This window comes from Gossypium hirsutum, chromosome D11 (assembly GCF_007990345.1).
Source record: "Gossypium hirsutum isolate 1008001.06 chromosome D11, Gossypium_hirsutum_v2.1, whole genome shotgun sequence".
Taxonomy (NCBI): Eukaryota; Viridiplantae; Streptophyta; class Magnoliopsida; order Malvales; family Malvaceae; genus Gossypium; species Gossypium hirsutum.
This window is the reverse complement of record NC_053447.1, coordinates 1,945,484-2,064,677: the sequence shown is the minus strand read 5'-3', so window position 1 is coordinate 2,064,677 and position 119,194 is coordinate 1,945,484. Positions and strand designations below refer to the sequence as shown.

Sequence of the window (119,194 nt, the reverse complement as noted above, 5' to 3'; positions counted from 1 at the left end):
AATACTTTCGGGTTACATATGACTTATGCTTTCGTGAGTTAACTTGTCCCTCCGCATAGGCATAAGTAAATGTAATCCCTCGAATTGATCATCTAAATATGGATAGATGTATACTAGTAAACACAAGATCGTATGAACCAAACATTATAACCATGGCTATCATAGAGCACAATACATAAAAAAAAAAAATGCCCCAACGCGGTTAATCTTGGAAAAAAAAAGTTGGTTTACAAAAAATAACATCATGCTCAAGGCTAATGGATGTCAAAGTCCAAAAAAACCAAGGAGTAAACTACGAGAAGAAGCCGTAGTTCGGGACTGGTCTCTAAAAATTCAGAGGAGAAAAGGGGGATAGTCTAGGGAAGGGTGTGTCGCTAATTGCCGAACATATAACTGTAAATGTCGCCCAAAATAACTTTGAGGATTGGTTCGAATTTGGAATCAGTGGGATTCAGACACTAGAGACATTTCACTGAGAGGTATGAGATATAGCTCACATGATCACCATCCGTGAGACGAACAGTTGATCAAGCCATGGTTCGGTTCTGGGACCACTTATCAGTTTCACCTTCAATCAAAAGACAGACCCCAACAAAAAGAGTATGCTGCTTACTCCGCACGACAATACAATTCGGCAAAATATATGTGAAGGAGCCTAAGCGATGACCTCAAGAAAAAGTTAGTGAGAACTGACAGACATGACTGAGCATGGGCCGAAAAAACAGATAAAGAAGAAAATGAAACCATTTGCATTCCATGGTCCTCCTACGAGATTGGCTCTGAACCATCCCAACATGCTGAAAAGGGTAAATCTATTCGCTTTGGCCATTACGGTGGTCATTTCCCAAAAGTTCTCGGACATCTCGAAGTGCAGTAGTCGATTCTTCGAAAGTTAAAACAAGGAATCAACCCTGCCCGACCATCCTAGCCGAGACCTTCAGGTCCTGAGTAGTTGTCGAAGAAAAGGGAGGGACGATTATCGGATGCGCGCATTGCTCAATGTTTGGATTTGAGTCACTCTGGAAGGTAGAGCGCACTCCGTCCATATGTTTCTAAAACATCTCCCCGCTAAAGCTTACCTCAATAAAGAATGGCCGAAGGAAGTCACCAAGCAACATGGTATCAGTTTTCAGAATCTTCGCGCCGAGAATATAACATGGAGAGCACCCTGGATCCGTCCTTCAGTTCTGCTATACAAATGTGGAAGCCAAGATGGGTACCTTTACTCGGGTTATGGGGAGGAGTTGGATATGCTCCGCTATTAGTCCAAAGGCAATTTCTTCGCGACAATTTCTCCCCGCAACTGGAGGATTAGCACAGTTCGAGTTCGCTTTCGCGGGTGAAGGATATAAGAGAGTCTGAGACACGAAAGTATGAAGGAAATTCATTCATGAATACTGTAGTGATACCTTACCAAATACGAATAGAGAAACAACGGTAAATAGTCAGAAATCCATCAACAAACTACACCATCCAGAACCTTCTCGAGGAAACGCCGTCAGCTAGAAATGCAAGACAAGAATCGAACGAAAAGCCAAGATGTCTCGGGACCTTAGTGCCCTTCAAGAAGAAAACTATCAACTGAAGATTGAAGTTCAGGTTGAAAGGTCCAGGACTGAAAAAGTACAAAGAGAAGCCGAGATTGTGAGAAACGACTTAAGGGACCTTCATTTGGAAAACAAGAAATTAAGAAACACTATAAAGAATAGCGGGTTGGGCAAGTCGACAGCAGAATGGAAGGAAGAAATTAGCAATATCAAGGGAGGAATGGAGTTTTTGAAGGGAAAAGCAAAGAAAGAAGAGGAAAAGGCTGCGCGTGCTGTGATAGAGTTAAGAAGGAAGAACGCCAAGTATGAAATAATGACTGCAAAATTGGCGAATAGTCAGTCTGAACATCAAGAATTAAAAAGGAAAACACGAGATCTAGAAAATATGCTGCAATCTCGTCAACAACAATTAGATAACCTCTTGAAGGCTCTAGAAGAAAAGAGTGAGCAGTACGATAGGGACATTCACGCGTATGAAGGAACTCTCAAAGAAAAAGAAATGCAACTTGACTTCTTGATCAATGAAATTCGTAAAGCGGCTATACAAGTTGTTCAATTATCAGATGAAGCCGAAGTTCTCAGTTGCCAATTCCCTCCGAGCCAAAGATCGAGCATATCAGAGTTTTTAGAGCAAGTGAAGAAACAGGGCAATGTGGCTAGGAAATTTGTGTAACTGTTGGAAAAATGAGAACTTTGGTGTAATAGATTATGTTGATAAATGAAATGCCTAAATATGGGCTATCTTGAAATCAACACCAATTTCTTGCATTTCATTCATAACTGACATTCATTTGACATTCATGCATTCATTCATGCATCAATTCATTCATTGCATATCCCATACTCGTTCGCTGAGGTTAAAACATACAATTCGCAGTTGCAAGACTTCAAGACTGGAACCACGTCATCCGTATAAAACGCACCGACAAGCTAGAGTAATGGAGAATGAATTCAATGAGAGAATTGAAAGGATGAAAAGGGCTCAAAAGGAATTACAAGAGTAACTGGCCAAATCGCAACAAGAGACGAGAGACCTAATGGTGAGATCTCGAGAGGAATCGCTCGAGCAAAGAGATCAGATGGCTAAAATGATGGAGATGATGACAACTTTGGTCAAAGGAAAGGGACCCATGCAGAACTCCGATGTTATGGAACCTCGGTCAAGAATTCACCATGATCAGGATCCATTCTATCCCCCGGGATTCACTCCACCGCCCGCATATACAATACAAAGAGGGTATACTCAAGAGGAACCCACTGGCTTGGAACATCGACCTATGCCACCTGCTCCACCCACTAATTTGGGGCAAGGAATGTTAGCATCGAACCCAGGGGCTAATCCTGCTAATCCACTAGTTCCAGATCTGGATGACCCAACAGAGGTAGCCAAGTTGAAATTGGATAACCATGACGCAAAATATAGGAGTCTAGAGGAAAGACTCAAAGCAATAGAAGGCACTGAAGTCTTCTCCGCACTAGGTGCCAAGGAACTCAGTTTGGTACCTGATCTAATTTTACCTCCGAAGTTCAAAGTGCCTGACTTTGAGAAGTATGATGGGACAAGGTGCCCAAAAGCACATCTCATTATGTTCTGTCGAAAGATGACCGGTTATGTGAACGAGGATAAACTACTCATACATTGCTTTCAAGATAGTCTAACAGGGTCAGCTCTTCGGTGGTACAATCAACTCAGTAGAGAAAAGATTCGATCTTGGAAGGACTTGGCGTCAGCATTTTGCGAGCAGTACAAGCATGTATCGGATATGGTGCCAGACCGTATGACCTTGCAAATGATGGAGAAAAAGCCATCAGAGACCTTTAGACAGTATGCGCAGAGATGGAGAGACGTCTCAGCTCAAGTGGAACCCCCACTAACAAAAACGGAGATAACTGTTCTCTTTATCAATACTTTAAAGGCACCGTTTTATGACAAATTAGTGGGAAGTGCCACGAAAGATTTCGCGGATATTGTAATATCCGGTGAACTCATAGAGAATGCCATCAAGAGCGGTAGAATGGAAGGATCAGAAGGCTCAAGAAAAGCAGCACCCTTAAGGAAGAAAGAGCCAGAAGCCCTCATGGTGGGAACTGGGAGTCGTTACATTCCCAATTCGTATCCTAATCAACCCCGACCTCGAAATTATCCACCCTCGAATTTCCATTATCCCCCTCAAACCCCTTACTACCAAGCACCACATCCGTCCTGCCCCGTATACGCCACTAACAACCAAAGACCCGTCACTACTTTCCCACAAAACACGGTACCCGCCCAAAGCCAACCCAGAAACGAACCAAGACCATCAAGGCATAATCCCGAGATACCGCAATTTACCCCTATCCCTGTGTCGTGTGGGGAATTGTACCCAAAACTTTTAGAAAAACAGCTAATTTCTCCCCATTACATGGCACCCCTTAAACCTCTATACCCAAAGTGGTACGATCCAAATGCTAGTTGTGCATACCATGCAGGGAACCAATGGCACTCTACTTAGAACTGTCTCGCTTTCAAAAGGAGAGTTCAAGGACTCATTGACGCGGGTATCCTACGATTCGATAGTGCTAGTAACGCCACGGGGAACCCGTTCCCTAACCATACCGAAGGGAATGTGAGCACAGTGGGGAAAGAGGATGAATGGAAGGTCAGAAGATGTGTGGCAGAAATAAGGACGCCTCTGCAGAAAATCTGGGAGGTATTAGTTAAGAAAGGATTGCTCTGTCACTCTGATAGAGTTTTTGGAGAAGAAGGTCAAAGTTTTTGCAATTTTCATGGGATTGTTGGGCACGACATTCAGTCGTGCGAGGACTTTAAAAGGTTACTTCAAGACCGGATGAATAATAAGGAGATCAAGGTCCTTAACAAGAGTGAAGATGCCAATGAAAGAGAAGTATGCGTCTCTGATAGCCAATCATCAGGGCCCCCTTATAGTGCTGATCGACCGTTGGTAATTTATTACGACGCGATGAGAGAGCCATTGAAGCCACAGATGGTAATTGAAGTACCATCTCCTTTCCCGTATAAGGACAACAAAACAGTACCGTGGAGATATGATGTTAATATCGTTACACCGGAAGTTGAAAAGTCCAAAGCCATAATTGAAGATGTTGGGGAGGTAGGTCATTTACTCGAAGTGGACGATGCTATTCTAAAAAAGTTGAACCGGTAAAGAAAAGTAGTGACTCGAAGCAAAAGGGAAAGCAGTGATGCACGAGGTCGAAGTCGAGCAAGAAATTCCACCCGTGCAAGAAACTAAAAAGCCTGTGAATGAGGAAGAAGCTCAAGAATTCTTGAAATTTATTAAGCACAGCGAATATAGTGTGGTGGAACAACTGAGCAAGCAGCCAGCACGAATCTCAGTTCTATCTCTACTGTTAAATTCAGAGCCACACCGGAACGCTTTATTGAAGGTGTTAAATCAAGCTTACGTGGCCAACAACATATCTGTCGAAAAGCTTGATAGGTGGGTAAACAATCTGAATGCGGACAACTTCATCTATTTTAGTGATGATGAGATACCGCTAAATGGTAGAGGTTCGGTAAAAGCGCTGCATATCACGACCCGCTGCAAGGGCTATATAATACCGAACGTACTCATCGATAATGGGTCAGCAATAAATGTTACGCCATTGGCTACACTTTCCAGAATACCGATAGATTTGTCCTACTTAAAGCCCTGTCATTCCACGGTAAGGGCATTCGACGGGACGAGGCGTGAAGTCATGGGAAAGATCGAAATCCCTTTGGAAGTGGGCCCCTACATCTATGAGGTCGAATTCCAAGTCATGGACATTACACCCTCTTATAACTGCCTTTTGGGAAGACCTTGGATTCATTCTGCTAGAGCAATCCCATCATCCCTCCATCAAAAAGTGAAATTCATCATGGACGGTTGTTTGGTCACAGTCGAGGGCTAAGAAGACATCATCGCATCTATCTCTGCTGATGCGCCATATCTGGAAGTAAGCAAGGATGCAGTGGAATGTTCCTTTCGATCCCTTGAATTCATCAATGCCACTTTCGTCGCTGAGGGAAATAGAATTCCAATGCCAAAACTGTCGAGAAATACCAGAATGGGTGTCAAGTTGACCGTAGGAAGGGGAGCTCGTGCGAGAAGAGGTTTAGGGAGATATATGCAAGGAATAGTGAGGGCTTTAAAGCCAGTGCACCACAAGGCCCGATACGGTTTGGGGTTCCAGCCTGACATGCGCCAAAGAAGAAGACAGTGGAAGAAGGATCAAGAAAGAAGAATTGCAAGAACTTTGGGCCGAGAACCAGAATGGGAACCAATAGAGTACCCTCCTTTGTCAAAAACATTTACATCTGCGGGAATGATGTACCCTGGACAAGAGGATCCACGAAACATGTTGGGATTAATTGAAAAGGATTTTCAGAATGTTAGTATAAATTTCATTGACAAAGAAGCTGGTGCAAGTAAAGATGTCTCGAGGATACGCCCTTGCCCTCCTGGTTTCATGTTGAACAATTGGATTGCTGAGGAGCTTCTTGTAGTTTATAAGCCTTCAGAGTAATGCTAAACATCAATCTTCTATTGTGTCCTTAGATATAATAGATTTCTTTTGTAAGAGTTTGCATTCGCTCTTTATCATTTAAATGAATATCAATGAAGATGCATTTTGTCACGATTTTTCGCATTATCACTAATTTCATAATCATTTTCTCATTTCATAGCCTATCCTTACATTTGCCTCATTGCCATGACATAACATTTTGTTTGTTGTTTCCAATACTTGGATGTCCCCCGATAGCTTCCTTTTCCATTCAACTTTCAGGTGCTCAGATATTGACGACATGAATAAGCCCGTTACGAATCTTGAAATTGATTTTGAGAAGGCTGTTTGCTTAGGAGAATTTGAAGCCGAAGAAAATGCTGAAGATTATGTCTCGTCTCCTGAATTGTTAAGAATGGTGGAACAAGAGGATAAACAGGTTCTGCCTCATGAAGAATCTGTAGAAACAATAAATTTGGGCACTGAAGAGAGGAAACAGGAAATGAAGATTGGGACTTCTATTTCAGAAAGTACCAGGCGTAGTTTGATCACTTTACTCCGCGAATACAAAGATGTTTTCGCGTGGTCATACCAGGACATGCCAGGGCTAGATGAAGATTTAGTGGTCCATAAGCTCCCATTAAAGCCAGAATGCAAGCCCATCCAGCAAAAATTAAGAAGGATGAGGCCCGAAATGTTGTTGAAAATAAAAGAGGAAGTCAAGAAGCAATTTGACGCTGGCTTCCTACAAGCCTCCAAATATCCAGAATGGGTGGCTAACATAGTCCCGGTACCAAAGAAAGATGGAAAAGTACGAATGTGCGTGGATTACCGTGACCTAAATCGAGCAAGCCCAAAAGATAATTTTCCCTTGCCACATATTGACACGTTGGTGGACAACACTGCAAAACATTCATTGTTTTCTTTCATGGATGGATTCTCGGGGTATAATCAGATCAAGATGGCTTCTGAGGATATGGAGAAAACTACCTTCATAACAATGTGGGGAACGTTCTGCTACAAGGTGATGCCATTCGGGTTAAAGAATGCTGGGGCAACATATCAGAGGGCTATGGTGACGTTATTCCATGACATGATGCATAAAGAAATAGAGGTCTACGTCGACGATATGATTGCTAAATCTCGAGGAGAAGAAGAGCATGTAATGAACCTCAAGAAGTTGTTCGAAAGGCTGAGAAAGTTTCAGCTAAAGCTTAATCCAGCCAAATGTACATTCGGGGCTACCTCGGGAAAGTTGCTAGGCTTCATTGTCAGTGAAAGAGGTATCGAAGTTGATCCAGATAAAATAAAAGCCATCCAAGAATTACCACCTCCGCGCACGCAAAAGGAAGTTAGAGGATTTTTAGGGAGATTAAATTACATCGCCCGATTTATCGCTCAACTTACCAACCAATGCGACCCAATCTTTCGGCTTCTTCGAAAACATAACCCGGGAGAATGGAACGAGGAATGCCAAGTGACCTTTGATAAGATAAAACAATATTTGTCCAGTCCTCCAGTGCTAGTACCGCCAACTCCGGGAAGACATTTAATTTTGTATCTGACAGTGTTCGAAAGTTCAATGGGTTGCGTACTGGGACAACATGACGAGTCAGGAAAGAAAGAAAAGGCGATCTACTACCTCAGCAAAAAGTTCACTGAATATGAGGCAAAGTATTCGTCCGTTGAGAAATATTGTTGCGCTCTGGTTTGGGTAGCTCGGAGACTCAGACAATATATGTTGTATCACACGACATGGCTAATTTCAAAGCTGGACCCAATAAAATACATGATGGAATCGCCGGCACTATCAGGAAGAATGGCACGATGGCAGCTCCTCCTTTCGGAATATGACATTGCCTATGTAAGTCAGAAGTCAATAAAAGGGAGCGCAATAGCTGACTTCTTAGCAACTCGAACGACAGAGGAATATGAGCCTTTAAGATTCGATTTCCCAGACGAAGACTTAATGTGCATCACAGAAATAGAATCCGAGTCATCAAAAGAGAAGTCATGGAAGATGTGCTTTGATGGTGCGTCAAATGCTTTAGGGCATGGAATTGGAGCAATCCTGGTATCACCAGACGGGAATCATTATCCGTTCACTGCAAGACTGAACTTCTTCTGTACCAATAATATCGCAGAATATGAGGCCTGTATCATGGGGCTTCGTGCAGCTATCGAACGAAACATCGAGATCTTGGAGGTGTACGGGGACTCAGCCCTAGTGATTTACCAAATCCGTGGAGAATGGGAAGTGAGGGACTCAAAATTGATTAAGTACAGTGATTTAGTGGCTGGATTGACCAAGGAATTCAAAGAAATAACTTTTCATTACTTCCCACGAGAAGAGAACCAACTGGCTGATGCCCTAGCCACTTTGGCTTCAATGTTCAAAGCAAGTAGAGAAGCAGAAATAATGCCCCTCAAAATGAGCATATACGAGGTCCCTGCACACTGTTGTAGCATTGAGAAAGAAGTAGACGGACGGCCTTGGTTCCATGATATCTTAGAATATATCAAGAATCAAAGGTATCCCGAACAAGCGAATGAGAACGATAAAAGAACAATTAGAAGAATGGCAGCGGGATTTGTTCTTGATGGGGATATCCTGTATAAAAGAGGAAAGGATCAGATGCTTTTGAGATGTGTGGATGATGTTGAAACCAGAAAAATACTTGAAGAGGTACATGAGGGAATTTGCGGAACGCATGCCAATGGTTTCAATATGGCCAGAAAGATCATGAGACTCGGTTATTATTGGCTGACAATGGAAAGTGACTGCATCAATGTTGCCAGAAAATGCCACAAATGTCAAATCTACGGCGATAAAATTCATGTAGCCCCTTCACCCCTTCATGTCATGACTTCTCCATGGCCTTTTTCTATGTGGGGCATAGATGTCATAGGGTCAATTTCTCCAAAAGCTTCAAATGGACATCGATTCATTTTTGTGGTTATCGATTACTTCACAAAATGGATTGAAGCCGCTTCGTTTGCCAATGTGACGAAGACTGTAGTGTGCAAGTTTTTGAAAAAGGAAATCATTTGCCGTTATGGTTTGCCTGAAAGAATCATCTCAGATAATGCCACGAATCTGAACAATAAGATGATGAAAGAAGTGTGCGAGCAGTTCCAAATAAAGCATCATAATTCCTCGCCCTATCGCCCAAAGATGAACGGGGCTGTTGAAGCAGCTAACAAGAACATTAAGAGGATCATTGGGAAAATGACTGAGACATATAAAGATTGGCACGAGAAACTTCCATTTGCTTTGTTTGCATATCGCACATCTGTGCGAACATCTACGGGAGCAACTCCTTTCTCTCTAGTCTATGGAATGGAAGCTGTGCTACCTATCGAGGTTGAGATCCCCTCTCTGCGAGTATTGATGGAATCAAAGTTAGAAGAAGCAGAATGGGTTCGAGCTCGATATGATCAGTTGAACCTCATTGAAGAAAAACGTCTAAGGGCAATTTGTCATGGGCAAATGTACCAAAAGAGAATGATCGCAGCCCATGACAAGAAGGTACGACCAAGAGAGTTCCATGAAGGAGAACTCGTTCTAAGAAAAATTCTCCCAATACAAAAAGACCTACGAGGAAAATGGGCACCAAATTGGGAAGGACCATACGTTGTAAAAAAGGCAGTCTCAGGAGGAGCTTTAATCCTTACCGAGATGGATGGGAAGGAGTTACCGAATCCGGTGAATTCAGATGCGGTGAAGAAATATTATGCTTAAGATGAAAACCCGAAAAGGGCATCTTAAAAAAAAAAGGATCAGGGCGAAAACCCGAAAAGGGCGTCTTGATTAGTACAAAAAGATTAGGATGAAAACCCGAGAGGGCGTCCTAATGAAACAAACCTGGCGGTCGAACGGTAGGTCAAGTAGTGAGACTACAGTATTTGAAGCACTTCTGAAAGCTCAAAATTTTCTACGCAAGAAGCCACGCTCGAAAAGATTATTGATTGAGGAACGTGGAAGAGTTCATGTGTTGAATATCTAGAGCATTTGTATCCGTTGTATACGACCTTTTCTTTCTTTTTGACATTTTTACTCTCATTGGTTAACTTTCTTTGTTTGCCACATTTGAAATAAAGGAATATGATATATCCTTTTTGTCCCTACCTGACCATTCTCATGTATCTCATTATGTGTTTATTTAATGATAAATAGTGAAATGACATGCTCTAAACAAAAGAAATGTCAAGCATTACCCGGATAAGAATTTGATAAGTGCAAGATCTTCAAAGCAAGAACAAAGTTTAACCAAGGGCAAAAGGGTGATATCTGAGAAACGTCGATTACTCGTAAAGCTCGAAGACAGGTATGAGGCCTAAAGAGAAGGTCGAGAATCAAAGCAATGAACGCAGATCCTCAACAATCGTGGCTAAATGGACATACGACAAACATGCTTAAGGAGCACCGCATAATCATGTAGGCATAAAAGCATTTAAGACAAACATGTGCATATAATGATACATGGCATATACAGGTACTCCAACAGAGCAAGAAATCTTGAATGAGAGTCGTACTGAATCAAAGGAAAAGATACCCGAGTTCTACCAAAAGACTGGTTTTGGGTATTTTAATGTTTAATGTTCATGCTTTCCAAGTAAAATCAACTCATATCACGAGAGGTGAGTTGAGCCTTTTAATTTCTGTTTTTCAAAAATCAACTCATATTGCGAGAAGTGAGTTGAGCCTAGGGGCACGCCAAGGTATTTTTAGTTTATGTTTTAAATTGACTCATATTGCGAGAGGTGAGTTAAGCCTTTTAATTTATGTTTTTCAAAATCAACTCATATTGCTAGAGGTGAGTTGAGCCTCAGGACACGCTGAGGTAATTTTAATTTCTGTTGTTAAAAAAATCAACTCATATTGCGAGAAATGAGTTGAGCCTCAGGACACGCTGAGGTAATTTCAATTTCTGTTTTCAAAATTCAACTTATATTGCGAGAAATGAGTTGAGCCTCAGGACACGCTGAGGTATTTTCAATTTCTGCTTTTTAAAATTCAACTCATATTGCGAGAAATGAGTTGAGCCTCAAGACACGTTGAGGTAATTTCAATTTCTGTTTTCAAAATTCAACTTATATTGCGAGAAATGAGTTGAGCCTCAGGACACGCTGAGGTATTTTCAATTTCTGCTTTTCAAAATTCAACTCATATTGCGAGAAATGAGTTGAGCCTCAAGACACGTTGAGGTAATTTCAATTTCTGTTTTCAAAATTCAACTCATATTGCGAGAAATGAGTTGAGCCTCAAGACACGTTGAGGTAATTTCAATTTCTGTTTTCAAAATTCAACTCATATTGCGAGAAATGAGTTGAGCCTCAAGACACATTGAGGTATTTTTAGTTTATGTTTTAAATTGACTCATATTGTGAGAGGTGAGTTAAGCCTTTTAATTTATGTTTTTCAAAATCAACTCATATTGCTAGAGGTGAGTTGAGCCTCAGGACACGCTGAGGTAATTTTAATTTCTGTTGTTAAAAAAATCAACTCATATTGCGAGAAATGAGTTGAGCCTCAGGACACGCTGAGGTAATTTCAATTTCTGTTTTCAAAATTCAACTTATATTGCGAGAAATGAGTTGAGCCTCAGGACACGCTGAGGTATTTTCAATTTCTGCTTTTCAAAATTCAACTCATATTGCGAGAAATGAGTTGAGCCTCAAGACACGTTGAGGTAATTTCAATTTCTGTTTTCAAAATTCAACTTATATTGCGAGAAATGAGTTGAGCCTCAGGACACGCTGAGGTATTTTCAATTTCTGCTTTTCAAAATTCAACTCATATTGCGAGAAATGAGTTGAGCCTCAAGACACGTTGAGGTAATTTCAATTTCTGTTTTCAAAATTCAACTCATATTGCGAGAAATGAGTTGAGCCTCAAGACACGTTGAGGTAATTTCAATTTCTGTTTTCAAAATTCAACTCATATTGCGAGAAATGAGTTGAGCCTCAAGACACATTGAGGTATTTTTAGTTTATGTTTTAAATTGACTCATATTGCGAGAGGTGAGTTAAGCCTTTTAATTTTTGTTTTTCAAAATCAATCATATTGCGAGAAATGAGTTGAGCCTCAAGACACGTTGAGGTAATTTCAATTTCTGTTTTCAAAACTCAACTCATATTGCGAGAAATGAGTTGAGCCTCAAGACACGTTGAGGTAATTTCAATTTCTGTTTTCAAAATTCAACTCATATTGCGAGAAATGAGTTGAGCCTCAAGACACATTGAGGTATTTTTAGTTTATGTTTTAAATTGACTCATATTGCGAGAGGTGAGTTAAGCCTTTTAATTTTTGTTTTTCAAAATCAACTCATATTGCGAGAAATGAGTTGAGCCTCAAGACACGTTGAGGTAATTTCAATTTCTGTTTTCAAAAATCAACTCATATTGCGAGAAATGAGTTGAGCCTCAAGACACGTTGAGGTAATTTCAATTTCTGTTTTCAAAATTCAACTCATATTGCGAGAAATGAGTTGAGCCTCAAGACACGTTGAGGTATTTTCAATTTTTGCTTCTCAAAATTCAACTCATATTGCGAGAAATGAGTTGAGCCTCAAGACACGTTGAGGTAATTTCAATTTCTGTTTTCAAAATTCAACTCATATTGCGAGAAATGAGTTGAGCCTCAAGACACGTTGAGGCAATTTCAATTTCTGTTTTCAAAATTCAACTCATATTGCGAGAAATGAGTTGAGCCTCAAGACACGTTGAGGTAATTTCAATTTCTGTTTTCAAAATTCAACTCATATTGCGAGAAATGAGTTGAGCCTCAAGACACATTGAGGTATTTTTAGTTTATGTTTTAAATTGACTCATATTGCGAGAGGTGAGTTAAGCCTTTTAATTTTTGTTTTCAAAATTCAACTCATATTGCGAGAAATGAGTTGAGCCTCAAGACACGTTGAGGTAATTTCAATTTCTGTTTTCAAAATTCAACTCATATTGCGAGAAATGAGTTGAGCCTCAAGACACATTGAGGTATTTTTAGTTTATGTTTTAAATTGACTCATATTGCGAGAGGTGAGTTAAGCCTTTTAATTTTTGTTTTTCAAAATCAACTCATATTGCGAGAAATGAGTTGAGCCTCAAGACACGTTGAGGTAATTTCAATTTCTGTTTTCAAAATTCAACTCATATTGCGAGAAATGAGTTGAGCCTCAAGACACGTTGAGGTATTTTCAATTTCTGCTTCTCAAAATTCAACTCATATTGCGAGAAATGAGTTGATCCTCAAGACACGTTGAGGTAATTTCAATCTTTGTTTTCAAAATTCAACTCATATTGCGAGAGGTGAGTTGAGCCTTTTAATTTCTGTTTTTCAAAAATCAACTCATATTGCGAGAGGTGAGTTGAGCCTTTTGTAAATTCTGTTTTCAAAAATCAACTTATATTGCAAGAAGTGAGTTGAGCCTTGGCTCATGTGCTGAGCTATTTTCAATTTCTATTTTTAATGTCTAGTTTTAAATAGTCAATTCATATTGCGAGAAATGAGTTGAGCTCAGGATCACATGCCGAGTAAAAAATAAAGATTGGACAATTGAACAAAATTTAGTGCTTTTAAGTCTTTGCACTATCCTTGTTTCACAATGATAAGCAAAGAGGGGCAGTTGTAAGCACTAAATTTTTGTCCGACTAGAGTTTGTGTTTAATTTTCAAAATTTCAAAAAAAAAAATTAAAAAATAAAAATTGCATTTTGACCCCTAAACTTTTCCTAAATTTCATTTTGACCCTTAAACTTTCTTTAAATTTCACTTAGACCCCTAAACTTTCATTAAATTTCATTTTAATCCTAAATTTTCTAAAAATTACATTTAGCCCCAGAAGTTTTGCTGCATTTGCGATTTGGTCCTTCAGACAAGTTACGTGATTTGGGGCACCCACTTCCCAGATTTTCAGGCCATAAACATGGGTGGCTGCTCCTTCTTCACCCACTACCTGCAAACAATGAGAAAGAGGACAAAATTTGGAACTTTTAAAAAGAAAAAAGAGAAGAGGAAGAAAGGAGGGAGAAAAAAAAACAAGCAGAATTTTTAGAGAAAAATAAAAAAAGAAGCTCTCAATCCGGCCGATTGCCTCCACCGCCACCACTTCCGTCGCGCCACCACCATTGTCATCTCACCATCGAGTCCTAAACGCAAACAAAACAAAAACAAAGAAAAAAGCAAGCAAAAGAGAAAAGGAGAAAGTGCAAAGAAGAAAAAGAAAAAGGAAAAGGGGAGAGAGCATACCTCCGTGCACGCCACTGTCGGCCGTCGCACCAGGCGGAGGGACATCACCGGCGAGACAAAGGAGGTGCTGCTGATCGGGGAGAAAGAAAGGAAGAAAAAGAAGAAGGAAAGAAGAAAAGGGGAAGAAGAAAGAAAGAAAAAAGAAAAAAACTAAAAAAAACAGCAGGCCATATTTGGTGGACCAGCAGCAGCCCACCCGTGCAGCTCCAGTCCAGCAGCAGGCCCAGTGCAGCAGTCCAGCAGATTCGGCCCATTCCAACAGCCAGCAAGCCCAGTCCCTTGGCAGCCCAATAACATCAGCCCAACAAGAGAAAAAAGGTCCAAACAACCCATAACTTTGGGTTTTGGTAAATTTTTGTTCTTTTAATTTTGCTTAAATATTTAAATATTGTATCGTTTTTTTAATATTATTGCATATTTTTAAGTATTTTATTTTTTTTATGTTTCTTAATTCTATTTTATTTTAACTTTTAGATTCGAATAATTTTGATGCATAAGGAAACGAACCGATTTAATATTATGTCATCGAATTCATCGCTATGTTGGGTGAATATTGATGGCTCGTGTTAAATATGAGACGCCCTTTTTAAAAAAAAACAAAAAAACATTCAAAAATTCTCGTGTTTTAAAAAAAACGAACGAAATAAATAAAAACGAAAAATTCTCGTGTTTTAATAGGATCACGATTAAGTATTAGATTCCATCGGTTTGACACTGGTTCTTCGATTTCATTGCCATGTCGGGGTGAATATCGTCGATTCGTGTTAAATACGGTATTTTTTTTTAAAAATTCTCGTGTTTTAAAATTTTCTAGTTAAAAAAAAATTCAAATTTTCGTGTTTTTCTAAAAATTTCTATGTTTCAAAAATTTTCGTGTTTTCAAAATTTTCGTGTTTTCAACAATTCTCGTGTTTCACAAATTCTCGTGTTTTAAAATTTTTTATGTTTTAAAAAAAATTGTCGTGTTTTTTAAAAAAAAATTTGTGTTTTTAAATTTTCGTATTTTCAAATTTTTCGTGTTTTCAATAATTCTCGTGTTTCACAAATTTTTGTGTTTTTAAATTTTTTTTATATTTTAAAAAAAAAGATTGTCGTGTTTCAAAAATTTTCATGTTTCTAAACTCTCGCGTATCAAAAAATCTTCGTGTTTTCAAAAATCCTCGTGTTTTTAAAAAAATTTCCGGTGTTTCAAAAATTCCTGTGTTTTAAAAAAATTTCCGTGATTTTTTTTAAAAAAAATTCTTATTTCTAAAATTTTCGTGTTTCAAAAATTTCATTTAAAAAAAACTGTTCTTCAAAATTCTTCGTGTTAAAAAAAATTCTCGTATTTTGATCGGATCGCGATTAAATTTAAAATTGAACTCGTGTTTTTGAAAATTAAGACAACATGCGTTTAACGAGATACCAATTTTGGGCGTCGTGAGGGTGCTAATACCTTCCTCGCGCGTAACTGACTCCCGGACCCTAATTTTCTCTGGATTTTGACGTGGACCTAAAATTGTCTCTTTTTTAGAAAAGTTTAAAAAAATTCTTCTAAAAAAGGATTTTATTTGGTGTCCGATCACACCTAAAAAAGATCGGTGGCGACTCCTCTTTTGTAAATAAAATTTGAAACTTTAATTTTTCAATAATCATTTCAACTAGCGCCTATTGCCAAATTTTTAGGTCGCTACACTTTGCTTTCATTATTATCCTTTAACCTAAAAACTTAAAAAAATTAAAAAAAAAAACTAATTTATCAGCTAAATTTGATAAAAAAAAATACAAAAAATGGAAATACTCAAAAATCTAATATAATAATTTTCATCTATTGTCATTCTTTTAGAATTAACTCTCAATGTCACGGAGAAAAAAATTAAAAAAAAATAAATTGACAAATGTATAAATGTTTAAGGTTAAAGTTACTATTATGCCAATCGTAAAAATTGTCCCATTAGCAATTTAATGGCTGCTGACAAAAAAAAAGTTGAATAATTGTATTTTATAACTTTTCATAGTTAAATGACAAAAAAAAAGAAGGAACTTATCAATAACTGGATGACACCGGTATAATTTACCCAATATATATGAGTAATCATGTATCTTTAATTTTTATATAATATATTTTTATTGAATCATTTTATATATATATAACTAATCCATCTTTCTAATACAACCCAACTTCTCATTACTTATCTACCCTTCTTTTAACTATCACTATTTTTAAAAATCTTTTTACCGACATTATAATTGTTACAAGTTCAAGTACTTAAGTCTATATTTTGAGAGATAAAATGTGGAGACTTTTCAAGCTCGATTCAATGTGAATAAACCCTAAAGATGAAATGAAATGTTAATATCTCTAGACTGAAGCATCAATTCAAACCCGTGAACACATTTTTCGATTACAATTACATATAATTAAATTGCAAACACAAAATCTTCGAAGAAATCATGAGAGTTGCCATCTTCAACTCAACCCTATATATTTGTGTACTTAATTAACATTAAAAAACCACAACTATGATGCAACGAAATTTTCATTAGTTAATAATGTCACAACTTGATTTGTCGAGCTGTATCTACTAATCAGAACCTTTTTTTTAAAAAATTTATTATTTATTTTTGGAACTTACAATTATATTTTTTAGTGCTGAAGTTTTTTGAGATGATCACTATCGCAAAGCATAAAATATAGGGGCAGTGGTAACATGACAATGTGCAAATTTCCACCTCACAAATCACAAACATCCAAAAATTCACCGGCCACCTTAATTTGATCATTTTATTCTACAATTTGATCAATTAACCTAACATTAAAAAAATAACCCACTAGCCTTCTCGTAAACACTATAAACCCCCCCCTTCCCATTCACTCCAAGTCCCACATCGTCCACCACTTCTACTTTTAGCTCTAAGCCAAGAAAGCAAGCCACTAGGGTTTTAAGATAAGATTAAAATGGCTTCAAAACAATCAGCTTCCATGGCTCTACTTTTGGCACTTAACATTCTCTTCTTTTCTTTGGTCAGTGCTACTGCCCCGTGCCCTCCCACCAAACCTAACCATAAACCAAAGCCAAACCCCAACCCCAGCACCCCATCTTCACAGGGCAAGTGCCCTAGAGATGCCCTTAAATTAGGTATATGTGCTAATGTGCTTGGCCTAGTCAAGCCCGTCATTGGTTCACCCCCAGTGATGCCATGCTGTTCCCTTCTCGATGGCCTCGTCGATCTTGAAGCTGCTGTTTGCCTTTGCACCGCTATCAAAGCTAACATCTTAGGCATCAACCTTGACATTCCAGTTTCTCTTAGCTTGCTCCTCAATGTTTGCTCAAAGAAAGTTCCTTATGGCTTCCAATGCTAGTTTAAGTCAATGATTTTCCCCTACATTCTTTCTCAACTTCTTTATGGTTTGTGTTTGGTTTTTTTTCGAGTTATGATGCCATAACTTCATTGTTTTAATGTGTTTTCATTTGTAATTTTAATTTCTTCGTGGGGGATAGATATAGAATAAGTTTAATACTTTTCTTCAAGTGTTGTTTGAAGTTTTTTTATAACTCCAAAGAACATGGAAAGACTTGTATTATTTAGCTCGTTAATTTATTCCCTTGTTTATTTATCAATTTATTAATATGAGCCCCATTTCATATTTGTACCGTAATTAAATCATTTTTTTCAACGTCCAAAATGTATCTTATTCTTAATTACATTTCTCAAATCTTGAGGAGAGTAGAAATTTAAATAATAATGGTAATTAACACTATGTTTGGATAAAGGAAAAGAAAATAAGAGAGAAGAAAATTAACGAAATTATATGATTTAATGTTTTGCTTCACTAACCCTTTGCTTAGTTTACCTCTAATGATTTAATGATTTATCAAAAATATCCATAATTGATATTTACTTCTAATGATTGAAAAATAAAATCTATTACAGTCGCAATTGTAATAAATACAATATAAGCTGAAATGCATTTACAACTACTTAAATTGTTTTTTTGTCATCATTTACTCAATAATAAATAAATTAGTTTTTATACATTAGAATATCAAACAATAAATTGGTCTTTTCTGTTAAAAATTTAATCCACTTTTATTGTTAAAAATTAGTGTGGTTAACAAAATAACCAGACAATTACGCGTGACGTGTCATGCGTACCTCATTCTGACATATATGGACAAATTTTTAACAGTAGAAATGAATGAAATTTTTAATAGAAGGACCAATTTGATTCTTTAATCAAACATTCAGAGACTAATTTAACTCTTGATATAAAGACCTCCATAGTACTTTTAACACGGTATCACATTAAAATCTAAAAATAAAAAATAAAAAAAAGCTGATTTCAATGCTGATAAAGGCAAAAGATTCCTTGGAATTGCTTAACATTTTGATTTCCACTAAACAGCATTATCACGATTATTCAACATATTGATGATGGTTATCCTCTGAACTTGTTGAATATTAGTATATATTTATTTATATATATATATTCTCGAGAAAGTTCAAATTTACAGCATTATAACATTACAGAATACATAAATAATACAAATGGGCAAAGCATTCAGGAAAGAATAAAAAAAGAAGAAGAAGCCAAGGGCAGGCATAGCCTCCTCCTTGGTTAATTGGGATAATTTCAATTTTAGCCTCTCCTTTTAATTAATTATACCTTTTTAGCCCTTCGACTATTGAAAAAAATATGGGCAGGCATATCCTTGCTTTTTTTGGTTGATTGGGATAATTTCAATTTTAGTCTCATTAATCAATTATTCAATTAAAACCTTTTTCGCCCTTTGACTAATGAAAAAATTTTCTTTTTAGCCCCTCTGAAACTATTTTAATTTAATTTAATGCTTTTTAGCTTTTACCAATTGACCCTCTAAAACTTTATAATTTTATCTTGATCCCTAAAAAATATTTTTGGCTATGACCCCGTTGGTTAAATGGGAAATTTTAACACTTCATTAGTGGGAAATATTTTTGTACAACCCAAAGTTTTTATTTTTATTTTTTAATTTTAATTATCCATTTTTTGAAAATAATTTAATTAAAGTTAAGATATGAATGAGTCTACAAAATCAAATCACATCCCATTATTTTATTGATACCTAAGAATTAAAATTTTATAAATATTTTAATATAAATGATGTTGTATTTTATATATGTAAATAACTTAAACCTATATTTTGAGAGAGAAAATTGATAATACATCCATGAGAAAGGATTGTATGAAACTAAAAATCAAGAAGAAAAATCTGATTTGTCATTCTCTTGTTAAAAAGGAATAAGGATAACATAGAATCACAATTTTATACAATCCTATAAAATCACAATCTCATATAATCTATTTTTTACATCCTTCCATTCGATGTGAATCTCAGTGGAAAGTTAAGTGTCTCTTAAGTCCCAAATTCAAACCCGTCAACACGTTTTTCGATTATAATTAATTTGCAAACACAAAAAGCTTCAAACAACGCTGCCATCTCCACTGTTGATGATCACTGTTGCAAATCATATTATTCTATGTTTAAGCCAGATCCACATGTTGATCTTATAGGAGCAATGGTAACATGGCAATGTGCTAATTTCCACCTCAACTATCACAATCATCCAAATCTCACCGGCCACCTCAAATTTTGATTTGATTCATCAATTAACCCAACATTAATAAAAAAACAACCGACTAGCCTTGTTTTAAACACTATAAAACCCCCCATCCCATTCACTCCAAGTTCCCCACCCCCAAAACACTTGCACTTTTAACTCTAAGCCAAGAAAGCAAGTCACTAGGGTTTTAAGAGAAGATCAAAAATGGCATCAAAAAGATCAGCTTCCATGGCCCTCTTTTTGGCACTCAACATTCTCTTCTTTTCCCTGGTCAGTGCTTGTGGTTCTTGCTATTCACCCACCCCTAAACCAAAGCCAAAGCCAAACCCCAACCCCAACCCCACCCCCACTCCATCTTCACAAGGCAAATGCCCTAGAGATGCCCTTAAATTAGGTGTATGTGCTAATGTGCTTGGCTTAGTCAAGCCCGTCATTGGTTCACCCCCAGTGATGCCATGCTGTTCCCTTCTTGATGGCCTCGTCGATCTCGAAGCTGCTGTTTGCCTTTGCACCGCTATCAAAGCTAACATCTTAGGCATCAACCTTAACATTCCAGTTTCCCTTAGCTTGCTCCTCAACGTTTGCTCAAAGAATGTTCCTTCCAACTTCCAATGCTAAGTCTTCACTGTTCCCAATATTCTTTCTAGTCTTCCTTATTGTGTTTGGTTATTGAAAGTTACGGTTTCCGACATTTGCAGCAAACCAGTGGTTTTTCATTTGTAACTTTATTATTTGGATTTCCTTGTGAGGGAGGGATACTGAATAAATTTAATACTTCTCTTCAAGTGTTTTTCTTTTGGGGTTTTTTTTATCTCCAAAAGACATGAAAAAGACTTGTATTATTCCCTTGCTTTTGTTTCTCTATCCATTTACTATTGGATTTTGTATGTGAACCAATCTAGTTTGAACGAATAATACATCTTTATTCGTATTTTTATTCTTAAATGTTTGTATTCTTTTTTATTTTTCCATGTCTCTATCATTATTACAATTTTCAAATGTTCTACTCCCCTTGTCTTCTAGTATCTATTATTTTAGTAGAGATATTTATATATAAATTGCAATGATAACAAAATTAACAAGAAAAAGATTATTTGCAAAGCACAGTATTGAGTCCGTGACTGAGAATTTGCTGAGTAAAATGTAAGCAATCTCACATGCGAAAACTAACCAAAAAAAAAAGAAGAAAAAGACATTAAAAAAATAAGCATTTTCATTTCACTGCACAAAAAAAGACAAAGATCCCTTGAACTTGTCTAACATTTTTTATTTCCCACGTCTATATGCTGAGAATTCAAGTTATTAATGAGGGTTTGAGTACAAGAATAACGCAATTTGAACTCATATTTAGAATAGTAAATACCCTGATTATTCTAAATTTAATACATCCTGAGTCGGAAGTACGAAAAGGAAGTTGTTAACTAATATAAATTCTTTTTAAGTACTATTAAAAGACTAATTGAGGGAAATATTTAACAGTTTGATCCAGCAAATAAATATTGAAACCTAACCATTAAAAATTATGGAGAGTTTTGAAAATTTGTTATTATGGGTCTGTTTGATTGCCAGTAAAATCTTTTCCGTAAAATGATTTCGGGAAAATGTTTTACTTTTCTGTAAAATGATTTACTGGAAAATATTTTCTGGTGTTTGATTGAATATGTGTAAAATATTTTCGGTTGTTTGGCAGATTTCCTGGAAATATTTTTCGAAAAAATTATTTTTACATATATTGATATGTATTAATAAATTTTTATATTTTAAATTTTTTTACATATATTGCAATGATTTATTTATAACAATACTCAATTATTAAGCTACAATATTAATCGTTATAAATTGAAAAAAATTAATATCAAATAAATTATTTGTAATTGTGTTAAAAAACAAGTATTGAATAATTAAAAAAACAAGTTACTGAAAAATCGATAAACAGAAGCAATTTTCTACCGGAAATGAACGAAGGAATGAAGGAGGCGATAGAGAGGAGAGCACGGAAAATGTCTTACGGAAATTGAAAGGGTAAGACATTTTCCCTAAAATGTAACCCATTTTCCCTTGTTTTGGAATTCATTTTTCAAATGAAAAATGTTTTCCGCTAATCAAACGCTGGAAAAGTTGGAAATGATTTTCCAGAAAATCAATTCCTTCAATCAAACAGACCCTATATATTAAATTATGATACGTGAAAAAAAATATAAAAGTTTAACATAAAACATTAATAAGCCTTAGGTTAGAATAGCAAAATTAAGGATTTGTAGAGCTAGATATTTTAAGTTTATGAGATTTCAAAAAAAAAACCTTTAAGTTTAACTTGTTTTTTATATAAAAAATTAAAACACGGAAAATATTTTTTTTTACTGAATGAACTAATGTCACAAATATGGAATCACGAGAATTTCAGTCATAAAACCTGGATTCAATGTGAATCTCCATAAGCAGAATCGGAAAACAATGTCTCTTTGTCTTAAAGCACCAATTCGAACCCGTGAACTAGTCTAGTGGTCTGAACACATGAATTTTGCTTAATTATGACAGGATCTTGATTCTTGAGAGCTGTCATCTTCAACTCAACCTATATATATAATTCTACTTAATTAACATTAAGAAAATCCAACTTCCACGCAAATTAGTTAATTAATTAAGCTTATACGTGGACCAATGAAATTAGAAAATTAAATTGATATCTCTAAAAATGAGATCATAATTTATATATTAATTTTTAAAATATTAATAAAAATATTAAAAATAAAAGGCAGACATGATTGAAGATTATTAGCTGGTTTCGAGACATAATCATATTTCGGATAAAAATGTAATTTTAATCACTGATGAGGTCAAATCTGTAATCAGGAATGATTTGTTTTACTGATATGCCACATGCATGTATCTTTTAATTAAAACTTTTATGTTTAACTATTAATGAGATTAAAACACGTGGATCAAGGAAATTATACCTAAATGCAAACTCATAACTGTATGACAGTATTAATCAATGATTAACAAGGTTCTAAAATGCCTACATTAAAACTAGAAACAAGAAAATTAAGCAAGATTTAACTGTCAGTAAATAGACATTACATGATAGAAAATAAACCCTAGCAAAACCCAGGCTGGTAGCCATGAGGAGGGTAAGGAGAGCTGCTCCTATCTCCACCTCCGTCGCCGCACGTGACGGGTTAGGGCGGAGGATGTGGCTGCGTATAAATAACACAAGCATAAACTGGCGGTGGCGACAAATATCAACATGAAAATTCAAGAAGACGAAAAAAATTAACGTGCACGGCAATAAACCTCGAACCCTTGAACTTAGGGTTTCAAGATTATTCTTCATGAGCTTTTGATAGTGTTAGATCAAAGCAATTAAATATAGCTTAGAGTATATAACAACACGTACTTGAAAAGAAATGGTGAAGGATTCCAAGATATCTTATTTTGAAATAAGGTAAACTACAACTAAGTTCACTGAATTATTAAAAAAATTTTATTAAAGTCATTGGACAGTTGAATTCACTACTATACCGCTTTCTTTGTTCACACTATGTACATCTTGCACCAATCAAAAGCTCTTATTTCCTATCTCTTCTATAATTTAGGTTTTATTTTCATGAAACAATTTTGAACATTGTGAATCTGTGAATCAAAATCTAAACAATTTTCTTCTTCAATCTTCAACATTGATTGTTAGATCGACTTAAATTTAAGATATGTTCTATTAGTCGTTGATGAATATTGATCCATCATACCAGTCGAATCATTACTTGAAACTCACTAGCTATTTTTTTTTAATCTTAAAATCTTAATAACTTAAATAAAAAATATTAAAATAATTTAATAATTTAAATAAAAATTTTCAAATAATTTAATAGCTATTTTATTGTTTTTTTAAAATTAAATTGCGAAAATGTAAACTTAGTAGTTAAATTGAAAAACTTTTTCTTTCCCTTGAAGATGGTAGGGTTTGATTGCAAACTTCAATGTCCAATCCGTGATTCCTGAGCAAAGTTCAGATTTTCACAGATTTCCATGCTTTACCCTTTGTTTGTTTCCAATGGTTCTTAAATTTTCGTTTTCATTTTTTTAAAGAATATACCAAATAGTAGAATTATTTAGAAAAATGTTAGTTTTTAGATAATTTTAAAAAGACAATTTTTTAAAAAAATTGAAGAGAGAAACCCTCTTGTTAATTGGTCAATTTTTTTTTAAAAATGACATAGGTATTATGTGTTAATCTCTCATGAAATTGTCATCGAATATGATGGTTTCTCTCTTCAATTTTTCATTTAAAAAAAATTAATGTCTCTCAATATCATAGTGAACCTATTACCTCCAATGACAATTTCTTTCTCAAAGTTTTGAAATTGGATTAAATCACTTTTCAAGACCTAAATTTCACAATTTCTTTTAATTTTAAAATTTCAATTGTTTTGATTTAAGTTAAATTTTGAACCAAGTGGTAAGTTTTACACATATCATTCTTTTTTAGAATAAAAATTAAAGGCTTTACGTGTTACTCTATCACGAAAGAATAATTGCCATGGCAGGTGGTACTTTCTTAAGAAAATGACAAATGGCACATTTGAAGTTTTTCTTTCTTGAAAAAAAATAATACATTATGAACCCATCACTTAACATGACCTTTTTTTCATGCTTTCTTTTGTAATCACTTTTCTATTTATACCATTTTTAATCGAGAAAAAAAAACTAAAAATCAATCTAATCTTTTAAATACATTTTTAATGAATATGAGTATTTGTTTAAATAATGCTTAGCTTCATTTGTACCTTGTAATTCTAATGTGTCAATATGTACTCTCATATATGTAATATGTGCAATTTAAATTAAGTTTTAATTAAGCATTATTTATTATTAAATTTCCATATGTTGACATGGATTAAAATAAATTTCGATTGTTAAAAGGAAATTACACTATAATATTTTATAATAAATATATTTATGTCACGTTATAAATTTATAGATATAAAAAAAACTCAATTAAAAAATGAAAAGAGAAGAAAATCTCATATATATGTTTTTTTAATTAAAAACAAGTTTTATGAAATATTTTTAAGAAATCTGTCAAATAATAGAAAATATTTTATACAGATTCATTCAAACACTAAAAAATATTATTTTTCTGAAAAAATAAATCATATTCGTGATTTTTTATTTCTCTTCAAATTATTAATTAACCAAGTATGAATAATATAGAATTAGAAAAGAAAAAAACAAGAAATAGGAGCAAAGACTTTGCAAAAACTCCCGTAATAATAATAAAATAAAAATTAATAGCCCAAGTATGAATAGTGTGTTTCAAGCACTGTATTTTTGAGTGGACCAAAAGGGGAATGATTCATCTCATAATTATATCAGTTTTAGTGCTTTGTATAGTTTCCCTGCCTGCACCGCAACTTTTTTAGACTCTGAAAATTAAGCACCCATTGACATTTCCCGTTGAATTTTTTTTTTTCACTTATCAAGTAATTGAAAAAATACATAAAATTTTATTTTGTTCATTATGTCAAATAAATCCAATTAAGTTCCTTTCATGGATGTTGATCTATGATACATTTTTTCTCCCTCCTTCAACTTGCTTCCTACATCATCCCGTCGGCAAAACAAAAATCAATGTATCATACATATTTATTGTTAAAAAAAGCTTTTTATAATTAGATATAAATATTCCGAAGAATATAACTTTAAGAAATAAATTTCGGACCTAAGATAGTACAACTAATTTGATATACTTCTTTAGTTTATTGTTAGAGAGCCACTGCCCACAGATACTGATTCCAAGCACAAGATTTTACAAACCCCACATAATTTCCAGTTGGCTTGACAAAAATGGAACAATAATTGAAGAATGTGGACCAAACCCCAGGCTTACACTAAATCTGATCATTTGGACAATTTCTTCTGTCTTGTGTTTTTTTTTTTAATACAGCCTTGTGATAACCTAATAATTTTTCATTTTCTCTAAGTTGTTGACATTTGTGTCAAATACATATTTGATATAAATATATTAAGGAGAAATATCTAGTGTAAAATTAAAGTCACAATTTTTTATACGATATATATTTTAAAATTTCAACTGTTGAATTTATCAAGATATTTGTACTTAACTTGCATGATCTACATGAATGAAGCATGAAAATGAAGGTTGGTTTTTTAAAGTATTCATCTTATAAAAAATTACGGAAGGGTGTAAAACTACTTCATGTTTATATCAAGTGTAAATGGATTTCTCTTCATTAAGTAAAGTTTTATAAATATATGAAAATGAATATACTTAATATTAATAAACACATATTTATATTCAACATAAATCTTGGGCCGGTAATTGTTTGTTTCAATCCGAACATATCATTCACGATCGATTTTCAAACTGATTAACTTGTTGAATCTCTAGTTTTGTGGTGAGTTTGATTTTTTTGGGTAAAAAGATCTCCCCAATCATTCTTAAAAAAAATCGAAGCAATTTAATCCTTGTTAATTTCAAAAGTAAGTAATTAAGACAATTAATCACAGCATTAATGTTTTTCATCAATTTTACATAAAGTTGACTGGTATATTTAGCTCTCATAATTTACACATTCTATCAAATTGGTCATGATTTAACAAATTTAGCTTGCAATATTTTTATAAATGTGTAAATTTTGAGACTAAATTTATTGAATTTTTTAGAATCAATATCAAATTAACAAAATATGTAAACGTCGAGGGCTAAATTTGTTATTAGACCATCAAAATTATGTACAAATGACAAAAAAATATTAACGTCGTGGTAAATTATTCTTAATTTACTCAATTTCGAAATTGAAAGGAATTGGAGAAGTTCTTTTACCAAATGTGAAAAAGTTTAATACTTAAAGAGTTGTTGTAAATTTAAAAATTCATGTTATTTTTTTAAGGTAAAATTCATATTATTCTAACTCTCAAATATATAATTAATAATTATATTGTATCTTAATTAATTTATATATAATGAATGATATAACAAATAAAATCAAAATTTATGTTGTATAATCTTTCAACCACCAAAATATATGAATATATATTCAATACAGATTTGTTTAGATGTTTTTAAGCTTTTCAAGTATTTATACGAATCTTTACTATACTCATTTTCGACTATGAATTAAGTACAAATATCAAATACAAATACTTTTAAAAAAAATTGGGAATAACATAAATTTATAAAAGTTATGAAGGTAATTGGGTTAAATTTATCTGAGACAAGCAAGAACTGGATCGATCATGTCGAAGTCCCAAGACAAGAAATTTCAGACCATAGCATCGCACAATTACATGTCATTGAAGAGACACGCTTATACTATATTTGTCCATGATATGAGGAAAAAAGAAAGAGATTTGAGAGGAGAATGAAACAAATATAAATTAACTTATTTTTTCATCCAATTGTTTCACTGACTTGTAACATACATAATTTATGGATTGGAAGGCGAGACGCCTTCTTTCTTACTAACATGACAAATATTGTATAAATAGATGAGAATTGAGTATTGGTTAAGGTAAGAGACCTTAACCATTTTATCTAACCCTTGACATATCAAAACACCAAATTTAACACGCCCAGAAAAAAAAAGAACACGTAAAAGAAAAACCCAAACATTGCTTAAGCACATTTGTAACCAGCAGGCATTTGCTTTTCGCAGGAATTGAGGAGCAAAGACAATGAAACAGGAACGTTTAGGTTAACCCCCAACACATTAGCTTTAATAGCAGTGCAAAGGCAAACAGCAGCATCGAGATCAGCCAAACCCGAAATGAGTGAGCAGCATTTGGTCCTCGACGGTCCAACAACAACGCGCACCGAGCCCAACAAATCAGCACAAACACCTAGTTTCAGTGTATCTTTGGGGCAAGTGGCTGGCTGTTTAGGTGCCGAGGGTGGGCTCTTGTGGGTAGGCTTGTGGCTCTTTGGTGGTGGTGGGCAAGGCACGTAGGTAGAGCTAACCAAAGTGAAGAACAACAAGTTCAAGGTAAGAAGAAGAGCAGCGGATGCAACAGTGTTGGAAGCCATGTCTGGTTTTTTTTTTTTTTCCTTGCAGTGATATCTTAGAGACTCAATGCAAGTGTTGTTGAGTGAGGAAATGTTGAAGCAGGGCGAGGCTTTTATAGAGCAAAAGGGCCATGGCAGTGAAACCCCATGTGGGCACGTTGGGTTGGGGTACAACCTGGCAGATCACAACATGCAGGGATAAGCTTTAAAAATAGGGTGATGAAAATATGGATTTGTCTGCAATTTTAAGTCGACAATTATTAAGCTTCCACAAATTAAAAGAAAATAATTATATAAAGATTAAAAGATAGAAATGAAAGATACACATCTCATGGCTATAAATCCAAAAACTATTCTTGTTTTCACATACTAGTCGTAAGATCATAATGTCAACAGGGTTTTAAAAATATGAAGTTATGAATTTATTTATTATGATAATAATATTGTAATTCTAAGGAATTTTGGAAGAGAAAGGGGACAGACACGTCAACTTTTTCATTTTAAGGTTTGCTATTGTTCAAATTTAATGCGAGTGTTGTCACGACGGCCAACATAGGTAAACTAAGTAGGTGGCTTATGTAGATTTGATTTTCGAAATGAAGTTCTACATTAAACATGGAAAAATCATGTCCACGTACAAATTAAGAGAGAAATTATTAGTGGTGATTAAAAAAGTTTAATAATCAACAGAAATATACAAGCTTGAAGCTTTTCTATGAACATGTTTTTATTACTGCAAATCACGTGTGCTTTCCACCGAATAATTGCTAAAGCAATAGTATATATAGCACCTGTAATTATTATCCTATTATCTTTCACTAAATATCTTTATCACCAAAGTTGAAAAATAATTATTAAACACTAAATTATATAAGAAAATTTATCGTATAATTGTATTTTATCGTATTGAAAATTTCAAATATTCTTATCTTATTATAAACGTCTGAGTTAATATTTATTTTTAAAATTAAATTCATTTTATTTTATTTTTAATCATGTATCATCTTTTAGTTTTCCTGCATAAAATTATAGTCTGAGTTTATGAGTTGGGACACCCGGTCCGGCTTGAAGGCCCGCTTAAAATGTGAGAGGATTTGGGTAAAAATATAGGCCCAAAAAATGGGTTTGGACAAAAAAATAAGGCTCGCTTAAAAAACGGGTTGGGCCGTAGCCCCGGCCCGAATTCAGTAAAGGACAAAAAAAATCTATTTTTTTAATATTATTTTCTTATTATTTTCTCTCTATTTTGCTACCATTTTACTATTATGTTGCTACTATTTTGTTTTTATTGTTTGAATATTGTATAAAACTTATTTTATTGTTAATTTTGTTATGATTTTAAAGACATCTGTTAATTTTGTTATTATTTTAGAGGTATTTACTTGTTAAATTGCATCTATCATAGTGTTACTTAAGTATACATATTTTTAAAAATTTATTTTCAATTTGTTGATAAATATTTATTTTGATGTTTTTAGTATTTTTATGTATTATATATATTTTAAAATATATAAATAATAATAATAATATAAAAATTAATATGGACGAGCCGGGTCGAGCCCAAATTTTAATATTTTTATCCGGATCGAGTTTGGATAAAATTTTACACCCATTTTTTGGGCCGGGCCGAGCTAGCCCGTACACACCTCTAGTCTGAGTTAACATTAATATAATGGTATCATAACAATAATTAAATATAAGATTATCTATAAATAAACACGGTGATTTTTCTGCCACCCCCACAAGGCACGAGTATACAAATATCTAATTAATGCTAATTCAGTTGCTTCTTGTAGTATACAATCAATGCTACTATATATAAATATATATATATATATAAAAGAGAGAAATGATTGTGGAGCCACACACAAGTGAATGCTGATGAGGTAGTGTTGTCTCTTAGCTTTCATGGTGAACTGGAAAAAACCAGAACGATGGGGATTTGCAGAGGAAACCTTTCTCTAGCAATTAAGCACACGTCCCTTCTTAGTTCTATAAGTTACCTACTGTTGGTACTCAAGCTTTCAATTCAAAGCACAGGTTTATTATTATTATTATTATTATTATTATTATTATTATTATTAATGTCATTTATTTTCTTTTGAGTTTTTCTGGGTTTTATTTTTCCTTTTCATTTTCCCGGAAATGTCCAACTGAAAGTGAAACCCCATTCGCAACGAAACTTCCTTTAATTCCAAGATAAAACTATATAGAGAAAGTACGAACCATTTTTCTGTCTTGTTTCAGTCTTCGAGGATTTGGTTTATTATAAAAACGGTTAGGTTAAAATATACTATCGTTCGTTTATTTAGAATTTAATTTTTTTTTTCAAGATTCTTTTAAATTTAAAATATTAGTATGATTAAAATTTATTCTGTTATGCCACATTTTGAAGTGAACAAAAAAAAACTTAATAATTATGTGTAAAGAGCACTTTTGATGGAGGAAAGAAACGTTGCAAATAAGTGAATGGGATGTACCGAAAGAAATGGAGAAGAAGATTAGAGTTGATACAGTAACACTGAGCAAAGATAATAAATTAAGAGAACTTTAGAGAGAATTTTGAGAGTAGAATTTCAAAGTTTCAAAAGTTTTTTCACTAGTCATTAAAGGCTCCTATCTATAATGTTCCAAGAATAGGAGTTACAAAGATAGCAATTAATGAGAATAAAGGAATAAATTTTAGTTACAATGGCATTACTAGTTAAGAGAGAATGGTGAAGGTTTTGCTTGTGATGGTGATGATGAATAAGGAAGAGATAAAATGTTAGCAACCAAAATTAAATATCTATATTATGTAACAAAAAAAAATTGACGTTATAATGAACCTGAATTTAATAAAAGAATTTTAAAGGTTGAATTTATATTTTTAAAATTGAAAAAAAAACAATTAATTCATTTAAATAAAAATAAATCAACTAAATTCTTAAAACCTAAAAGATAGATGGATTTAGAGTATATTTTTAATATTTCAAAAATTGAATAATTTGATGAGTCAAAAGTCATATTTCAACCTACTCGGTGGTGTTTGAAACCAAAATCCATTGGACTTAAAAATAAATAATAAAGAAAAAGGCGCTTAAAGTGAGACGTTGAAAATTAAGCTAAATTAGAAGTGGGAATAAATAATTATCCCTTAATCCTTCCACTAATGTCTGTCAATATTCCTTAGCTGGCAGTAAATCTCATCATTTGCTGACCAAATCCATCCGCAATGTTTTTTTATTTTCCTTAAACCTGGTAAAAACCTCCAATTTTGTTTCTATATATTAAGGTTTTGAACACTTTAGAATAAAATATTGTATCTTGAATGCCAGATTTTGGTTTTTTTTTTTTGGACACAAGAAAAAAAAATAATCGAACTTAAGAAAAGATTTACAGACACTGCAATCAAAAACCTCAAACTATTGAATGCCAGATTATCACACAAATGAATTTTTTATAATATATATTAAAAAATATTATATAAAAATGAAATATGAAGTTTTAATTGAATTTTTATTGATTTTGTATAAAAAGATAAATATTTAAAAAGATTTAATTTACGTTCAATTTGACATAAAACAAAAAGTTAAAAAATATGATGGTTAATCGTTAAATTATTAATCCTACAAAAACATATAGAAAGTGTAAATACGTTTTAGTTTTACACTGATATAAGTGAACCTTTCTCATATAAATATATATTTAAAATAATTATTCTATACACTGCTAGTAAAATAAATAAAAACTTCCGAAATTTATATATAATTAATATTTTTTGTGATCACCATTCACCACCAGCCAGCAGTCAAGTAGCCCAGATTTCACGCCGATTAATCGGAGAATTTTGATTGCTTTGAAAATTATTTTTCAGGAAAACTACAGAAACTTAATCATTTAGTCTACTATCTAAAATCTTTTTCTATGTCCACGCCGATTAAACGAGGAATTTTCTCTTTTTTATTGCCGTGAAAACGATTTGCACCACCGGAAATGTTGACTCTCACACCAATTTGCAATTCCGATAACAAACAAAGCTTTTGATGTACACCATCAGCGTGCATTTCACCGCTCCTTTCACATATAAACTCGTTTTCTTTTTTTTTTAATCTGTAATTTATTTTTTACTTCTCGAGATATTTATTGGATCAATTCAGTGATTAATTTTTTATATTCTATCAACCTCTTAAAAAAAAGTAGGTGCTGATAATAAATTTTAATTATGTAAATATAACTGATTTTGATTGTAATATAGATGGTGTGGATTCTTTTCTTTTTTCTTTTTCCTTTTATGGCTACAAACAATTGCGGGACATTTAGACAAAAGCCTTGTTGTCAACTCCCATACTCAAAAGCAAAGGATTGTGAGCAAGTTGTTGCTGTTTCTTTCTTTCAATCTTGTCACTATTAGCAGACTTGATTTACCAACATGTGCATATGTGCCCACTTATATTTTTTTTTCGATTTCTGAGATGATAATATATAGTATAAATTTAGATAGCTATTATTTCAATAATGTAGGGTTTGGAAAGTTATTTAGTAATTAAATTTGGGTGTAATCCTTTGTAATTACACAAAGAAAGCATGTTTATGTAATTATTGTAATTGGTGGGTTTTGACGAATTAGGTGTAATTGGAGTACCTAATCACACTTTACAAATCTTACAAGAAATGTGAGAATTAGAGTAATTACACATATAATTACACTCAAATTTAGTTGACGAAAAATCTCTAACTATATAATTAAGGAATAAGGTGAATAATCACTTTTTCACGCATGCAACTATCAGTCAGTTACTTATAACCTACATACCTCTGCTAGATTCCCTTAAACCAAAAGCACTCATTAACATTTAACTGTTTTACCTAATTAGAAACTCCTTTGTCGTGCATATTTAGTTTTGAGTGAAAGAATATGTCTTTGTCAAGCTTTAGGTAATTGTTCTGCCAATCATACTGTTCTTTTAGCAAATTTCGGTACCAAACTCATAGAAAAAGAAATCCACAATCGATTATCCAAGTGTTTTTGAGTTCCAAAGAGTAAGCAAAGTTCGAACAAAGGATCTACCTATGCTTCTCTACTCGCAAGTTCTCGCATAGATATACTTTTGGTATCTGCTGAAAAATACATTATATAAAAACCAAATGAATCTATAACTGATATAAAGGGTTAATAGTTTTGCAACTTCAATTAATTCAGTTAATTATAGTTAGGGTCGAATAATAATCAAACTGATTGTTTGAAGACCTCTAAACCAAAGAGAGGAATAGATGGACTGCAAAACGACGTTCCCTCCCATGATCCTCGACGCTACATTGCTCAATCTTCAGCCATTTTTTTCCCTTTGTGGATTCACGTAGCCAATCCTATGGGCCATTGCCCATCAACGTGGCATACACAAAAACGAAACCGGCTCAAAGCCCATCAATGTTGACCCATTAAAACCAATTTATTGATAAATAGATCTTACTTCATAGCAATAATGCAAGTTAAAGAAAGCAGTCAACACAAAAACAACTGTGTAATCTGTGTTCCTAATGTTTCAACTAGCAAGCTACCATATCACTTGAGAACAAGAGAAGCTACTGAATAAACAGCCAATACCAGAGTTGTTTCAGTAAAGGAAATGAAGCTGATAACAACAATGGCATTAACCCCATTTCCTTGTTGCTGCCATTGACGAAATGAATCAATCCATAAGTGAATGAGAATAAGTTGACAACTGCTGCCATTGTTAGTGGTACAAACATGGCAGATGACACCCCAAATTCAGACAACCCTTGCTCGTATCTTTTCCTTGGCTCATCGTCGATTACCTTTCTGGTGACATTGAAACCCTGTGTTGGAATCCCAATGGATTTAAGCAAGAACTCGGTTAACCCAAACAAGAAACATGAAAGCCCTTTGATCATCCAGTCTCTGATCACTCCACCATCTTTGTATTGTTCCCCCACCAACACAGTGCTCTAAGAAATCTTGCCCATATGCTCCAAGAAACACTAACACGTAAAAGAGAAACCATGGCACAGAGACCTTTGGGAAGATATTGAGACCATTGAGGAGAGCAAGTTGAGGGACAAAGGAATATGTAGTGATTGGAATTGACAAAATGGAAGAATATGCATAGCTTGAATAGCCTAACCCCATGAACAGCCCTATAGCTTTAACACCAAAAGTTATTGGACTGTATCTTGAAGAAGCCACTTCAAGGAGACCAATTTGCCACCTCTTGTTCTGAAAAGGAACATCAAGAAGGTTTAAGGGTGCATTTCCCATAAATGCAGCCTTTTCAGGATTGCAGAATATGGACCTCCATCCTTCACATTTCAGTCTAAAACCTGTGTAAAAGTCCTCCACCAGTAACCCATATCTAAACCCAATCTGCACATATCACTGTTTTGCAAGCGTGTATAATCACAACAGCAAAAGCCAAAGGATGGATGGATGGATGGATGGATGTATGTATGTATGTATGTATGTATGTATGTATGTATGTATGTATGTACAGCCACAGGTTATCTTAGAGCCCCATTTGCTCTGGTTTTCATAATTGCATCCAGCTACTCGGTGAGCAACTTCAAGAACTGCATCCGGCTACTCGGTGAGCAACTTCAAGAACTGATGGAGAAGTAATGGGATTGTTCACAACATAATCAGGACTTAATTCCCTTATTTCCGGTGAAACCAAAGTTAACGGGTCGCCGAACAAAGATCGCCGGCGAATAAAACTGCAAGTTCCCATATAATTAGGTCCGGATAACCCATCTAAGCCAGTAGGATTAAGTTTAAATAAACGTATAAGCCTACCAGCATAACTATCAGTCTCATTTAGACCATGGAATTCTTGAGGAAACTGAATGTAAGCCAATCGATTCCGGATTTCAGGGTCTAACACATAACAAAAGGCAAGAAAGGGTGTTCTAGGATCATTCGAATACATGTTACAGTCTTAAGGTTAAAATTATAGGCGCATTTGTCATAACAGCAAAAACACGAAACCTTCAAACACAAAATTGGCCATATATAAGTAGTTCCACATATATAATTATACACTTAAAAAAATAAAGTTCATATATATATATATACCAGGACATTAAGGGCACCGGCTTTGAAATGGTGAGATGTGAGGAGATGTGAGGCGCTCTTCTGTGTAGAGACATAAACCAGGTTTGGCAAACAATGGCCTGTAATGTCTCTGTCTTGGTTTTTCTCCAACAAAACCTGGTTATAGACAAAAAACAACGTTGTTCTGTCGATTGACATGCATTCATTAATTTCTGACGTAAATGTTGTGTTGAAAAACCTGAATTAGAGGGATGATTTTGACGGGTAAATCCATGATCGGTTCTCCATTTACTAAAAGCCTGATGATCTTTATTGTTGGTTATATTATTGGAACCCACCCATTGTTTGAAAAGTCAAAAAGGGTGGGCACCGAAAGTAGAAAGTAAAATTGGTTGGCAAGTTGGGTTAAAAGTTGGCATGGGATAATTGCAATTTTGGTCCCTAATTGTATAGGGACATTGCAAGTTGATCCTTGAACCTCAACTATAAATAGGCCTAACCATTTCTTACTTTCTTCATCCCACACTTGCCATTCTCTACTTAAGGCAATTGTTCTCTCTCCCTATTTGTAAACTTTCACTTGTATTTTTGGAGTGAAATATATTTGGTAGTGCCTGAGGACGTAGGCAAAATTTGCTGAACCTCGTTAAAATTCTAGTGTTCTTTATTTTTGTTCTGCATATTTTGCAAGTGTCATTGTAGTGATTTATTGTGCTATTAAATTACGATAGAGGGATATTCTGGCTAGGAAAGATCTGGTATGTAAGCGATCCTCGTGATCCACCTCTCTTTCCTGGGAATTGAACTTAGTGTGATTTTTCAGTACAATAATTTTACTCTTTCACACGCTTCCGCGCAACAATTGGTACCAGAGCCAGGTTCGTACTTGGGGAATACGACCGTTTACGGTACTATTCACGTATACGGCACTATTCACGTATACGGTACTATTCACGTATACGGCACTATTTACGTATACGGTACTGTTCACGTATACAGTAGTTGGGATTGAGGAGAAAAATGGCAGCAGCATCGTCATCAGCAAGGACTACTGTGACAAATGCAAAATTTGAAGTAGAGAAATTTGACGGTACCAATAATTTTGGTATGTGGCAGTGTGAGATCCTGGATGTCTTATGTCAGCAAGAGCTGGATATAGCCCTTGAAGAAAAACCTGACAAGATGGATGACAAGGAGTGGGCCAAGATCAATAGACAGGCGTGTGGTACAATTCGCCTATGTTTGGCCAAAGAGCAAAAGTACTCCGTCATGAGGGAGACATCAGCGAAGAAGCTGTGGGATACATTGGAAGAAAAGTTTCTAACGAAAAGTCTTGAAAATAGGCTTTATATGAAAAAGAAACTTTTTCGGTTCACTTATGCACCCGGTATGTCGATGAATGACCATGTGAACTCATTCAATAAAATTTTAGCAGACTTGCTAAATTTGGATGAGAAATTTGAAGATGAAAACAAGGCATTATTGTTGTTGAATTCCCTTCCTGATGAATATGATCATCTTACCACCACATTGCTTCATGGGAAAGATTCAATCACATTTGATGCAGTCTGTAGTGCGTTGTATAGATCTGAGACTCGAAAGAAAGATAAAAGAGATCACAGAGATACAACTGCAGAAGTCTTAACAGTAAGAGGTCGTTCACACAGCAGCAAACCTGGTAGAAGGGGTAAGTCCAAAGGGAGACCCGCCAAAGATGAATGTGCCTTTTGTCGTGAGAAAGGGCATTGGAAAAAGAATTGTCCTAAGTTACAAAAGGGCAAGTCTATTTCTAATGCATGTGTAGCGGAGCATGATGAGGAGTCAGACTTTAGCTTGGTTGGCATGGCAATGGCATGTCAAACGGATGAGTGGATATTGGATTCGGGATGTACTTACCATATGTGTCCTAATAAGGACTGGTTTTCTAGTCTTGAAGAACTAAAAGGTGGAGTTGTTTTTATGGGCAATGATAGTGCCTGTAAGACAATGGGTGTAGGTACAATCAAATTGAAGAACCATGACGGCTCAATCCAAGTTCTGACAGATGTTCGCTATGTACCCAGCTTGAAGAAAAATCTCATCTCATTAGGGGCCCTAGAATCTAAAGGGCTCACAATCACTTTGAGAGATGGATTACTAAAGGTAGTAGCTGGGGTATTGACGGTGATGAAAGGCACTAGAAGAAATAACTTGTACTATTTAAATGGAAGTACAGTTATTGGATCAACATCAACAGCTTCTGTGAAAGATGTAGATTCAGAGGCTACCAGGTTATGGCATAGGCGATTGGGACATGCTGGTGAAAAAGCTTTGCAGACTTTGGCGAAGCAAGGCTTGTTGAAAGGTGCAAATTCTTGCAAATTGGAATTCTGTGAACATTGTGTTCTGGGCAAGCAGACGAGGGTAAAATTTGGTTCAGCAATTCACAATACGAAAGGAATTCTGGACTATGTTCACAGTGATGTGTGGGGACCTACCAAAGTGGCTTCTTTGGGAGGTATGCACTATTTTGTCACTTTTCTTGATGATTATTCAAGAAAAGTATGGGTGTATCTAATGAAAAGAAAAAATGAAGTTTTGGATGCATTTCTGAAGTGGAAGAAGATGGTGGAGACTCAGACAGGTCGAAAGGTCAAACGACTTCGATCAGATAATGGTACTGAGTACAAAAATGATCCATTTCTACAAGTATGTCAAGATGAGGGCATTGTGCGACACTTCACTGTTCGAGATACACCACAGCAGAATGGGGTGGCAGAACGCATGAATCGGACTATACTGGAGAAAGTTCGATGTATGTTGTCCAATGCTGGATTGGGCAAGGAATTTTGGGCTGAGGCAGTTACATATGCGTGCCATCTAATTAACCGATTGCCATCAGCTGCAATAAATGGAAAAACTCCTATGGAGATGTGGACTGGTAAACCTGCTACTGATTATGATTCTTTACATGTTTTTGGTTCCACTGCATATTATCATGTAAAAGAATCTAAGTTAGACCCAAGAGCAAAGAAAGCATTATTCATGGGTATAACTAGTGGTGTAAAAGGATACCGTCTCTGGTGTCCTGATACAAGGAAGATTGTTTTCAGTAGAGATGTAACTTTTGATGAATCAACCATGATGAAGAACGAGGATTCACAAAAGGATGACAAAACCAGTAGTACTTTGCAGCAGGTGGAGTTTGAAAAGGTTAATGATGATCCAGCTAATATTGAAAGAACAAATGATGAAGAAGTTTCGACCCAAGAACTTCTACAGCAACAAGATTCAATTGCATATAGGAGGCCAAGAAGAGAGATTCGTAAGCCTGCTCGCTTTGACGATATGGTGGCCTATGCACTTCCAATTGCAGATGATGATGTTCCTTCCACTTACACAGAAGCAATAAGTAACTCTGATGGTGTAAAGTGGAAGCAAGCTATGAATGAAGAAATGCAGTCTCTTCATAAAAATAGGACTTGGGAGTTGGTGAGACTGCCCAAGGGAAAGAAGGCAATTGGATGCAAATGGGTATATGTAAAGAAGGAAGGATTTCCTGGTAAAAATGAAATTCGATACAAGGCTAGATTGGTAGCAAAGGGTTACGCTCAGAAAGAAGGAATAGACTACAATGAAGTGTTTTCTCCAGTTGTGAAGCATTCGTCTATTCGAATTTTGCTAGCCTTGGTTGCGCAATACGATCTTGAACTAGTTCAGCTTGATGTGAAGACAGCATTTTTACACGGTGATTTGGAAGAGGAAATCTATATGACTCAGCCTGATGGATTCAATGTTGCTGATAAAGAAAATTGGGTTTGCAAACTGACAAAGTCGCTTTATGGATTGAAACAATCTCCGAGGCAGTGGTACAAGCGATTTGATCAGTTCATGAAAGGGCAAAGGTACACAAGAAGTAAATTTGATCATTGCGTATATTTTCAGAAGCTACAAGAAGGAACTTTCATATACTTGCTCTTATATGTTGATGATATGCTAATAGCATCTAAGAGCAAAGTTGAGATTGAGAGATTGAAGACTCAACTCAATCTCGAGTTTGAGATGAAAGATCTAGGTGAAGCTAAGAAGATTATTGGCATGGAAATATGTAGAGATAGAGCTCATGGCAGAGTTAGCTTGTCTCAGAAGCAGTATTTGAAGAAAGTACTACAGCAGTTTGGCATGAACGAGCAGACCAAACCTGTAAGTACCCCGTTGGCTTCTCATTTCAAGCTTTCTGCACAACTATCTCCTTCGACGAATACAGAACGAGAATACATGTTGCAAGTTCCGTATTCTAATGCAGTGGGTAGCTTGATGTATGCAATGGTGTGTACAAGACCCGACATTTCACAGGCAGTTAGTATAGTGAGCAGGTATATGCATAATCCTGGAAAAGGACATTGGCAAGCTGTGAAATGGATTCTACGGTATATTCAGAAGACCGTGGATGTTGGATTACTGTTCAAGCAGGATAATACACTTGGTAAAGGTGTTATTGGGTACGTTGATTCTGACTATGCCGGTGATTTGGACAAGCGAAGATCAACCACCGGTTATGTGTTTACACTTGCTGGAGGACCAATAAGTTGGAAGTCTACACTACAGTCTACAGTTGCATTGTCAACCACAGAAGCCGAGTACATGGCTGTAACAGAGGCTGTAAAGGAGGCTATTTGGTTACAAGGTATGGCTAAAACCTTGGGGTTGGTTCAGGAGCATATTAACGTGTATTGTGATAGTCAAAGTGCTATTCATTTAGCAAAGAATCAAGTCTATCATGCACGTACAAAACATATCGACGTACGATTCCATTTTGTGCGGGAAATTATTGAAGAGGGGAAAATTTGTCTTCAGAAGATCAAGACTGCAAATAATCCCGCAGATATGATGACTAAGGTGGTAACAGCAACCAAGTTCGAACATTGTTTGAACTTGATTAATATCCTGCAAGTTTAACAGTTGAAGAAGGCACTATCAAGTATTGTTGTCAAAGGCAGAAAGAATTGTGTGAAGATAAGATTATCCTAATCAAATCTTCAAGGTGGAGATTATTGGAACCCACCCATTGTTTGAAAAGTCAAAAAGGGTGGGCACCGAAAGTAGAAAGTAAAATTGGTTGGCAAGTTGGGTTAAAAGTTGGCATGGGATAATTGCAATTTTGGTCCCTAATTGTATAGGGACATTGCAAGTTGATCCTTGAACCTCAACTATAAATAGGCCTAACCATTTCTTACTTTCTTCATCCCACACTTGCCATTCTCTACTTAAGGCAATTGTTCTCTCTCCCTATTTGTAAACTTTCACTTGTATTTTTGGAGTGAAATATATTTGGTAGTGCCTGAGGACGTAGGCAAAATTTGCTGAACCTCGTTAAAATTCTAGTGTTCTTTATTTTTGTTCTGCATATTTTGCAAGTGTCATTGTAGTGATTTATTGTGCTATTAAATTACGATAGAGGGATATTCTGGCTAGGAAAGATCTGGTATGTAAGCGATCCTCGTGATCCACCTCTCTTTCCTGGGAATTGAACTTAGTGTGATTTTTCAGTACAATAATTTTACTCTTTCACACGCTTCCGCGCAACAGTTATGTACTCATCATCAACTCTTCCAGTTTCAACAACGTTTTCCTTTCTGAATTTCATGCTCTCATACATTACCTGCAACAATTTTATCCCTTAAAAGTTTTCAATTTATTACTGTTTATGTCACTATCTTCGTACCTTTATGTCTTTCACTCGAATATGAACTTATATCGAATTTTCCACTATTTTGGGAAATGACGATTACTTATTTTTAATGTACAATTAGTCCTTTTTTAAGTGACTAGTGATTTTTTTATTTAAGTGAAAATAACAGTAAAATTTGGCTTGGTTAAAATATACTTTAGGTCCCTATACTCTTCGTATATTTAAAATTTAATCTCTTTTACTTTTATCTCAAGATTCTTTTGTCAAAATTATGTTTTAAAAATTTAGTTCTCTTACTTTTCAAATGTAAAAAGTTAATATTGATAAAAAAATTTTGTTAAATTCATATTTATTACAATAGTCAATTTCTTTTATATGACTATAAAGTGATCGATTTTTTTTTTAATTTCAAAATATCACATTAATGAATTTAACAAGAGAATTTTATGGTGTTAACAATTAAATTTACATTTTGAAATTTAAAAAATAGAGAAACTAAATTCTTAATATATAAAAATACAAAAAATTTTACCATATTTTTTTTTATTTTTTATTTAGATACATATGCCTAAACATAAATAAAAGCCATGTGAGTTAAAAGGTTTCATTGTAAGCTAAATATTTATTTTACCTTAATCTTCTCAGCTTCAATGGTTCTTGAGTAATTGGATGCAAAATATTCATCGGGGCTCCTCGTCGTTATACCGTTCTTCCTACAAAAAGGTAACTAATAGGCGGCAAACTTCGCAGCTTCCATGAAAGCAAAGAGAGTTAGAGCTGATACTCCATTGTCGGATACTCGTACGCCATCACCGATAACGCCGTATTCACCACCCTCGTCGGCGGATCCAACCCCGGAAAATCACTTGGTTCCAAGAACTTTTCAATGTTCTCGGAGATGAACAACGATAGTGTTAAAGAGAAAGAAACAAGAGTGGGAGCCGAGAAGTGTCCGAGCATGGCAATAGAACAAAGCTACGAAAGCACAAGTGTAAACTGCCGCAAACACACGGTTTGGGACCGTCCATCGTGTGAAGGCTTGAGCGTGTGAAGGAGCAGAGGAACATGGGCGGCGGTGCAATCTCTTAGACATGGCTCCTCCGTAGTTTTTGGCGTGTAGCCACCATAAATTGTTTTTCTTTTCACAAACAAATCAGTGAAAATGGAACTGGAATGTATGAAATACGATACGAGATCGTAATCCAAGTGACTAGAATAGTCTTCGTCAAGGCCAGCAGTACCAGTCACGACTTTTTGTTGAGACCCAGTCACACGATTGTAGCGTCCACTAAAGTCGTTAAGTCAATGACGTGGCTGACGAACTCACTACCATGGAAAACTATTTCTTTTATTTTTCATGTCGGTATTATAATTTATGTCGAAATTCCTGATTATTTCTATTTTATCTTTTTATATCTTACCATTAAAATTTATGTTCATTTTATCTTTTTATCTTTTTAAAATACAATAAATGATACTTAAGGATGCATATAATTTAAGTTTAGTTTAAATGAGTAGTTCGTTTACTTGAATAAAAATAACAGTAAATAATAAATTTAAATACCATAATATAAAACAAAAAATAAACTAAATAAACCGCACCGATCCAAACCCCACCTCAGTGTCTAATTCTGTGGGTGTATCGTAGCAATGTAAAAACATCACTCTCTTACAAGCTTTGTAAACGTTTTGACCAACCAATAAGAAGAAATGTCCGCCTCTGGAAGTAAAAACTTCTTAAACGAATAAAGGATGTATTCTTTAACGTTCTCTGACTTCTGCCAGAAGCGTGCTTGAGTGACTTATTTATATCAAACAAAACATGGAAAATATGGATCGTTTTAGTTCCCAATCCCATCAGAAGATTCATTTAATGCATACTCATTCACCGCTCTAAAATAATTCATGGCTGAACCCTAATCTAACGAGGTCTAAGATAGATTACACCAGTAAACCGCTCCGTTTTGCGGCAATATGCTGTAGCACAAAGTAGAGCTGAATAAAAAAAAAAACGAAAATCGACTGGAACCAAAGTGTAAGTTCAAAAACCATTACTATCCAATTCTATTTTTTCTTTAATTTATAATTAATTAATTTTATAATATAAAAATAAACATTTTATATTTAAAATAATAAAAAATAATTTAAAGATTCTTGAAATTTTATTATATTTTAAAAATATTCATTAAATCAACTTTAAAACTTTATTAAATAATATTAAAAAATCATAAAACAAATAAAAATTTTAAAAACCAAACCAATTTATAATAAACTGATATACCACGACTGTCTTTGAATGGTCAACATTGGGATAGCAAAACTTTGTGCTCAAAATCGACATTCACCATCTCTTAAAATCAGATTATATGAACTTAAACGCCAAATTATATAGTTCTTATTTGAGAAAACTAAACAATTACTAATTTTTTTACTGTCCCAAGGGGGGAAACAACATTTTAAAGCCACTTAATTGACCAAACTATGTAAGACATTTATAGTAAACCCTGCAACTTTAAAACTCAAGCCAAAAAATATATGATATTGTAATATTCACAGCAAATGCCAATAAATGCCACCCTGGTAATAAAGGGCAATGAAATAAGATTATGACTTAAGCATCCTTGAATAATTGACATGATAATCAACCTAATGAGTATGTACAAATTAAACCCGTACAATGACAGTGAAGCTAATTAAATTAATGGCAGCAGTATAAAAGCTGTAAGCAGCGACACTTTCACTCGCTGCAAACAAGGAATATACTGCCAGACCACATTTTATATTTACAAGCACAGGAAACACCACAATTAAAGCACCCCAACCCACAACAAAGATTATAAGTATTCACATTTTTCCTAGTCTTAGCCTCTTATTCCGAACTAATTCATTAACAAATTCTTGGTTCTTCAAAACCCAGAAGATGTCGTTTTTAAGTCTCACAGCTCCAAAAAAAATGAGCTACTGATTAGGGTTTCATCAACTTCAGTGAAAAATAAACAGCAGGTAATGAAAGATAAATGGGTTCCTATTTTTTTAGTTTTCAGATGAGTCTGAACTTATTACCGTCCCTTCACCTTCGATAGAAGCCAAGGGAAGTTTGCTTCCTGTCTTCAGCTTTTTCACATCTTGGCTTGAACAAATAAATATTCTTCTTACCATGTTGCAAAATTCCCTGAATGGATATAAAATCAAAGTCATAAACTAAATTATAGAGGAGATTTAAAATATATATACATGTAGGAAATAGTCAAGGCATTATCAGGTAACTTACGGCCATGGATCATCGCCTACAAGCATCATATCACCTTCATCATCAGTGTAGACAATCTCCCACTTATTCCTAGGGCGAAGCTCTCCCTTAATATCAAACATCTCCTCCAGTTCATCTATAAGCTGACCATACCCTTCAAAAATGGCCAAATCCACAGCACGACCTACGGCTATCCCCTGCATTTGAACCTATTCCAATACACAAACCCCAAAGGGAGTTTACTGTAAATTCTTCAATTGGATGAATTAATATTTGTGAGAATATTTTATTTTTAATACCTTTGTACGACTTCTTGTAAAACTAGAACAACTTTGCATGCTCTGGTTCTCTTTTGCTGATAACTGTAATTGTTCCAGCTTCTTCTCTTTAGAATCTTTTGAAATTTCAGACTTCTGATCAGAATAAGTGGATGATAGAGTACTTGGGCCTGGTACTTCAGTTGTACCCATTATCATAGTAGAAAGTTGTGCAGGTGTTCTCTCCAACGGTGTTGAGCTTGTAGAATGGTTTATCAGATCAATACCGAACAATCGGCAGCTAGCAGCTGTCTCAGATCTCTTAGCCTTTTCAGTTGAATCAAAGGTTGAATCTTCGTTGAGCTGTGGGTTTGAAAAACCCGAAGGAACAGGCCAAGCAGAGAATCTCGTTTTATCCTCTCTTGCATCAGGAAACAGATGATGAGGAACACATGTGCCAGGAGAAGATAGCCAACTTCCTTTATTCAGAGCCTTTGCGACAGAGCTGCAACCACTGCTCATCTCTGTCCACATGTGGTGCCCCATAACAGGATTTTCATTTCCTTTTGCTTCGGCAGCAATGTTTTGTGGTGTTAGATCATGGCAATGCGTAACTCCAGAATAAGGAGCTGATGTCGTTGAAGATAAATCTATATTATACAAATAAGATTGGATCATTCGATTATCAGAAACAAAAGCATAACAGAAGAGACATCAAATAAGGAAAACATATCTTTACCTGGGGCAGGAATTTCAGCAGGTGGTCGAGGCCTTTTGTTCTTAGCTGCAACCGGTTGAGTCAAAGATGGTGGAATGGGAGCAGCAAAGGGTTCTATCTCCCACGGTGAAACCCTATCAGGCCTTGGGATAGAGGCAGGTTCATCCCATTGTACCTGTTGACAAATAGTAATTATAGTCCTCCGCCTTTCCCCAATCCCATATGATTATGGACAGATCAGACCGAGAACAATCGGTCTTATACTGACAAAATTATTAAACTTAGACTTGAAGGAAGCATGTAAGAAGTTACCTTCAATGATCGCCATTTTGAATCTTTCCAAAGAGGAGAAAAATCTTCAACCCCCACAATCGTGCCAGAAAACCTTTATCATCAATCCAGATAGGTTAAGTGTTTACAGAAGAGATCGAACAATCACGGATTAAAAGCAATCATGTAATTAAGTTCCACTACCTTCTCTCAGGAGAATCCTCCCCTTCAAACTTCATCTTAAATCTCATGCCAACAGCAAACTTATTACTAAGAGCCTCTAAATATTTGTTCAACCCAATGATGAACTGACTTGTCCTGATATTTTACACAAGACAAATATTAGTAAAGGAATATCATGTTTATCTCCAATGTTAACAAATCTGTAAATATCAAACCTTGGCTTATAGTAGACAACAAAGAGGGTTTGTGTTGAAACAGCATGAGATGCAGTTGCAAGCACTCCTACATGCATGCTCTGACTTGAAATCACTGACGACGGAATGATGCTATGTTGGCGAACAACACGCCTCACTCCAACACGTAGCTCACCATTTTCCCCTCTAAATAGCCAAGTATTAAATGAATACCCCATTAACACGAGAGATGAACAAAACCAGAGAAAGCCAGAACGTGTTCAGGGTGAACATACACAAACATCAAAGTAGAAAAAATGCAAAAGTAATCTACCTCAGAAACACAAAGGAGTCACCAGCTACTAATCTCTTTGAAGTAACAAATGTACTCCATCCTGTTGTGAGCAAATGTCTCCTTGGTTGGCCTGCTCATTTAATCAGATACATATAAATAATGTGTACCTAACGAATAAGGGAGGCTTAATGTATTTCACGTCTAATAGAACCACAGGAGCACTTATAATATCAAATGACTGAACAAGGACGACAACAAAAATCACGTGTTCATATTACCTCTGAAAATATGCTTAAAGCGCCACTCATAACCATGAAGATCCTTTGCAACCAATTCCTGGGTTGGTGTTGCATCATTCATGTCCTTAAAGACATCCATGTAAAGATATCAGAAAAAAAGAGATTTAAAACAAAAAAGTGAAGAAGGCAAAACAAATAGCACGATCTAGAAACTCATACCAGTTTAGGAAGGCAATCAGTAGCATGTTTGCGAAGAACAGAAAATCCTCCATGAGTGCTTGTATCTGACGCAGTTAAAACCTTGCAGAATGAGTGGACTGTAGGTCTTTGAGACTCAGGGGGGCACAGATCAGGGGTTGTTGGCTCAGGTTGCTAGAGATGCAAAAATAAAAAATAAATCACTAATTTCATGTGTATTTCAATACTTAAAAATGTACAAATCATAAAGGAAAAGGACTGATTCTTACACTTGGTTCCGGCAACAAAGTCACTTGTGCATAAACTTCATCTGTTTCTTTTTCAGCCTAGAAAGTCCATGAAAGTTATCCCCAAATCAATCATGTTGACAGAATAATATAATGATCCGCTTAGTCAAAATCACTTAGAATCTAACCGAAATCTCAATTTATCGAGCAGAAAAACAAATACTCAAAAAGAAAGAAAAAAAACAACTCAGGTGTACATTCTTCTCAAGATCAAAAACAATAATAGGATCCTAATAATTACTCCACTTTTATTTTCTCGGTAAACAAAAATCACAACTAGAAATCATAGCTGTTAATATTACCAGCAACTGAATATGAACGACACGGCAAAGAATCTTCGATGGAAGATTAAACAACGGAATCCTCTGATTCAACGTCTGATTCGTGGATGCTTCCAACTAAAACAATCCCCCACCAAAAATAGCAGTATCTCAATCAACAAATCCAAGAAGAAATTAATCATTTAAAAAAAAGGAAATTTGAAAAAAAAAATATAGAGAGTATGAACGCGAAAAGTGAAAAGAGGTTTGCCTGTTCCATATGTCCTTGAGGAAAATAATACACTCTCTGTTCTGCACGAGGAACCTCAACCAGTGGTCCGGCACATAACTTCCATAATTCCATGTACAGATCATCGCATCCATTTCCTATCAGTCAAAAGGAACATGGAAAGTTTCAAAAGTTCTCCAGGAAAAAAAGCAAACAAAAACTAAAAGAAGCTGAATATTTGTGTTCTCTTTTTACCTTCAGAGGAGACATTATTTGTCTGCGAAAACGACTCTACCCGATTCGCCATCATTGAACTCTCTCTCAAAACTCTCTTTAAGTCAACAACAAGCAACAACGAATGTCAACAAACTCCAAAAACAAATTAAATCCTCCAGGCTACGAATTATTAACAAATCTACTTCAAATTCACTTTTTCTCTTCTCCGCCTCTTTGCCACACCGTGTCAACCCCCAGATCTAAACACCGTAATCAAAAACCACTTTCAACGTTGCAAAACCGCCTCGCCAAACCACTTTCCGCTTTCTATTTTCTTAACCCCTCGCAGAATCTCTCTGAAAAGTGAACGCCGTTGCAAAGAATCCCCGAAAACCGCTTAGCGTGTGTCCTATATTACGCGATTGTTGTCTGCCTTTTAACTTTGATTCTTCCTTTCTATGGTTTCTTCTCTTTAAGTATTGTTTTATCGCAAAATTTCACTAACTGACTTCACTAACTCTGGTTCCAGATTTAACCGGAGGATGGAGGAGTGTATGCTACCAGGGAGTGAACGTGATGGGTGATTTGGCGGCAAACGGCGCAACGCCGTTTTTTAACGTCGTTTCTTTTGTGAACGAATAATTGGGCTTTGCCGCCTCATTGGGGTGCGTGTGGTTTGGGTGGGAAAAGAAACTATAAACCGATAAACTTTTTTATCCTATGTTTAAATTAACTATATTAAATGAAGGAAAGTAAGGAAAAAGAAAAAAATTTATTTACTATGATGATTTTTTAAAATTCTGTCCTTTTTTATAAAATAATTTATATATAAAATGAAGAAGAAAAATAATAATTTACATTTTAAAATTCCTTTTCGGTTTTTTTTCCTAATTTTTAACCGATGATTAAATATTTTAAAGGAATGTAAGGTATATTCAATTTCTCTTCTTCTTTTTTTATCCTTTACTTTGTTTTACTTGAACTTTTCCCTTATCCTTACTTTCTTATCCTTTTTCTCTCCTCACCCCAATTTAAACATAGTGTGAAAAAAAGTTAAATTTATAACATATTTTTAAATATTTTATAAAAATTAATATATTATTAAAAAATTAGATTACGGCATATCACAGGCGAAATTTCTTATGTAATAATTTTTAAAATATTAATAAAAAAACCAAGTTTAACTTTAGTTGATATAATAAAGCTAAAATAATAGAGATCATGAGACCTTCGATTTCAATTCTAATATGACATGTAATTTTTTAGATTTTATATAAAAATAAAAACATTTTTAAAATATTACTTGTTGTTTTATATTAATAATAATAAGTTTTGGGTAACTTTATAATTGAGTTAAAATTTTAAATAATAGTATAGATTATTTAAAATGACAAAACAAGTCAAAATGAAATAAGAAAATATTTTAACATCACATATTATTCTAAAATAGATATATTAAATAAAGTATGAAATATTAGGTGAAATAAATAAAATATATATAATATTTAAACAATAAATTTTAAAAATAACAGTTATTGATAAGATTATAAAAATGTAAATGATTTTAATTATGTTGGTAAAAATAAACTTAAAATTATTTGTATTTTTCAATTTAATCAATATTTCAGTATGAAGTCAATCTATTACTAATGTTGTTTGGGGTTAATAGAAAGCCGTTAGGTGTGATTAGATGTTAATTGTTGGATTGTTTGTTGCGTCTCTTGTGTTGTCTGCTTAGAAACAGGCAACAATATTGGCTCGAGTTAACCCGATATGTTTTTTTGTTTTTTTACATTTTATTACGGAAATCAAGACTTGAAGTTTAGAAATTTGCCCTAAAATGGTGGTGATAATTACGGGCTTCTATCACACATGAATTAGGATTGTGAGTCAAGCTGAGTTTGGATAGGCAGTGCGTTTATCTGCGGTTAGTGTAAAAATAGCAGTGGTGATGAGATAAGATATTGTAGCAATATTGTAGCGTGAGACAAAAAGTAAATTAAACACACCACACCGTACCCAATCGCCTATCCTAACCCACTCTCAATACGTGAGAAGTGATTTATCATATGATGTTAAAAAACTCTGTACTATGTATGGTAGCCACATTTTCATTCTTTTTTTTTTCATTTTCTAAAACTAATTCCTAAAACATTTTTTCCATTTTATGTGCATGAAAACTTAAACGTGAGCTTAAGCTGAATAATAAATAATTAAATTAAACTGAGCTTATTTTTTACGAAATAAACGAAGTCAATCAAATATGATTAAACAAATTATGTTTGATTTTTATCATTTTAATTTAAAAAATAAATAAATAAAATTAAAACTTCGACTTCACTCGTACGAAAGGCTTCCAGATTTTTTTTAAGTAAGAAATTAGATAGTAAAATATTTGTTTAGGGACAAACTCAGAAACAGGTAGGTTAGGTATTGTATGTTCTTTCTTGTAGTACCCTAGGGTTAAAATATTATAGTAGAATGCAGGAAACTAAAGCTAGTTTTCTCCTCGTGCCTAACTTTATAACCTGTCTTAATTATTGATACTTATGATATTATTTTATTTATATAAACAAGGCAATGAATTTTATTATAATAGGATTAAGTACTATGTGACCCCTTCTCCTTTTGAAAGGTTGATATTCTCTCTTGTTCAATATATATATATATCCTATCTTTTGCTGGTTTGCATGAGATTATATATTTGAATAAGAAAATTGTAATGGAGGATTATGACAATAATAAGGTAGATCAGCCTTTTCATGTCATATAAATTTAATAAAAGTATCATGGTAGTTTTCGTATTAATATTTGGATTATATTTTACTTTTTTATTTAAAGAGAGGATAAATTAAATTTTATAAATTAGATTAAGAAGTAAACTGGTTATATTTATTAAAATTTTCATCTATTTTTATTATTAAAAATTATATTTGTACGTCAACATAATATACACGTAATTATTAATAAGTAATTAAGTTGAGAGATTTAAGATCTCTTGAGTCTGAGTTCAATTATTGGTGTTGATTTTTATATATTATTCTATATTTTTTTTCCTTCACTCACGATATAATTGTCAAATTATATAATATTAATAAGTTTTTAAAATAAAAATTAATTATTTGTTTTCTAATAAAATGCTACTAATTTTAGAATTGGGTTCATTTAAATAACCGGATCGATAATTGAATTAATTAATTTATCTTTTTTTTATTCAATTGATTTTTAAATTTAATTTTATTTAATTCGGTCTATTTTTTATGAAGATAATTGATTTTATCTCATTTTAATACTCTTTTGATTTTATGGTACTAATTGAATCACCATTTGATTAACCGTGTATTTATTGTTTAATCTAATTAATTAAAGATTATCTACTTATTAATTGAAAATATTTATTCCAAATAAATGTCAGTAAAAAACCGGTTAACATACCGGAAATAATTTAAAAAGGGAAGGACGAATGAATGGGAAATGGGCCGACAAGATAATGAAAGTTCCAGAAATACCCTTGCGGCTGTCCACCTATGATTAGGGCAGTGATGAAAGTGGACTAACGTAAGGGCAACAATATTATATTGCTAAAAAAAGAAAGAAAGAACGAATAAAGAGATGTATGGGGGGGATACCTTAAAAATCACTAAAGAACGGACGGAGCACTTGCGTTGGAATCCAATGTGAAAGGCAATAATAATATAGTTTTAAAAAATGGTTTTGGGTTTGTTTTTTAAGTAAAATGGAAAAAATTTCAAATTTAATTTAATAATTATTAAATTAAATTTGAATTTAATAATATTTAGATAGAACTGTTTGCGAATTTTATCGATTTTTTAATATATTTTAATTATTAAATTAAATTATTAAATTCATTATATTATAATTTTAAACTTAATTATTGAGATAAACTTGAGTGAGAGAAATAATAAATGAGCATAATCAATCTTAAATTTAAAAATAAATATTCGATTCAACTCAAATTTAATATTAAATTTTAAATTTCGAATTGAGTTCGAGGTTAAAGTATTCGGACTCATGTTCAATTATACCCTTTATGTTTTTGTGTGTAGCCTACTATATCTTAGTGTATTAATTAATATTTTAAAATATTGTATTTATCATATATACATATGTATTTCAGTAACATGCATATAAATATATTTATATATTGATAACATTTTAAAATTATTAAATTCAATTACTTAATTATTTTATTTTATTTTATTTTTAAAAAAGTAAGTATATAAAATAAGAATTAAGATGAAAAAAATGTTAGAAAATTTGGTGTACAATATTTTAATTTTATAGCAAACAACATGATGAATCAGTTGGTCTTGATATAAGTTGATATCAAACCCTAATAAAACTTAAACTATTTGATACTGATTTAAGATTGAAACAAATACTGAAACAATAATGACAATGATGATTATAATCTCCTAAATTATACATGTTTTGACTTATTGTTTGACTGGATTAAGGGTTTCCCTTTCGTTGGATCAAAGGCAAAATAATTATTTATTTATTTATTTAATGATAAAACATCATGTGATTAACAATAGCAATGTCATTTAAACCCCACAATATTGGTGTAACATAATTGAGCTTACCTGTTACCACTAAAATCAGGTCAAATCCCATGTTATTGCCTTCTCATTGGCCTTTATTTATTTATTGGTTCCTAATTTAGTGCTTCAAGTTAGGTAAAGGAGGAATCCGACTTAGATCCATTTATACCCAATCACAAGATACTTCCTTTTTGTTATTTCAATGTTTTAGTTTAGGCATAAAGAGACAAATTTTTTTCTTTTATCATTTTAATCCTTTATTTTTAAAATTTAGTTAAATTATTTTATTTTGGACATAAAATTTTATTAAACTATTAAAATTTTAATGGTATTCGTATGCTAGCATGCATTATAGTTTAAGGGCCGGTTTAGCATTGCTCCTGAGAAGCATTTTTGAAATAAAAACATTACTAAATAATATGTTTTTGAGATAAAAAAATGTTTTGCAAAAGCATAAGTAAAAAATTTTAGCTTTTGCTCAAATGTACTTTTTAACCCAAAAACGCTTTTGAATAATAGTACTAAACTAAAGTCCAAATATATTTCACTACTAATATAGATAATTTTTTAAAAATATTTTATGAACTTTTTAAAATTTATTGGTTTTTAAATATGTTTTATTTTTTAAATTTGTTTGTGAGATATACATGGAGGTGATTAACATTTTCATCTAAAAAACAATTTAACAAAATTCCAAGGATTGGAGGACAAAATTATATAATAATAAAAAACACTAATGGAAAATTTTAATGTTTGATGAAAATATAGTAATAATACCTTGTGTTATACATAAAAAATACATATTTAAATGGATTTTCCTATGATTCTATTTTTGGGTACTGTCTTTTAACAAATTTCTTTTTCCATAATTCATTGGCCTCTAATATATATATATATATATTTTTTCATTTTGGTACTTAATTTTTTATCCTAATTTGGTACTTAAAGTATACTCAAATTCTTAATTTGGGACCTAAAATATGCCTCCGTTATATATTTTTAGTCCCTTTTTAAATTGCCGTTAAAGAAAATTACTATAGACAATCAAAAAGCACCAGTCAAAGTGAAAAGTGTTTTAATATTATAATATTCTTTTTAATTTAAATTTAATATTTTTATTTTAAATAAACCTAATTATCACGTGATATGTTTTTTCATTGGCCAAAGCATGCCACATGGTGCTTTTTCATCAGCCAAAGTTGTCTAACAATTTTTCTTAACAATCGCTACAAAATAGACCAAAAAACAATTGATGGAAAAAAAAATAAAGTACAAAAGTGAAAAAAAAAAAATAGAATATAGGAAAATCCATTAAAATGTATATTTTTATGTATAACACAAGGAATTATTATTATAATATATTTTGTTGTATATTGAAATAATTACATACATAGAAATATTGTAATTTGCAAAAAGAAAAAAAAAGAGAGTAAATACCACTAAAACACAAAACTTACATTCTCAAGGACATCATAATTAAAAACTATTGAGCCCAATGGGCCTAACTATCCATTGTTACCAATTGGACTAACACCAAGAGACCCATATTTTTATTTTAGGCCACAAGAAAAAAGAATACAAATTGCAAAAGCACTAAAGACAAGTTGGACAATGGATTAACCCATTTTCGTTACATTTCCCACAAATTTCCTTCTTATCCCCACTCGCCACCACTTTACGGCTCCCTCCGCATTCCAAACACGGCACGAACCGTGCTCCGCCGCAGCCTCCGCAAGCCAGCCGCCCTACTCCTCTTTCCATCCGTGCCATACTCAGCATCTTCCCCAGTTTCCCCGTCTCATTCAGTTCACTCACCTCCTCAGCACCACCGAGGTACCGTCCTTTAGCGAATACCCTCGGCACACTCGCTTCGTCACCTAACAAGTTCCTTAACTCGTTAAGGAACTCACCATGCAACGACACGTCCCTTTCGTCGAACACCACGCGTTGGACTTCGAATATCCCTCGCACCTTGTTGCAATCCTCGAACGTACGCCGGACACCCCTCAACGACGTCGTGTAAATAACCACCGTGTCAATCCCTCCCGGCGGACATATCTCCGGGAACTCACTTAATGGGTCTCGTTTGCCCATTATCTTATCGTAATTTGCCATCCTTCCTTCTTTTAACCTCTCTTCCCTGTCTTTTACTATGAATATATTCTCTTTTAACTTCGACCCTACCGGCGGAACTGAAACTTGCGGCGACTCCGGGTTTTTTACCTCTGTCGGCTTCGTTTTTATTTCTTTTACCGGTGACTCGGTTTTTTCAACCGGTTTTGAAGATAACTTCGCATCTAGCTCTTCTAAAGTATGAAAACTTAAGTTCTTACGAGGCTGGAGCTGAGTAACTTGTTTTGCTGGTTTTTGAGGTGAATTTGGAGCTTGGGGTTTCTTGTTCTCGTTGTTAATGGTGGGTTTAAGATCTTCAAGCGCTTTGCTAACTTCACTCCATGAGTGAGGAGCAGTTTCAAAGGCGTTGAGTTTCTCGAGAATCGCAGCAGGAACATGTGTGGGCTTCTCTTGGTTCTCCGACGGGGTTTGGTCCACCTTAACCCACGGTTCATCTATGGCGTTGATGTCGAACACCGCAAAGCTTGACGGCGGCGGACGGTAGAAATCCACGGTGGCGACGCTGCTTTTGGAAGAATTGCAGCCCATTTTTTGTATTCTAAAAAAAAGAAATTTGGGTTATATTTTCGTGACAGTATGGAGATTAATTTGTGTATATATTTATGGAGGGGAAGTGAAGTAGAGAGAACTTGTGTGGTAATGCATGAAATGGAAGGGTTTTTTATCTTTTAGGCGCGTTACATCTAAATGTTGATGGGATTATTGTTCTAAGCCTTGAGATGATTGAGTGGTCTATGATTTAGCCACGTGTATGTTTGAGTGACAGACACGTCTATTGAAGATATCTTGAGAAAGACTTTGCCTATTGTTTTATCCGATGTGGGAACATCAATACCCGTCGTGCCTGAAATTAGAGGTGTACGTTATTCGGTGTTTAAATTACGTGTAGTTTCAAATTTCATTGTACAATTTTCAAAAGAAAAATTTTCATATAAATTTCCAAAAAATAAAAAATAAAACCTGATAAAAATATTTAAAATAGGTAATAAAATTTATGACATAAAAACTGAATATAATTTTAATTGAAATGGTAATATTTAAAAAGTAAACATTATATAATATATTATATAATTAAATTTAAATTTATTAAATATTGGTTATAATGATAAAGTATATTCCATGTTTAATGAGAATATAAATTCCAACATGAAAAACGCAATCACGAGCCTCGAAGTAAAACTAAGAATAAGAAAAAGAATACAGATGTTCTCCAACTGCAGAAAAAATGAACACTTTAAGCTTGCATGAGAAGATGGGAACGGCTCCAACCACATTCCTGAACTCTTGGGTGGTAGGCTGGAAACCGGCCCAGTCGAATGTGTTAGAGGTTCCCGTTGATAACTGTCAAAGCCTGATGGTTTCCCACTACCAGCCACCAGGGAGAATAGAGCAGCTCAATATATAGCGGTGGGTGGGGCAAATAGAGATGATAAGAATATTAATACATGCATTCTTGCACAAGCATTTCACATACATACTTTGTTCGACAAATATGTCAACTGTATCGGCATTGATTAAACGATCCTACATCGTTTCCTAGGGGCTATATCTGCCCTGGCATTCCAAAATGGAAAAGGCGACATGAACGAAGCTGTCATGCCAATGATGCCGAGGTTAGCTTGGGGTTCATAATTACACAAAGAGGGCTTCACGATCAGTCCCCAAACCATGCTCTCTCAAGGTCTGTGACTCCATCTTCCTCACAGCTTTCTCGATGTTCGGCATATTCTTCTTGAAGGCATTGTTACATTCAACACTTCACTCCATCTTCCTCACAGCTTCGGCTTAGCATTCTTACAGCAAGCGAATTGATAGCACAAGAAGAAGTTAAAACTGCGAATCAAGTTCAACCATGCAACACTTCAAACTAGAATATTCTATGATCAAGCACAGGACACAGAGAGATTGTTTCAACTTGTAAAGCCTTGTAAAATGGGGTGGGAGAGGTTAAGTTGCAGTTTGTAAGAAGCTATTTGTCGAAGCAAGTTCTTCGCAAAAGGAAGGATTGGAGGTGCGGGGAATCGAACCCCGTGCCTCTCGCATGCGAAGCGAGCGCTCTACCATATGAGCTACACCCCCATGGCGATTACGTTTACTTAAATATTTTACAAATTTGCATCAAATTATTTGATATCTCGACCAGATAGGAACTCCCATGGAAACTAGTTTATAGTTGTTTCACAGGAAGGCAGAGACTGAGAGGAGAACAGGGCGGCAATGGGCGGCATTAAGGGTAGTTGAAGGAGCAGGGTGTGTAGGTGTACTTTTAGCCTTTTCAGTTTTTGGTATGGGCCTTTTGGCCTTTTGGGATTGTTTAGTGTTAGCTAAACGAGCCTATGTGAACAGCCTGCTGGATGCTACAAGCCCACAACACGAATCAGCCTTAAATCACTATTCACTAATCCAAACAATATTGTGGAATAAAAGTTTTTATGAGTAAAGTCGGATTAAGTTTGAAATCGAGCTTATGTATGGTTTTATTATTGTACATAATTACTTAAAACACATCTCGAATGAAAATATATTCTACATTTAAAGTAAATTTATTCATATTTGTAAATAATTAATTCAATAATATTTACATAAACTCATATTATATTTTTTAGTTTTTTAAAAATATATATTATTTTTTAATATCTAATAATTATAAATATGCATTTCTTTTATTATCATTATATTCTTTTTATTTTATTTTAGTGAATTTATAAATATAAACAACTTTAAAACATATTTCTAATATTTACTTTAGTATCATGATTTAGATATTAAAGTATATATGCATTTTTTAAAATAAATACTAAATTTAAACACAGTTATTAGCATAAATGATAGATGAAAGCCCAACACATATTTGACTTAATATTTTTATCAAAATACTTTCAGATTTTGCATAAAACCCTCGTTCAAAGCCTGCTATTGAAACAGAATAAAACTTCAGGAATATCGATTATATTTTGAACTGAAAATGACTGGGATTACTGAACCTTTGCGCACTACAAGCTCAATAATATAGGTTAAAAATTTAACTGAATTAACAAAATGAACAACCCTATTTGTATCGATTCTCAAGGGGTACAGTCCACGAGCCAATAGAAAACGAAGGAAAATCACTATACAACTGAACTGTCACTTTCACACGTAAAATGCTCGCATAAGCGTTTATTTTGATGGCGAAAGTAAGAAAAACAAGAATCTATCATGCCCAAAAAAGACGAGTCAGCTTGTCCAGCAGCAGAGGGAATACTTCGTCTCACAACACCATCAATTGCCAAATCGGCCTCTTCTCCATGGCATTCTTTGTCGACTGCTGCCGTTACGTTGTGCAGGACCATTCATTCGCTCTTTTTTCATATTGGCAAACAACGAATCCAGTGTATGAGGCCTTTGCTTTGCAACAACATTCCCTCCTTGTTGCTGTTGCGGCTGGTGCTGGCGTGGCTACAAAGATAAAAATTGCCAATTGACATCAATACAGAATTACTTGTGTAACATGCGATTCATTCAAATGCTTTGAATCATGAAAATGCGACTTCCATTGAGATAGAAGAATACCTTTGCTGCAAAACCTCCATTCTTAGCCCTCCTCTGAACAGGTGGTACTCCAGTCCTAAACCAAGAAAATGAAAACCATGAATGGATATCTGAAACAGTAAAAAACAATAAGAGAGCAGGTCCAACAAGAGAACAGCTTTCACCCAACAAGTCCAGCAACCAGAATCAATACGGTGAAACTTGAGGAGCTTTTCATCAGAGGAAGAATGCAATTATTTCCAACAAGCAATAAAATAAGACAAATCAAACCATCTGCTTGCAAGTACTCATCAAATTTCCGGTAAGCTCAATCTGGGAATGCTGCGCTACCAATAAAAACACAGAAAACCCTCCAATGCAATAGCGGAACTGGGGGAAGTCACAAGGGTAGATTTCCCAGAATGTCAGACAAACAGTAAACTTCCATTTGAGTAACCTCCAAACCCCAACTTGTGAAGAAGATTCAACACTCGCAAATGCCATGAAAGATTGCATAATAGATGTCAATTTACATCCGAATAACTAGATAAAAACAACCAAGTCCCTTTCAAAATTCCTCCCAATCCATTATTATTCCTGCTTCACTTCTACCTAGAGAATTTCAAGATGGCACCAGAGGCAGCAAACTGTTATCTTTGCCAAAAAGTATGCGTTTCAAGTCATGTATTACTGTGACCATCAATCCAAGGTTCTCAAACATAGCTAAAACCCAGTCACAAAATAGGCAATTAAGTGGCATCCTAGAAATGATTGGAAGAATGAAGAATCAATGCTAGACTCAGAAAAAATGGCTCATTCGATTAAACCATAGCCTCTGACAGGTTAAAACTAGTTGTGAAAATTGATGGATAAGCAACCTCCAAATGACTAAAGTTGTTAGTCAAAGAATCTTAAGTGGCCAAAGCTAATTGATGAAGAAAATCAAAATCAGGGCAATGACCAAGCAGATGGAGCTACAGCACACATAAGCATGTAAACAAACTACCAAATTGACATTTCAAAAAGTTTGTCCAATCACATAACAATGTCATTCCACGGAATGCATGTATACAGCTCTTGTGCGATTGCAATTATCAAATTAGTAATGTTACTTCTCTAGATCCACCTGCTTCAAACATGATAAACACATTTAACACTTGCTACTCCATGCTTCAATATCCATCCCATATGGCAGAAAAACAATTCCACAATCAGCACCACTTAATCTGATTAACGAACATTGCACATCATGGAAATAAAGAACTAAAAGTATACTATTTTGCGTAGGGTGCACAAAAACCCTAAACTTTCAAGATAACACCAAGTTAGGCCACTTCTCCGCAAGAAAAGTAATAAAAAATATAGGGAGTTCCACATAACATGCAACTTGAATTAAGTTAACCAGGACCACTTTCCAGAGGTCATCAATATTGTAGAAGATCCATTATTTACCTGCAATGATTCAATGATAAAAATCAGCTATTAGAATCATAGCTTCTAGCATAGAGCATCAATATGAGCTATTAGAATCCATTTACCTAGGTTTGTTCAAATTAGCCACCCTGACACCATTTACATTCTTAATTCGAACTGGGGCAACTGCAGCCCTGCGTGCAGCCTCAGCTGCCAAAGGAAATTGATTCCCCGGGATGTTTGATCTTCTTTGAGCTAGAAATCCCTGATTATCATACACAGAGTAGAAAGCAAATATACATAGTTAAAGGCAATGTCTGCAACAAAAATGTATTGCGAATTTTTTATCAACAGCAGTAAAAATCCACACCTGTCTGACAGAGGACCGCGAATCCATATACTGTTGAACCTTCAAAGCCTTTGCTTTAGCAGCATTATTAAAAGGTTTCTGACCTTTATTCTGATGGTAAAAAATAGAAAATATTAGAATATCACCTCAATATTAGAAACAATATTTTTTCCCTTGAGGAAGAAATTTCTTACCAGTACCCTTCGCTGCTTCTTGGTTTTATTTGAACTAGTTTTTGACATTTTAATGATATCATCTAAATCCAAAGAAAAAAACAAAAAATTAGAAAACCGTTTCTCGTCAAAAGAACAACTTAACAATGCGCAAACAGCTAATAGCTCACCCAATGTCATGTCCATCTTCTTTTCTGTCAGAGCAATTGCTTCACTTGTAAGCGGTTTAGCTGCCATCTGACATATTTTAAAAATTAAAAAAAAAATCAGTTCAATCGTAAGAGATAGGAAAAATAGGGTCAGCAAATTAAGTAATTCTAAAATCAAAACTAATACACAGTAAGGATATCGATTTGCAGATTATATAAGACGGATTCGAGAAAAGGGATAAAAGATTTAAAATCGAAACTTACCGATTCCGATGATTTGATGAATTTTGATGAGAAAAGCGCAAATAATTAAAGATTTGGGTGAAGATGTGGCTAGGGTTAGGGTTTTCAATGTTGTTTCTTCGGACAAGGGAAATAAAAGGGGGGAAAATATTGCAAAATTGCGATGATTTGGGTGCCAAGGCTGCGAACAACAAAACGATTAAACCTTCGTGGGTGAAAAGAAACTGATATTTATATAAGACCGTGGGAAAGGCGGATTTTAAGTTTCTATCAATTATACAATAATTAGATTTCAAATCTCATAATTATTACGTCACGGAAGTTTTGATACTTATATAAGACCGTGGGAAAGGCGGATTTTAAGTTTCTATCAATTGTACAATAATTAGATTTCAAATCCGCCTTTAATTTGGGATCATAATTATTACGTCACGGAAATTTTGTGGGTAATTACTAAATTAGGGAATATTCCGCGTACAGCTCAGCATTAGATGGTGTTAGTTATTTAACAAATACGATCTGCCACGTCGGATTAATTGATATCTTTGTTATTTTATTTCTAATGTCCTCAATTAGTCCATAAATTTAAAATCTTAAAGTTTTAATAACATATCTATGTACGTATTCAGTAGATTTGTCGAAAGGTTAAGTGATTTGCCTGGCTAGATAAGCTTGATTCTACTTAAGTCGAGTTTGGACAATAATTTTTATATTTTAGGCTAATCTAATCCGACACGAATTCAAATTAAATAATAATAATATATATAATATCAAATATAATGAATTTTTAAATATCTTCCTATTTTTAATAGTAATATGGACTTATTGAATAGGTTGGATTAGCCTGACCATGGGCCTAAACATGAAAAATATTTTGGAACTGACCTGAGATAACTCTAGTCGGCGGTTTTAGCCTCTTAATTAAATGAATAATTTGCTTTTTAAGTTCTTCTCCAAAATTAAATGATCCAATCTAGGTTTTTTTTTTCTTTCTAACTTTTGATTAAATGGAACATTTTATTATTCTAGCTCTTTTGAATAATTAATAATTTGAATTCGGTCTCTTTAATACAAAATGTTTAACTTTGGCCTCCTCGAATTTTATAATCTTATTTCGATTTGTCTAAACAAATTTTTAGCTTTATCCCTGATACCAATCAATATTTTCCACCGGTTTAATATCATTTTGAGTGTTAAATGTCAATTAAGATCTAACATGAAACATAGTTAACACATATGGATCCAAGTTTAATTGCATGTACAGTTATGATGATTGTTTTGTTTAATAAGTTATATTCGAGTTATTCATGTAAAAAGATATAAATGTGCTTAACATATGATATACGTATTTTAAGTATATTTCATGTCAAATATGAACTAACATTTGATATCTAAATTGGTGGTTAAACTTAAGAAAAAATCTAAGTGATACAAAAATGATATTTTAAGAGCTTAAGTAAAACATTTTGAAGTTTGTCACAAATATAAATTTTGAATCGTGAAGACATCTAAAGTAACTAATTTGTTTTTATAAAAATAAAGTATAAACCCAAAAATAGTATTATTAAAAATGTAAAAATTGAAATTGATTAATAAAACAAATGTTAAAATATGCCCTATGTTATTGTATATTCTTAAATTTAGAATCTAGTCCATGTATTTTTATTTTTAAGAAATTAGTTTCTCTATTTTTCAGATTTAAAAAATTATATCAAGTTGTTAACATTGTTAAAATTATAATGTTAAATTAAGGTTTACTATAATGTTTTTAGTTAAATGGCCCCTAAGTGAGTAAATTTTTTTATTTCAAAGTATCACATCAAAAGATTTAACAAAAAAAAAGATATATCAATTGGATCTGAATTTTGAAATTTGAAAAAACAGAGGCTAAAGTTTTTGAAATAAAAATATAAAGGCTAAATTCTAAAATTTTAAAGAGTTCAAGGACTTATGGCAGATTTTAACCTAAAATAAAATACAGTTAAATGGGTTGAAATGTTAGTTCTACAACAACAATTCCAAAGATGTTAAAAAGGCCGGCAGATTTCCCATTATCTATTGGGCTAAGTTCCTTTGTAAGAAAACTAATCCATTAGGCTTTACGATCGTCAATGGTGGCCCAATCTTTCTACAGAAAAAGGAGGGATATACCACCCGAAAGGTACGCGGGAGGAAGAACAAAAAGCCTGGGAATTAAACCTTGTTCTGTTCGATGAGCAGCTTCTTCGTTTAAGCACCTGAGGAAACCTTTTCTCTTCTCAACACAAGATTTAACATGGTGGTCATCTGATTCTTACTTTCATTTAATTTTTTTTTCACTCTGTTTGAAATTCCCGGATTTTGCCTCGTAAATCTTACTCTATTGCCACTTCCAAGTGATTGTTTGTGTTGATCGGTAAATAACTGAATCTCGATGCGTTTATCTTGCTCTTCTTATGTTTTAATTTTGATTATTTTGACTTTATTCGCATTTCGTTGGAGGGATTTTTAGTTATTCGAATCAATGGCGTTTAGGTGTAGTATTTGCAATAGAGTAACCATAATGGCTAGACGATATCAACCATTGTTTGCCTACGTTCTCCATGAAGATGACCGTAAAATTCAACCTTCGAATGAGTTCCAATCTCATCAAAAACCTGGTGATTTTGTTCAACAAAGATATTTTGGAACTGGGTTTAGTAATTCATCCTCAGGGTTTGGTGTGTTGTTCCAAGATAGAAAATGCTCCCAATTAGCTTTTCTTCCTAGCTCTGGCATGTCCTTTTATCGGCTTATGTCGACTACGGGTAGCGATAAGCCAGATAAGTTTGAGCTCATCGGTGATGTTGCGGATGTTCTTAAGGATACTGCTGTTGAAGCAGTGGCTTCGCAAGCTCCTGCCGTGAATGAGGTTGCCATTGCTGCTGCTGACTGTTGGTTACCTGTTGCTAGCTTGCAGTATGTTATTGATGCCATTCATTCTTTTACTGGCTTGAACTGGTAAGTTGCTGCCTTCTCTTATTTTATATTGTCTCAATTGTGCAAATGTATGAAGAATGGATGGTGTGTCCGACGGTAGTGATTTCAGCAAAGAATATTGTATAGGAAACTAATGCAAAATTGATAAATCTCAATCTGGCTTCAAAACCGATGCTTCAATCTAAATATAAGCTATAATTCAAATGTTGACAGAAACACAGCATAAACTATCAAGGGTGTAAATATAATAATTCCTGTCCATGCAACATTGGTTAAAACTTGCATGCATGATGCATATAACTTTAACTAGAGTTAATCTTTAAGTTTCTAGTCAAAACAATTCATCATTGATTTCTTATATGTGGTTGAATTCAATTTATTGTTGCAAATTGCAGCACGATGACAAATAAATCCTGATGTGAGCCCGTATCTTATGCAATATGTACTATTCTTCTTGGTGGTGTATTATTTGTTTCAGGTGGGCCTCGATAGCAGTGGCAACACTTTTGATTCGAGGAGCTACTCTTCCGCTTCTGATAAATCAACTTAAAGCTACTACGAAAATGATTGTGTGTAATTTTACTTGTTTTTGTTTCATTTTTCTGCCCTCACTCTCCTTTTTCTCTGGTGTGCTCTTTCGTGTATCCATTGCCAATTTTATTTGTAGCACTCATGTCTATATGCAAGACATTGTTTTTATGTTTCCTTGTAATTTTTGAAGAATTAAGCATATCCTTTGTTTATGCTAATATGTATCCACAATTCAATAATCTGTAAAATACTGGATAATTTGATAATCCCATTTATGTTCTAGTCTAGGAATAATATTACGAAAATTTGGATGGTGTGGAGTCTTTTCTTTCAACCTTGTTGTTTAATAGTGCATTGAAAAGAAAGAACTGAGACTCATCATCTTATTCTTCTAGTACCTTTTTATCTAATAGTTCCATTACTTAATATGCCTCGGCTTGTCATGTACATTTTTGTTTAAAAAAAGGTTAAAGTGTGCCTAGCATGAAGTCAACAATTATCTGTTGACTAGTTTCCAGTTATGATGTAGACATGGACGAAGAAGAGGAACTTATGCATGTTTTCTTTTAGATATTCATACACCTTGTAAGCTACTTCAGTTTTGCAACTTAGAGACTGCTCTCTTTTTCTTGTAGGTTGATTAACAAAAAAGAAACTATTTGAATTTGCGTTAATCCTGCAGTTAATGAGGCCACGCCTGGAGGAAATCAGGGAACGGATGGCAAGCAAGGTTTGGTGCCAGTTTCTTCTGTGTTCGTGTTTTTATTTGAGCCACTTAATCTCTGCTTTTATCCACGATTGTGCATACTCTTGGAACAAATTATGAATCCGTGGATGTTTTTGTTTCCTTTATGATAGTGAGAATAAAAATTTAACAATTCTACCTATTTTTCTGTAGGATGGGGATTCCCCGTCGATGGTTGAAGGTCAAAATGAAATGAAAAAGCTTTTCAAGGAGTAAGCAACTTCTCCATTTCAACAAGCAAATATGCCTGTTCAAAGTACTTTTTATAATAAATTGCTTTCCCTTTGGTTCCATGATTGAAACCCACTAACATTAGTTAATTGGCTTTCCATAGTATAACCTCTTAACTCTCTGAAGAACCCTGATTTGTAATTCCAATCTAGTATTTTGTGATACCAATCTAGGTTCCGGTTGATCAAGCATGTCCTTTTTATAGTAGTTCGATTTAATGTCTATTTAACTGTTTTTATGAGACAATTTCATCGTTCACAGATATGGCGTGACACCATTTACACCACTGAAAGGGCTTTTTATTCAGGGGCCCATCTTTATCAGCTTTTACTTAGCTGTAAGACAAATGTTTTTGTATTATCCTTCTGTAAAGGATTACTGGGTTTTGTCTTAGAATTGAATGTAGTTTTTACTCCAGATTACAATGATGGCTGAGAAAATGCCATCATTTAAATGCGGCGGAGCATATTGGTTTACAGATCTCACTACTCCAGATAGTTTATACCTCTTTCCAGTTTTGACAGCACTGACATTTTTTATAACCGTAGAGGCAAGTGTACTTTTTTTCTCGATGATATTAAATTATGGAACAATGTTACACCATACATTTTTCTATTTTTTAATTGGATTTACTTAATATGTCTGCAGGGTAACATGCAAGAAGGTATGGAAGGGAACCCTGCTGCTGCAACTATGAAAAATGTTTCTAGGGTCCTTGCTGTTTTGACAGTTCCATTTACCATGAATTTCCCAAAGGTATTGTCAAAAACAATATTAAGATTCTTCTTACTCAAATAGGTCATCTTGGCTTTATATAACAGTTTCCCTTAACAAGCTGGTGCCGTGGTGCACCCTTTTTAGCTAGTATGTGCAAATAGTGCCTTTTCTGAGCTTTTCTTATTTCAACTATAGGTACAGAAAATTTCAAGTCCAATGCCATATTTTTATTAAGTACGACATAAAGAGATTTAATATTTTCCACCAAAGAATAGTAGGAAATAATTATCATGACTCGTGGAGCTTTGTGTGGATATTAAAGTTTTTCCATAAACAAATGATGGTGTGTCCATATATGTCTACATGTTGATGATAATTTTCATCTAAATTTATTCTACAGGCCATATTTTGTTATTGGATTACATCAAATTTGTTTTCCCTCTCTTATGGACTAGGTGAGTCCTTGAATTTCTTGTACCATGAAACAGGACTTATTATTTCTCAAGAATTTTAGGTATGTCCATATATCAGTCACCTCGAAACCTTTATCCCTTGCAGTGCTTAAGGCTCCCCGGGTTAAGAAGGCTTTAGGCATTCCTGAAATACCTGATCAACCAGCAGCTACTGCATCACGACCTTCTATCGATCTGTATTCAGCTCTCAAACAAACTCTCCAACAAGCAAGAACAGCAGCAGAAGAATCTGCTTCCGTATCTGCTGCACCAACAAAAGTATTGAACCGAAGCACACCTTCTTCGGCTGTCAATCAGCGGATTAAACATTTAGGGCACGTTTGGTTCGCTGTATTGGATTAGAGGCGTATTGGATTAGAGGTGTATTGGGATTAGAGGTGTATTGGATTAGAGGTGTAATAGCTAATCCACTGTTTGGTTGAATGTAATGGAATAGAGGCGTAATAGTAATCTTGTGTTTGGTTGAATGGAATAGAGGTGTAATAGCATAATGGAAAAAACTAAAATGACTAGAATACCCTTAGCATAAATTTGTTTTGGTAAATGATTATTGTTATTGTTATTTAAATTATAATAAGATTATTATTATCAATAATAAATAATTTAATCATATTTAAACATAATTATTATTAAATATATATTAATTAAAATATATAATTTAATAAAATTCTTAATAATTAATATTCTTATATTAATTTACTGAAATCATAATATATGATACTGTAAAATATAAATTAACATAATTATTATTAAATATATTTTAATTAAAATATATAATTTAATAAAATTCTTAATAATTAATATTCTTATATTAATTTACTGAAATCATAATATATGATACTGTAAAATATAAATTAACATAATTATTATTAAATATATTTTAATTAAAATATATAATTTAATGAAATTCTTAATAATTAATATTCTTATATTAATTTACTGAAATCATAATATATGATACTGTAAAATATAAATTAACATAATTATTATTAAATATATTTTAATTAAACTATATAATTTAATAAAATTCTTAATAATTAATATTCTTATATTAATTTACTGAAATCATAATATATGATACTGTAAATGATAAATTTTAATAAAAGTAATATTTGAAGTAAAATGTAATAAATGAAATGTAACATAATAGGTTAAATATTAAATTTTCAGCTTATAATAAATACATAAATATTTTATCTTGATTTAAACAAAATGAACAAAAATCATTAAAAATGTCAAATTACTAAGGAAACATTAAATTATCTAAAAAATAGATGATATTGAAATTACCTCACTTGAAAGTAATGCTTAAAATCCAATGTTGAAATCTATTTCGCATTACCGAATAGAAGAAGTGCAGGGGGTTGGTTAATTATTAAATTGGATGGGAAGATCTTGACTCAACCATCAAAACAAAACCATAAATTCATAATTATACTTGCAACAAATATATTTTAAAAAGAATGTAAAATGAACAACAAAATTACCACATAATATCCATTATGTTTGCATTGCAACTAAATCACGTCAACAACCACAATTTAAATCCAATTAATCTTAGACACTACATTTGATTTATCCATATGTATCATACTCTACAAGCATACCTTTCTTCCTGCTGTCCTACCTAATTAAAATTTTCAACAATCTCAGAAACCCACCTTCCCTTGCCAAAATCCAGGTCTGAGGTCTCCTTCAGCACCCATATCTGCTGAGCTTTTCAATTGAAAATGTCACCCTTTCAAGCACCATCACCCACCAATTCACTCTCCAAGCTTGTAGCATCCCGGTACTGCACATGATTAACAATGAAATCCAAGCCCAGCTGTTTAAGTAGTTTCAGTCACTTTGTTTCTTGTCTAGTGCAACCAGGACTCATGCTTGCAAAATCATCTCTGTTACCGTCTAAGGATTCTTGAAACTTGGATTTCACCTTGGCACTTATAGCACACAAAATGTTAGATGTGTTTATACTCCCAATTTACTAATTTAGCCATCTTAGTACGGTTCTCGCTTCCTCAAACAAATATCATCAGGCGATAGCTCATTTTCTTCATCATGCTTCAGAGTTTCACGGTTACCACTGAAGAGTCCGGTAGACAATGTAGGGGATAGAGGTGCATGCTCACCTGCAATTATTTAAATAACATAACATTCCAATAGAGAGATTGAAGTATTTAACCCCAAGACAGAAGATATACAGTACGAGGCTGTCCTAAATTTGGAGAAGCTTAAATAGGTAAGCTGCAGAAACTGCTTCAGTATTCCATAAGAGTTTAGAAGAGTTTCCTTAGTTTATCTTTAATTTCTTTTTCGGGCACAGTAAATGAGTTTTACTTCTGAACTCAGTCCAGCCGAACTTCAGTTTACGGGCTAGAGGGAGAACTTCAGCATTATTCGACGATTTAAAACGAAAAAGAGACAACCGAGAAAGATGGTTGATGGTGACAACTAACCCGGTTGTGTAGCCATAGCCCATATCTCCTGAACAGAAGTGATAGGGCTCTCTTGTTTTATATATTCTTCCAATTTTTTTATTGAAGAAGATAACCCACTGTTATATTTCAACTCATACTTCATCAGAGTTCAAAAGATCACACCAATTTTATACAGCTTTTCACTACCACTCTCATTCGATTATACATATTTGCACCAATATAAACTTATAAAATTAAATTAAATAGTTGGGACCCTAACTTCCATGCAAGAAAACATTCATAAAACTAAAGCATAGATTCCTTTGTTACACTAATTACAGAGAGAAAAAGAGAGTTAGAAAAGAAAAGAAAAGAAAAAAGAGAGTTGAAGCGTATTACAGTGATTCCATTCCTTTACCTTTCACAGTTGCAGAAATCTGGAGACCCACCAACTGAGAGCAATCGGAGTGACAGAGAGAACAAGAAAAAAAAAGTCGACTGGTTGAGAAGGGAATCGAAAGAGTGGCAGAGAGAAAAAGAAAAGGAGGGAGCAAATTGGCAGAAAAGAGGCGTAATGGAGTGGGAGCAGAGAAACAAAGGAAGGAAATCGGATGAAGGAACAGAAGAGAAAAAGGGATCGGGGGAGGGTAAATCAGGGAGGTGATTCTGAATCGGTAGCCAATCTGGGCAAAATGGGGGAATAGAAATCGGTGGTTTTCACCGATTAGGAAGGTAACGGATTAGGTGCGTTTTACTAATACACCAAACCAAACGATGTAATACACCCGGATTAGGTGGGGCCCACCGATTAGGGGTGTATTGGCTTTGCCAATACACCAAACCAAACATGCTCTTAGAGAAACAAGTAAAGGGAAAGAAGAAGAACAAGAAGAGGTGAGAAATCTTTCGTCCCGGAAGTCGAAAATCATGGTTATAATAATGATTAACATATATTACAGTTTGGCATCATATCTATTCTTTTTAGGCTCCATTGTTTGGGGCCATAGGAACCAAATGACAGTGACAGTGACAGTGACAGTGAGTGTTTTTTCTTCTTTTATCTAATACAGGAGTTAAAATTTCCTTTCCCCATAAATTTCCTTTTCAAAATAAAAACAAGTAAATCACATATCGGAACGCTTAGGTCGATCTAAGGTGGGTTCCCCAATCATTTGAGGTCTCTTTCTCCATCTTTTCTCTTTTTAAGCCTATATTATTCAAATTTGGATGTGTCCGATACATGAATATAATTAACACGATTTATTTAATTTTTTCATATATTTAGAGAATCGCATCTTTGTAATGAAAACAAGCGTACCGGACATGAAGTTCACATAGTTTAATGAATACTTTGAATAAGTGCTGGAAATGAAGTACAGATAGTTTAATGAATACATGTAAGGCCATTGAATGCATGTAGGTTTACAACCAAGTACTTAAACGTCATTTTCTTCTCTGCCAAATCATCTTCAACTTCAATGGTATATTTATGTATAAGCAAAACAATGTTGATTAGCTTTCATTAAAACTTTCATTATCCAAATCGAGGTACCTAATTAATCAATTTAATGACTGTTCATTCTGTTGGGACGGTTTGAGAAAGATCATTTTTAATTTAAGTTGGTCTAAATTATTTTTCTTTTTCGGGTAAAAAAATTGTTTTTTTATGAACAATCTAATTAACATTTTAATAATAGACTTATATTTAATTTTAACTATAAAATATAAATAGTAGGTAAAAATATTTTGTTAAATTAAGGTTCCTTATAATGTAATTGCTTTTAATTACATGGCTCCTAAGTGAGCAAATTTTTATTTTAAAATATCACATTAATAAATTAAAAAAAAATCAGTGATACCAGTTGGATCTGACTTTTGAGATTTGAAAAATTAGAGACTAGAATTTTTGAAAAAAAGTATAAAGGATAAATTCTAACCTAAAATAAAATACAGTTAAACGGCTTAAAATTGTGGTTCTACAACAACAATTCCAAAGATGTTAAAAGGCCGGCAGATTTCCCATTATCTATTGGGTTAAGTTCCTTTTACGAAACAAATCCATTAGCCTTTATGATCGTCAATGGCGGCCCATTCTTCCTACAGCAAAAGGAGGGATATACGATACCACGCAAAAGGTACGCGGGAGGAAGAACGAAAACCATGGGAATTAAACCTTGTTCTGTTCGATGGATGGCTTCTTCGTTTAAGCACCTGAGGAAACCTTTTCTCTTCTCAACACGAGATTTAACACGGTGATCATTTGATTCTTACTTTCATTTTTTTCTTTTTACTCTGTTTGAAATTCCCGGATTTTGGTTCATAAATCTTACTCTGCCACTTCTAAGTGATTGTTTGTGTTGATCGGTAAATAACTGAATCTCGATGTCTTTATCTTGCTTTTATTATGTTTTAATTTTGATTATTCTGACTTTATTCTCATTTCGTTGGAGGGTTTTTAGTTATTCGAATCAATGGCGTTTAGGCGTAGTCTTTGCAATAGAGTAACCATAATGGCTAGAAGATATCAACCATCGTTTGCCTACGTTCTCCATGAAGAGGAACATATGTATGTTTTTTTTTTTTTTAGATTTTCGTACGCCTTGTAAGCGACTTCAGTTTTGCAACTTACAGACTGCTCTCTTTTTCTCGTAGGTTGATTAACAAAAAAGAAACTAATTTAATTTGTGTTAATCCTGCAGGCAACGAAGCCACGCCTGGAGGAAATGTGGAAGTGGTTGGCAAGCAAGGTTTGGTGCCACTTTCTTCTGTGTTCATGTTTTTTTTTTTGAACCGCTTAATCTCTTCTTTTATCCAGGTTTGTGCATACTCTTGGAGCAAGTTATCAATCCATGGATGTTTTTGTTTCTTTTATGATAGTAGGAATAAAAATTTAACAAATCTACCTATTTTTCTGTAGGATGTGAATTCCCTGTCGGTGGTTGAAGTTCAAAATGAAATTAAAAAGCTTTTCAAGGAGTAAGCAACTTTTCCATTTCGACTAGCAAATATGCCTGTTCAAAGTACTTTTCGTAATAAATTGCGTACCCTTTGGTTCCATGATTGAAACCCACTAACATTAGTTAATTGGCTTTCTCTTAACTATCTGAAGAATCCTGGTTTGTAATTCCAGTCTAGTATTTTGTGACACCAATCTAGTTTCCGGTTGATCAAGCATGTACTTGATATAGTTGTTCGATTAAATGTCTATTTAACTGTTTTTATGAGACAATTTCATCGTTCACAGATTTGGCTCGACACTATTTACACCACTGATTGGGGTCTTTATTCGGTGGTCCATCTTTATCAGCTCTTACTTAGCTGTAAGACAAATGTTTTTGTATTATCCTTCTGTAAAGGATTACTGGGTTTTGTCTTAATTGAATGTAGTTTGTACTCCAGATTACAACAATGGCTAAGAAAATGCCATCATTTAAATGTTGTGGAGCATATTGGTTAACGGATCTCACTACTCCAGATAGTTTATACGTCTTTCCAATTTTGACAGCACTGAAATTTTTGATAACCGTAGAGGTAAGTCTACTTCTTTTTCTCGATGATATTAAATTATGGAACAATGTTACAGTATACATTATTCTATTTTTTAATCGGATTTACTTAATATGTCTGCAGTGTAACATGCAAGATGGTATGGAAGGGAAACCCGCTGCTGCAACTAAGAAAATTGTGTCTAGTGTCCTTGCTGTTTTGACAGTTCCATTTACCATGAATTTCCCAAAGGTATTGTCAAAACAATATTAAGATTCTTCTTACTCAATTTGGTCATTTATATAACGGTGTGTTCATATGTTTACATGATGATAATTTTCATCTAAATTTATTCTACAGGCCATTTTTTGTTATTGGATTACATCAAATTTGTTTTCCATCTCTTATGGACTAGGTGAGTCCTTGAGTTTCCTGTACCACGAGACAGGACTTGTTTTCTCTCGAGATTTTGAGTATGTCTATATATCATTCACCTTAAACTTTATCCCTTGCAGTGCTTAAGGCTCCCGGGGTGAAGAAGGCTTTAGGCATTCCTAAAATACCTGATCAACCAGCGGCTACTGCACGACGACCTTCTATCAATCTGTATTCAGTTCTCAAAAAAACTCTCCAACAAGCAAGGACAGCAGCAGAAGAAGAATCTGCCTCAGTATCTGCTGCACCAACAAAAGTATCGAACCGAAGCACACCTTCTTCTTCGGCTATCAATCAACGGATTAAACATTTAGAGAAACAAGTAAAGGGAAAGAATAATAACAAGAAGAGGTGACCCGGAAGTCGAAAATCACCCGTTATAAATCTTGTTAGGCTCCATTGTTTGGGGCCATAGGAACCAAGTGACAGAGTTTTTTTTCTTCTTTTATCTAATTCAGGATCCTTTTCCCATGATTTTCCTTTTCAAATAAAAACAAGTAAATCACATATAGGAAGGCGTAGGTCGAGTTAAGGTCGTTTCCCTGAATCACATGAGGTCTCTCTCCAATTTTTTTTAGCCTATGTTTCTCAAATTTGGGTATGTCCAATACAAGAATATAATTAACACGATTTCTTTAAATTTTTCATATATTTGGAGAATACTGATATCCACGCATATAATGAAAGCAAGTGCGCCGGACATGAAGTACACATTGTTTAATGAATACATTGAATAAGTGCTGGAATTGAAGTACAGATGGTGTAATAAATACATGGAAGGCCATTGAATGCAGGTAGGTTCCAACCAAGTACTTAAAGGTCATTTTCTTCTCTGCCAAATCATCTTCCACTTGCATTATCCAAATCGAGATACCTAATTAATCAATTTAATGACTGTTCATTTGAGTTGGGACCGTTTGAGCAAGATAATTTTTAATTTAAGTTGGTCTAAATTATTTTTTTTCTCGGGTAAAAAAAATTAGTTTTTTTATTAACAATCTAATTAACATTTTAATAATAAACTTATATTTAAATATAACTAGGTAAAAATATTTTTGTTATCTTATTATTTTTAAATAATAATTAATTTTTTTAAATTTGATTCAAATGAGTTTATATAATATATATATCAAAATTGTTCAAATTGCAACTCGAGTTAACTCAATCTATTATTAAAATGCATCTGTTATGATGGGATGTTAAGTAAACTAATTTTTCTTTAATAATAATACTTAACAAAACTTAATGTCAGTTCTTTGAGGCTCTTAAAAAGTTTGTGTAAATTCTTTCTTCTCCTTCTCTTAGAAACAAAACGATAAAGTAGTACCATCATAAGGGAAGTAACAGAGCTTAACGGTAGAGTGATTACTTTGTAATAAAACGATAACGTAAGTGACTAAACGTAAAATTTTAAACATAAATAACTAAAATATTATCTGAGACAAACAAAAGTGACTATTTTTATAGTTCACCTGTAATTTTTCTTTTAAACGGTACCCATAATAATTTTTTAATATACTAATATTCTCACTTAATAAAATCTTAAAAAGCTCATTTAATCTATATTTGATATATAAAAATAAAAACACAACAGTATCAAATTTAATCTTACTAACTAAACACAAAAGTTTTGTGGGAAAAAATAATAATGAACACAAATGTTTTATCGATTCATCAAGTGACTAATATTGTTTTTATTAGATTTAATTATAAAATATAAAGATATTAATATACTAAACTTTTTCTTAAAAAAAAAAAAAACAGCATTTGGGTTGGACCTGGGGTAGTCTATACTCAGTTTCTGGTAAAATTCCAAAAATTTCTGGTTGCGGTCTTGACATTTTTTCATGAAAAAGAACATAGGTTAAAAATGGAAAAAATCCTTGAATTAATTCTGAAAAACCATTTTACTAATTTTAAATACTTTTAAAATTATTTCTATGTTAATATTTATTTATATAATTTAAATTAAATATATGAATAATTATTTGGTATGAAAAATTTTTATTTGACAATATTTCTTGTTTATTTATTTTTTAATTTTAAATTTTAATTACAACTTAAGGGCACGTGACAAAATTTTAACCTCATGAAGTTATCTTTCTATCATTAGACTCTCGTGTTTTGTCTAGTGGTTAAGAATTGTTCACCCATAAGATCCATCAAAATTTTTAAAATTAGATTAATAGTGAAACCGGTTAGATCATTGGTTTAATTAACAAATCATATATAAAAATATTAAAAATCTGATTGGACCATCCAATTTAACCAGTTTTTTTTCCCACTTCAACCAATCCATATTAGTTTTTGGTCAATCGGTTCAAAATCAACTTATTCTTAATTAAATTAATCCAAGCAACCGATCCAATTCAAAAACGTTAACACCTATCTGAATTAGTTACTTCGAGGGAGCAAATGAGTAGGCTTTTGTTGGAGGGACCAAATAAATTTTCTAAATATATATTATTAATAAAATATTTTATTATAAACTTATTTTAAAAATGAAAGCCTTAACAAAATAAACAAAACCCGTCATTTTTCATCTTGCTGATTACCGAAGGCACCTATCTTTTCTTTTGGCATTATATATTTATACGTGATATAATCAATTAAAAAAGAGAGAATATATAAAAGAAAGTAGTTACGTGGTTTCAGATACTAACCATTGTGATCAAAATGGCTGAGGAGAAGAATTATATAATAAAGGTAGAGGAAGGGAAGGCCGCCACCGATGAAAGACCGTCGATCGGCCCCGTTTATCGCAGTTGTTTTGCCGAGAATGGTTTCCCTGCTCCGATTCCTGGAATGGAGAGTTGTTGGGACATTTTCCGGTTAGAATTTAGCTTCTTTTTTTGTCTCTTTCTTTTTTGTTTTAATAATCTTTTGCATGGTTGATATTGCTAAGAAAATAAGGAAACTAATTTACTGTTTATTTTTCCTTTGTTTGATTTCATCTGGCTTTGGAATTTTGCTTATTTCGAATTTTCAGTGTTGTTATCTTTTTGAAATAATGTAGATCTTTTAATTTGTTTGCCTGTGCATTTAAATTTCACTCTCTGTTTGGCGATGGATGCAAGAAACATTACATTTTACGGATCATGAGATTTCATTATTTTACCGAAATGCATAATGTTTGAAAATTTGGATTTAAAATACTCGGATGGATCAAGATAACGAGATTTCCAGGCTTCTAGTTGAATGATCGATGGCTTTCATTCAACTCATTGTAGAACTGCAAAACTAAAATTTATATTATGGATAGTAGTAATTATTTCGATTTTGGTTGCTCGCTGTTTATGTGATGTGGAGATCAGAACTTTCTGCTAATTTAGAACTTAGCTTATGATCCATGTATGATTGAACTTGTTAACTAACTAATACAGCTCGTATTTTTTATGCTACCAAAAAAAAGTGATATTCTGGTACTTTTGTCACTATGATTCATACTTCATCTTCTCCTTGCAGAATGTCAGTTGAGAAATATCCTAACCACCATATGCTCGGTCACCGGCAGATTGTGGATGGGAAAGTATGTTGTCAGCCATCCACTGCTGATTTATTTTTTATTTAAATTTTTTTGCTTTTACTGCCGACCTTGGCTTTTAGTTCGTGTATCTAAATTTATAGGCTTCCACTGCAGGCTGGAAAATATGTGTGGCAAACTTACAAACAAGTTTATGACATTGTAATGAAAGTAGGAAATTCCATTCGGAGTTGTGGTGTTGAGGAGGTAATGCACTAAGTTTTTTTGTTATTCTAAAAGTTTATGTGTATTTTTACAAATTTCATGGTTTTTATTTTTGTTTACAGGGAGGAAAGTGTGGTATATATGGTGCCAATTGCCCAGAGTGGATAATGACCATGGAGGTATTGTTATTCTGAAATGTCTTTGTCTGACTTAGTTTCTCCTGAGCATACTCTTCGCTAACTAAAAGCTTGTCGTCCAAAAAGTTTACTGATGCATCAACATTGATGCAGGCCTGCAATGCTCATGGACTCTCTTGTGTTCCTTTATATGACACTTTAGGTATTTCTTCTTGAGGACCTACAAAAGTATGCTTTATATTTTGTTAAATCAGTACTTTCTGCAAACAACAAGCTCATGTGTGTTATCTAAACTTCCTCTTTTTTGAACCTGGTTTAGCATGTTATTTGTAACATCTTTAAAGTCTTTTAATGATGAGTGTATCTCAATGCCACTGCATACTGCTAATGATTGTTTGATCCTTTGTCATATATATTATAGGTGCTGGTGCTGTGGAGTTTATCATATGCCATGCGGAAGTTTCAATTGCTTTTGTAGAGGAAAAGAAGATTGCTGAAGTAAGCATAGTTACATATATCTATATTTGGAACCCTAGGATTGTTATGGGATGTGGGAATATTGGGAGAAAATATTTTTTATTTCTCGGTATAGAATATAAATAAGATATCTGTTTACTGAATGGATTTCTAGTTCTTTACTTTCAGCATTTGCTTCTGTATATGCTTTTCTCAGTTTTCTTAGGTGCTCATCTCAGAATTTATAGGTACATGGTTTTTTCTCATGTAAGGTTTCTCTTTGCCCTTTCAGCTGTTTAAAACATTTCCAAACTCAACAAAATACTTGAGAAGTAAGTCATTTGTTTATTTACTTTTGGTGGAGGGGGTGGATGGGATACTGTTATTAAATTGTGTTAGAAATAATTTATGTGCATATACATTTGCAATGCAGCAATTATTAGCTTTGGGAAGGTAACACCTGAGCAGAAGGCAGAAGCTGAGAAGCAGGGTTTGGCAATATTTACTTGGGAAGAATTTTTGCAACTGGTAGGCTACTTTCTTTGTTATCTCCTCTTGAATCATCAGTAAATAATTTTACACTGCTGAGTTAAGTGTCTTTTTTAGTTATGAGATCAGAGAAAGGCAGATATAGCTGTAGAAGAAAAGCTTTCTGACATTGCATTGCAAATCTCTCGTATAAGCCAAGGCTCCTTGTAATTTTCTTGCGTGGTCCTGTTTCTTATGTCCTGGATTTCTGGAAACAATTTTCCATACATAACTTGTAGACTAGCAAAATTGATGAATACTTGATAATTTTAGCATCTTGATTTTATATGTGAGTTGGCATTTTCTATGTATTCATTCTGGTTTAGGATGCTGAAGGAATTTTCCAGTACTGTTATTGTAGATATTATTTGATAACCATGGCTCATGCATGTTGAATAAATGTTTAATTGGATCATAATTTAACACTTAGATTACCACTGATTCTGATATAAGTTCTGATGTCTGTTTCTTGCAGGGAGAAAATAAACAATATGATCTTCCTATAAAGAAGAAAACTGATATCTGCACGATAATGTATACTAGTGGAACAACTGGTGATCCCAAGGGAGTATTGATTACAAATGAAAGTATCATTACTCTTTTAGCAGCGGTGGATTGTCTGCTAGGACGTGTAAATGAAGAGGTTATCTTTTCGTTTAATTTCCTGATTCCTAGACAAACAGTTTCACCAGTCACTTTGACCTGTCTGTTCTTTTTTTCCACACTAAAATGAGTATGATTTTTCTCTTTTTTTCTTTTCCTCTCTAATTTGGTTGTTTCTTGTGCAATTTTACAGTTGACTATGAATGATGTTTATATTTCTTATCTTCCTCTTGCACATATCTTTGACCGGGTGATTGAGGAGTTATTTATTTCTCACGGTGCCTCAATAGGATTCTGGCGTGGGGTGAGCCTGTATTTTTTATACTGTTTCAACTAGTAAGAGTTAATTCCAATTGGTAATTACTTATTTGTCACATCTTCAGGACGTGAAACTATTACTTGAAGATATTGGGGAGCTAAAGCCAAGTGTCTTCTGCGCTGTTCCTCGTGTGCTGGATAGAATCTATTCAGGTAAACTTTCTTATGTTCCCGATTGTAGTGCAGAGATTGACTTCCAGCATTCTTTCTAAACACGTATAAAGATATTGAATAAGATTGTATAATCTGGTTAGGCAATTTCATTTTGGTTTGTTTATGAAGGTTACAATAAACAATCTGGAACAAGTACTTGAAAACTCGTCTTAATTGATTTATTTTTGAAACTCTCATAGTTAATTTCTTTCAAAATTATTTTTTCTATGCCTCTTGTATATAATTTAGCAAGCAAAATGAACTTGATTGATTCTCTTTAATTTTAAAGCGCACACACAAACACATGTATGCAACTTTCTTCTTTTTTTCAAGCAGACTCATTCAATGCATTATCACTATCAGCTCTGAAACTCTCATAATTTTTGTATCTTGTTAGGTTTACAACAAAAGATTTCTGAGGGAGGCTTATTGAAAAAGACCTTGTTTAATGTGGCATATTCATTGTAAGTTACTTTTCAGTTTGCTTCTGTGAAGCAATTCATGGTATCTGCTGGCTGCTAGTAAGTGATGGAAAGAGGGTTAAACAAGTAATTAGTTTCACCACCACAGACTCGCTGGAATTAAGAACAAAGAATATTTGCTTCTATACAATATGGCCATCTTTTTTCGTAGTTAGACAAAACTAGATTTATCTCAATCCTTTTGGGCATTAAACATTATCATGAGCTTTTGCATTAGTTGATATTCATTTGCAGTATGTCCTTTCATTTCTTGTTACTATGTTTAGCCAATTTTGATTAGTGTTTGTTCACTTAGGTTTTAATTATTTCTGTTGAATCCAGTTTATTTCCCATATTTCTGCATTGCTGTCTGGTTCTGACATCTATGATAACCTCTACAGCAAATTCTACAACATGAGAAATGGCTCCAAACATGCAGAGGCATCTCCATTTTCCGACAGAATTGTATTCAGTCAGGTGACGGAAGTCTTACTCGTTAAAAAGAATACGATCAAGGCTCCTTACGTATATTGGTTGAAAGCCAACAGAAATCCTGTCGACTACTTTGATCTCATTCATATTCATAATTTTGTCAGGTAAAAGAAAGATTGGGAGGGAATTTGAGGATTATTCTCTCTGGAGCAGCACCTCTTTCTTCTCACGTGGAAGAGTTCCTACGAGTAGTGGCATGTTGTCATGTGATGCAAGGATATGGTATACTGTCCTTGAAATTAGCCTCTTTACATCTGATAATTCCTTCTTTACTGATTGTGTGCAGACTTGCTACAACATAAACGCTTATCTATTTTATATTAATCCGAATGTAGGTTTGACAGAGACTTGTGCTGGAACTTTTGTTTCATTACCACATGAGTTGTCAATGCTTGGTACTGTGGGGCCTCCAGTACCAAATGTGGATGTACGCCTAGAATCTGTTCCTGAAATGGGATATGATGCCCTTGCAAGCACACCACGAGGTGAAATTTGTCTCAAGGGAACAACATTGTTCTCAGGGTACTTCAAACGTGAAGACCTCACCAAGGAGGTCATGATTGATGGGTGGTTTCACACAGGTTGCTGATACTTATCTCTTTTGAAGTTGAGGTTCTCCGTATCATTAGCTTATCTCCAATTTAAGGACCTTTCATCTTTGTGCATTAGGGGATATTGGTGAGTGGCAACCAAATGGAAGTATGAAAGTTATTGATCGAAAGAAGAACATCTTTAAGCTTTCACAAGGTGAATATGTTGCTGTCGAGAACCTGGAGAATGTTTATGGTTGTGTTTCTGATATTGAATCGGTATGCCTTTTTGCCCATCTCAATACATCAGTATGCACTGTTTGTTGTTGTTCCTATGTAAGAGTGTAGGCATAAACTGAACCAGTAACTAAATGTTGAAAAACTGGCATTGAACACAACGGCAGGCAATTGAACATTCTTTTTCGGATGTCAATCCTATGATTGTAGTCCTTCATTAGCTCTATGTTTCAACTCTTTTATATCACATCTTTGTCAATTTCAGATATGGGTTTATGGGAACAGCTTTGAGTCCTACCTTGTTGCGGTTGTTAACCCAAATAAGCAAGCACTTGAACGCTGGGCTGCTGACAATGGTGTAAGTGGTGACTTTGAAACCATCTGTAAAGATCCAAAGGCCAAAGAGTACATACTTGGAGAGCTTACAAGGACTGGCAAAGAGAAACAGGTTTGTCATTTGATGGTTTCTCCGATTTCATGAAATATGAGTTCACTACTGTTACAAGTAATTACATTTCTTTATACTAGATAGGAAAGGAAAATCGGAAATTAAACTTATATCCTTATGCAGCTGAAAGGTTTTGAATTTATAAAAGCTGTCCATCTCGACCATGTACCGTTTGACATGGACCGCGACCTTCTCACCCCAACATTTAAGAAGAAAAGGCCTCAATTGCTCAAGTATTATCAGGTACCTTCATTTTTTGCTCGCACTTCTTTTCTAGATTGGACGATATGAAAACATGACATAAACACAACGCATTTTGGTACATTTATTGTACTCATATTTAGGATCATGACACATAATAATTTGTATTGAATTTATACTCTCACGGTTTACACGAAAAGAACATGAGCTAAGGGATGTATACACGAATTAAACATTCATTTTTTGCTCGGGTTTCTTTTCTAGATTTGACGATATGAAAACATGACATAAACACAACGCATTTTGGTACATTTATTGTACTCATATTTAGGATCTTGACACAATAATTTGTATTGAATTTATACTCTCACGGTTTACACGAAAAGAACAGGAGCTAAGGGATGTATACACGAATTAAACATTCATTTTTTGCTCGGGTTTCTTTTCTAGATTTGACGATCTGAAAACATGACATAAACACAACACATTTAGTACATTTATTGTACTCGTATTTAGGATTTTGACGCATAATAATTTGTATTGAATTTATATTTACACGGTTTACATGAAAAGGACATGAGCTAAGGCAAGTATACACGAATTAAACATCTCTCTAATGTGTGCGTGCACGCATGTGCATACATGTACAAGCTGCGCTGCTCTGACCCTTCGATTTTCCTCAAGTATCTGACATTCACCGTCGAGTTTGGGTAACATGATGCACAACTATGTGCCCAATAACTGATCAGAGTTCTTTGGATGCAGAGTGTGATCGACGACATGTACAAGAGCATAAACAAGCCAAATGCTTGACCGAACGGGGATCCTAAAGCGGGTTGTTCTACGATTCTGCTCTTTTCGTTTAGTTTGGACAGTAAAATACAAACTTCTTTGAAGGTAACATTTTTAGAGAATTGTTTTTATATCATTATTAGAATTTTGAAAATAAGTAAACAATAAGGGGATAGTTTTATGAGGAGAATGTAACATTAGTAGTTGGTCAAAGTCTAAATTCTAAATTGGTTTCAATTTTTAAAACTTCTTAATTGAATTAAAAAATATTAATATTATATCAATTAGATTTACATATTTCGAGTAAGAATTTAATAGCTAAGCTGATAATTAAATTAACAAAAGGATTTGATTGATATGATATATATATTGAAGATTTAATTATATATATTTAAAATTTTAGGGTTTAATTTAAATTTTAGAAAATAACTTGTGAACATGTCATTATTTAGTTTTTGAATTATATTCATTTTCCTATTTTGTTCATATATTTTTTGTTCCTTACTTTAATATTTAAACTATCATTTTTGTTTTAGTATATCTTTTAAGTAAAAAAGTTGTCAATAAAAATATAAGACGTGATGCGTTTTTATAATTTGAAAAAAAAAGCCAAATCAAGCCTTAAAGCTTTTTTATTTAAAAATAATAAATATTTTTAAATAACATGTATATATATATGAGAATTTGAAGGGTATGCCTATTCTAATATATATACCCCAATAAACCCATGCCAAATTACTAAAAATTGAGATTGGCCAATAAGAAGAAACCTTAAGAACTTAAGTTTTAATTGAGTTTTAATTGAGATGGGAACATCATAATTCACAGCCATTATATTTGAAAAAAAGTGAATAAAAAAATTGTTAAGTCTATCTAAATGATCAATGTCTTTAAAGTGGCCCAGCTAGGCTCGGCGGTGGACGTAGCCTACACGTATATAAGTCAACTAAATATTAAGTTTAATGCCAAGTAGAAAACTAAAAGTCAACCTATTTCAGTAGATAAAGAAGAGAAGTCAAGTAACCAAATTATTCAAACCGGCCTGGTCCATCGTTCATATTATAAAATTCTTAAAATAAACAAATGTTCAAATAGTTTTCGTGGAAGACCCATACCGAGACAGCTCATTGAACTGTTGAAGTGAATTAGGGAGGACCTTGATTTGACATGGTTATATCTCTCATGTTTCAAACCATTTCTAACGCTATGTTTGACCCTGTTCTGCCTCACGCCTATGGAACTTCCTAGGCTGGCAATTATAGAATTTAATACAACTTTTTTTTCTCTTAATTATATGTATGTTGAGAGAAGGATGTAAAATTTACACTTCTTACTCATTTTTTAGAAAGATATATGATCGCTTTATAGTAATTTGTTTGCTACATTATAATTCTTTTGAGCAATTAAAAAATTAATATACGTTAAAAATTCACATGAAATACTAATTCTAAAAACAAAATCGCTCAAATAACTATTTTCTTATCAATAGGTGATACTCAAGGAAGGCGCTAAGGAAGCTGCGGGCTAAGGCTCTCTTGGAAAGACCTATTAGTAAATGGTAAAATTATATTTTGAATTTTTCAAAAATACTAAAAATTCAATTTAGTATTTCAAAGAGTATAAAGATATAAACTAAGGCAATAATAAAAATATTAGTTCTCATAAAAATATATTAAAAAAAATTAACTTCGCTCTAGATACCCAAAAATAAAGGAACTTCCCAACCATTATAAATTATCCCCAGAATAACACCAATAATGAATCTAAAAACAAAAAACAAGTAGATTAAATAAAATAATTATATTTCATTATTAAAACCTTTTAAAAATTAAAATTCAAACTTAAACCATTTGGAATAAAACTTTTAGGTTTAACCCAATAAGTTATATTTTCATTTGCTAAAAGAAAATCATGACTTCACCCTGACTATCATGGTAAACACAACACTCTCTCACCCTCCTTTTTGGACCTCTCTTATCATGTTCATGCCTTTGGCTAATTTAGGTATCAAATAAACTTGGAAAATCTGACGCTGACATCCTTTGGTTTTTCTTTCTTCCTTGTAAGTCCTTAAAACTACCAGCATTCACAAAGACCTTAACAGAATTCATAGACATTAACATTTGTTGAACTGATATTATCTTTTAAAAGAAACAATTAGTAAACCAATCAACTCAATTCGGGATTCATTAATGCAATCTTTTTGGTGATTAATTTAATAAAGGCACTAAAAGCAATTATCAAAAAGAGTTGACAAAAGGGAAAAAGTAAAACTCCATTGGCTTTGTAAGCAAGGATTAAAAGGTCAAAATGGAGAACCCATGATGGCCCCAAATTTTTATGTGGTGTTGGATGCAATTGCAAAAATACCTGCGAAATATGCTAAACCCACAATGAAGGCAACCCATTTAATTGGATGATTAAAATGCTTTATATCTTAAATTAATAATTTTCTTCTCCAACTCCATTGAGATAAAAGCCACCAATATCATTAATTATATTATCCATATATCCCTTTAGTCGGCACTTGCTGGGAGACCCATTAATTTTATAACTAGAAATATTAATTGGACGATGTGCAAAATTCTTTTATATCTCAAACTTCAACTTGCTATCTTAAGTTAGGTTAAATCACTATATATAAATATATATTGTTACATAAATAATATAGAGCATGTCACGTAAACCTTGACCATTGACATGTGTATTTGTCACTCATCTAGCGAGGTATGATTCAATTAGTCAAGGTCTTGTTCGCTACCAACTTGATTAGTTGATCAACAGATCGCCACTTGCATAGTCTTACCCTGCTTACCTATATCTTATAGAGAGTATCTGGGACACGTGCAATCTCTAGTGGGTTAATGTGTCACCACACATGACGTTTGACTAATTATCCTTAACACATCACATCAATGGACCGTGTCTTATGTATATATATATATGTGTGTGTGAGCTACTATGAGGAGACTAGAGAGAAACAAACATTCAATATATATTATAATAAAAATTGAGTATAGTTATTTTAAATTATTAAAGAAAAAGTTTAAATAAACTTGGATCAAAGGTAAACATTTTTATATATAAACATGGATTGGATGTAAATTTTAATGTATTAAATCTTAAATACAAATAAAATACATATGAAATATTTCATTTAATAAATGTGTTACGATGATATTGTGTTTTTCCTATATATAAATATTCATCTTATCATTACAAACAAGGCTAAATGTTTCTTAGTAATTGGCAAATGTGGACAAAACCTTATGCCTAAATGGCGGTGGCCATGCATTGCATTGCATTGCATCAATGTCTTTCTTACATTTTATGTATGAATGAATTAGTTTCCTTCAAACAACTCTCTCTCTCTCTAAATAATATTTTGAATTACAATTTCAACTAAAAATAATAATAATAAAATATCAATTGAGTTTTAACTCGATTGGAATCAATATTATTGTCGGTGTAGAAGGATGTGAGTTCAAGTGTACTAAACGCATTATCCTCCTATTTTTGGGTTGGAAAGAGGTTATGAGTAATTATAAGCATTCTATAAATATATATATATGTGATAAGAATTTATAATGAGATTATTAAAAAAAATTAATGACAAAATTAATTGCTTCTAGCCATTGACTTGGCTTTTTTAAAAAAATCTAGATCCCTAGGAAATTTGATCATTAATTATTCTTATTTTATATGTAAAATTTTGAAAATTCGGTTTCTTTTCACATTTTTAAATATTATATATCAATATTTTTTAGTGTATAATTAAAAAACAGTATTATTAAAATTAAATTTTGACACAATGTGACTGGAAAACATAATTATGTAATAAATATATTTATAAAAATTGATATAGAAAATAAATAAAGTTTTAGTGGAAATGGTAAAATAGAAATGTTGATTGTCTTAATTACAAATTTTATTATGTGCATGTATTTTATTTATTTATTTATATAAAAATAATTAAAAATAAAAACACTCAAAAAACATGATTTTCTTTGTAAAATAATAATATTTTAATTAATACTCGATTAACTCATAATATTAACTTAGTAGCTTAACGTATAATATAAATTATTTGCAAGGAGACCCATTAACTAAGGTAATAAGTGTTGCATCACATTTTCTTTTGGGGAAAACGACCCCAGAAGGACAAAAATAAAAAAGTAAATTTAAAAAGTCAACCATAATAGATAACAGAGTCCAAGCATGGTTGACTTTTAACCGATAGTTAGGTTTTGCTTCACATGTGAACTCAAAGCTTCTATTTTATTTTTCAAATTTTGTATTGTTGGGAATTCAAAAATGTTCGTATATTGTGTTAAATATTTTAAAATTTATTACAATCATATTTAAAATATTATAAATTCTTATTATAATAAAAATTATTAATGAATTAAAAAACTTTTCCCTTTTTTCTTTTAAGTCTTTTATTTATTTATTAGATTTTGTTTTGTTTAGTGGCGGTGTTAATTTTTAGATTGGCTATCGCTCACCTTTTTACCACCCCATTAACCATTTACTTCTTTTTTCTTTTCATTCACTACACACGTCTTCTTTCTTTTTAGTTTACATATCTATTTTGTGGATATATTTGTTGTCTTCGCAAGTTGCGATGGACAGATGACAATGCCTGTCGTTCACTAAAACTTTACCGGTGACCACTAGTTTTTATTAGAAAGTGGATGGCTCTTCATCAACTTCTTAATATGTTTCTATTTTGATAGCGTTTTAGAATAATAAATGATTTTATGAGTCGATTTGGATACATATTGTCTTAAGTTTTATATGTTTTTTGTTTTTTTTATTATTTAATAAATTTTCAATTTTAGAACTTTTTGTCTCTCTTGTAACACGTTTTTTAGTCTTACTTATGAATGCACTCTTAATTTTACTAGTGTCGTTCTCTCTACTTTGGTGAATAATTGATTCTTTTGTCGAATTTTGCTCGCTGCTTTGGACCATCCGAGACTAATTTCATTATCGTATTAAGTATTTGCAATTACTCCAAATATGTCGTGCTTGAATTGTGTCAAAATCAATTGTTAATATGCCATAATGTTTTATTAATGCTGAGGATAAAACATTTGTTGTGTTAGAATTTATCATTTACCATTTACGAGTATTTACTATTTTTTTTCTTGAATGATATGGTTATATTCATTAAATAAATTAATGAATTTTACTTAAAAAAAATATTAATGAATCATAAATATTGACCTACATTAAGCAAAATCCATAGATAAGGAGAAAATTTACAAAGTTGACTTTTGTTAGTATTCTATTTTAGAAATAATAAAAAGTACGGACCGACATGTTTGTGGAGGATGTGGGGGCCCACCATCTCGCATCAAAGTCAAAATCTGAAGCGGAAAATTGACTCTACGACACAAGATTTACGGGGTTCCCATATCTTTGTAAGAATGCTGGCGCGTGAAATTACGGTCTCGCCCTTTTTGACCTTCTTGTTCTTCTTTGTTAAGGATAAAATAAATATTTTATATTTGAATTAGTTAAATTAATTTAAAATTTTATTTTTTTCACAAATCAATGGTTATTAATTATTTTTATTTATTTGAAATTGTGAATTTTTCTAAAAATATTTATGAAATATATTTTAACAAATAATATCTAAAAGTTAAAAAATAAAGTTCATTTTATTAAAAATAAATTCAAAAAACTTAAAATTGAACCAAATTATCATAACAGGTTGAAAATTTTAAAAAATCTGATTTAACCAAACTAAACTCACTTATAATCCTACTATGTACGAGCTTAAATATATTTCAATTTTTAATGTAATTATGCTTTATATGAATTTTATTTAAATTATAACTATTCAAATACATCTTATTTGTGATCAATATTTTGATCGGCCACAATATTAAAAAAATATCAAATTAGAAGTAAAATCGATATGACTTGGGTCGAAGCTTCTGTACTTGTGTTTTCTTTAAAATTTCGAAATATTGATATTCATTTTTCTCCATTAATTCCACCAGATACGTTATTTTGTTTAAACACGTGAATACATGAAACATTCACATTCACTTTTTTTTCCACGGATTTTTTCCATATTAAAAAAAAGTGTGTCAAATGCTACAAAAAATTCATTATATACATGTCACATTACTATTTGTTTGAAAAATAAGTAACGGTGGATTATTTGAATGAATTAATAAATAAAAAAATTCAGAGCTAAAATAAAAATTTATGAATGTAAAAAGACTAAAAAGGATTATTACATAAGCTAAATTAACTAAAAAAAGTAAATAATTATTTTCACAACCTTTTTGACAAATATATTATTACATGTGTGATATTATGTCAATTTGTTGTTTTTACACAATACTCATAAAAAAATTATGCCATTTTAGTTAGTGTAATTTAACTGTTATTATTTGAATTAAGACTGAAATTTCAAAACCTAAAAAATATAAAAATTAAAAATAATCAAATTAAAAAATGGAGATTGAATCCCAACTTACACATGATATAAAACTAATAAACGTAATTTAATTTAACAGATTTAACTACTAATATTTAGGTTAAGGTTAAAATTTGAAATATATATGAACTAAAATTGATAATTTTAGAATAAATAGACTAAACCTATAAATTGTATACAATACAAGGGCTAATAAAATATTCAATGTAAACAAACTGGTAAAATAAAAGGGCCAAAATTGGATTTTTATTTCTCTCAAGGGACAGGAGGTGGTGGCGGCCATTACAGTGTAATCCAATTAACTTGAGCTTAAAAGGTAGAGATAAAATAAACTTTTAATCCTTGAATTTAGTAAATTATTTTTAATTTGATCTTTAAATTTTGTCTACACTAGTTTTAAAAATTGATAATTTTTATGAATTTCATCCTTAAACTTAGATATTGTTAAGGTGTGATGACCTAGCATGAAAATATAAATTTTTTTTACACAAAATGTAAAAATACAAAAAATAAAAAATAAAAATATTTAAAAGTTTCAAAAAATTTTAAAAAATAGGTGATGATATGGTAAAATCTCATAATATCACATAATTATACTTTAACAATATCGCAGTTCATGCACCAAATTGGTAAAACCTGCCCAGTTCCAAGATTAATGTGAACTAAAAGAATCAAAGACCAAAGTGGGAAAAAATATAAGTTAAGGGACTAAATGTCAAAAAGATACGTTAAGACACTGACAAAGCTTTCGCAACTTCGCTTTACCGTGCAGCTATAAATACACCAAGCTGGAAGCCTGGAACTAGTTTCTGGTCTCTCCTGCATAATTATTCTACAAATCTTCCCTTTGAATCTGATTTGTTCTTCATTTCTATCTTCCAAAATCAGGGGTTTTCTTTTAATTTGTGTCTATGAGATTTTAAATTCAACCCAACAATTCTTCTTCATCCTTCAAATATTCATTTCTTCTACCTCTGTTTAAGACTGCTTCCTCTGTTTTGGTTTCCAAAAAAAAATGCAAAAAACAGATCATGTTTGTGGATTCAACGACGGTGCTAATATCGGGTCTTCGTTATCACAGCTCATATTATCAGGAGGCTCAAATACCATAGATTCAATCTTCTCCCGTTGCGCACCATCATCAACCATGGCCGGCGTTTACGAACCATTAGGCTCTTCAGTCTATCACCGGCAAAGGGACCTCCTCGAAAAATTCAGCCACGAGAAGAAAGAAAACGCTTCGTTTTCATTCAAATGTCTAACGAATCCGATTCAAAACGGCCAAAACCATGCATCGACGACGGCAGCGGCTAAATACTTGAGCAGCCCACAAAAGAAGAACCTTTATAGGGGGGTAAGACAAAGACGGTGGGGTAAATGGGTAGCCGAGATCAGACTTCCACAAAACAGAAACCGTGTCTGGTTAGGCACTTACGAAACAGCTGAAACTGCCGCTTTGGCATATGATCGAGCAGCTTATAAACTTAGAGGGGATTACGCGAGGTTGAATTTCCCAAATTTGAAGGACCCAAGCAAGTTTGGGTTTGTAGATTGTGCTCAGTTCAATGCCTTGAAAAACATGGTGGACGCTAAGATTCAAGCCATTTGTCAAAAGATGAAAACAGAGAGAACTAAAAAGAAGGCCAAGAAGGGCAACTTTGATCGTCCAGGATGTTCATCGTCTTCGTCGTTGTCGCCTATGGTTTTTAGCGACGATTTAAGCAAGGAGTTGATGTCGCCGACGGTGTCCGGAGATGGGTTTTTGAGAGCTGAGAATTCATCGTCCTCCGTTTCGAATGATTATCCGATGATGGTGGTGGCAGAGGAACAGCCGTTTGAGGACGAGTTGCTTGCGAGAATGCCATCTTTTGATGCTGAATTGTTATGGGATTGTCTTGCTAAATAGAATTACATCGCTACCATTTGCATTTCTCATAATGAAATTTTATCTTTCTTTTTTATTTATAGAAAAAACTTATCTACTTAAAATTTACCTAATTTACCTCTCCTTAAAAATAGATAAAATAATCTCTATAAATTAGATTAAATAATAATTTAATTTTTATATTAAAAAATATTTATTTTTACTGTTAAAAATATCTTTATACATAGAATAAATTTTTGATTATTCTATCAACTACGCTAGTTTATAAAAATTGATAAAAATTTAACAAAAAAAATTTAATTTACTCTTTAATCTACGTACACAAATCAATTTATTTTTTAAATAAAACTGATAAAATGCAATATTATAACTATTTTTATTAGAAATTGTAAATGGTAGGGGTGTTTTGGGATGATTTTATCAATTTAATGTTGGCTGGTTTAGGCTTTTAGTAGTGTTTTGTACGAAAATGCAGTAAAATTAGAATATGATCATTTAATTGAGATGAGTTTTGGATAATACAGTGCGTTTTTAATATGATTATGGTGCTTCAACTTAATAAAACCGAATAGAATAGCAATAAAAATGGAATAAATAAATAACAAATATTATATTTTATGGTTGGTGGAATGAAATAGATGAATAAAAAGTATTATATTATTTGGTTGCTAAAATTATTTAAGGGGATAGATTTAACTGATAATTTTACATTTGATACAAAATATTATTTTATTTATTATTAATTTTATAATAATTTAAACAGATTACGTGAATTAAAAATGTCAATTCTTTTATCATAAATTATATTAAATGTTATTATCAGTTATAACCATTTCATTGAGCAAATCTTTTTTTTTTGTCATCGTAGTGAATTATTTCACTAAATTAGAGGTGTCCATTAGTCGAATTAGGTCGAACCGAGGCTTGATTTCAAAAATTTTTAAGTCCAGATTTATTTTTGGGCCAACTCGCTTAAAAAGTCTATTTTATTATTTAAAAAGTAATAAAATAATAAAAATTATATTTTTAATTATAATTAAATTTAACTTTTTAAAATATACTTTTTATCATTTTAATTGAATTCGGGTCAAGTTGGAAGAGGTGAAAAAATCTTTATCCAAGCCCGATCAAGTCAAGTCGAATAGAACAAACTACCCAATCCTTAAGACAAATCTACTGAATGAGGGAATGGACGAGAGAATAGAAGATTAATACCTCCAACCAAACATGTTGTCAGTGCTATTTCTTTTTAAAAGAAGACTAACTTAATCTAACCTAATTAGATCAGTGTTAAACCTCAAATTAAACTCAAAACTTTAAAATTAAAATTTGATCCAACTCTTCGAAGCTCGAATTTAGGGTCGAGTAAACCATTGGGCAGGAAATTTTGGGCTAAAAGAATTGGCCCAATATAATTCAGAGACCAGCGGCAAAGCAAAAGCCTTTAAATACGCAGTCGTTTACTTCAAGTACGTTCCTGAAAAGTACGAATGAACGATAATACCCAATTTTATTCTTTTGCTACTTGCTTCTTCTTTTTCCAATATTATATTAAATAATTAATAATTAATAATTCCAGGTGATGAGATGCGAAAAAAGCAGGACCTTTCGCTCTTGGACTTGCCCGATGTCGTTTCGCTTCGGACCTTTCTAGTATTCCTGTAATCCGAACCCGAACCCGCTAATTTCTCCTTCCCCGCCGTCGGCTTTTTTACCAGTTTTTTTTTGCCCCGTCTCTCATCCCCGTGCTAGGGTTTCTGCTAAGGTTACCTTGATGGTGACCAATAATTATATCACCATGAACGGGAACAGGTTTACTAAGGTAGAAGAAGAGTTCATCAAGAAGTACCATAAACACGACGTTAAAGAAAATCAGTGCAGTTCTTCGCTCGTTAAACACATCAAAGCTCCAGTTCATCTTGTATGTTTCTCTTTTTTTTCTTTTTAATTGCTTTCAATAATAATTACTTCTTTTAATAGAATGAATTGGATTGGTGTTAGATCCGTACATAGATCTGGAAATGGAAGTCTTTTTTGCGTAGTTCCGTATTCTTCCTTTCATTTTTCATTGCATGTTTATTGAATATATATAGGAAATCGAAATTAAAGTAGGGATTGATTAGAATTGTGAAGTTATCACTGAACTTTAGCTATTTATAGCGTGTGATTTTAATTAGTAACTTTTGATTGAGGAGTAATTAGTAGAATTTACTTCGTAAACTTGTTGTTTTCTTGTATAATTTTGCTAAGTATTTGCTTTGTTTGAATAGAAATGGAACAGGAGATTTTCGTTAAACTTTCATTTCACTCGAGTGTGGAAATGAAGTCTAAAGGTTGTGTAGTTGCAAATAAGATTACTTTGAGATTAAGTTTCAGGGTTTAATTTGTTTGATTGAAGGCAAACTTGGAACTGTTTTCTTTGTTAGTGAACAATTATCGGTCTTTGCTCAATCAGGTTTGGTCTTTGGTGAGGAGATTCGATCAGCCGCAGAAGTACAAGCCATTTGTTAGTAGGTGTGTTCTACAAGGTGACCTTCAGATTGGAAGTGTTAGAGAAGTCAATGTTAAGTCAGGTTTGCCGGCCACAACTAGCACCGAAAGGTTAGAGTATCTAGATGATGACGAGCACATCTTGAGCATGAGGATTGTTGGAGGAGATCACAGGTTGAAGGTATGAATTTTCCATTTGATTGAAGTCTTTATACACCATATACGAAAAATTTAAATACATGCTCATTGAGTTCCTATAATTTTTTAGTTTTTAAACATATGATCTCGACTGAGGTATAGGTATTCATCTCAAACTAACTTCTTTCTGTCTCGTATTAGTTGATATGTTTCTGTTAGATTATGTAAATACATAAATTAGCTGAAAATGTTACAAGGCTTTGGATATGGTTACCTGTAAGGTGGAGTATTGAATATGCCAACTTCTGTTGCCAGTCATCGAAATAAGACTAGATCAAGTACAAATTATCAAAATCATTATTCAATCTATGAAGTCTTTTAGGGTCTACTAGGAGATATATATCGTACATATTGACTTGCCAAAGCTATGTCTGCTGAATTTGGCTAGTCGCATGAATGAGCTTCTTGCCTGCATTCTGTCTGGGGCAATTTATATGCTTTATGTGGCCTTATCCTCTCTACTCAATTATTTTTGTTGGCAATTTATATTGTGCTACTGGTACATTTAACCTAGACCCTTTCATGTTGGAATTGCCATTGATTTCCTGGTTTTTTGCATGGAATGGAATGGATCTGGTATTATGTGCCTCCTTTTGTTTTAATATTTGAATTTATATGAATGCCATTGCACCAATCCTGCATTGACCTCTTCTTTTCTGGGTCGAATTTTGAACTTCATAATGTAACCTAAACTTACATCATGATCTAATTTGCTGAAACTGCAAAATTACCCCTTGTGCTATGCAAATTGGCAGAACTACTCATCCATTGTTACAGTCCATCCCAAGGTCATTGATGGCAGACCAGGAACATTGGTGATCGAATCATTTGTAGTGGATGTACCAGAAGGGAACACCAAGGATGAAACATGCTACTTTGTCGAGGCATTGATAAAGTGCAACCTCAAGTCACTGGCTGATGTTTCAGAGCATTTGGCTGTTCAGGATCGGACTGAGCCGATCGAAAGAATGTGAATAGTCCAGGTCCCAATTAGCACCATCAAGGTAAATCATTGTGGGTGATAAGTAAGATACTCTTGTTATTAGATTCCCTGGTAGCAGAGTGAACTTCTCTATTGTATTTTATGCTTCTTTTTAACTAGAACATGATCTCTAGGTGTCTTGTGTTGATAGTAGCTGATAATTAAAACTCATCCGCGGCCTACGGATTTACTAAATGAAGAAACAAAATCGAAAATTTCTTGGTGGTGTTCTCTATGTTGAATAATAGGGGTGGTGAAATTGTTATTTGTTTGTAAATATGTAAACAGGGATAGAAACTGTTAATATCTTTAGTTTTTGCATGTTCCTGTTGTAGAAAAGTCAGGTCTGGTAGATATAATGGTATGTATGTTGGTAATTGGTAAATGATATGAATTGACTTATGTAGCAAGTTATTTGTACTAATCTGAAGAGGGTCTCTTTTATTTTAATTTTATATATATTTCTAGTATTGTTTTTATTATTATTATTTTAGGTTTAGTGTAAATAAGACATTGGTGCTCGCAAGCTATTTGAGGTCAATTTGAAAAAAGTTCGAACTCGATTTGGTAATTATAGAGTTGAGTTTGAGCTTGAGTAGCTTGAGCTATCAATGGAGTTAAATTTGAGCTTTTAGTAATACTCAACTCGAATAGCTTGCGAGCCTTATCGAGCTTTTCATATTTTTATATTATTAAATTACAATATTACCTTTAATATATATTATTAACATTAAGCGTAATTATCGAGTCAAGTTCGAGCTTGAGTACAAAAATTGGTAAATGAACTTAACCGAACTCGAACATGAAATTAAAATAGATGTTCGATCGAGCTCGAGTTGACAGTATTTGAGCTGGGCTCGGTTCAATTACAACTCTAAGAGAAAGAATGCTAGATGTAGGGTTCTCTACTAGGAAGGCGTTTGGAGTGTTGTAATTAAGGTGTAGGCAGGTTGAGCAAAATGTTAGCGTCGCTCATTAAATGCAAGGGAGGCTCCAATTCTAGGGACCGTTATCCGATAAAATGTTGGATGGTGTGTATTTCGTGAGAGCATTAATTTGTTTCCTTTAAAAAGATAAATTGTCATCCAGTTGGATCCGACCCATGTATGAATCGCAAGTCTCAAAATTTCTGTCATTCTCGGGTGTTTTTCTCACATATTTGAACTCTTAGAGTGCAGTTTTGTAGAACAGATAATTGTTCTATTATTTCAATTGGTATCCGTACTATGGATTATTTGTGTGTTATATTTCGATTTTGAATTATATGAAAGTGTACTTGAAGATAACAAAATATTGAAAGGTAGATAATTTCAAATTAAGATTTTACTACACGATCTAATTCAAATTATTTTTATTTAGGTCAGATAGCCAAAATAAATCGAATCCATTATTTGCAACGCCCCCAAGAGGCAGGTTAACTACGCTGAGAATCTAAAAAAAAAGTAACGTTCTAATCAAAATCCTTCGTAGCTAAGCTAAGATTTTCTATTATTTGAGAGCCAATTTCTTATCTTTAGTACAGTTTAGTTTTAATATTTAATTTGATATTTACATTCTTTTTTAATTTAGTTTTAATATTCAATTTAGTAATTAGATTAAATGGTATCATATGATCTCATGAATATTTGCCACCTATACTCTAATAAAGAAAATATAAATACTTAATTGAGACAAAAAAGATTAAGTATCAAATTAAATATTAAAATTAAACTCAAATAATTAGCAATTGAAAAAAATTGTATTAGATTAAATATTAAAACTGAATTCAAGTATCAATTATTAAATTAAACATTTCAAGTAAAGAAATATTATATTAACCATTTTCTGTATATAATGTTGAAAGCTGTGGATTGCGAGCAAGGGTGGCATTGCCAGGCCAACCAACCATTCCAATAATACACACACATACACATAAATAAATATTTATCAAGGAAAAGTAGGTAACAACAAAAACATACAGCCCAAACTTTGATGGCTTTCTCCAATTTTGTGCTGCCCATTAACCATGCCTTATCAAATCCTATTGGCAGATAAATAATAATTTACATAATCATAGCAAAAGTATGAAATGATGTGCACAAGAAAACGTCTGGAAGTGTACATGTCGGTACGTTAGCAACATCAACAAAACTTTTATAATGTCCACTGTTTGTCTAAAACGCCGTTTATTTCAATATTGAAAAAAAGAGAAAGAATAATGTTACGGTATTATTAGTACTACTACTTTTGCACTTTCTTCGCTAAATTTAACTCTTTTACCAATTTAGTTATTATTTAATTAAATTTGACTCATTTAGCTCTATTAGTCACACTATTTTTGACATAAACGATCTCTTTAAAATTCGAGAAATATGTAAGTCAATCATTCTTGACAACCATAAAACTTCAACAAAAAATAATCATTACTTGGTACCTACATACCTTATAACTTAAGTGATTTCATATTACCAATTTAACAAGATCTACGAAAGAGACCAATTAACCTAAACATGTGCAATTGAGATCAACCTACATGAATACCTTTCACACACCTCCTCAATCCTCAAGCTCTTCTCCTTTCTTTTATCTCTAATCACCATTAAAATAATATGATTATCCATTCAAATAGGGTGAGCCAGTGCCTTATCCTCTAAACTATTTTTCAATATCACAATCAGGGTGAAACTAGAAAATTATTTTAGGTAGTCGAAATTAAATTGTAATTTTTATAATAGTAAAAATATAATTTCATCATTATATCATTATAAATTTTAAAATATTAAATTATATTTTTAGAGGTTTAAAGTGTAATTTTATATTTACTAATTTAAATTTTAAAAAATTGTAAGGCCGAAAAATTTAACTAAGAGTTTATTTAATTTATATATTTTTATTTTTTATAAATTCCATTTTATATTAGAACCGTGCATCGGGTACCCCAATTATTTTGTTAATTACAAAGAGCCATACATTCCTCTTACTCTACTTTCAGCCTTAGCTTCTTCTTTTTAAATTCTCTCTCAATCTTGATTCTTCACACTCCCTTTTTTAATCTTTAAATAATAGTATTTTAATTCTTTGTTCTTCATTTTCCCTGTTCTTCACCAACTAAAATAATCAAAACCCATTGTATCTTTCTCCTTGTTTCACTCTGCAGATCCTCCCCCATTCATTCAAACACCAAATCAAAAGTTCATTTTGTTCCTTTTCTCATTGTCACTCTCCACATCAATACTTCCCCCAATTTTTTTTCTAAAAACAATGTTTCGAATTCAACTGTTGGTTTCGGTTTTGCTTTGTTGCTTCACCTTTTGGTTCCACATTTCATTTGGGTACTTGATAACGTGCTCGGGGATAGTTCCGATGAGGTACCGCAACGATAAGGTATCGATAACGGATTTCGGCGGCGTCGGTGATGGAAAGACACTCAATACGAAGGCTTTCCGGGAAGCTATATACCGGATTCAACATCTGAGAAGGAGAGGTGGGACCTTGCTTTATGTGCCTCCTGGGGTGTACTTAACGGAGAGCTTTAATCTTACTAGTCATATGACTCTTTATTTGGCTAGAGGCGCCGTCATCAAAGCCACTCAGGTACTATCTCAATATCTTTTTCCATTTCTTTGCTAATATTGCTTAATTTTGCTGTATTTGTTGCTGAAAACTCTGCAATTTGAAGTTAGAATTAGGGTGAATTCTGTACTGTTTGGTTGAAGTTTTATCATTGGTTTATAATAATTCCATTCTGCTATTTGTTTTTGGATAATGCAAGTTTTAGGCTACGAGCTTAGCAACTTTTTAAGCTTGGTCAAATTTTTTTACTTTTAATTCATGTAATCACACCAACCTAAAGTTATGCCAAATCATTACTTCAATTTAATCCCACAAATGAAAATTGAAAAAATTGTAAACTTCAAAAAATAAGGTGGACGAGGATTAAGTTGAAAAAATTACCATATTTTGGGATTAAATGTTGTTTTACCCTCTCCTTTTTTTTTTCATATTTTAGGTTTTGGGACTTATTTTAAAATTTTACATTGCCTAAAGTATTACTTACATATTAAAAAGAATCAATCATGGGTTAGATAAATGTTACATTGCCTAAAATATTCGTATTAGGAGAAAACATTTAATATCCAATACTAAATAGAATTGAAGTAACACATCATTATCTTGTAAAAAGATAATTAATATTGTTGATTGAATTTTAATTCAATTGATATATATTATTATTATTATTATTAATATAGGATGATATGAATTGGAATGTGTTGTAATAAGAACATTGTAGATATGCCAATTTTAATGAGACTTATTGTATTGGCTCAGCCAGGGTGGTGGTGTTGAAATTTCGGGGTAAAGATGTCTCTTTTTGAACCAGGGGGGTCCATGCATTTTAAAAAAGACAGATAGTAATTAATTAATGAGAAATAAACATTGTGGGTCTCCGTAGTACGGTGGCATGTGCATGCCACTGAGACCAGACAGATAGATAGCTGGCAACCATTGTTGTCCAACTTAGTGCTCTATCTAGATCAATATAATGCTGTCACTCTTGTTACAGTGTTAAAAGATTCTTAATTGAAGTGGACGATGTTCATATCTTTCTCTTCTTGAAAGAACGTATCTTTATATCGGTATTTGAAAATGTTTAGTAAACGAGCACCGGGGACGTAATTCATGGATCTTCATGTTGTTATTATGTTGTGATGAGGTAAAAGAATCATGAAATTTCGGAGTTAAATTACATTTTATTCTTTTTATTTAAAAATGAGTAAAATATTATCTGTAGGTTAGCACAAAGAGTAAACTAAAATTTATTCATTTTTACTATTAAAAATTGATATGATTGATAGAATAAGCACAACATGTGTATTTTATGATTTTTTTAATAAAAAGCCCAGTTTGCGTTTTAATCTAGTATACAGGAATTAATTTATTTATTTTTGAGTAGATGGAACAAAAATATAATTTAACTTCTGGTATAAAGATATTTATAGTACTTTTACGGTTGTGATTATCTTGAGCTAAGTTGAAATCCAGTAGCGACATATGATTTTGTTGGGATCTTATGCTTCTTACGTTAGGACACATGGACATGGCCATTGGTTGCTCCTTTACCATCTTATGGAAGGGGAAGGGAACGCCCTGGAGGAAGATACATGAGCTTCATTCATGGAGATGGATTACGAGATGTGGTGATCACCGGTACATCTGCGAATAATCGCTCTGATAGCCTGAAACATTATACGGTTAATCGTCTCGAATCACTTTAATGATCTGATAAAACAACATGATTTATTTGTCGTGGATCTTCTTCAACAGGTGAGAATGGCACAATTGATGGTCAAGGAGGTATCTGGTGGAACATGTGGAGACAGGGAAATCTCCAGTTTACAAGACCAAATCTTGTTGAATTTATGAATTCCAGAGGCATTATTATTTCCAATGTGATTTTTAAAAATTCACCTTTTTGGAACATTCACCCTGTTTATTGCAGGTAATGCAATAATATGGAACATTCAGATTGTAGCAACTTTGTTAGCTGTTGTGTTTTAATCCCTTGTAAGAATTTCAAGTTTAGAACCATAACTTGTGTAGTGGTTTTTTTACAGCAATGTTGTTATTCGATATGTTACCATCCTGGCTCCGACCGACTCGCCGAACACCGATGGGATCGATCCAGGTAAGAACCGAAAGCAATTTTACTCGTTGCATTCATCTTGCTTAGGGTTTCATTTTTATTCACAAGCAAGCACTAGAGCAGGCTTGTTTATGTTCAAGTTCATGCCATTGTGCAACATTCAAACACCCAGAGGAAAAACTGAAACAATAGGGATAGGTTTTTCCTCGGTTCAGTTTCGGGTTCGTAACTTTATTGGAATCTAGGTACCCTAACTTCTTGAAATCTTTCAATCATTAACTTTGTTTGCTATCATGCATTATTCGCACAGATTCAAGCTCCAATGTTTGCATAGAAGACTCGTTCATTTCAACCGGAGATGATCTTGTTGCTGTAAAAAGTGGATGGGACGAATACGGGATTGCTTACGGACGTCCCAGCTCTCACATCACCATCCGACGTGTAACAGGGTCATCCCCATTTGCCGGTATCGCAGTGGGAAGCGAAACCTCCGGCGGAGTGGAGCACGTCTTGGCCGAGAACATAGTTATTTACAACTCCGGTATCGGTGTTAACATCAAGACCAACATTGGCAGGGGAGGGTTCATAAAGAACATCACAGTATCTCAAGTGTTCATGGAGAACGTAAGAACCGGTATCAAAATCACTGGCGACACCGGCGATCACCCCGATAACCAGTTCAATCCGAACGCTCTCCCATATGTAAAGGGCGTTACGTTGAAGAACATTTGGGGTGTTAAAGTACAGAAAGCTGGTTCAATACAAGGCCTGAAAAACGCCCCTTTCACCAACATCTGTCTTTCGAAGATTAACCTCCACGGCATGACCGGACCGAGATCTCCTCCGTGGAAGTGCTCCGATGTAAGTGGAGCTGCAATCGAGGTAAGCCCATCGCCATGTGCTCAACTCAGCAGCCCACAACAGAGTGGTTCTTGCGCCAACCATTTCTAAGGATTCATCCATATATAAATATAGTTTCCCACTGCGTTTTCAACCCTTTAAACAACAATATTTCTGAATTTTAAGCCTCTATTATTCTTTAATTTTCATATAAAAGTAGTTCTTTTCCCAAACATATGCGACAATAAAGTACAGCAAAATACCCTAAAAAGCTTATATTATATGCATAGGCACGATTAATATTTAATCACGTGTTAATTATCCTCAAAAATGGATAAAAATTTTGGTTAATCTCTTCAAGGAGCCACCCACGTGCTCTTCTACTTTACCACTTTTGTCCTCTCTGTTATGGTGACGGAGGTGATGGTAGCGGCGGTGTTGATGGTGATAGTGGTGGTGCTGCTGCTGATGCTGATGCTGATCGTCACCAAGATAATGTACGTGGACGTGGTGATGAGTCTTCATGAAATCTACTGGCACCTTGGACTCGGCACCGCCACCGGGGAACTCGGACCAACTCGCCTGGACCTGGCGAACGGAGCGGCGTAACTCCGGTTCAAAACGTGTTCTCTCGTCGGACAGTATCATATCATCGCCGTATGAAATATAGCGCTTCTTGTGGAACCGTAAGTTCAAAGGCCGGAACCTTTGGTGGTACCGTGAGAAGTACCGGTTAACGGGACGAAAACTGATACTCTCCAAAGGAACGGAGACCACGTCGGAGTCGGTTTCCGGGACATCACCGTGCTTGAAATCAACTAATTTTGCGGCGGGTTCGGACCCGGGTCTATCTCCAGAGAGAAGGATAGTGATTGTTGTGGTTCTCGGGTCGGAATCGGGTACATTCGAGATAGTATCTTGGGCGGTGGCGCCAAGTTCCGGTTCAACTGTCAAAAAACGGGCCTGAGACAAGGTGAACACAAAGAAAATAACCATTAACATAACAGTAAATGGAGCCATTTTTCTTTTCTTATGAAATATATTTAAAAAAGAAACAGGAAACTCGGCCCATCTCGCCTGGACCTGGCGAACGGAGCGGCGTAACTCCGGTTCAACTGTCAAAAAGCGGGCCTGAGACAAGGTGAACACAAGGAAAAGAACCATTAACATAACAGTAAATGGAGTCATTTTTTTCTTATGAAGATTTTTTTAAAAAAAGTGAAGGGATTTGATTAAAGAAAAAGAAACGGGGGATTATTTATGTAAGGATTGAGTTATGGAGTTGGGTTGGGGGCAGAACTGGTGGTTTTGACTGGGCAAGGAGCTGTACTGGTTACAGGCCTTATTTTGGAGAAAAAATGGACCAAAAACAATATTCGATTCTTTCTTCAATTTGGGAATCGATTCACAACAATTCTTTTTTCTTCTTCATATTTTCATATAAATATAAATTGATTTTGCATATAATAGAAATAAAAAATACGGGTTCGGTTCGTCTTTTTGAGATAGTTTTTCATTAGTATACTTATAAAAAAATAGGTATATATTACATCTTTTCTAGAATTTTGATATTCGATATAAGGATTCCTTTATCAATAGTCAACCCTATTTATTAGAATAGTTTTCATTGAGTCTCTGCACCTATCCTTTCCTTTTTTTATTATTCTCGCTTGCTGAACCTTTGTTCATATTCATTTTCGTAAAATAATAAAATAATAAGATTTGGCTCAGGATTGTCCATTTTTTATTCCAGGATTTCTCTGAATTTGAAAGTTACCACTTAGTAGGTTTCCATACCAAGGCTCAATCCAATTAAGTCCGTAGCGTCTACCAATTTCGCCATATCCCTTTTTGTGTCTTGAGACTAGGATCTCATTAGGATGCCCCTCCTTTCCCCTTCCTTGCTTTTCTTTCAGCGTATTTTGGTTTTTGAAGGGAATATGGCACAATGTGACAAAATGCAAAAATGCAAAAATACAAAAAATGGTTAAATTTAATCCCACACGACAATCCTTTTGCATTTGAATATCCAATTTTCCTTTGACTCAAAAAAACTTTCTTGACTTTTCATTTTTCATTTTATTATATGAGATCTGACTAATTGGGAATTTATATCACACATGGGCAACTTGGGCTTATCCAAGCTGTCCGTACCTAATACATGTAGTCTATCATGCTTTCATTTACGTTCAAATTTGAAGATTCACTCGAAAAATAAAAAAAAATTAAAATTTTTTTTTAAAAAGGTTTAGATAAAATATTAAACTTCTTTTTTAAACAAGCCGAGTCTTAAGCAAAATTCTTTCAGCCTGAGCTCAACTTGACCCAAATCACATGTCTATTTTTTTAAATTTTGTTAGGAAATATTTATTTTAATATTTTTAGTGTATTTGATGTATTATATTTTAAAGATTCTCTTTTATATAAATGAATCATCTAAAAGAATTATTACGATCGAGTTGGACTTGAATAAAATTGTAGATCTATTTTTTAAATCGAGTCGAACTTAAACCTAAAAAATAATCTAAAATTTTACACCGATCTAACTCAAACCTGAATCAAGTTGACTCAAGATCAAGTTTAGTCCCATTTACCGCATTGAGTGGCTTTCACTTTTTCTTTAATATTTTTTTACATACAAATTGAATGGATTTAAAATTTATCAAAAAGTTATTGAAGAATAAACGAAATTTTGAGTTGTATGATGGAAATAAAATTGGTTAATAATATATAGGTAAAATGTAGGAGATGAATGATTATAAGATTCATTTGAACTACTCCCATTTATTGGTCTTTATCAAATATCAAGCCCCGTCTTCCTCCTTTACTGACAGCTAGCGAAGTCTCATTCCGTCGTCTTATAAGGAATTCAATGCTCAAAGCTTTAAATATTGGTCAGAAAAAAAGTCAGATGGCAGACTTGCTAAAACATAAATTTAAATATTATTCGAAAAAATAATTATAAATATTTAAAAGGAAGTTGAATTGTTAAAAAATAAATTTAAAATGTGTTTATTTTACGAAAAATAATATTTTCTTGCCAGAAATTAAGATCAGACTTGGGCTAACAAATTTAGGGTGTAATAGTTTTCATTATTAATGAAAAGTTAACTGTTCGTTTTGCACCTTTATTGTCATATTTATTTTCATTTCTAAAACTCATAGTTTTGTTTGTAAGTTTAGTGGTTGTTTTTGCTCAACTGGAATTAAATAATATACTTTAAAAAATCTGAATTAAAATCATGCAAAGTCAGGCGGCAAGAGAAAGCGGCTTAGGGAGGGCGACAAAGGAAGTCAGGCGAAGGGAAGATGATCCTCGGAACGTTGGCGACATGGCGGTGGATAGAGAAGAAGAGGCCCCGGTCACCTTTAAGGATAAGCTTATTACAATTGAGAGCTAATGGGAAGCGAGAGTGCAGTATACACCACGTCTGGCTAACATGGCTGCGGATCATATGGCGTCGGTGAGTGCAGAGGAACCTGTGGGATTGCTAGTTGAAAGAATATGATAAACAGAAGAGAGAAATAGTGAAAAATATTCTTTTGTTATTCAAAAATTCTTAACCTCTCAACTCACCAGAAAAAACGCCAAATCAGACCCACAAATCCCGAAAGAAACCACATTTTGTTTTCCCTTTTGGATAACTTTATTAAAATTTTATATTTGATGTATTGAAGGTGTATAATTCTCTGCATAATCACTAATTAGCCTAGTGAGTTGCCTCGCTTTTCCTTTGAATTGAAGAAAAATGTCCTCGCAAGGTCTTTCGCATAATCGAAAAGAGATTTTAAAGGAGATGGTGAACAAAACAGGCCAAGGTTCATCACTCGAAACGATGACCGCCAAGTAAGAGGTCCTTGTCCAAATCAATGCCACGGGCCAACACTGTCTTTGAAGGAAATTTTAAGGATGCCCGTCGGTCTGATGATGGGAAACAACAAAAACAACATGGGGTTGACAGAAAAAGTGGTGTTATCAGATGGTAGAGTTTGCGCTCTAAAAAGGTTTCAGAATGATGGAGCGTGAGTTCGGCAGGAGAGTCGAGAGATTGGCTCATGTTTGCAACAACAGCGACTATCTCGTCCCCATCTCTGCTTACTTATATCCCAAGAGGATCAAGCTTGTTCTTTGTGACTATTACCCTATGGGAAGCTTAGCTGACTTGCTTTCAAGTCAGTTTTTCGTTAACTTCGTAATGGTTTTAGAGGGGTTAAATTTTAAGATTTAATTTCTGAATTTTAATTTAATCAATTTTAATATTTATAACAGTAACAATTAAATTTATTTGGTTAAATTCAATTACTAGTCTTGTAACATGTGTATAGTTGTAGGTTTAGTTTATATTCTTCAATTAAATTATTTTAAGTTTTTATACTTTTCGAATTTTGAAATTTAAATTTTGACACAAAATAACAGTTGTTAATCCATTGATTGAATTTTTAGTGAGTAACATATTGAAATAACAAGCTGGCACATATAGTAATATGTTTGTCACATCACATTGAATTTAATAATAATTATCATTTGGTGAGGACTGAAATTTTAAAATTTAAAAAGTATAGAGACTAAAAATAACCAAATTAAAATATAGAGATTAAATCTACAACTTTTTCCAAAATGCAAAGGCTAGTAACAAAATTTAACCAAATATTAATTTTTTAAGAATATTCAAACAATATTTCTTTTGATTAAGCAAGGTGGGAGGCGTGGCCAAACTGCCTTAAATTGGAACCAACGTCTGCGAATTATTATTTGCATTGCACGAGCAATCGATTTCATCCATGCACAGCTCTCTCCGAATGATCAAAACTGTTGAATATTGGCAATATCCCACATTAGGAAAAGATAGAAATGGAGGGGGTTTGGTTTGTTATATATAGAACCCCTCCCCCTTTGGTTGTATGATCCCAAAATCTTCTCCTTTGTAATATTTCTAGAAGAAATATTAATTTGGTAGTGTCCGAGGACGTAAGCTAAATTGGCCGAACCTCGTTAAATCTCTGGTATTTTATTTCTTATTTGTTTGCTTATATTTAATAGCTTTATGTTGGTTATATTTATTTAGTTATTATTGCTATAAATATCTAAGTGAGTTCTGTCTAGTTGTTGGGTTTTAAGCGGGACCATTGTAACCCCTCCAATTTAACTGGGAATTTTCTTAGTATAATTGTTGGCATAATAATTATCTAAATATTTCTGATAATATTGTTATTAATATTATCGTCGCTTCCGCAACAATTGGTATCCGAGCCAAGGTTTTGTAGTATGCTCTGTGTTTGCAGCTTAGTCTGATCTTACACATCAGAAACATTTCCTAAAGCTTGTGGGTATTCTGCATTTGGTGGCTATTAAGTAGAAGCTATGGCAAAAATGACAGAAGAAAAACCATCCATATCAACAACTTCCACTTCGTACATTTTGCCGAGGATTGGAACTGCAAATACAAGATTTGTAGTGGAAATTTTTGATGGAACAGGTCATTTCGGCATGTGGCAAAGTGAGCTTCTAGATGCCCTCTTTCAACAGGGTCTAGATATTGCCATTGAGGAAGAAAAACCAGAAGGGGTTGATGATAAAGAATGGAAGACCATCAACCGATTGGCATGTGGTACAATTCGATCATGTCTTTCCAGAGAGCAGAAGTATACATTCAGTAAAGAGACTTCTGCAAGTAAATTGTGGAAAGCATTGGAGGAGAAATTTCTGAAGAAGAACAGTCAAAATAAGTTACATATGAAGAAAAGACTGTTTCGTTTCAGTTATGTTCCTGGTACCACGATGAACGAGCACATTACCAATTTTAATCAGCTGGTGGCTGATTTGTTGAATTTGGATGTGACTTTTGAAGACGAAGACTTGGCGTTAATGTTGTTGGGATCGCTTCCTGAGGAGTTTGAGTACCTTGAAACTACTCTACTTCATGGAAAATCGGAAGTAACTTTCAATGAAGTAACTGCTGCATTGTATAGCTATGAACTACGCCGAAAGGATAAGTTGAAAGGTTCAAGTGAAGCAGCAGTGGAAGCATTGGTAACAAGAGGTCGTCAGCAAAGTCAGTCTAAGGGGAAGAGAAGAAAGTCCAAAGGTCGAGCTGTTGCCAAAGATGAATGTTCTTTTTGCAAAGAAAAAGGACATTGGAAGAAAGATTGTCCAAAATTGAAGAAAAAAGGGAAGACTCCGCAAGATGCAAATGTTGCAGAATGCAATAGTGAAGCAGAGTCAGACTTTTCTCTTAGTATGACATCTTCAACATCACATGCAGATGAGTGGATCATGGATTCTGGTTGTTCCTATCATATGTGTCCCATTTGGGAATGGTTTTTTGAATTTCAAAAACTAGATGGAGGGGTTGTTTACATGGGTAATGATAACACATGTAAAATAGCCGGGATAGGTTCAATTAAACTGAGGAGTCATGATGGATCTACTAGAATTTTGCGGGATGTACGATATGTCCCAAAGTTGAAGAAGAATCTCATCTCTTTGGGGTCGTTAGAATCTAAAGGCCTAGTTGTGACAATACGAGATGGAGTTCTTAAAGCAACTTCAGGAGCATTGGTGATGTTGAAAGGCATAAGAAAGAACAATCTGTATTACTACCAAGGTAGTACAGTGGTCGGGACAACAGCAGCAGCAATTACGAGTACCAAGAAGGACGCTGAGGCAACACAGCTGTGGCATATGCGTTTGGGCCATGCTGGTGAAAAATCCTTGCAAACTCTAGCCAAGCAAGGATTATTGAAAGGTACAAAGACTTGCAAACTTGAATTTTGCGAGCATTGTGTTCTGGGAAAACAACGAAGGGTGAAATTTGGCACTGGGATTCACAATACTAAAGGTATTCTGGATTATGTGCATTCTGATGTATGGGGACCGTCCAAGACTCCATCACTTGGAGGAAGACGTTATTTTGTCACCTTTATTGATGATTTTTCCAGACGAGTTTGGGTGTTTCCTATGAAGAACAAAGATGAGGTGCTTGAAGTTTTCCTTAAGTGGAAAACTAAAGTTGAAAATCAGACAGGAAGGAAGATTAAGGTTCTCCGATCAGACAACGGTGGAGAATATAAAAGCGATCCTTTCCTGAAGATATGCCAAGATTGTGGCATAGTAAGGCACTTCACCGTAGGTGGAACACCGCAACAGAATGGGGTGGCAGAGCGTATGAATCGAACGCTTGTGGAGAAAGTTCGATGTATGTTATCTAATGCTGGATTAGATAGAAAGTTTTGGACTGAGGCTGTGACGTACGCTCAACATCTCATCAATCATTTGCCATCATCTGCTATAAATGGCAAGACTCCTTTGGAGAAATGGTATGGAAAACCTGCTACTGATTATGACACCTTGCGCATTTTTGGTTCTATTGCATATTATCATGTGAAAGAATCAAAGTTAGATCCAAGAGCAAAGAAGGCTCTATTCATGGGCTTCAATGCTGGTGTTAAGGGATATCGTTTGTGGTGTCTAGAGGCAAAGAAGACGATAATCAGTAGGGATGTTACCTTTCATGAATCTGCCATGTTGAATAAGGTAAATCCAGAAGGAGTGAGTAGTACTTCGCAGCAGGTGGAGTGTACTCCGCAGCAGGTGGAGTTTGAGCAGAGTGTGGTAATTCCAGCAAAAGGTACCACTAGTGATTCTTCATTGGCAGATGCAGAGTCAGATGAGGAAGAGGTTTCTACCCAAGAACCTCAACAGCAATCAGAGCCAATTGCAGTCAGAAGGCAGAGACGAGAAATTCAGAAACCTGCTCGTTTCACTGACATGGTAGCTTATGCACTTCCAGTTGTTGATAATATTCCATCCACTTACACCGAAGCCATTCAGAGTTTAGAGAATTATAGATGGTTAGGTGCAATGGAAGAGGAAATGCAATCTCTAGAGAAAAACAAGATGTGGAAGCTGGCACAACTACCAAAAGGGAAGAAGGCGATTGGTTGCAAAATTGAAGACACTATTGAAGTTTGTGTTATGAGAAGATGTTCGAAGATGTGGAATATCGCCAAGGTGGAGATTTGTTGAATATTGGCAATATCCCACATTAGGAAAAGATAGAAATGGAGGGGGTTTGGTTTGTTATATATAGAACCCCTCCCCCTTTGGTTGTATGATCCCAAAATCTTCTCCTTTGTAATATTTCTAGAAGAAATATTAATTTGGTAGTGTCCGAGGACGTAAGCTAAATTGGCCGAACCTCGTTAAATCTCTGGTATTTTATTTCTTATTTGTTTGCTTATATTTAATAGCTTTATGTTGGTTATATTTATTTAGTTATTATTGCTATAAATATCTAAGTGAGTTCTGTCTAGTTGTTGGGTTTTAAGCGGGACCATTGTGACCCCTCCAATTTAACTGGGAATTTTCTTAGTATAATTGTTGGCATAATAATTATCTAAATATTTCTGATAATATTGTTATTAATATTATCGTCGCTTCCGCAACAAAAACAACATTAGAATGAACGTTCGTGGAAACATAAAATCCTCCAACATCATCGTAAACACCGACTTCACGGCTCGGTTATCGGATTACGGCTTCCTCCAGCTGACCGATCATTGCACGGAAGGTTCCGATCATCAAGGTCATGTGAGCCAAAAAAAATTGACATATTCAATTTCGGGCTTGTTGTACTCGAAGTACTAACGGGAGTGAGTAAGCCAGGTCATGTAATGTTTTTACGTGCCGCCAAGGTAATGATAAGACAAGGTAAAATTATGTTTTTTGAATTTGATGCCCGAGGAATAGATCGGAAGCAAGCTTTGATGGTTTTGGACATTAATTGCGTTGTCTTGTACGAATATGTTGCCGGAGGATAGGCCCGCAATCGGGCAAATCTTGATCATGAATCTTAGTGATGTCCTATGAGATGAGTTGTTTGTTTGTCTTAAAAGACATCAAAGGTTGGTTTCCATCTTGGCCCGAAGTTCTTTCTATCGCATTAGATAACGTTGGATGGTTAATATAATCCATCATTTTTCAATGAATAAATTCAGTATTTTTTTAAGGAAATATAATAACGGAATAAACTTAAATAATAACATAATTACATCTAAAATGATAAATACTTTTACTATTATATCATCACCTGTTATTTGATTAGATAATATCACAGAATAAAATTTTATTAAGTTCATTGCATCTATAATTCAATGATGAAAGAGAAATGCGGATTTCGCCTATTGGCCATTGCCTAACATTTATTGGAAGAATCGGAATCTGTACGGTCAAACAAAGTTAAAAAAGGTTCCCCACGTGTGGGTTTTGCGTAGAGTTTGCGGGTGACATAAGATTGGAGGAGCACGTGACTGACAACTGTCTGTCTGAAAATTAAAAACAAAACCCGTAGCTGCCAATTAAGTTCTCACACGACTACCATGTCTCTCTTAACAATCTCCTTTCCTCTTCCCATCATCCTCTGATGAACTGACACGTGGATAATAATTTGTGGGACCCACCTCCATATTTTTGCCACTGCAGTTCACCCTTCTTTCCTACCAGGTACGTAATGTTCTCACGTGCACGGGGTTTTTGCCGACTTGGAGAAGGAACGCATGCATCCACTAGTTTACTGTCAGACAAGATATTTTTGTTGCCTTTATTTTTACTTAATAGTCTAATATTATCAGGGATAATATATGTTTTGGACCCTGACATGGTAATTAAGTTTATTTTGGTACTGAAATGTGGCAATTGGATCCTTTTTTATTCTTGAACTTGGTTTTTGTGCAGTTTTGATGATGTGACCGGTGTTATTGAAATAGGAATAGATTGGATAAAAAATGGATCAGTATATTAGTTCAAATAACAGGGTTGAATCGATTGAATCAAAAATTGTTTGAAATCGATAAAAATTAGAAACTAAGACAAAAATCAATAGTTGAATAAGGTGAATCGATTTAATAAAAAAATTATGAATTTTTAATTATTATTGGTCTAACAATTAAATTGATCAAACCAACTGAATTAAAAAACTAGTAATCTTATCAATTTAATGATTATAATACTGTATGTTACACACTCCCATGAATTTCACGTAGTAACAGCATGCTCTACCATTGGAATTGCTAAATTGTTCAAAGTATATCCAATCGATACTGTATTTATTTGTTCTTTTTTTAATTACTATGATTGTTTTGGTTGATTACACGTTAAAAGATCAATTTTATAATCCTTCCAATAGCCATGCATTAGTTTAATTACCATGATAGTGTTCTTTATCACATATAAAGTCGTCTTTGTTTTTATAAATATTGGTAATTAAGATTACGTGCCATTCTTTTAAAAATTTCGCTTATAAAAATCTATATATACAATATTATTTATGTTTGTCGTATTTTATAGTATAAAATTGTATCTTATTTTACGAAAATTAGCAAACAATGTCAACATTGTAACATATATTTTATTAAGCATATAACTACATTTTGGGTTGTGTGAAAATGCATATTTAAGTTTGACTTTCATCGAGCTTACCAGATTGATTAGAAACTAAGCTAAAATTTAAGTTGGCTAGATTAGATGTTTCTATTTGTCGGTATGAACGTTAAGGTATCATAATATAATAAATACTTATAGAAATGTTGCAAGGACTGTTAATATCTGCTCAGGTCAATGAATATGTTCACACTTCACATTAATTAATCTGCACATTATTAAACTCTACTACATATTATAGTTCATATTTCAGAATTAGGGTTCCTTTTGACTTTTTGTTGTGATTATTTGGTTAAATGCTAGCTGGAAATTTATTATATAGTTGTTGTTGGTTTTTATTTAATTAAGATCTTTGAAAAGATTGAATTTGTGGTTGAATATATATTATGTATGTGTGTGTTTGAAAGGTGGGTCTATATGTCACTGTTCAGGTATAAATACCTACCATAATGAGCTTGGAAAATGCAAAAACTGACCAACCCAAACCTGGAAAAAAAGAATAGTGGCAATGGGCAGCACAAGAACTGAGCTATACTTTGTTTTCATGAACTATGATCCTGAATACCAGCGTCTTCGAGCTGATCAGTGAGTTTCATTATATCATTACTGCTTCATATTTTAATTATCTATCTGCAAGTTTCTTTCTCCATGTTTATGTTTTCTTATTGTTGTTTAATAGAACTAAAAAAGGGGCGTATGAGCTTGATTTGTATCTGAGTAAGAAGCACGACGAGCTTTTGGCAAGTACCCTTCAAGCTGGTACCTATAAGAAGACCTTATCTTTGGTCATTGTTGATGGTTTTGCAGTTGAAATCACCGAAACTCAGGTACTTAAAAATAATTCAAGAATACATATGGGTGTCTGCAATATCAGTTTTATTTTATTTTTACACTTTGGGTTGTGTTTATTTATGGTTTTGTTCAATGTAATCAGGCCAATGTGCTTAGATCTGCAAACGGGGTTAGAGTTGTGGAGAAGAATCAAGAGCTTCCTTAGTGGAGATAGCTATGAAGAATATTATATTATATATCAAAAAGCTTGAAGTTTGTAGAAGATTGATGAACATTTGTACATGTAGGTTTAATTAAGTTATATATCTTTGTTCAATAAAATCATTTCTATGGAGATTTAAGTCAACAAATATATCCTTTTCTAATTGCTACTTTTTTATTAGTAGCTCTTTGATATTACAATTGCTTTATAAACATTTTATGCTTTGAAATCAAAGACCTGCAGAGACTGGTGAGAGGGTTAGCTAAGGGAACTTAATTTTTATTTGTGAATCCAAACACAACAAAGAACTAATGCCAAAGTCCATAAAGAAACGATCATGTCCCCCACATTGGCTGACACAAATGAAGATAGATTCCCTCTTATCCTTTGTAATTTGTGTTTAGCTGGTGAGGATGGGACAACTGATTTGAAACAATCCATATATGTGTGTTAATGTCTTCCCACCCCTTCCACTTTATCCAATAAGGTTAAAGACAGAAACGTACAGCAAAAACATACTCGAAAACGGTTCAAAATTTCAACATTAATGTTTGAAAGCCTGTCTCTGAATTTGTGGGTCATTCCTCACATGCAATATGTTTGTTGCTCTTTTGTCCTTTCTCTGCTACCATTTTCTTCAATCAAGAAGCTCTTATACCCAGAGACTGTCATGCATTGCCTTGCATTATAACCTGTAAGAAATGTTTGAGATTACCCTGGAAAAGTCAAAGCAAAGGCAAATAATAAACATGCTTTTCTATATTGTTTTCTTCCATGAAAAACCTAAAAATTTGAGTTTCCAAAACTTAGATAAAAAGCATGAATATACTAGAATTCATATCTTCGTTCAGTCTAATGTTAATAGTGAACATTGTCCACTCTCTCCCCCAAGGGATTCATTTTAAAGCCCTTAAAAAAGGTAAGCAAATACGGAAGCCCTTGAGGGAGAGTGGGAAATGAGTTCCCGTTGAAAATGCATACGCACAAAGCTATATTTTTAGCAAGGCAAGTTTATTTCACTCTCCCCAAAGATTTCCAGCATTGCCAGGGCAGTATTCGGTGGCATTGCAGGAAGCCCTTGAGGGAGAGTGAGGAACCAATGCCTTGTAAGATTCAAGGACCTTGCTGATTGGTTTGGCTGATTCACATTGAAGAGAATTGGCTAACAAACACCCTTTTATAGGATTTGAAAAAGGCTATATGAGTATGGAAATACATGTATCGAATATATATTCATATTTGACGTGCAAATAATGAGGTATTTCAAACTTGCTCAGAAAGACACTCACAGTTGACTTCAAAATCACCAGGAAAGCTCAAGTGGACGATGGAATATAAACCAATAAAAAATGAGTGATTATAGAGTTCATCCGATCTTGAAACCATTGAAGAATTGCCAAATACAGATGGGAATTTTGGCCTTTAAGAACCTGGACAAGGCATTAAAGATAAAAAAAGAATAAAACTGAAGCAGCTTGGTTAAGTGCTTAGAGTCATTTCATCGTTATCAATGCATGAATATGATTGTTTATCCATAAATGTCAACGCTAAGATTGATTCCCCATTGACATTCCTTGCTTTTAATCTCTAATAAAGTCAGTTGCATATCTTGCAAGTTGGACAATAGGCCAGTCTTGATCTGGAAATTTCTGCTCGTATTGTTTTTCTTTTCTCCATTCGCACACTTATGGCAATTACCATGAATAAATTAGTTATTTTAACTTAATTATGAAAAGTTATAAAATATCAATTTTTTTTAAGTCATCGACCATTAAATGGTTAACAGAAAAATATTTTGTCAACTTTTAAAATTGACATAATAGCAACTTTAACCTCAACATTTATATATAATGTCATTTTAGTCTTGGTTTTAAAAAAATTTTAACTCCCAATCTTTACACATTGTGATCTTTTTTTATAGTTTTTCATTTCTCTGTGACATCAAGAGTCTGTCTTGAAAAAATGTAATTTATTATATTGGATTTTTAAGTGTTTTTATGTTTTTTTATATTTTGATAAATTTGTTTTTTAAAATTTTTAGGTGAAAGGGTTATAAAAAAATAAAACTATAAAAAAATTCAAATTACACAATGCATGTAACAACTCGATTTTTAGTGGTATCGAAAAAGGAGTTTTCAGAACCCCATTTCCATAAACTAAGTTCGTAAATATTAAATATAAATATTTACGGAGTTGGTATAAAAAATTATTAATGTTTGGTCCATCAATTTTGTCAAGTAATTACTTAATTATGATACAAGGACCAAATTGTAAAATTATAATTGCTATAGGTTTTTAATTGACCAAAAGATTGAGGACTTAAATTGTAATTAGTCAAAGGTCCAAAATGATAAACAAACCAGTTCTAATTATGTGATAGTGGATGACGATGGAAAGTCCACAATGTTGGATTAATAGGTTAATTATATTAAGTAAATCATAATTTAATTAGTTAAACAAGGTTAATTAGCATATAATTGTGGTATAAATAGGAAAAGTTAGTGGAAACTTACCATCTTCTTCCCATTCACTACCGTCCACCATAGAAGTAGCTTGAAGAAAATTTTCAAAACACTTGATCATTCGACTATAATTTGGTAAGCGGATTTAGGTTATTTTCTTGTAATTTTTATGAATTTGAGGTCATAATAGCTTGATTTAGCTAGCTCATGTACCAATTTTTAAAACTGATAAAGTTTTAGAAAGTTTTCATTGTTAATTTCTTGGAGAATTAGGTGTGAAATTGATAGATTTTAAGCTTAGATTATGAAAAAGACTAGATTGTAATGTTTGATTGTTAGTTTTGTACATAGGGACTGAAGTGATTAAAATGCAAAATTACTGTGAAACTTTGGTAGAAATAGAAAGTTGAGGGTCCCCAATGAATGTATGTGGAGTTGGATTTTAAACCAAGGTTAAGAATTGAAAATTATGGCTATTTCGAATTCATGGACTAAATTGAATAATATGTAAAAATTTAGGGGTATTGAAAAATGAAATTATATAGGTTCATTCATTTCAATGCACAGTATGAAAATATTTTGTATTGATGGGTTGTATAAAATAATTATTTAGATCAAGAACCGGATCAAAGCAAAGTTAATTGAGTAAAAGCTAAAATTGTTGATCAGTCCTGAAGAATCAACTTGTTTGGTGTTTTGATCAGGTAAATCCATATGGCATTTGTTTACTTAGGTTGTTATGTATTTGATTTATATATGTATGTTTGATTGTGAAATATCTAGTTGTGAATTAGTATGAAATGATAGAATTTGACTAAATTGAAATGTAACGTTTATATGTGCAAAAGATGCCCATGCGAACTTAGTAAAGGTTAGTATACGATTGGCATGCTAATAGGGTATTGTGCACGCTTGTATGAGATTTGTTACAAATGTTACCGAGGTCCAACATTTGTTGTGGATTCTCAAGTGTAACGCGACACAAGTTTAGCTTGGATAAGTAACATGATGTGTCTTTATAAAGTTTTAGCTCGTCGAGTAACCTGATATGTATATACATTCAATTCGAACAAAGGACTGGTATGGTGTATATACTCGTGTATTCAAGCCCGTTTACTAGGGTTCATTAGGCGGAACAGTTTAGATGAAATTGATAAATTGAAATGAAATAAAATAAATTTTATATTCAAATATAAAGTTATTGAATGAATTGATGATGAAATTTTGATTGGAGTAATGTCTTTAAAATGTACATGACTGTATTATCCCTTGATTGAATGTGTTTTTGAGTTTCGTTACCTAAAGTGACATGATTTGACATGTTACAATGCTGGTGTTTTTTATTGCCATGTCTAGCCAAATATTATGCAAAGCTAAAGTAACTTAAAAATATTACGTAACAATGTGGTAAGTTTTGTATGATACATGTGAACTTACTAAGCATCCTATATACTCACCCTGTTTATTTTCCTTTTTTTGTTGACCGTCGCATTGCAAAATCCGTCAAGCCAGATCATTCCGAAGCTCACACTATTACCAAATCGATAGTTATACTATCATTTCGAGTCAAGGGTTGTGACATGTATACAATTTTTTTGGTGAGAACCTTAGCATGTAAAAGTAGCTATACTTAGCATGTATAACATAGTCATTTTGTGTAATGTCTTGCCTTGGTGATTTGGTACATATTTGGTGTTGGCTATATGTTATCCTAAAGTAAGAGATGATCTATACCTACATGTTTGGCTTGTAAAATGACATAGATTGAGGTAGAAATGGTAGCTTGTTTAATGAGTAAAATTATTTAGTATTTGAAAATTGATACTTTAGAGTATGCTTATAATAAATAACTTATTCTTGATGGTTGGCTTTCATGCTTAAGGCCTATAAGCCATTAATGTGTATTGTAACACTCCCAACCCATATCCCTCGCCGGAACCAAGTTATGGAGCATTACCGGAGTTTACAGATCAAATAGACAGAAATTTCAAACATTTCATACCACCAAAACAAGTCATCAAATCATCATTTTAATCCAAATTATAAACATATCAAATCCAAATCAAATTTGCCTAGTTCATGAGCACTTAAACATAGAATTAAATTAACATGCACCTATCTAGATTTAGTTCAATTTACCATACCATAATATAGCTTCAAAAACAAACACATATTTATATGTATAAAGCCAACCAAAATTAAACTTATAACCTCATTTACAATCAAATCACAAAATAACTATTATTTAGACACCCTAGGTATATGCCGACACAAAGGATAAACATCACCACATTTGAGTTCGGGATCGTTGTTGGATGCTGAATCGGCGATCAAAAGTTAAGTACCTAACTTGCGCACAGGAAACAAAACCATACACTGAGTATAAACTCAGTGGTATTTCTATAATCCGAATATTTAAAGATAAGAAATTACAAATATACAATTGAAATATAAACACATGTTAATATTTAATTATTACAACAACCATATCATATTTCATTTGTTTCACAAATATCTCAATTCTCATACTTGCTATATAAATAGCTTTTCACAATTTATTTCACATTTCATTACACAATTGCAATATCCATTCCATTGTCATTTCATGAGTATATAACTCATGTATTCCATATATTTGCAACATATTTCACATTCTATTTTCAATTCACTATTTCTGTAATAGCCCAATTTTCAGCGGTGTCAGAAATAGTGGTTTGAGGCCACCAAATCCGATAAGTAAGTTCGTAAATATTATTATTTAATATTTACGAGTCAAATATGGTTTTAAAAAAATTTTGAATTTATAATTTGTGTTTTATAATAATAATTTTGGTCAAGTGGTTCTAGAAAATGAGGTATCGAGACCTCGTTTCTATAAACCAAGCCATAAATATTTTGTTAAATATTTACGGAGTGTCATTAAGGTAGTATTAAAGTTTTGTTGAAAAATTTTAATTTTTCGATAGTTAATTAATTAAAAACGACTAAATTGAATCAAGTGCAAAACTTGCTAATTATAATAATTAAGTGACTAAATGGTTGAATTAATAAATAAGGGAGGACTTAAGAAACAATTATACCTAAATTAAATGGATGAGGCGGCATATGAAGGAAATATAATAAAATAAAAGGATTCAATGGTATAATTGTAAATTTGTTGAAATTAAAATAAGATAATAAAAAAAAGGGTGAAAAAGACATCTTCTTTGGACATTTCTATTTTTCATTGACGAAAACCATGGGAGCTTAACTTGGAGGTTCTGCCATTTTATATTCTTGCATGTAAGTTTAATTTAGTCTCTTTTTCTTGTAATTTTTATATTTGTGAGATTGTTACAATTAGGTCCAACTAAACATTACTTTTATTTTTGGTTTTGTTAAAGATTTTGGATGTTGCCATTGATGAATCTATATGATTTTTGATGTTAAATGACGAATTTGAAATATTAGTTGTTAATTAAAAGTATTTTATTAATTAATTTTTGATGAATTTCTCGATTAGGGACTAAATTATTGAAATGGTAAAAATACAAGAGTTTGTTGTGAATTTATTGCAAAAATGGGTTTTATTGAATGCCATGGATATTTGGCTAGCTTTAATTTGTATTAAAATGGTTAATTTGCATGTTTTGAGTTTAGGGACTAAATTAAATAAAAGTAAAATTTTAGGGGTAATTTTGTAAAAATGTCAAAAATGACCAAATTGCATGAAATGAATTGTTTTTTTAAATCTAAATTAATAAATTGAATGAAATTATTAATTTAGATCAAGATAGGGAGGAAAATAGAGAAAAATAGAAAATTACCAATATGCCCCTAAATCTTGGTATTTCTGCAATTTAGCTAAGTAAATTCGTGTAACTAAATTGTATATTTATATGTTTGAATTGAATGTTGTGTATGTAAATTGTGTAATTTCTATGTATGAATATTGATCACATATCCGAAAAATATATGACAAGTATTAAGTCTCGTTTGAACAAATGAAATTCGATGGATACAGGGTTCCCGATGTATAGGTCTCACGAGCTTCCAGTTAATAGCTCTTCAGAGCATCCCAAATGGTTGTGTTCCTGCATGTGTTGCGGACACACCACAGCTCGAAAGAGCATCCCGATATTAGCTCTCATAAGCATCCCGTTATATGGTTCTTGCGAGCTTTCCGTTAATAGCTCTTCGGAGCATCACGATTGGTTGTGATCCTACATGTGTTGTGGACACACCGCAGCTCTTATGAGCTTCCTGATTAGTTGGCTCTTCGGAGGTTCCCAATATTGGCCGCTTAAACCATCCCAAAATTGGCTCGTATGAGCTTCCCGTTATATGGCTTGAAAGAGCTTCCTATTAAGTGCTCGTATGAGCATTCACAAATATGAATTGATGGATTACAACTTTGTACGCTATATGTGTACTACCCATGTATCCATTGACATTTTAAATGGTTCAACGAGCAAAGTTCTTATATGAGATAACATGAGTTTGAAATGAACTATTACCGGTATATACCTGAAATACATAGAAATGATATTTATTTGATATGTTGAAACATGACATGGAAAATACATGTATATGAAATTTGCCTGATAATTATGTATATTCATGATTATGAACTGTTACTGGAATAAATATACACGAAATTCATGAAAATGATGGTACATGAAATATTAATATAATGAAATGAATGATATATGTTATGAAGAAACGATGAGAGAATGATATGTATCATGACATGTAAATATATGACTATCTTTGATATGTTGATACAAGGAAATTATGTATGTTGAGACGAGTAATAAATTCAAGTGTGACATGTCAAGAAAATAAGTTTATCAATGATGAGTTTATATGTAATATGTGCAAGTACACTAACCAGTGTTGTTGCTTGATGCTTAGGCAAGTGCCAAGCTATTTGTTGAATGGTAATATGTTTATTTATATGATGCATTGAATTGGTAAGTATTTAAGTGAAAATATGCTGGTGCTCATGAAAGAGTGGTAATGTTTAAATCATGCAATTTCTTATGAAATGACTTATCATATGATCAATTTGAAAAAGGCTTTGGTTAAATGCACTAGCTTGTGACCATGGTTGAATGATATATTTATGACTTATGTGTCATGCATATGGAATAAGTGTGGAAAGTAAAGAAATGCAAATGAAAATAAATAAATTTGGAAGAGTTAAAGTTATATAAAATCCTACTAAGCTTGGGATAATATGTATAAGTGATGATGTGGATTTAGTCACCTTGTGAGTTGATGAATATAACTTCATGAGTATTGTGGTATAAATATTGGATTATTCTTGATATGTATAGATTTCATATTTGAAATGAATTAATATGATTAAAGATTACGCGAGCTTACTAAGCATTCATTGCTTACATATTTGTTTTTATTTACCCTACAAATTATCGGAAGCTCGAACGAGTTGGAAGCTTGTCAGAGTTATATCACACTATCAATTGATTCTATCGGTAATTTTGGATGATTTGATTCTGGTTATAATGGCATGTATAAGTTAATTTGGCCAATGTTGGCTTATTAATGTTTTGTCATATCTAGCCATAGGGAGGGCTTGTGATGAACATGTTTTGATGTGCATATGATAGGTTATATTATGTTAGATGTGAGTGTTTGGTATACTTGAATGATGATAATCTTATAGGTATGTTAACTTAGTACAAGTATGCATATATGTGAAATTTGTCAATTTGATAAGTTTGAATACTAGAGTATTTGTGATGATCATATATGTATAAAACTTGGTTTAAGCTTGATTTGAATACTATATGATGTGAAATATCCGTTTACTTGATCTGTAAATTTTGGTAATGCTCCGTAATTCTGTTCCGGCGACGGATACGAGTTACGGGTGTTACAATTTTACTTCCATTTCTCATACCATACCATTCAAATATCAATTATAAAATTTTATTATTCATTTACCCCTATTAACACGACTCGGACGGATACACGGATCCAACCAAAACACACTAGTTTGGCACCCAATGTCTCATAGGTTAAACTGAAGTAAATTGGTACTCAGT

At 33.4% G+C, this 119,194-nt stretch overlaps 13 protein-coding genes, 1 long non-coding RNA gene, 1 other non-coding gene and 1 pseudogene across 16 annotated transcripts; 8 read left to right on the top strand and 8 right to left on the bottom strand.

Annotated features, from left to right (window-relative positions):
• Positions 1 to 17,164: 17,164 nt before the first annotated feature.
• LOC107903053 (14 kDa proline-rich protein DC2.15) lies at positions 17,165 to 17,940 on the top strand. Its single transcript, XM_016829113.2, has one exon. It carries the CDS (start codon positions 17,239 to 17,241, stop codon positions 17,641 to 17,643), a length of 405 nt encoding a protein of 134 aa, XP_016684602.2. The 5' UTR covers positions 17,165 to 17,238; the 3' UTR covers positions 17,644 to 17,940.
• Positions 17,941 to 19,998: 2,058 nt separating this feature from the next.
• On the top strand, positions 19,999 to 20,831 carry LOC107904455 (14 kDa proline-rich protein DC2.15). Its single transcript, XM_016830843.2, has one exon. The coding sequence runs from the start codon at positions 20,091 to 20,093 to the stop codon at positions 20,502 to 20,504; it is 414 nt and encodes a 137-aa protein (XP_016686332.1). The 5' UTR covers positions 19,999 to 20,090; the 3' UTR covers positions 20,505 to 20,831.
• Positions 20,832 to 27,280: 6,449 nt separating this feature from the next.
• LOC107904456 (14 kDa proline-rich protein DC2.15) lies at positions 27,281 to 28,122 on the bottom strand. Its single transcript, XM_016830845.2, has one exon. The coding sequence runs from the start codon at positions 27,928 to 27,930 to the stop codon at positions 27,523 to 27,525; it is 408 nt and encodes a 135-aa protein (XP_016686334.2). The 5' UTR covers positions 27,931 to 28,122; the 3' UTR covers positions 27,281 to 27,522.
• Positions 28,123 to 33,340: 5,218 nt separating this feature from the next.
• Positions 33,341 to 42,717, bottom strand: LOC107904459 (cellulose synthase-like protein G3; annotated as a pseudogene).
• Positions 42,718 to 43,188: 471 nt separating this feature from the next.
• On the bottom strand, positions 43,189 to 47,901 carry LOC107904460 (auxin response factor 9). Its single transcript, XM_016830846.2, has 14 exons — positions 47,243 to 47,901; positions 47,030 to 47,145; positions 46,801 to 46,896; positions 46,481 to 46,537; positions 46,233 to 46,385; positions 46,053 to 46,137; positions 45,814 to 45,904; positions 45,522 to 45,686; positions 45,328 to 45,441; positions 45,166 to 45,238; positions 44,875 to 45,028; positions 44,178 to 44,785; positions 43,900 to 44,087; positions 43,189 to 43,800 (listed from the first exon to the last, which is right to left on the bottom strand). Exons 1-14 carry the CDS (start codon positions 47,295 to 47,297, stop codon positions 43,662 to 43,664), a joined length of 2,094 nt encoding a protein of 697 aa, XP_016686335.1. The 5' UTR covers positions 47,298 to 47,901; the 3' UTR covers positions 43,189 to 43,661.
• A 5,272-nt stretch (positions 47,902 to 53,173) lies between these two features.
• On the bottom strand, positions 53,174 to 54,754 carry LOC107904461 (uncharacterized). The gene has a single exon (XM_016830847.2). It carries the CDS (start codon positions 54,427 to 54,429, stop codon positions 53,362 to 53,364), a length of 1,068 nt encoding a protein of 355 aa, XP_016686336.1. The 5' UTR covers positions 54,430 to 54,754; the 3' UTR covers positions 53,174 to 53,361.
• A 1,153-nt stretch (positions 54,755 to 55,907) lies between these two features.
• Positions 55,908 to 55,980, bottom strand: TRNAA-CGC (transfer RNA alanine (anticodon CGC)). The gene has a single exon. It is a non-coding gene; the product is annotated as a tRNA-Ala (tRNA).
• Positions 55,981 to 56,911: 931 nt separating this feature from the next.
• On the bottom strand, positions 56,912 to 60,045 carry LOC107904462 (uncharacterized). Its single transcript, XM_016830848.2, has 7 exons — positions 59,760 to 60,045; positions 59,517 to 59,583; positions 59,368 to 59,429; positions 59,195 to 59,284; positions 58,950 to 59,089; positions 57,454 to 57,508; positions 56,912 to 57,339 (listed from the first exon to the last, which is right to left on the bottom strand). Exons 2-7 carry the CDS (start codon positions 59,581 to 59,583, stop codon positions 57,163 to 57,165), a joined length of 591 nt encoding a protein of 196 aa, XP_016686337.1. The 5' UTR covers positions 59,760 to 60,045; the 3' UTR covers positions 56,912 to 57,162.
• Positions 60,046 to 61,888: 1,843 nt separating this feature from the next.
• On the top strand, positions 61,889 to 72,380 carry LOC107904463 (mitochondrial inner membrane protein OXA1). Its single transcript, XM_041103878.1, has 18 exons — positions 61,889 to 62,717; positions 63,175 to 63,265; positions 63,910 to 63,957; positions 64,126 to 64,184; positions 64,465 to 64,540; positions 64,622 to 64,753; positions 64,852 to 64,959; positions 65,321 to 65,375; positions 65,452 to 65,729; positions 68,238 to 68,457; positions 70,329 to 70,376; positions 70,510 to 70,625; positions 70,728 to 70,786; positions 71,055 to 71,130; positions 71,210 to 71,341; positions 71,441 to 71,548; positions 71,657 to 71,711; positions 71,812 to 72,380. The coding sequence occupies exons 1-18, from the start codon at positions 62,242 to 62,244 to the stop codon at positions 72,084 to 72,086; spliced, it is 2,412 nt and encodes an 803-aa protein (XP_040959812.1). The 5' UTR covers positions 61,889 to 62,241; the 3' UTR covers positions 72,087 to 72,380.
• On the bottom strand, positions 66,877 to 68,958 carry LOC107904464 (uncharacterized). Its single transcript, XR_001686237.2, has 2 exons — positions 68,229 to 68,958; positions 66,877 to 67,522 (listed from the first exon to the last, which is right to left on the bottom strand). It is a non-coding gene; the product is annotated as an uncharacterized lncRNA (long non-coding RNA).
• Positions 72,381 to 74,282: 1,902 nt separating the features above from the next.
• Positions 74,283 to 81,053, top strand: LOC107904465 (long chain acyl-CoA synthetase 4). The gene is made up of 19 exons (XM_016830849.2): positions 74,283 to 74,562; positions 75,197 to 75,260; positions 75,372 to 75,461; positions 75,542 to 75,598; positions 75,710 to 75,758; positions 75,978 to 76,054; positions 76,305 to 76,344; positions 76,446 to 76,540; positions 77,016 to 77,183; positions 77,337 to 77,447; positions 77,527 to 77,614; positions 78,012 to 78,078; positions 78,477 to 78,552; positions 78,672 to 78,789; positions 78,903 to 79,148; positions 79,237 to 79,376; positions 79,600 to 79,782; positions 79,906 to 80,025; positions 80,749 to 81,053. The coding sequence occupies exons 1-19, from the start codon at positions 74,408 to 74,410 to the stop codon at positions 80,794 to 80,796; spliced, it is 1,992 nt and encodes a 663-aa protein (XP_016686338.2). The 5' UTR covers positions 74,283 to 74,407; the 3' UTR covers positions 80,797 to 81,053.
• Positions 81,054 to 87,925: 6,872 nt separating this feature from the next.
• LOC107904466 (ethylene-responsive transcription factor ERF061) lies at positions 87,926 to 89,214 on the top strand. Its single transcript, XM_016830850.2, has one exon. The coding sequence runs from the start codon at positions 88,248 to 88,250 to the stop codon at positions 89,136 to 89,138; it is 891 nt and encodes a 296-aa protein (XP_016686339.1). The 5' UTR covers positions 87,926 to 88,247; the 3' UTR covers positions 89,139 to 89,214.
• Positions 89,215 to 90,590: 1,376 nt separating this feature from the next.
• Positions 90,591 to 93,237, top strand: LOC107904467 (abscisic acid receptor PYL8). Its single transcript, XM_016830851.2, has 3 exons — positions 90,591 to 91,038; positions 91,573 to 91,788; positions 92,561 to 93,237. Exons 1-3 carry the CDS (start codon positions 90,892 to 90,894, stop codon positions 92,777 to 92,779), a joined length of 582 nt encoding a protein of 193 aa, XP_016686340.2. The 5' UTR covers positions 90,591 to 90,891; the 3' UTR covers positions 92,780 to 93,237.
• A 2,442-nt stretch (positions 93,238 to 95,679) lies between these two features.
• Positions 95,680 to 100,457, top strand: LOC107904469 (probable polygalacturonase). Its single transcript, XM_016830853.2, has 5 exons — positions 95,680 to 96,360; positions 97,854 to 97,974; positions 98,092 to 98,266; positions 98,382 to 98,452; positions 98,721 to 100,457. Exons 1-5 carry the CDS (start codon positions 96,028 to 96,030, stop codon positions 99,359 to 99,361), a joined length of 1,341 nt encoding a protein of 446 aa, XP_016686342.1. The 5' UTR covers positions 95,680 to 96,027; the 3' UTR covers positions 99,362 to 100,457.
• Positions 99,422 to 100,475, bottom strand: LOC107904470 (uncharacterized). Of its 2 annotated transcripts, none has more exons than XM_016830855.2 (2): positions 100,334 to 100,475; positions 99,422 to 100,213 (listed from the first exon to the last, which is right to left on the bottom strand). In XM_016830855.2, the coding sequence occupies exons 1-2, from the start codon at positions 100,436 to 100,438 to the stop codon at positions 99,575 to 99,577; spliced, it is 744 nt and encodes a 247-aa protein (XP_016686344.1). In that variant the 5' UTR covers positions 100,439 to 100,475; the 3' UTR covers positions 99,422 to 99,574. The 2 variants fall into 2 exon arrangements, with proteins under 2 accessions (XP_016686344.1, XP_016686343.1); XM_016830854.2 differs by having other exon boundaries at positions 100,328 to 100,455.
• A 9,593-nt stretch (positions 100,476 to 110,068) lies between these two features.
• On the top strand, positions 110,069 to 110,830 carry LOC107903054 (subtilisin-like protease SBT2.5). The gene is made up of 3 exons (XM_016829114.2): positions 110,069 to 110,273; positions 110,368 to 110,515; positions 110,623 to 110,830. Exons 1-3 carry the CDS (start codon positions 110,197 to 110,199, stop codon positions 110,683 to 110,685), a joined length of 288 nt encoding a protein of 95 aa, XP_016684603.1. The 5' UTR covers positions 110,069 to 110,196; the 3' UTR covers positions 110,686 to 110,830.
• Positions 110,831 to 119,194: the final 8,364 nt, after the last annotated feature.

What these genes read in the sequence shown, in the direction of transcription:
- LOC107903053 (XM_016829113.2), top strand. Translation starts at nt 17,239, where the DNA reads ATGGCTTCAAAACAATCAGCTTCCATGGCTCTACTTTTGGCACTTAAC.
- LOC107904455 (XM_016830843.2), top strand. Translation starts at nt 20,091, where the DNA reads ATGGCATCAAAAAGATCAGCTTCCATGGCCCTCTTTTTGGCACTCAAC.
- LOC107904456 (XM_016830845.2), bottom strand. Translation starts at nt 27,930, where the DNA reads ATGGCTTCCAACACTGTTGCATCCGCTGCTCTTCTTCTTACCTTGAAC.
- LOC107904460 (XM_016830846.2), bottom strand. Translation starts at nt 47,297, where the DNA reads ATGATGGCGAATCGGGTAGAGTCGTTTTCGCAGACAAATAATGTCTCC. An exon ending in CTCAAGGACATATGGAACAG is followed by an intron (nt 46,897 to 47,029) that starts GCAAACCTCTTT and finishes GGATTGTTTTAG; the next exon opens with TTGGAAGCATCCACGAATCA. An exon ending in GTAGGCGATGATCCATGGCC is followed by an intron (nt 43,801 to 43,899) that starts GTAAGTTACCTG and finishes ATATCCATTCAG; the next exon opens with GGAATTTTGCAACATGGTAA.
- LOC107904461 (XM_016830847.2), bottom strand. Translation starts at nt 54,429, where the DNA reads ATGGGCTGCAATTCTTCCAAAAGCAGCGTCGCCACCGTGGATTTCTAC.
- LOC107904462 (XM_016830848.2), bottom strand. Translation starts at nt 59,583, where the DNA reads ATGGCAGCTAAACCGCTTACAAGTGAAGCAATTGCTCTGACAGAAAAG. An exon ending in CGCGGTCCTCTGTCAGACAG is followed by an intron (nt 59,090 to 59,194) that starts GTGTGGATTTTT and finishes TATGATAATCAG; the next exon opens with GGATTTCTAGCTCAAAGAAG. An exon ending in ATGGAGGTTTTGCAGCAAAG is followed by an intron (nt 57,340 to 57,453) that starts GTATTCTTCTAT and finishes TTATCTTTGTAG; the next exon opens with CCACGCCAGCACCAGCCGCA.
- LOC107904463 (XM_041103878.1), top strand. Translation starts at nt 62,242, where the DNA reads ATGGCGTTTAGGTGTAGTATTTGCAATAGAGTAACCATAATGGCTAGA. An exon ending in TTATCAGCTTTTACTTAGCT is followed by an intron (nt 64,541 to 64,621) that starts GTAAGACAAATG and finishes TTTTTACTCCAG; the next exon opens with ATTACAATGATGGCTGAGAA. An exon ending in TTCCATCTCTTATGGACTAG is followed by an intron (nt 71,712 to 71,811) that starts GTGAGTCCTTGA and finishes TATCCCTTGCAG; the next exon opens with TGCTTAAGGCTCCCGGGGTG.
- LOC107904465 (XM_016830849.2), top strand. Translation starts at nt 74,408, where the DNA reads ATGGCTGAGGAGAAGAATTATATAATAAAGGTAGAGGAAGGGAAGGCC. An exon ending in GGCAGATTGTGGATGGGAAA is followed by an intron (nt 75,261 to 75,371) that starts GTATGTTGTCAG and finishes CTTCCACTGCAG; the next exon opens with GCTGGAAAATATGTGTGGCA. An exon ending in AGGAAAAGAAGATTGCTGAA is followed by an intron (nt 76,055 to 76,304) that starts GTAAGCATAGTT and finishes TTGCCCTTTCAG; the next exon opens with CTGTTTAAAACATTTCCAAA.
- LOC107904466 (XM_016830850.2), top strand. Translation starts at nt 88,248, where the DNA reads ATGCAAAAAACAGATCATGTTTGTGGATTCAACGACGGTGCTAATATC.
- LOC107904467 (XM_016830851.2), top strand. Translation starts at nt 90,892, where the DNA reads ATGGTGACCAATAATTATATCACCATGAACGGGAACAGGTTTACTAAG. An exon ending in TCAAAGCTCCAGTTCATCTT is followed by an intron (nt 91,039 to 91,572) that starts GTATGTTTCTCT and finishes TTGCTCAATCAG; the next exon opens with GTTTGGTCTTTGGTGAGGAG. An exon ending in GAGGAGATCACAGGTTGAAG is followed by an intron (nt 91,789 to 92,560) that starts GTATGAATTTTC and finishes GCAAATTGGCAG; the next exon opens with AACTACTCATCCATTGTTAC.
- LOC107904469 (XM_016830853.2), top strand. Translation starts at nt 96,028, where the DNA reads ATGTTTCGAATTCAACTGTTGGTTTCGGTTTTGCTTTGTTGCTTCACC. An exon ending in CCGTCATCAAAGCCACTCAG is followed by an intron (nt 96,361 to 97,853) that starts GTACTATCTCAA and finishes TTCTTACGTTAG; the next exon opens with GACACATGGACATGGCCATT. An exon ending in ATTCACCCTGTTTATTGCAG is followed by an intron (nt 98,267 to 98,381) that starts GTAATGCAATAA and finishes GTTTTTTTACAG; the next exon opens with CAATGTTGTTATTCGATATG.
- LOC107904470 (XM_016830854.2), bottom strand. Translation starts at nt 100,438, where the DNA reads ATGACTCCATTTACTGTTATGTTAATGGTTCTTTTCCTTGTGTTCACC. An exon ending in GCTCCGTTCGCCAGGTCCAG is followed by an intron (nt 100,214 to 100,327) that starts GCGAGATGGGCC and finishes ACCTTGTCTCAG; the next exon opens with GCCCGTTTTTTGACAGTTGA.
- LOC107903054 (XM_016829114.2), top strand. Translation starts at nt 110,197, where the DNA reads ATGGGCAGCACAAGAACTGAGCTATACTTTGTTTTCATGAACTATGAT. An exon ending in CAGCGTCTTCGAGCTGATCA is followed by an intron (nt 110,274 to 110,367) that starts GTGAGTTTCATT and finishes GTTGTTTAATAG; the next exon opens with AACTAAAAAAGGGGCGTATG. An exon ending in TTGAAATCACCGAAACTCAG is followed by an intron (nt 110,516 to 110,622) that starts GTACTTAAAAAT and finishes CAATGTAATCAG; the next exon opens with GCCAATGTGCTTAGATCTGC.